General features: G+C 42.7%; 1 protein-coding gene and 1 long non-coding RNA gene across 9 annotated transcripts; both read right to left on the bottom strand.

The window, feature by feature from the left end:
• Positions 1 to 10850: 10850 nt before the first annotated feature.
• On the bottom strand, positions 10851 to 30662 carry LOC118674809. The gene is made up of 6 exons (XR_004973704.1): positions 30412 to 30662; positions 29252 to 29484; positions 25808 to 25927; positions 13996 to 14227; positions 12341 to 12491; positions 10851 to 11931 (listed from the first exon to the last, which is right to left on the bottom strand). It is a non-coding gene; the product is annotated as an uncharacterized LOC118674809 (long non-coding RNA).
• A 13828-nt stretch (positions 30663 to 44490) lies between these two features.
• WDR59 (WD repeat domain 59) lies at positions 44491 to 112381 on the bottom strand. Of its 8 annotated transcripts, none has more exons than XR_004973637.1 (27): positions 112246 to 112381; positions 106667 to 106716; positions 104379 to 104514; positions 101209 to 101294; positions 100116 to 100196; positions 97789 to 97826; positions 94940 to 95028; positions 91140 to 91256; positions 85311 to 85388; positions 81862 to 82018; positions 78599 to 78678; positions 76983 to 77115; positions 76739 to 76863; positions 74588 to 74752; positions 71980 to 72075; positions 71677 to 71833; positions 71144 to 71213; positions 66646 to 66799; positions 56948 to 57081; positions 55557 to 55638; positions 53782 to 53894; positions 52258 to 52408; positions 52090 to 52162; positions 51026 to 51152; positions 50728 to 50870; positions 45933 to 46343; positions 44491 to 45348 (listed from the first exon to the last, which is right to left on the bottom strand). XR_004973637.1 is itself a non-coding variant. In XM_036346228.1 (27 exons), the coding sequence occupies exons 1-27, from the start codon at positions 112297 to 112299 to the stop codon at positions 46108 to 46110; spliced, it is 2982 nt and encodes a 993-aa protein (XP_036202121.1). In that variant the 5' UTR covers positions 112300 to 112381; the 3' UTR covers positions 45535 to 46107. The 8 variants fall into 8 exon arrangements, 4 of the variants coding, with proteins under 4 accessions (XP_036202121.1, XP_036202117.1, XP_036202118.1 ...); XM_036346228.1 differs by lacking the exon at positions 44491 to 45348 and adding an exon at positions 62957 to 63013 and having other exon boundaries at positions 45535 to 46343; XM_036346224.1 differs by lacking the exon at positions 44491 to 45348 and having other exon boundaries at positions 45535 to 46343.
• Positions 112382 to 121348: the final 8967 nt, after the last annotated feature.

Genomic DNA, 121348 nt, shown 5'->3' with positions numbered 1-121348 from the left:
GGCTGAGGACCAGCCATAGCTGCTTGCTCTGCCCTTTGATTCCCTGAGACCCTGCCCCACCCAGGCTGTGGCAGAGGCTTTTGCATATGAATGCCCTGGCCCTTTGCAACCTGAAAATTACCTAACAAACTGCAGCTGGGCCTGACAGACCCAGAACTTCCAAGAGAAGGCCCAAGGCCCCACAGCGGCTTGCATTGCTTCACAGCTGGGCCTCATCAGGGCACCTCCAAACTCCAAAAAAGGAAGGGGAATCCGCAGTTCTCTTCATAGTTCCTGCTGGGTAACCTCAGGCAGAGGCTAAATTAGCACCTCCTTAGATCCAAGAGCCAGTGTACCCAGTGGTCAGAGGGGGACCATCCAGATTACAACTCCTCAGATCCATAAGGGACACACTCAGGGGGCAGACTCAGTGAGCACCTAAGCCCCACTGAATCAAGCCTTGCCCCAGAAGGGTGTCTTCAGCACAGAAGTTCTCCCACTGCAGACACAGCTGATTCTCACTGCCAATTGGCCTGGAGGTCAATTCCTCCTAGTGATCCTACAACAATCAAGGCATAACTATAACAAGACTGTGCACAAAGCCCACAAGGGGGTACACCAAGAGTGTCCACCTCAGGTAACGGGGGAGGCTGAGCCACTGGGCCCTACAGTACACCTAGCACACAAAACCACTCTATCAACACAGGGAAGCATAAAAAATGCAGAGACAAAGATACAGGTCACAAATGACAGAAATGGAGGAAAGCAAACGACTGGATATAGAGTTGAAGGCCACGTTTATAAGGTTTTTCAAGAATTTTATGGAAACCGCCAATAAATTTAGTGAGACCCTAGAGAATATGAAAAAAGACCAACTAGAAATTAAGCATACACTGACTGAAATAAAGAATAATATACAGAGACCCAACAGCAGACAAGAGGATCCCAAGAATCAAGTCAAAGATTTGAAATACAAAGAAACAAAAAATACCCAACCGAAAAAGAAAAAAGAAAAAAGATTCCAAAAATATGAAGATAGTGTAAGGAGCCTCTGGGACAACTTCAAGCATACCAACATCAGAATTATAGGGGTACCAGAAGAAGAGAGAGGGCAAGATATTGAAAACCTATTTGAAGAAATAATGACAGAAAACTTCCCCTACCTGGTCAAAGAAATAGACTTACAAGTCCAGGAAGCGCAGAGAACCCCAAACAAAAGGAACCCAAAGAGGACCACACCAAGACACATCATAATTAAAATGCCAAGAGCAAAAGACAAAGAGAGAATCTTAAAAGCAGCAAGAGAAAGACAGTCAGTTACCTACAAGGGAGTACCCATACGACTGTCAGCTGATTTCTCAACAGAAACCATGCAAGCCAGAAGAGAGTGGCAAGAAATATTCAAAGTGATGAATACCAAGAACCTACAACCAAGATTACTTTATCCAGCAAAGCTATCATTCAGAATAGAAGGTCAAATAAAGAGCTTCACAGATAAGAAAAAGCTAAAGGAGTTCATCACCACCAAACCAGCATTATATGAAATGCTGAAAGGTATTCTTTAAGAAGCGGAAGAAGAAAAAGGAACTCTTACCATTTGCCACAGCATGGATGGAACTGGAGAGCGGATAAATACCACATGATCTCACTCATTTGTGGAATATAATGAACAACATAAACTGATGAACAAGGACTGATCCAGAGACAGAGAGGCATAGATTGGACTGTCAGGCCTTGGAGGGAAGGTAGGGGAGGGTGGGGGTAAGGGGGAAAGATCAACCAAAGGACTTATATGCAAGCATATAGGCCTAACCAATGGACACGGACAACGGGGGGGGTGAGGGCATGAGCGGGGGCGGGGGTGTAGAGGGTATCGTGGGGAAAAGGACACATATGTAATATCTTAATCAATAAAAAAATATATTAAAAAAAAAGTCAACTGCTATTTTGATAGGGATTGCATTGACTCTATAGATCAGTTTGGGGAGTACAATAGTCTGTCCAGGCTACCATAACAAGATATCATAGATTGTGTGGCTTAAAAACCAGAAATTTATTTCTTATAGTTCTGGAGGATGGTAAGTCCAAGATTAAGGTGCTGTCAAGGTAAGTTTCATTCTGAAAATTCTTCTCTTGGTTTGTAGAAGGTTGCCATTTCTGTGTGCTCACATGACTTCTTCATGTGTTCACCAAGAGAGAGTAAGCTCTTTGGTGTCTCTTATAAGGGCACTAATCCCATCAGACCAGGGCCCCACCCTCATAACCTCATCTAACCTCAATTAACTCCCAAAAGTCTTATCTCCATTGCCATCACATTGAGGGTTAGGGCTTCAACATATGGATTGGAGGACAGGAGGACAGGAGGACACATTCAGTCCATAACAGGGAGTACTGTGGTCTAAACAATATTAGGTTTCCTGGTATTTTTCAGAATATCTTGGGATATTTTTCCAAATTTTAGGTCTCTAATTTCTTTTGAAAATATTTTGTTATTTTTTAAATATAAGTTCTGCACGTTTTGTTATATTTGTTCTGAAGTATTTTATTTCTTTTGGTACTATTTTAAATGGAATTTTATTTTCAGATTCTTCACCATTGGTGCATAGAAATACAATTGACTTTTGTACATTGATCTTGTATTGTACAACTGTTTGGAACTTATTTATTAGTTCAAATAGTTTTTAAAGTGAATTCCTTAGGATTTTCTATATACAAAGTCACCATCTGCAAATAGAGATAGTTTTACTTCTTCCTTTTTGTTCTGGATGCCTTTTATCTCCATTTCTTGCCTAACTGCCCTGATTAGTACCTACAATTCACTGTTGAATTAAAGTGGTGAGAGCAGACATGGTTATCTTGTTCCTAATCTTAGGGGTAAAACTTTCAGTGTTGCACTAAGTATGATGTTAGCTATGAGTTTTTCCTAGATGTCCTATGTTAGGTTGAAATTCCCTTCTAGTCCTACTTTGTTGAATGTTTTTGTCATGAATGGTATTGAATTTTTTTCAAATTCTCATTCTGCAATTACTGAAAATTTGTGTTTTTCCCCTTTATTCTATTACATTATCATTTTAAAATATCAAATGAATCTTCCATTCCTAGAATTGATCCTACTTGATCATGTTGTATAATCTTTTTTATATGCTGTTGGACTTGAATTGCTAGTATTTTGTTAAGGATTTTGTTTATATATTCATAAAAGATATTGATCTGTAGTTTTCTTCTAATGTGTTTGTTTTGGATATCAGAGAAATAGCGGCCTCATATACTGAGTTGAGACGTGTTCCCTCCCTTCTATTTTTTGGATAAATTGCAAAGAATTGATATAAACTCTTCTCTAAATGTCTGGTAGAATTTACCAGTAAATCTGGGTCTAGGCTTTCCTTTGTGGGTGGTTTTTGAAATTAGTATTCAGTGTCTATTCACATTTTCTATTCCTTCTTGAATCAGTTTCAGTAATTTGTGTCTTTCTAGAAATGTGCCCTTTCAAATAAATTCTCTAATTTGTTGGCAAATAGTTGTTCTCTATAAGGTCATAGTAATGTTCCCACTTTCTTTTTTTAAAATATATTTTATTGATTTTTTTACAGAGAGGAAGGGAGAGGAATAGAGAGTTAGAAACATTGATGAGAGAGAAATATCCATCAGCTGCCTCCTGCACACCCCCCACTGGGGATGTGCTCGCAACCAAGGTACATGCCCTTGACCGGAATCGAACCTGGGACCCTTCAGTCCACAGGCCGACGCTCTATCCACTGAGCCAAACCGGTTAGGGCCCACTTTCATTATTGATTTTTGTAATTTGAAGTCCCTCTCTCTCTCTCCCTTTCTCTCTCTCTCCCCCTTTTTCCTCTCCCTTCCTCCATCTTCAGTCTAGCTAAAAGTTTTATCTATTTTGTTGAGTTTTTCAAAGAATCAACTTTTGATTTGATTTTCTCTATTGTTTTTCAATTCTCTTTTTCATTCATTTTTACTCTAATCCTTAATATTTTCTTCTTCTTCTTTTTTGCTAATCCTTACCCAAAGATATTTTTTCCATTGATTATTTTTTAGAGAGTGGAAGAGTGGGAGAGAGAGAGAAAAACAACAACAACATAGATATGAGAGAAACACATTGATTGGTTGCCTCCTGCCACTGAGCCACACTGACCAGGGCAATATTTCCCTCTTTCTGCTGGTTTTGGGCTTAGTTTGCTATTCTTTTTGGAGTTTCTTAAGGTCTAGGTCAGCGGTTCTCAACCTATGGGTCGCGACCCCTTTGGGGGTCGAACGACCCTTTCACAGGGGTCGCCTAAGACTACCAGAAAACACATATATAATTACATATCATTCACAGTAGCAAAATTACAGTTATGAAATAGCAACGAAAATAATTTTATGGTTGGGGGTCACCACAACATGAGGAACTGTATTAAAGAGTTGTGGCATTAGGAAGGTTGAGAACCACTGGTCTAGGTTAAGTTATTGGTTTGAGATCTTTCTTCTTTTAAATATAAGTAGTAATAGCCCTGGCCAGTTTGGCTCAGTGGATAGAGCATCAGCCCTCAGACTGAAAGGTCCCAGGTTCGATTCTGGTCAAAGGCACGTACTTCGGTTGCAGGCTCAGGAGACAACCAATTGATGTGAGGTTGATGTTTCTCTCTCTCTGTTTCTCCCCCTTCCTTCCACTCTGTCTAAAAATCAATGGAAAAAATATCCTCAGGTGAGGATTAACAAAACAAAAAGTAAGTAAATAAATATAAGTAGTAATAGCGATAAATTCCCTGTTAAGTACTGCTTTTATACATCCCATAAGTTTTGGGATGCTATGTTTTCATTCTCATTCATTTCAAAATGCTTCCTAATTCCCCTTGTGATTACTTCTTTGGTCCATTAGTTACTTAGAAGTACTGTTTAATTTTTACATATTTGTGAATATCCCAGATAGCATTCTGCTATTAATTTCTAACTTTAGTCCATTGTGATTGAAGAGCAATCCTTGTGTTATTTTGAGTATTTTGAACTTATTGAGACTTGTTTCATGGTCTGGCATGTGGTCCATCCTGGAGATTATTCCATGTTCCCTTGAGAAAAATAAGTAGTCAGCTATGTGAAGTGGAGTGTTTTAGATATGTCTGTAAAGTCTAGCTGGTTTATAATGTCCTCAAGTCTTCTCTTTGCTTGTTGGTTGCCTGGTTGTTCTATTATTGAAAGTGGAATACAAAAGATTCCAACTATTATTGTTAAATTGTTATTTTCTCCTTCAATTTTTCCAGTGTTTGCTCTATTTACTTTTAGGCTCTATTATTAGGTGCATAATCTTATATCTTCCTGATAGGTTTACCCATTTAATATTACAAAATGCCCTTCTTTGTTGCTAGTAAAATGTTAATTTAAAAATCTATTTGCGCCAAAACCGGTTTGGCTCAGTGGATAGAGCGTCGGCCTGCAGACTGAAAGGTCCCAGGTTCAATTCCGCTCAAGGGCATGTACCTGGGCTGCGGGCACATCCCCAGTAGGAGATGTGCAGGAGGCAGCTGATCGATGTTTCTCTCATCGATGTTTCTAACTCTCTATCTCTCTCCCTTCCTCTCTGTAAAAAATCAATAAAATATATATTTAAAAAAAAAATCTATTTGCCTTGGCTGGTTTGGCTCAGTGGATAGAGCATTGGCCTGTGGACTGAAGGGTCCCAGGTTTGATTCCGGTCAAAGGCATGTACCTTGGTTGCAGGCACATCCCCAGTAGGGAGTGTGCAGGAGGCAGCTGAACGATGTTTCTCTCTCATCGATGTTTCTAACTCTCTATCTCTCTCCCTTCTTCTCTGTAACAAATCAATAAAATATATTTTTTTAAAATCTATTTTATCTGATATTAGTATAGCCACTCCCGTTTTCTTCAATTGCTGTTTACATGATACATATCTTTCTATCCTTTGACTTTTAATCTATTTGTATTTTTTAATATAAAATGTGTATCTTGTAGACAGACTATAAATGAATCTTGTGTGGTTTTTAAATCCAGTTTAATAATAACAGCCTAATCATTGAATTGTTTACTCCATTCACATTTAATGTTATTCTTGATATAGTTAAAATGAAATGCTATTTTACTTTATGTTGTCCATTACTTTTCTTGGCTTTTTTGTTTTAATCTTATTCTATTCACTTTAATCTTATTGTATTCACTCTTCCTACTTTTTGTGCTGTCATTGTGATACTAAATACATTTATATGCCTTTCAAGCCCAACAATACAGTTATAATTAATACGTTATATATAATTTTGTCTATTAAAGAAACTAAGCAAAGAAAGGAAAGTATATATTTACAGAGTTATATTAAATTTCTTATTTATCATTTCCAATTCTCTTTATTTGTTCCTATGTATTCCAATTACCATCTGGTATCATTTCCTTTCTCCAATGCAACTTTGGTTCTATCTACCTCCTTCATACTGTTATTGTCACATATCTTATATTTCTCTGTGTTATAGGCCCAACAAAACAATTATACACATATTTTACACAAATGGAGGGGGATGGCCTATATTAGGAGTAAGGATGACTTATCCATGGCAGAGAGAGTTTGGCACAGATATAAGCTGATGTTTCGACAGCATGGACATATTGTCATTGTCTGACTCCTCTACTTTCTCAATAAAGTATGAGGCAAGGCCACAAGTAATGATGGATGTTGGGGTCAATAGGGAGGGGCAGGTTAGTATTGGTGCTGTAGACAATTGCCAACCAACTGGGCAATCATCTCTACAGCTGCCTGCTAGGAATGTTTGTCAAACATGCTATGTTTATATACATGTACAATGGTTACTTTGGCCAGAGACAAGCCCTCATCTATGCATAAAATCTGTGCATAAAGTAGCCCTTTCCAGTGCCTGACACAGAACAGGGCCTCCAGGAATGTTATTAAACTGACTTGAATGCAGAATATACATTTCCTTGCCTACAAAGAGAATCTCCTGATGGACTATCAGGAAACAGAGGCTTTGTAATGTATTTCTAGAGTTCAGGATAGCTTTCTGGAGATCTGTCCACACATTCTACCGAGAGTCCATAGCACACAGTAGGGACACTGACATAAATATCTTGCTATATAGGTATACACAGTATTACAAATAAATAAAGCTGATGTTAGTTAAGTTCATAAAAACAGATTTTACTCAGTAACTACTGACAGTAGAAGAAAGAACTGAACTCCTTTCTGATTTTGTGCAGATGTGACTTGGTGTTTTTTTTAATTTTTTTTAAATTTCTTTATTGATTTCAGAGAGGAAGGGAGAAGGAGAGATAGAAACATCAATGATGAGAGAGAATCACCAATCAGCTGTCTCCCGCACACCCCCGACTGGGGATCGATCCCGCAACTCAGGCATTTGCCCTTGACTGGAATCAAACCCAGGACCCTTCAGTCCTCAGGCTGATGCTCTATCCACTGAGCCAAGCCGGCTTGGGCGTGACTTGGTGTTTTAAAGGGAGGAAAGGGAGTGAGGACTCAAGTAAAAATGACGAAGGGTTGGTCAGTGTAAGTGCTGATTGGGCCAGCTGTGTGGGTGAGCTGGCAATTATGAAAGTTAGGAATCTAGCCTCTCTCAGAGACTGGGAGGTAGCGGCCCTATCCTCCCTGATAGGAATGGCTTTCAGGTCCTTGGGAAAGACACTCCTAAGATGTGGAAGATACTATACATCTCCAAGGAACAGAGGAAGGACTCACAATTGTAAGCCCTTTTCAGTAAAGGCTCTAAGAAAGGGTGGCCGGGAGGGCCTAGAACAAGCAGCAAAATTTCCTGGCATCCTCGAGCTTTCTCTGGCAGACATTTTAGAGGTGAGGGAGTAGAAGGGGTGGGGAGGGCATACTGGGGTCATCCCAGGGACATGCCTCATGCTGCTGGAAGCCATGTTAGAGTTCAGACAGAGTCCTTATGTGCCGAGCAGCCTGCAGTTACACACACACACACACACACACACACACACACACACACACACACGTGCACGCGCACACACGCATTCTCACATTCTCATCAGTACCTGAGGCCACCCCAGCTCTACAAGGTCCATATTCAAACTCTTCCTCTCCTTTGGAAAGCCCATGGGTAAGTCAGTCTTGAATGGAGCAACATGGAGTCCTGAGGGCTGAATCCTGGTCCAAACCCCAGGCAGGGTCCTGCTGAGCAAGGAGACTGGCCCCTCCTGTCTGCTTTCTCACCCGTCTCTGTAGCTTCCCTGAGCCACACATCCAGGGAACACAGCCCAGGACGCAGACTCGCGGGTCCACGTGGGGAAAGAAGAAGTGCTCCAAAATGCCCATCAACCATATAGCCTAGGAATAACCCTTCCCTCCAGCACGGAGAGCGCCTAGCCCAGGACCTGGTCTGCATACATCTGGTGTGTTTCCAGAAGGAAGCCATACAGCTGAAGCAGACAAAGCACAGGACAGCAGAGGGGAGAAGAATAGGAAATGAGGTCACCAGAGACCACTTCCCATCACATAGTGCTTTCATTTTGCACTGGGCCCCAATACAAAACGCAGGGCCCCTGTTGAAAAGAAAAATTATCATGAACTTCAAGATGGCGTCAGCTGAGCATTAAACCAAGTATGAGGGCCTGCGCAACGACACAGGTCACACGTCCGTGAAGTGAAAGCCCAACCTCCCACTGCAAGGTATGCCATAAGCACTCTGGAGTGAAGGTCATGTGAGTGAGAAAGGAAGAGAGGTGTTAACAGAACCCCAAATTTCAATTTCCACCTCCACCAGGGATGCAGCTGCAAATATTTATTTTCTGATGGACTTTCTATTGAAAGTGAGCTTGCCAGACCAGTGGGTGTCTCTTTTAAGCTGTTGGTGACCTAGAAATTTGGGTCAAGTAATCTTCTCTGACAAGACACCTACAGAAAGGAAATGGTTCTCTATGGGAGCCCAGGGATGAAGGGCCAGTTAGTAATGTTGAAGCCATCCCCCCCACCCCCTACACACACACACACACACACACACACTCACCCAATCTGGTAGGGTAACCTAAGTCTGGTGAGGCCTAAGGAAGGCGATGCACAGAGACACAGGTATGCAGAAATGAGGACGAGACAGGTCCTGCCACAGGTCAAGGACGGTAGGGATGCTGCCTAGGAAGGGGCCGAGGAGACAAGGTGAATTTGAGGATCTTCTAGCCAGTTTCCTGTTCTGCCCCAGCTTCAGTGTTTGGTGCTTCCTCAGCCTTCACCCTAAGAAACTGGCTGTGAGCACCCCCTGGGCAAAGGTATAGGTGCTTAGAAAACCATGATGATAACCAGGCAGAGACAGCAAGTCTTCCAGATGCTCCCCACAATCCAGGTGTAGATTTTCTCTCCCATGACAATCAAGCCTGGCTTGATTCACTCCATTCTTCTTACATTTTTCTTTTTTTTTTTTCCATATGATCTTTACTCCAATCTATCTCACTTGTTCTGAGCTCCAAGAAGCATTACAATCTTTAGCAAGAGTGGCAGTCAGGATCCATTCAGGAAAACAGCAACCACAGTAGTTATTTTATTTTATTTTTTTAAAATATATTTTTATTGATTTCAGAGAGGAAGGGAGAGGGAGAGAGAGATAGAAACATCAATGATGAGAGAGAATCATTGATTGGCTGCCTCCTGCACGCCCCGCACTGGGGGTCGAGCCCACAACCCGGGAATATGCCCCTGGCCGGAATCGAACCCGGGACCCTTCAGTCCACTGAGCCAAGCCGGCTAGGGCTACAGTAGTTATTTTAACAGAGAATTCAACGTAGGGAATTCAACAAGTACTGGAGGAATAAAAAGGTGAAAAGGGAAACCTGACATAACACAGACAGTATAACCTCAAGAAGCAACACCCATTCCAAAGGCTGGGAGAACAAATGGGAGAGGACCTCAAAGCTTATGGGAAGGGCTCTGGGGGCTGCAGCCCTGACCTCTGAGGAGAAGGCACAGCCAGGCCCATGCGGCCACCTCGGCCAATTCCCTTGGCCAGAGTTGGGCAGAAAATCCCCCATTTTTACTCCCCAAATTTCTGCCAGGACAAACATGTTGAAGTCTAACAGCAGCTGCCTAAGATTCTGCAATAGCCTCTATGTGACAATAGCCAAAGCTTATAAAGGCTACGGGAGGAAGGGCCACACATCATCCATGCACTGAAATGGCTCAGGCCCCAGGATTCCCCAGAGACCTTGGGCCTGGGCCCCAAACATGAGCTGGAGGCACAGAGGGTAATAATATATAGTATGTATATATGTGTGTGTATGTGTGTATATATATGTATATATACACTAATAAAAGAGAAACATGCAAATTGACCATCCCTCCGCTACACTCACAAGCCAATCAGAGTGAGTATGCAAATTAACCCAGCAAAGATGGGGTGAATTTGCATAAGCAGGCATGGAGCGAAGATTGAAGACAGCATAGAAGGAAGCCAAGCGCTGCAGAAGGGAGTGAAGCTGCGGAGAAGCAAGCAGGGCAGCAGAGATGGGAGGGAAGCAAGAGGGGCAGCGGAGACAGGAGTGAAGCCCGCCCCTTCTCTGCTTCGCTCTGGCCTGAGGAAGCCCTATTCTTGCAGGAATAGGCTTGAGGAAGCCCTATTCTTGCAGGAATCTTCCTACAACAGGCCACTAGTATATATATTAAAAGTGTAATATGCTAATTTGACTGGACAACCTTCCAGAAGAAGCTGGGGCTGCAAGGGAAGCCTGGGTCCTAGGTGCCAGAGGGAAGCCAGTGCCAGCAGCTGGAGGAAGGAAGGCCTACTCACAAATTTCATGCATCAGGCCTCTAGTATAATATATATATATATATATATATATATATATATATATATATATACACACACACACATATATATATATAACATTATACACACACATTATATATTTACATATATATATAAATTAAAAGAACATTGGGATAGTTTGCAAAACTCAGATGGGGTCTGTGTATTAGATGGTAGTAATGAATCAATGTTTATTTTCTGATTGTTGTGCTATAAGTATACAATGAATTGTCTTGTTTATAGGAAGCACTAAATTATTTGGGAGTGATGGGGCATTGTGTTGACAACTTACTCTCAAATGGCTCAGGAAAATGGGTTTTGTGCTATTCTTGCACAAAACAAATTCTGTACATATAGAATTATTTTAAAATAAAAAGGACTGAGGGGCATGGGAATTTTTCTATCTTCCCCACATGTTCCTTCTAAACCAAGAAAGCCCATTTTCCCCCAGGGGTCTCAAAACCCATTTCCCTAAGAAATCTCCTCTCTTCTATATATGCATTCGCACAGATGAGAACCTTTCATTCTGACTTCATAGTCTTACATCTTCAAGATGGAATTTCCCCTTCATTGTGATAAGTTATCTCTAAAACAGCTTACCTCTGTCTTAGAGATAATGGAGATGGGGAGTGGGAATGGCCAACTGAATAATGTCTGGTGCTCCCCAAACTGGTCTGATTCTCGTGCAACCTTGCGGAGAAGCCATGGGAAGAACTGGGGCTTGGCATAGGTTTTCCCTAGAGTGACTGTAGCAGATCTCCTAACTGGGCCAGGGCACCTGTCCTCCAGCTCCTGGATGTTGGTTGCTAACTGCTCACACCTACACCCTTTTCCAGCCCTTGGCTGACCATGGCTGCCTTGCCCAGAGAGGCCTGTAAAGTGATGCAGTGTCGTCAGAGGGCGGTGCGGTCTTAAACCAATGACTGATGAGTGTGGGAGTGTGACAGTCTCGTCCCCATGCCTCTGGGTATGTGTGGGGGACAACCTCTGTGATACATTTCACATTTCATAGTTCCCCTGAGATCAGGTGGAGACTAGCCTTAATCCGAACCCACGTCTTGGCTTGGCTCATTCTCTTTCCTCACCGCTTAAAACTTCTTAATGAGAATCAACCATTTCAGGCCCTGCTTCTGGAAAAACCATTCCAATAAGAGTGTTCTGCCCAACACCAGTCCTGTAAGATGATCAATAAGACATGTGTCATGCTCAAATAGCCTGAGCAACTACAATGTTTCCCTCCTATTTAAAGTTCTGAGAAATACGGCAATAAAGACACCCAGTTAACTGTGCTCAATCCTGTTAGTACTTATTAATATCACACATTTTAGTAAAACTCATCTAGGCAATGTGCCCTGAGGAGCCAGTCAGTTCAGGAGGAGTAGGATGAGGGCGGAAAAGGAATATTGGGAAGAATCAATGATTAAGAATATTCTGAGACCAAGTCTATTTTGAGGCTGGCTTAGGGTTTGGATTCAGTCTGGTTGGGGATGAGAGAGAGGGTTTGTTGTGTGACTGACTTGTAACCCTGGGGGCTTCCCAACCTGAGTCCCACCCTGAACACAAATGACAAGATTTGAACCAACTTGATGGCATGGAAGCATCGTTCCTCCCACCCTGCCGGCTCCACTGCTGACCACAGTCACGACTCCATGTGCCTTGCTGTCCTCAAGGACCACCTCTCCTTCTTCCACTGGCAAGTGGGAAGAGTATCTTTTAACTATAGAAAACCTCTGGCTTTATCAGAATTGAAGAAATTACGAAGTTAAATTAAGTCTGGGAAATCAATTCATCATAATCCATCTTCTCTCTCTGCTCCAAGAGTGTGTGTATTGTTCTCTATTAATAAAACTAGAGGCCTGGTGCATGAAATTCGTGCACAGTAGGTAGGGGGGCCCTCAGCCCGGCCTGTACCCTCTCACAATCCGGGATCCACTGGGGGATGTCCAACTGCCGGTTTAGGCCCGATCCCACAGGAATTCCTGCAGGATCAGGCCTGAACTGGCAGTCGGACATCTCTCTCAAAATCTGGGACCGCTGGCTCCTAACTGCCTGCCTGCCTGCCCAATCACCCCTAACTGCTCGCCTGCCTGCCTGATTGCCCTCTAACCACCTCTGCCTCGGCCCCCACTGCCGCGGCTTCATCCGGAAGGATATCTGGAATGATGTCTGGAAGGTTGTTCAGCTATCTGGCCTAATTAGCATATTATGCTTTTATTATTATACATGGGTTGGCAGGTCCAGGGTGATAGGGAAACATGACATCAGCATGAACAGGGCAGCCTCCAATTCTACCCTGAAAACTCTGAGCCTCCAAATTGCAAATAAAAAGCCAGCCCAACGGGTGTGGCTCAAAGGCTGAATATCGACCTACGAACCAGGAGGTTACTATTCCCTTACCAGTCAGGGCACATGCCCAGGTTGTGGGCTCGATCCCTAGTAGGGGTGTGTGTAGGAAGCAGCTGATCAATGTTTATCTCTCATCATTGATGTTTCTATCTCTATCTCCCTCTCCCTTCCTCTCTGAAATCAATATTTTAAAAACCCAAAGCACACTGAAAAGGAGAACTTGAAATGTCTGAATATCTGACCAGGGGTCCTCAAACTTTTTAAACAGGGGGCCAGTTCACTGTACCTCAGACCGTTGGAGGGCCAGACTATAGTTTAAAAAAAAACTATGAACAAATTCCTATGCACACAGCAGCAGTAAAAACACCCGGCGGGCCGGATAAATGCTTTCGGAGGGCCACATGTGGCCCACGGGCGTAGTTTGAGGACCCCTGATGATTGTACAATTTCAGTTAAGATCATATCACAGCCCAGCTGGCGTGGCTCAATGGTTGAGTGTCGACCTATGAACCAGAAGTCACAGTTTGAGTCCCGGTCAGGGTCGGTCAGGGTCGGTCAGGGCACATGCCCAGGTTGCAGGCTCGATCCCCAGTAGGGGGCGTGCAGGAGGCAGCCGATCAATGATTCTCTCCTATCATTGATGTTTCTATCTCTCTCTCCCTCTCCTTTTCTCTCTGAAATAAATAAAAATATTTTTTTAAAAAAGATCATATCACGTACAAAACCTACTTAAACAAGCCCACTTATACTTAACCAATAATTGAATTGTCCCCAGAGGTGAAAAGGCAAACAACTTTTCCATCACTGTTTACCTATTACTCACTATATGACAAATAATAAGCACATGAAGCCAAATACTAAGATTAAGGTTCAGATATCAGCATCTCCTTACCTTGATTTGTCTGGCTGTCAGGTTTACATAGGGTAGAGATGTACGATGATGTCTTCCATGTTTTAAAACGTGATTCAAGGTTCTGGACGAAGTAAAGCTGACCCTTGACTCCCCTGCTGATGGCTGGAGAGAGTGAATACCAGCTCAGATCCCACCTCCTCCCTGAAGCCTTGGGCACGGCTCTCTTTCATGTGTACGCCTGTGGTAGTTCGTACATTCGTTTCCAAATAGCCTGGTTTAGAGTAGACATTCAATAAATTGGTTAAATGTAAGCCAAATAAGGTATCTTTTATAGAAAATTACGTGGAAGCCACTAACTCAAGCCACCTATGAAAACTTAAGCTTTTTAAAAAATATATATATTCCACTGATTTTTTACAGAGAGGAAGGGAGAGGGATACAGAGTTAGAAACATCGATGAGAGAGAAACATCGATCAGCTGCCTCCCGCACACTCCCCACTGGGGATGTGCCCACAACCAAGGTACATGCCCTTGACCGGAATCAAACCTGGGACCCTTGAGTCTGCAGGCCAACGCTCTATCCACTGAGCCAAACCGGTCAGGGCTTGAGCTTTCTAAAACCCTCATTTAAGAAGAGAAAAAGAAACAGGTGAAATTAATTTTAATAATATTTTTAATTTAGTCTAATATACCCAAAATATTATTGAGATAATATTCCATCATTACAGAAACCTTTAATGAGATATTTTATTCCTTTGAAATACAATGTGTGTTTTACACTCTCAGCACATCTTTGTCTTCTTCTTCTTCCCCCTCCCCCTCCCCCCCCCCCTCCCCCTCCCCCCCCCCCCCCCCCCCCCCCTCCCCCTCCCCCTCCCCCTCCTTCTCCTTCTCCTTCTCCTTCTTCTTCTTCTTTTTCTTCTAGAATTGAACCTTTGACTTTTTGGTGTATGGGATGACACTCCAACCAACTGAGCCACACCAGCCAGGGCTCTCAGCACACCTTAATTTGGGCCAGCCACATTTCTAGTAGCCACATGTGGCCAGCAGCTACCATATTGTGCCACACAGATTTAGGGCATCTGCACAGTAGCCACTAAGCTAAGTACTTTCTATCCATATCACCATAATAATAATAATAACTATAATCAGTCCATAATGCATGCTTCATACCTAGGGCATGCCAGGCATTATACTAAGAGCTTCACTTGGACTATTGTATTAATCTTCACAGAAGCCCTATAAATTATTCAACATGTTGATGTTCACTTTCCACATGAGGAAACTGAGGGTTAGAAATGTTAACATTCTCTCTCATCATTGATGCTTCTCTCTCTCTCCCTCTCCCTTCCTCTTTGAAATCAATAAAAAATATTTATTTGCTTATTTAAAAAAAAGAAATGTTAACAAACTGGACCCAAAGCTGCATAGCTACTGAGCAAAAGAGCCAGGCCAGGAAGCCTTAGGCAGAGCTGTACTCCTAAAAAGCTTCCACAGGGCCATCTCAATCCCCATACCCACCTTGTAAAACAGGTTCTTATTATGAGTCTTTTTGAAACTGTTTACCTGTATACTCTCCAGGCTGCATTAGTAAAGACTGAGCTGCAAGTAGGCATTCATTTTGGCCAACTGTATTCTCCCCGCTGCTTAATGCATTATTAAGAAATCGGGTGTGAGCTCAATTCCATCCATCTATCCGCCTTTAGTTCAGAAGTAAAAGACCATAATTTATGTCTTTATTAATTTGATTTATTATTTCTAATTACGCAGGTTGATTTTCAAGCAGGGATTAGAACAGGGAATGGCTGTTTTAAACTTCTACCCATGTTTTGCAATGTGATTTAAATGGTTCTCACAAAGGCTAAAACTCTTTAAACCACATTACCTTCCATCTTCTCTAGTAGCACACAGGGAGTTGCAAAAATAGCTACTTTATAGAAAGCAAGAGCATTAAGCTCTTATGGCAACTTCTATACTATTTGGACATGGGATCCCTAAGATTAGGGAGGTTTTCTATTCTCTTTTGGAGAGGAGAATGCAAGAAAAAAATGATATGATCCTTAGTTGCAGGTTCTGAAGTCCTTAAAATTTCTGGTATCACAAAGAACTTATATGCATATATATGCATAACCCATGACACAGACAATAGTGTGGTGAAGGGCTGGGCAAGGGGCAGGGGTTGAATAGATGAGGTAAATGGGGGGGGGGGGGAGAGGGAGACATATGTAATACTTTCAACAATAAATATTTTTTAGAAATAAAATTTCTGATATGTAAATTCCACTGTTTTACCCGCTCAATATGGCTGATTTTAAAATGTGGTGGTCAAGCAACAGTTTTGAAGGAGTGGTTTCTCAAATTTTAGGGTTTGGTAAGAATCACTTTGAGATGCTTCTAAAAATATCCACTTTTGCCCCTATCCTCTGAGACGGTGATGCACTGTCTTTGAAGTAGGCTCATGAATCTACAGACCCTCCAAAGATCCTCTCCTCCATAACACAATTAGAAAACTGGCAAACTTTTTCAGAATTCTGTAAAATAGCTAATAGCTTGCAGCAATCCAGAGAGTATTTATTCAAGAAAAGTGTCCACATCTTGGCAGCATTATGCCATTTTAACTTGCCCTAGTCCTAACCCTCCCTTTCCACTTCTACGGTAACCTTGAAAACCAATAGCCTGAAATCATGGAGAAATACAGTAGTTTGGCAGCCAGCAGAGGGGTTTGGGTTGGACTCCTTCAAAGCCACCTTCCCAGAGAATTCTCATGATTTGACCTGTCTAATGGTTCCCTGGAAGACACTTGCAAGGTTGTCTTTATTTCATCTGACTTGGAGTTCACCCATTAAGAAAACAAAACAAACAAACAAAAACCTTTTCCTCAGGGACATTTGTCAAAAACATTTATAGACAATTGTTTAATTTCATGGTTGCTTGAAGTGGTGAACAACAGCTGGGGCAAACTATGCTTTATTTTTAAAAGAGCTTAAAAGGAAAAGCCAGGTTCTGAGATTTTCATAACACTGTGACAAGCTCCAATACATTCTTGGGCCTTTAGAAAGCCATACATGTGTTGGGTTGTGTGCATGCTCAATAACGACATGATAAAGTCCTAAATTCTCACCTCTGGATGACTGTAAAGCTCTGCACAAGTAGGGAGTGAAGACTAAGATGGAGTTATCAACTGCAGTTGAGTATTGAAAGCAAGCCCCTACAGGCACACACGGCCCTTTGACAAAGACTTATTGGTTCTAGGAATTAAAGAAAATCTCCGTCAAATAATTAGTTGACACTAAGCAAACCAAGCAGAGACCTCAATGGTCCAGCATGACCAAAGAATACAGACTTTACAGAAATGCTTCAGAAAGGACACTAAACAACAAAACCAATAATAGCAAGCAGTAAGAACAACAAATCATGGTGGGAGAGTGTGGAGGGGGTCTTATTTCCAGACTTACTGTATTAAATTATATAAAGTGTCCATATATAAGAAAAAAGCAATCAATAGAAATGGTTCTGGAAGAAGCCCAGACAATGGACTTACTAGACAAAGACTTTAAATCAGCTATTTTCAACATGTTCAAATAATGAAATGAAACATGTATAAAGAACTAAAAAGAGAACTAAAGTTTGAAAATGCTACTTAACCAAATAGAAAACATCAAAAGATAGAATTTATTTTTTTAAAAGAGAACAAAATACAAATTCTAGAGTTGAAAAGCACAATAATTGCAATGAAAGTTTCACTAGAAAGGCTTAAGAACATATTTGAACAGGCAGAAGAAAAAAATCAGAGAACATGAAGATAGGTCAACTGAGATTATCCAGTTTGAAGAAGAGAAAGAAAAATGATCAGAGCCTGAGAGGCCTCTGAGTCACCATTAAGTGTGCCAACATATGCATAATGGGAGTCCCAGAAGAAATTTAAAAGGAGCAAAAAGAATATTTGAAGAATAATGGCTGAAAATATCCCAAATTTGATTTAAAACTTAATTTACATATCCAAGAAGCTCAACAAACTCCAGAAGAGTAAACAGAAAAGTACTCAAACCAAGACACATCATAATCAAACATTTGAAAGACAAAGACAAAGAGAGGGAGGGAGGGAAGGAGGGAAGAAAGGAAGAAGGGAAGGAGAGAACTCACTGTATTTCTGCCCTTTGAATAGGTTTCAAACTCCTTGCCATCGCTTAATAGCTTACAGGGCTTTGCATGATCATTAAGATCCCACCCACATCTCTAATTTTATCTTCCCACACTGCATAATGGGAGTCCCAGAAGAAAAGGAGAGAAAAAGAGCAAAAAGAATATTTGAAGAATAATACCTGAAAATGCCCCAAATATAATTAAATAATTAGTCTTCCCCAAGTTTCTCTTTCCAAGCTTCCTGGTCTGCTAGCTCTTCTTCAAACACAACCCTGTTTTCTAGTGTGCCATTTTAATTCCTTTGTCATTAGTTTTACTGTATTTTTTAATTATTTTTATTACTTTAGTGTTTGTTCTGGGAACTACAATTAACATCTTATGCTAAAGAATCTAGCTCTGATTAATACACCTTAATTTCAATAACACACAAATCTTTGCTTCTATATAATTTGTCTCCTTCCTTTGTGCTATTATTGTTACACAGATTACATCTTTATAAATTATGTGCACATCAATACAGATTTATGATAATTGCTTTATGCAGTTGTCTTTTAAATCATAAAGAGCAGGCAGAATCTTGAGTGTGTCTCCCATCTCCTAGGAATCCCTGACGGATACACGGGTAACAGGGTGTAGAACCAAATTAAGAAAGTCCAACTAGGTTTAGACCATCAAATAATTATTCAAGAAAAGAACAACTTCTTTTAATGCATAAGAATAATGCTAATTAACTGTTTTGATGTATTGCCATAGAGGTGAGCATTTTTCTATACAAATTTTCAACAATTTTCTTGCATTCTTGCACACACTGCTCCATTCATTCATTTGTATTTGGCATGAAGTCAGTGTTCACTTGGAGGCCTTCTGGAGTATCATATCAATGAGGCTTAATTTTATAGACTACTTCTTGTATAAAATACTTCTTGATGACTGCCTGAACGAAAGCCTTTCAAATCCTTTTCTAATGTCTTGGCATGACTCACAAAAGGTGACGCCACACTAATCCTTGCTCTTCTTCAAAGTTGCAGGAGACAGGACACAGGGCAAGTTCCTGCAAGGATGTCACCATGTGAGCTGGGTAACTGGAGACCTGGAGGCGGTCAGGGTTACTGTGTTTGAAAAGCAGTTGTTGACGAGACTCATAGTGGAATTTATAGGAAGATTCAGAGAAAGTTGAAGGCTTGCACCTCAGACTTAAGTAGAGGGTTTTTCTTCCCTAACTGCACTTTTAAGAATGACACTTCATGTCCTGTGCCTTGTCTTTGTCAGACCTTCTACATTACAACTAGTATAACCTGGCAAGTTAAAAGGAGGAATATTCAAATGGGAAATATTCCTCCCCACCTCACTTTCCATGATTCTTATATTCAGTCTTATCCTGCTCCTCCCTTTTATTCCATCCTTCTATGATATTCACTTATGATATTCATTCATTCAATAAACACTTATTAATGTACTGTCCCATTCTTTTAGGGATTCAAAGATGACTGTGTTAGTCATGACTTTTGGTTGAAAGCAGTAGAAACAACTCTACTGCTCAAAAAGAGAATATTCTGGAAGAAAAAATAGACAGGAGGCAGGAGAATTTGGCTTAGAAAATGGACAGGTAACAGGGCAGCTGTGGATGTTCCTACCACTTCCACCATAGGCCACTGCTGGACACCACCATCACCATGAACAAGGTCTAACCATCTCACCGTCTTCGTGTTGCTAGCTTGATCTTCTGTGCCTGCCCCACATGAGAAAAGTAATTGCTAAGCCAGGTCCTAGTTCATGCTCTGGTGGCTCAAGAGAGGGAAAGAGTTGTTCTTGCACTTTTATGTTTCTACGAGGGAAATTAAACTTATACAATGGCACGGGAGGAGGGAGCTCAAAAATAGGAAGGACCTTGGAAACCCAAAACAACTACACATTTCAGTAAGTAAGGCACTGAACTTTAGAAGCTCCCAGTCTTGAAGGAGACACATAAGAAATAGGTCAAACCCAACAGAATAATAAATGCAATGCCAGGAACATAATCAAGATAAAGTGCAGTGCCAAGGTTCTGAGCATAAGCTCTGGAGTCAGGTGAACTGAAGCTAAATCTTGTTCTGCTCAGTGTAACCTCTAGTTGCCTCCTCACTTGTAAAGGGATGTTAATAACAGTAATCTCTTTGGAGGATTATCTCTCTATATAAAAGGCTAATATGCTAAGTGTACAACCATCCGACTGGACACTATGACGTGCACTGACCACCAAGGGGCAGGCACTCAATGCAGGAGCTGCCATGATGCTCACTGGCACCGCGGACCTGGCGCCCACAAAGCAACACTCGGCTTCCCCCAAGTGGGACACAGGCCCCACCACCACCCTGGAGCGACAGCCCACCAAATCACAGCCGATGCTGCTGAGACCCCGTGGCACAAAATGCGGCCCACAGCCCAGCCCAGCCCAGCCCAGAAATGGTCGCTGTGGGCACTGGGTGATGACATCACGTAGCAATGCCCAGCTTCCTCTCCCTAGCGAGAACTAGCCTCCTTGCAGTTTCTTCAGCCCGGGAACACGATGTGCTTTATAGCCAGGGGCAAACATTTCACACTTTAACCAAATGTCTGTGAAGCATTTTCCCTATGCCTCATCTCATTTGATCCTCACAAGTCCTGGAGCAGGTAGATAGGAGACTTGGTGGAATCCTATTTTCTTTTCATTAGCTAGAAAACGAAGATTTACAATGTTTAGAAACTTGACCCAACTGCAAAGAAGTAAGAAATGGTGGACCTTGAAAATGACTTCAGGTTTTCTCACTGCACAGAATATAGTCAAACACTGCTGCAGTTAATATATTTTACCCTTTGTTCTCCCTGCGTGATCTACATGGTGCCAATTGCATGCGTGTGTTTCAATCTGTCATTGTTGATTGTGAATTTGGTTGATACTTCTATTACAGAGAAAGGGCAAATAGCGATATTAAAATATTTCTTCTGGCCGAGACCGGTTTGGCTCAGTGGATAGAGCGTCGGCCTGCGGACTGAAAGGTCCCAGGTTCGATTCCGGTCAAGGGCATGTACCTGGGTTGCGGGCACATCCCCAGTGGGAGATGTGCAAGAGGCAGCTGATCGATGTTTCTAACTCTCTGTTCCTCTCCCTTTCTCTCTGTAAAAAATCAATAAAATATATTTTTAAAAAAAAATATTTCTTCTGATTTCCTTTCAATGTGCATGAATCTGTGCACCTGGTCACTAGTCATTAAATAAAGCATACAAAGCAGTTAGCAAAGTGCCTGATACACAGTAACACCCCCAGTAAATGTTAGCAATAATTATTATAATATAGAGCCATGTGAGTGCTATCAGAATTGGCTGTAAAGTTGATTCTCACTCACACAAAACTCAGAACTATGGGCTACATCTATTCCCATCTTTCCAGAAAATGGATTCATTTGAACTTTATTTGTCTGTGGAAACAGATAAGTGATCTTTGCTTAATGGAGAGCCCTAAACTATAATCATATCTTCACATCTTTTCTCCAGTACTTCATTTAATTCATAGAAAAAGGAATTGGGTTGGGTAGAGACTGGTCATAATACTTGCATCAGATTCTCAGAAGGTTTAGCAACTTCATAAGGAAAATTGGGATCCTCCACATGAGAAGGAAGCTGTGCAGGAAGCTTTTGAGAATCATGATGCTGGGGAGGAGCTGGAATTGCATGCAAATACCAAAATATGGATCCAAAGAGGCCAGCTGAAGTTTTAAAAACACTACACCCCTTCCTTGGCCCTCTGTCATTTTGCCACTGTCAAATATTCTGAGATTAAGATTCTGGTTCCACAGGCTTATCCTGTGATCTCTGTGAAGTCAGATCATGTTTTCATGCCTTGGTTTTATTCTCCAAAGCAACACTGGTCACTGGATGGAAATGTTCACTATCTGTGCTTTTCAACATGGTAGCCACTAGCTATTGAGCACCTGAAATAGAGTGAGTGTGACTTAGAAACAGAATTTTAAATTTTAATTTAAACAGCCACATGTGGCCAATGGTTACCACGTGGGATTTATACATCAATTTATCTGGGCTAAGGAATGCTCAGATAGCTGGTAAGACATCATTTAAGGGTATGCTTATGAGGGCGTTTCTGGAAGCAATCAGCATTTGAATCAGTAGACTGAGGAAAGAAGATCACCCTCACCACTGTGGGTGCGCATCATCTAATCTGTTGAGGCCCAAATATAACGAAAAGGTGGAGGAAGGATGAATCACAACACCTTTTGGATTTTGGAGCAAGACCCTGCTATCATCCATAGGTACTCTTATTTTGAAAAATAGCTCTTAGTCTGCTACTGGGCCTCAGTAGAGACTTGAACATGACCATGGGCCATCAAGTTACCAGGCACTCTGAGCTTCCCATCATGCACTGGATGTGTGGCCCACCAAGCGATTAAGTTGGGTGCACAGCGACACTTGGTCATCAAACGGAAGTGTATATGTGTGATCAGCCGGCACAGGCCCTGAAGGCACGTTACATGATGAAGTGGCCCAAATGCCCGGGGTCCCCACTCCTGCCACATTGCCTTCTCTTTCCCAGGCAGCATCTATGACTTTGTGGGGAGAGCCCTATAACCAGTTGACAGAGGAAGAAAAGACTCAGGCCTCCGTTGCAGATGGTTCTGTATGATATGCAGGTACTACCTGAGAGTGGACAGCTGTGGCACTACAATCCCTTTCTGGGATATTCCAGAAGGATAATGATGGAGGGAAGTCCTTCCAGTGGTCAGAACTTCAGGCAGTTCATCTGGTTGTTTATATTTCTTGGAAGGGGGAATGACCATACGTGAAATTACATATCAATTCACAGTCTGTAGTCATGGTTTGGGTGGATAGTCACAGATTTATAAGGAACATGATTGGAAATTGGTAGCGCCCAACTGGCATGGCTCAGTGGTTGAGCATCAGTCAATGAATGAGGAGGCCACAGATCGATTCCCAGTCAGGGCACATGCCTGGGTTGCAGGCTCCATGCCCAGTGTGGGGCATGCAGGAGGCAGCCCATCGATGATTGTCATCATTGGTGTTTCTATCTTTCTCTCCCTCTCCCTTCCTCTCTGAAATCAATAAAAATACATTTAAAAAAGAGAATTGGTAGCAAAGAAATCTGGGGGAAAAGGTATGTAGATGGACCTCTCTGAATGATCAAAAAATATGAAGATATTTGTGTCTCATATGAATGTTCACCAAGAGTGACCTGAGCAGAGCCTCCTTGTTTGATAATCAAGTGGAGCCAGTGGCCCTTTCTGGGGCGACCAGTCAGCCCGTTTCCCCGCCCACTCCTGTCATCACCCAATGGGCTAATGAACAAAGTGGCCACGGTGGCAAGGATGGAGCTTACGGATGGGCTCAGTAGCATGAACTACTCAACAAGGCTGACCTGGCCACAGTCACTGCCAAGTGCCCAATCTGCCAGCCCTGGATATAAACTATTCTCTGTCTGGGTGCTCAGCCAACCATCTGGTGGCAGGTTGATTACATTGGACCACTTCCATCCTGGAAGGGGCAGCGTTTTGTCATTAACTGCAACAGGCAGTTACTGCGGATACAGACTTGCCTTCCTTACATGCAATGCTTCTGCCAAATCCACCATCCATGGACTTACAGAATATCTTATCCACCATCATGGTGTTCCACACAGCATTGCTTCTGATCACTTCACAACAAAAGAAGTGCAGCAATGGAACAAGCTCATGAAATTCACTGGTCATACCAATGTTCCCCACCATCCTGGAGCAGCTGGCTCGAAAGAATGGTGGGCCAGCCTTTAAAAGACTCAGTTATAGTGCCAGCTAGCTGGCTATGCCTTGTAGGGCTGGGGCAAGGTTCTCCAGAAAGCTATATATGCTCTGAGTCAGTATCTAATATATGGTGCTATCTCTCCAATAGCCTGGATTCACTGATCCAGGAACCAAAGGGTGGAAATGGGTGGGAATGGCACCACTCGCTATTACCCCAAGTGACCTACTAGCAACATATTTGCTTCCTGTTCCCACAACATCATACTTTGCTGGCCTTGAAGTCTTAGTTTCAGAGGGAAAAAATGCTTCCACCAGGAGACACAACAATGATTCCACTGAATGGGAAGTTAAGCCTGCCACCGGCCACTCTGGCTTCCTCATGCCTCTGAATCCACAGGCAAAGGAGTTACAATGTTGGGTGTTTGATCCTGACCACCAAAGGGAAATGGGACTGCCATTCCACAGGGAACAAAAGGAAGAGAATGTCTGCAATCCCGCAGAGTGTTTCTTCATATTACCATGTCCCATGATCAAGGTCAATGGAGAACAACAATCCAGTCCAGGCAGGTTGACTACTGACCCAGACCCTTCAGGAAGAAGGTTTGAGTCACCTGCCAGGTAAAGAACCATGACCAGCTGAGGTGCTTACTGAAGGCGAAGGGAATACACAATGGGTGGTAGAAGGTAGTTATTAATACCAGCTACAACCATGTAACCAGTTACAGAAGTGAGGACCATAAGTGCCATGATTATTTCCTCCTTATTTTGTTATGAATAGGTCTGCGTTATAGATATAGGTTCTCTTCCTCTGGAGAACCCTAATACAAGAACAAAGAGACACAAGTCAGGGCCCCAAAGGAGCCTTAGAAAGAACAGTGTGTGGCTTGGGTAATGGCAGAATAGACTCTAATAAGCTCAGTGGGAGACACATTCTAGTGATAATAATAATAACAATAATAACTAACATTTATAATGCTCTTACTTTGTGTAGACAATGTCCTAAGCATTTTATGTGACTCATTTTTATACCACTTTATCCTATATAATAAAAGGCTAATATGCAAATCGACCAAATGGTGGAATGACTGGTCACTATGATGTGCACTGACCACCAGGAGGCAGATGCTCAACACAGGAGCTGCCCCCTGGTGGTCAATGTGCTCCCACAGGGGAGGGTAGGGCCCTGCTCAGCCAGAAACCGGGCTCACGGCTGGCGAGCGCAGCAGCAGTGGCAGGAGCCTCTCCCTCCTCCATTGCAGTGCTAAGGATGTCCGACTGTTGGCTTAGGCCCGCTCCCAGTTAGACATCCCCCAAGGGCTCCCAGACTGAGAGAGGGTGCAGGCTGGGCTGAGGGATGCCCCCCCCCCCGGTGCATGAATTTTGTGCACCAGGCCTCTAGTTAAGATATAATTCACATACCGTATAATTCACCCATTCAAAATCTACAATTCAATGGTTTTTAGTATATTCACAGAGCTGTGCAACTATTCAAATTTAGGACATTTGCATCACCCCAAAAGGAAACTCTGTCCCCACTAGTAATCACTTTTCATTTTCTCCCCAAGCACACCAGCACCTAGAAGCCGTTATTCTACTATCTGTCTCTGTATTTGCCTATTCTGGACATTAATGAACTAATTTTAATCTTCACAACCACCCTATGAAGTGGGCACTGTTATTGCCCCCATTTTACAGATAAGGAAAGGAAGGCACAGAGAGGCTAAGTAACATGCCACAGGTAACACAGGTAGAAAGTGGTAGAGCTGGGATTTGAACCAGTTTGTCTCCAGAGCCCACATGGCATTCCCCAGTTCTCATCAATATGAGCAGCCCTTTGTTACTGAGCTATGTTTGAGCAAGCCACTCCCTGCATCCCATGGAGCTTGAAGACAATGCACAATAGAAACCCCATATACCACAAAAGGAATAACATTTAACATACTGGAATGGAATACTGCCAATAGCACTGCTGGTACAAAATAACCCCAGGAAGGAGGCGGTCTCAGTTCACTGAGGAGATTGCTCCAGTCTTCCTAACGATGTAACTGTAGCCAAGATCAGCCTACAGAAAAGTCAAAATGCATACCTAATTAGTTTTTGAAAAGCATTTCTAGCTAGAACTAGTAGAGTCGAACAAATTGGTTGACCCATATTTCCTTTGAACAGGAGTTTTTGCTTCCATGTGGAGAATAGTCCAGGTTTTTTTTCTTAATTACATTCAGTTATTATCATTTCATTTATTTTATGATTTCTCACAATAGATTTATTTAAACCTAGAGTATCGACTTTAAAAGAGCCGGAGAGTTAAAAAGAGTGATAGTTTGAAAGAATTAACGAAGGCTTACTCCATCCACAAGAAAGTAAACCTTGAGGTATATTGTCATCATTTTCCTAAAGCAGTATTGTCACTTTTGCCTTATGAAGTGCTTGTCTGCATGACCAGAAATCCTGGCCACAGTTCTAGCTTTTGAAAAATTTTCCTTGTTTCACACTTCTTTGGTCATTAATTTAAATCCTCACCTGAGGATATTTTCCCCATTAATTTTAGAGCGAGTACAAGGGACAGAGGAGGGGGAGAGAGAGAGAGAAACATTGAAAACATTGATTTGAGAGAGACACGTTGATTGATTGCCTCCTGCATGCGCCTCAGACAGGGGGCCTTGGATAATGGCAGAACCTGTAGCCCAGGTACATGCCCTTGACCAGGAATCGATCCTATGACTCTTTAGTTCACAGGAGCCAAACTGGTCAGGACAACTTATTCTTCCAACAGCTGGCCAGGCTACAGTCAAGCAGGACATTCACCTTCTGTGGAATTCAGGACTCTTTGCTTCTTGTTCCTGCCTTAATCTACCAATATATTTCCTGGGCCGGGGGAAGAACCTACAACAATGCTATTTATGTATGTATGTATGTATGTATGTATGTATGCATGCATGCATGCATGTTTGCTCACCACTATACAAATTGGTTATCTTAAAATTTTGGAGGTTCAGAAGTCCAAAATAGGTCTTTTGGGCTAAAATCAATGTCTACTCTGAATCCTCTAAGGAAGAAGCTATTTCCTTGCTGTGTCCAACTTCTAGAAGCAGTGGTTCTCAACCTTCCTAATGCCGCGACCCTTTAATACAGTTCCTCATGTTGTGGTGACCCCTAACCATAAAATTATTTTCGTTGCTACTTCATAACTGTCATTTTGCTACTGTTATGAATTGTAATGTAAACATCTGATATGCAGGATGTATTTTCATTGTTACAAATTGAACATAATTAAAGCATAGTGATTAATCACAAAAACAATATGTAATTATATATGTGTTTTCCGATGGTCTTGGGCGACCCCTGTGAAAGGGTCATTTGACCCCCAAAGGGGTCGTGACCCACAGGTTGAGAACCACTGGGTTAGACGCTGCCCCTATTCCTTAGCTTATGGCCCCTTCCTCCATCTTCAAAGCACACCACTCCAACACCAGGTTTCGCACTCTGTCTCCTCTGCTTCTGACCCTCCTCCCTCCCTCGCATAAGGACTCCTGTGATGACACTGGGCCCACCCTGGTTAATCCAGGGTAATCTCCCCTTCTCAAGGTGCTTAATTTAGCAACATCTGTGAAATCTCTCTTACCATGTGCTATAGGCTGAATGTTTGTGTCCCCTCCCCAAATTCATATGCTGAAACCTAATGCCCAACATGATGGTATTAGGAGATGGGGCCTCTGGGAGGTGATTAGGTAATGAGAGGGGGGCCCTCACGAATTAAGAGCTCTTATAAAAGAGCTCCCTCATGCCCAGATGGTGTGGCTCAGTGGTTGAGCATCGACTCATGAACCAGGAGGTCAGGGTGCGATTCCCATTCAGGGCACATCCCCGAGTTGCAGGCTTGATCCCCAGTAGGGGGTGTGCAGGAGGCAGCTGATCAATGATTCTCTCTCATCACTGATGTTTCTCTCTCTTCCTCTCTCTGAAATCAATTAAAAAAAATTTTTTTAAAGAGTTCCCTCGCTCCTTCCACCATGTGAGGACACAGCAAGAAGCCAGCTGTCTATGGACCAGGAAGCAAGTTCTCTGACTCTACCAGCACCTTGATCTTGGACTTCCCAGCCTTCAGAACTATAAAAAACAAATTTCTGTTGTGTATGGGTCATCTAAACTATGGAATTTTGTTACAGCAGCCAGAACAGACTAAGACACCACGTAAGGCAATATATTCACAGGTTCCTGGAATTAGGATGGACACATTTTTGGAGGGCCACTCTTCCGCCTACCACAGTGTGATTTTATACTGGAAGCGGCCTACAATAATGCTTTTACAAATAAATTGAAAATGAAATTTTACTTCCAGGCTTGATTATATTAGCTCAGCTCTGGTTGCCCAGCTTGGCCAGACCCTAACCAGCCATGGAACCTCTGAGAGTTTGCAAAATCCCGGTGGGATTGAGATGCATAAATATCACTTGGAAAGGTTAGACTGGATGCTATGTCCTCTCTGCTTTATGAGCTGAGAAAGGCATGGCTGTCTTACGCCTTTGGGATATTTCCAATTGCACTCCCAAGATCACACAGAAGGTTCCTAATGACAAAGTCTTAAAAGATCGTCAGAGCCCTGGCTGGTGTGGCTCAGTGGGTTGGGCGTCATCCCGTGCACTGCAAGATTGCCAGTTCAATTCCCGGCCAGTGCACATGCCTGGGTTGTGGCCCGATCCCCAGTAGGAGGCATGTAGGAGGCAGCCAATAGATGTGTCTCTCTATTATCGATGTTTTGATCTCTCTCTTCCTCTCTCTCCCTCTCCCTTCCTCTCTGTCTAAAAATCAATTTAAAAAGAAAAAAGGCCATCAGAATCTATAAGGGAGAGGGGAAAAAGATAGTCATCTTTTTATAGTCACCCCTCGGAAAATAATAATGCTTCAAGATAGAATGCCATAATTTAGATTCTAGCTTGCATTCTGTTTTTAAAGATGTATATAGAATTGTTAAAGCTACCTTATACAGAGGATTAGGCAAGTTTATAAATTGTTTCCGTTTAGTAGTTTGCAGAATAGGTTATTTCCAATATAATAAAAACTGCAAACATTTCTATAAGACAAAGACAGGTAAACAATAGAAATGGGCTAACTGAGCTGAGAGGCCACAGTAATCTACATCTTTAGGTTGCTCAATAATAAAGGAAATAATGCCGGTTACTTTAAACAATACCTTTACCCGAAAGCCCCAAGGCCCACTCCAACAAGCCAAAGGATGTTAGCATTTTATACACCAAGTGAACAATGACTGTGAAGATACTTTTGTGTTCAAGATATGCAGGTGTCACAATCCATTTGTTGCACCACAGTATGTGTGTAAATGAGCTCTTTCCCAGCCCCCTCCCCCCTCCCCGCAGTGATCTCTCACCTATCGGTATGAAGAAATAGGAGAGCAGAAGGTAAGAAGTTAGAGTAGACAGGACATCCACTTGAGACAACTAAGATATATACCAAACACCAGCGTCCAAGTCACGTATTGCCTGCTTCTGACCTAGTAATAGAATGGAATGTAGTCCTGAATTATAGTCCTGGCTTTTCAACTGAACACTTATCATGAGAGACACTTGCTTAATTTCTCACTGGCTAGTTCTGATTGGCGACCTGAAAAACATCAATAAGAATGAGACCTTTAATGCTGGGTGATAAAGGTGAAGGGATTAAGAAGTACAAATTGGTAGTTACAAAACAGTCATGGGGATGAAAAGTACAGCATGGGGAACACAGTCAATAATATTGTAATGATTATGTATGGTATCAGGTGGGTACTAGAATCATCAGGGGTATTACTTCATAAATGATATAAATGTCTAACCCAGGGGTGGGCAAACTTTTTGACTCGAGGGCCACAATGGGTTCTTAAACTGGACCGGAGGGCCGGAACAGAAGCATGGATGGAGTGTTTGTGTGAACTAATATAAATTCAAAGTAAACATCATTACATAGCCGAAACCGGTTTGGCTCAGTGGATAGAGCGTCGGCCTGCGGACTGAAAGGTCCCAGGTTCGATTCCGGTCAAGGGCATGTACCTGGGTTGCGGGCACATCCCCAGTGGGGAGTGTGCAGGAGGCAGCTGATCGATGTTTCTCTCTCATCGATGTTTCTAACTCTCTATCTCTCTCCCTTCCTCTCTGTAAAAAAAAATCAATAAAATATATTAAAACATCATTACATAAAAGGGTACGGTCTTTTTTTTTTTTAGTTTTATTCATTTCAAACGGGCTGGATCCGGCCCGCAGGCCGTAGTTTGCCCACGGCTGACCTACGGACTGAAGGGTCCCAGGTTCATTTCCGGGTTGTGGGCTCGATCCCCAGTAGAGGGCGTGCAGGAGGCAGCCAATCAATGATTCTCTCATCACTGATGTTTCTCTCCCTCTCCCTTCCTCTCTGAAATCAATAAAAATATATATATTTTTAAATGACTGCTTCCCACAGCAGATTTAGTCATGGCCTTCCCAACACCCATTTCCCATTTCTCTTGGTAACCACTGCTTTTCATTTCTTCAGGTGATGGCCCCCCACTCAGCCTACCTGTTCAGCTCCTTGGCTTCCAGGGTTCCACAGATGCAGTCCTCTATATGGGCCAGAGTTGACCTCTCACAGGGGCCCAAGAAGTTCCTGCAGGGTCCTCTGAGCTGGCAGCCAAGTACTTTCCCCAAGTCCACAAACTCCCAGTGGCCTAAAGCCCTCCGAAGCTGCTTGGTGTAGGAGAGGCAGACGGACTGGAGTTGGAAATGGGATTATTACTCCATGATTAATGGCGTGGCTCAGTGGTTGAACGTGGACCTATGAACCAAACCAGAAGGCCACGGTTCAATTCCCAGTCAGGGCACATGCCCGGGTGGGGGGCTTTATCCCCAGTGTGGGACGTGCAGGAGGCAGCCGATCAATGATTCTCTCTCATCATTGAAGTTCCTTTCCCTCTCTCTCTCCCTCTCCCTTCCTCTCTGTGAAGTCATAAAATATATATAGATATAGATAGATATAGATATAGATATATAGATACATAGATATATAGATATATATATATTAAATGTACATATGGACAGTTTATTTTGTTTTACAAAATTGAAATATGAACATAAATGTTATTTACCACATCTTTTAAACTTAATATATTATCATTATTTGCTCCAAATTGTTCCAAACTTCTTGAAATTCCAATTTCTTGAAATGGTCTTCAGATGGCCTGTTTGAGGTAAAATCTCCCTCTTGTCCTTTTTATCATTGTCTCTTAAGGCTATTTTGGAAGAAGAACCAAGTTTTCCTGGTGGCATTATTATTCCAAGGACTACGTAATATATGCACAATGCCAAAACTTTAGGGAAGGACTTTTAAAATATGATTTTAATTGTCACTTCCTATTAGCTAAGCTATTATCCTGAAAGTAATGACAGGTTGATACTTCAGACCAAATTGATATTACATCTGAAATGTAAAGCACACACATAAAGTGTACCTCCTAATAAACATGTTCAATAAAACTCTGAAAGCATAAGCACACCTTGTTTGGGTGTGTGCTTCTTTGACTCACAGAAACATTCTGCCTCAAGCACAGCAAACCTGTTTAAAACAAAATTGAGGAAATACTGTGGTTTGCATCCAGCTGCCTCCAACACACAAAATTCTCAGTCAAGCACTGAGCAGCCAGAAATATGTCTCTTTTTATATTTAAAAAAAAAGTTGCCTGTTCATTTTTGGCAAGGAAATCTTACAATATTTAAACAGTTTTTGCCCTAGCCGGCTCGGCCCAGTGGATAGGGCGTCAGCCTGAGGACTGAAGGGTCCCAGGTTCGGTTCCGGCCAAGGGCACAGGCCTGGGTTGCGGGCTCGATCTCCAGTGTGGGGCGTGCAGGAGGCAGCCAATCAATGATTCTCTCTCATCATTGATGTTTCTATCTCTCCATCTCCTTCTCCCTTCCTCTCTGAAATCAATAAAGAAATATATCAAAAATAAACAGTTTTGTTTTGTTTTACATTGAAAAGTCAAATGGACATATTAAAAACAAAACAAAACCTGGCCTGTGTGGCTCAGTAGCTGAGTGCCAACCAATGAACCAGGAGGTCACAGTTCAATCCCCAGTAGGGGGTGCGCAGGAGGCAGCTGATCAATGATTCTCTCTCATCATTGATGCCTCTCTCTCTCTCTCTCTCTCTCTCTCTCTCTCTCTCTCTCTCTCTCTCTCTCTCTCTCCCCCCCCCTGAAATCAATAAAAAAATTTAAAAAATTTTAAAAACCTCAAACTACAAAAAATTTAAATTAAGCAATCCATGTCTCAGTTCACATTGATGTTTCTTTCTCTCAATTCCTCTCTCTCTCAAAATAAACAAAAATAAAGAGGTCTGTGCCAACCATGTTTTTTTTCAACTTTTTTATCTTTTCCAATCTAAGTGGAAAATGGAATTTCCTGTGTGTGTGTGTGTGTGTGTGTGTGCGCACACGCGCACACACGCTCACACACACCCTTAGCCAGAACTCAAGGAATGCAAGCTTGCTGCCATTTCTGAATACAGAGACCCAATTAAATAAAATCAGAGTAGTAACAGGCAGGGATGGATACCATTTCAAAAGTTTATCCTTATTTCTAGGAATGATTAATTGGCTTTTCAGCCTAATTTGGAAAGATTAATTATACACTGAGCAGTGCTTTGGTGTCACTGTCTAATTACTCCTTGATCTTAAAATGTCAAAGTAAGAATTAAGAGATTGCTCCAGATAACATCTATAATAATAAAAGTATAATATGCAAATTGACTGAACGACCAAATGGCAGAATGACCATCCGGACGAGATTCCAGACAACCATGCTATGACATGCACTGGCGCCAGGCCAGCCAAGGCGGGTACAATGCAATTTTATTTATTTATTTATTTATTTATTTATTTATTTGGATGCAATGCAATTGGTCAGGGGGCCCTGCCATTGCCCCATGGAGGGAGGCCCAAACCACCGGCCAGTGACGCTGTGGCAGGTGTGTGGGCTGGCCAGCGATCGCCCTGCAGAGGGAGGCCCGGGCGGCCAAGTGATCACACCCCACGCCTGTTGTCCGCAGAGGGAGGCAACTGGTGGCAGTGCCACACAGATGGCAAGCAGTGGCAGCAGAGGGGGCGGGGCCAGCTGCCAGCAGCCAGGGGAAGGAAAGCCCTGATAGGCTCTGATCGCAGGCCAAGCCTAGGGACCCTACCCGAGGGGTTCCGGATTGCAAGAGGGTGCAGGCCGGGCTGGGGGACACCCTTCTCCCAAGCACAAATTTCATGCACTGGGCCTCTAGTAAGGAATAATTTTGATTCAACTATTTATAAATGTCAGCACATTTGAAATCTCGATAATGAGGATAATTCATATTATATGTTTATGCGAAACAGGCAATGTTAAGAAGAGGTTAGATCAGCGGTTCTCAACCTGTGGGTTGCGACCCCTTCAGCGGTTGAACGACCCTTTCACAGGGGTCGCCTAAGACCATCCTGCATATCAGATATTTACATTACGATTCATAACAGTAACAACATTACAGTTATGAAGTAGCAACGGAAATAATTTTATGGTTGGGTCACAACATGAGGAACTGTATTTAAAGGGCCAGAAGGTTGAGAACCACTGGGTTAGATGAAGAAGTGAGTACAATAAATCTTCAACCTTTTCTTACCTCTTATGAATAGCTTTGGAAGTTATTACTACTGCCACTACAAGAAATGTTAAATCCCTTACTGTTAAATGTTAAATACATGTGAATAACCTTTTTATTTCAGAAGAGTTTTAGACTTACAGAAAAATTACAGAGTACAGACAGTTCCCTTATGCTCCCCACCCAGTTTCCCTTTGTATTAACATCTTACACTATATTCGTCACAATTGTTAATGTAAAAAAACCATTGAAACCTGTAAATAATTTTTGTGCGTTTATTTGAGCCAAACTGTCGACATATGCTGGGAAGCAGAACCTCCAATTGAGATAATGCTCTGGAGAATGGTGGGTTACATCTGTATTTATACATTGCAATCAAAGGAAAGGGATGTAGGGGGGTTACATGAAATCCACTGGTGATAGACTAGAGAGGTGGGAGAAAGCAAAGTGGGAAAACCCCTGGGATTGGATATAAAGTAAAATGACAGACACACCCTTAGGTGGGTGCAGGAACAATTAACACGATAATAATGAAGGAATTTGTGGTATCTGTCCTGGCACCCAGCACATTAGGTTGTGCCCCAGGGGCTCCAGAAAAAGGGAAGTTACAAGTTACCCAGACATTTCAAGGGTATGTTATTATAGATTATAGATGCAAAAAGACAGATAGGCTCAGTTAAGGTAAAGGTTGACCTTGTCAGTGAAGATACCAGCCTAGGATGTAACTACCCACCATAACTGCTTTTAGTTAAAGTTTAATTTCAGACCATCCTTTGTGGTTACTTTAGGTCTCTGAGTTTGCAAGACAGCCATGCAGGCCTTCCCTGAGCTTGTCAGGTTAGCATGTGGCCCCTTTCATCCACACAATTAATGAACCAATATTGACACAATGTTATTAACTAAAGTCCATACTTTATTCAGGTCTCCTTCATTGTTCCTACTGTCCCTCTTCTGTCCCAGGACCCCATTCAGGAAGCCCTGTTACTCCCCTTAGCTGTGACAGTGTTTCAGACGTTCCTTGCTTTTGATGACCTTAACAATGAGGAGAAGTACTGACCTGGTATTTTTAGAATGAATTTCTAGAGGACTCCACTTAAGGTGTCAAGACATCTGCTTGCTTCATGTCTTAGGTCACGTGCCTGAATTTTATAGGCTTTGGAGCTGTGACAACCAGAAGAGCTGTGCACCTTTACTTTATAGATGGGTAATTCGAGATTTACAGAGGTTCTGTGCCTACTAGGGTCACATGGCAAAGCTGGGGTGAGAACAAAGGTCTCCAGGTTCACAGACGCTACCCCCACGACTGCAGATTCCTAACTCAGAAAGCCCTTGTTAGAATAAGCATCGTGTATACCAAAACGTTAGCTCATAAAACAGCAGGAATCATGCCTAATTAACGAGCGTGTTCCCACAAAGGGTGGCACAATGACTGAAGCAAAACAGACACTTGTTAAATGGATGGATGGAAAAGTAGAGTCAGACCTCTAAAAAGTAATGTTATGTAAGTATTAATGTATTAAGGCACATTGACTTCTTGCCAACCCAAGTTGATCCTTGAATGAAAGGACATAATAAGGCAGGTAGAGGGAAAGGCAGTGAGTTTCATTCATCCAGATCCTTAGAGCTCATCTGGTGCAGCCTCCTAAACAATGCAAGAATTCCCCCTGCAACACCTTTAACAGATGCTACCCAGAGAACTCTCCTAGTGACCAGAGAGCACTACCTTTTGCTGGACAACTCTTTTTAAAAAATCGATTAATTGATTGATTGATTTTAGAGAGGAAAGGGGGGGACATCAATTTGTTGTTCATCTATATATGCATTCATTGGTTAATTCTTTTATGTGCTCTGACTAGGATCAAACCCACAACCTTAGTGTATCAGGATGACACTAACCAACTGAGCTACCCGGCCAGGGCTGTTGGACAATTTTAATTTTAAGTCTCCCCTGTGTGATGCAGATATCCCTAATCCCTCTGTCCTCTGAAGTCACCTTTATCTTTGATATTTACATAAAGCAGGTCTGGGCTGCCTCCCCCGACATTCTCATGGATTTCCCAGATACCGACATAAATCTAGGCAGTCCAGGCTAGAGTTCGCTTGCTCACACCTCAGTGCCCTCATTCATTGTCTTATCTCACTGGTCACTTCCCTCCATCCTGAACCTTAGTCCTCTTTTTTATTCCCCCCAACTAGAGGCCCGGTGCATGAAATTTGTGCACAGGGTGTGTGTGTGTGTGTGTGTGTGTGTGTGTGTGTGTCCCTCAGCCCAGCCTGCACCCTCTCCAATCTGGGACCCCTCGAGGGTCCGACTGCCCATTTAAGCCCGATCCCACCAGCCTAACTTCCCTCCCTTGCCAGCCCAGTTGCCCCTACTGCCCTACCCTGCCGGCCTGGTTACTCCCAACTGTCCTTCCCTGCAGGCCCGATCGCCCACAACTGCCCTCCCCTGCCGGCTATCTTGTGGCAGCCATCTTTGACCACATGGGGGTGGCCATCTTGTGTGTTGGAGTGATGGTCAGTTTGCATATTACTCTTTTATTAGATAGGAAGCCCAAGGTCACAACATAATGTCAAACTGAATGTTAAAGTTCACTGCCCTGAGCAATTGTTCAGCAAGTTTCTCACTCTGGTGTCCCACAGCGACGGGGGAGGGCAGACCTTCTGCCAGGTTGCTCTCCTCACCCTCTTTCTCCCTTATTCCCATAGCTCCCCTGGGAACATAAAAATTCCTCTCATCTCATTACAGAGAAAAACTGAGCTCTATTTTCTGTATCTTCTCTCTGACCACACCAGAGCCAACTCACCTTTCATCCCAAAGAGACTCATCAACGTTATTTCCCTACATAGAAATACTCTAAGATGAGTATGGAATATTAGTAATGTCACCACAATCACTCATTTAAAAATTTTTTTTGCTACCACTGATACTGAGCTGAAATTTATTTCCTTGTAACCTGTTTCCTGGATCCTACTTTTGACTCTGGAACCACAGAATAAATCTAACTTACTTTCAGCCATTACAAGTCAGTGTTTTGTGTATTCTCTATTTCTTCTCTTGGCCAGGACAAGACTTTCCAATGTTTATAATAATTCTTCATTTTTAGATAGTTTCCAAGCTCTTCACCACCTTTTTTAAAAAAATATATTTTATTGGTTTTTTTACAGAGAGGAAGTGAGTGAGATAGAGAGTTAGAAACACTGATGAGAGAGAAACATCTATCAGCTGCCTCCTGCACACCCCCTACTTGGGATGTGCCCGCAACCAAGGTACATGCCCTTAACCGGAATCGAACCTGGGACCCTTCAGTCTGCAGGCCGACGCTCTATCCACGGAGCCAAACCGGTTAGGGCAACTTCACCACCTTTCTTATTTTTTAAACACTGTTCCTATAAAAATGCCCCAGAACTGAACAGAATGGTCACAGGCTGATAAAGAGACATAAATAAGGCTATTACTTCTCTCTATCCAAACAATGAAGTCTAAGCTTTCGTTGACTTTTTGGCTATAAATGTATACTGTTGGCCCCTACTGAGCACACAGCTAAAATCTGTAAGTCTTTCCCATAGGAACTCCCTCATCCTGAACTTCTACAGTTAGTTGCTTCTAACTACAGACTTTGCATTCATCCTTCATAAAACTTATCTTCTTAGTCCGAATCCATGACCATAATTCATTGATTTTTTTAAAAAAATCTTGATTTGATGCAATTATCCATCATATGACTTAGTAATCTCAACTGACCTTGTACGAACATGTTTTCCAATGAGCCATCCATCAGGGATTTGCTGCCATTCCTGGTAAAGCAACATGACAGAGTGAATTCAGGCAAACCTACAGGAAATCCGGGTTCTAATCCCTGCTTTGTCATTCTTTCTGTCACCTTGAGCGTAAGTAATGTCTCTGAGCCTCAGTCTTACCAGTTGTAAAATGGGCTGTTTCTCTGTGTGAAGGTCAAGGGGTGAAAACGGTGAAAGTACATTAAAAGACATCTACCTGACTTCAGCTTAACATTTTTTTAAAATTTTCTCCTTAGTTCAGCTTCTGCCTTTTTCATTCACTCCTAGAATCAATATTGGTAGAATTCTCTGAACCACCTTATTGATCAAAGCTTGTAGATTTGATGTGGCCACATCCACCTTCCTTATTAATAACTGTATTTTAATTAGTGTCTCACTTAAAATGCAATTTAAAATTAATGTTAAAAGCTCAGATTTTTAGCAATGAGGTGTGGGAAATGTTCATTCTTAAGAAGGCAAGACACGGGATTTCAAAGGGCTTTGATTTTCTGATGGTACGTGTTTGTTCAATCACTGGATTGACTAATCTAAGGTGATTACAAGCAAGCAGCTCTTTCATTTCACAACTAGAGAAACAGGTATAGACTAGTCTGGATTAACCTTCATCCTCAACCTCATTTCAGGCTGAAAAAATCTGATCGGATTCACCAACTCTAGATCTCTGCTGCCTCCTAGTGTCAATAGCTTGTCAGTTTTACAGATATAAATGTTGAGGAAGCTCTGCTCTAAAAACTCCACTCTGAGCTCCTTCCGCCATCTCTATTTCAGGATTTCCAACTCTCTCAAAGCCTTTTGTGAGGAAAGCAAGGAAGAGTATATCCTCTACTTGAACTGCACAAATGTTTAAGATCTGCTGTATCAAATGTATCCAAAATGTTTACAGAGGAAAAAAAGGTTGATTCCTTTAGGTTACAGATCGGTGCATGCCTTCTAAAGCCAATCAATCACATTCGTTTCTGGGACACTCTCCTGATGGGAAAGAAAACACACCTATTTTAGACACCAACTTCAGTCTTTTCTCCTTTCTTCCACGCCTGATCTCCACTAGGAAAAGAAGAATAAACAGAGACCTCTTGGAGGTCTCCCCATCAACGGTTCTCTCTAAATTAAGAGAGTGACAGAAGTAATGCCTGGGGCCCAGGCCCTGAAATGAGTTATCCCCCATTTGGACACAAAGGCACCAAAACACCTAGCAGCAGGGGTCAGTTTATGCCAGCAAAGCTTCAACTTCTGAACGCACCAAGGGTGAGAGAGTGTGCTTTCTTGAATGACAACCCAGAGCCGTGACAGCAAAAGCTGGGCTCAGTGAGAAAAGATATGTCATTTCTATCCCATTGTTTTCTCGACCTTTATATCTTCGCTTAATGCAGCAAAATAAAGGTAGTAATTACAGGTTGTTTGAGATTTATGCTACTGCAAGAGAAATCCTATGTAATAAAAGCCTAATATGCTAAGTGTTAGACCATTTGACCAGTTGCTGTGACACACACTGACCACCAGGGGGAAGACGCTCCGACCAGTAGGTTAGCTTGCTGCTGGGGTCCAGTGGGTGAGACAGGCCAGACACGCCCTGGAGCACCCCCCACCCCCACCCCGCGCTGTCCCTCCCCGGCCCCCATCATGCACCGGTGGGGTCCCTCGGCCTGTGCCCTCTCGCAATCCAGGACCCCTCCGGGGATGTCGGAGAGCCAGTTGAGGCCTGATCCCCGCAGGCCAGGCTGAGGGATCCTCCACTGGGCCTCTAGTATCTTTATAATACTCTTGTCTGTGCTTTTCAGATTGGCTACTCATGTCCAATAGGAAAGACTTTACAGTACTCACAGCCTCCCCCTGGTGGCAGCACTGGGGATTTCTGATATCTGGTTTGGGACATAATAACCAGTCTCCCAGGATTAGCTGTGAATTTTCAATAAGATGGCAGATATCACGTGTCATCTATTCCTGAAAGTTTTAACTGCTTTCCAACCATGAGTATGACTGGAAAATAATTCCAACTGCCATAGGCAACCAGTCAAAAGATTAAAACTGGAATGAGAAACTCTGACATGCTTATTGTTAAGCACCAGTCACCTCCTGTAATATCAGCAAACCCAGGCTGAGTGCAATCCTGCTGAGTCTGTCCCTCCCACCCTCCTCTCCATTCCTGTGACTTAGTAAAGTTCAATGGGCGCTATTGAGGCTCCATATCTGGTTCCACTAACTTAGGGAAAATCTTGCTCAAGTCACTTTAACTGCTCCAAGCCTCAACTCACTATTACTCAAGGAAAGAAAATTCACTACAGCAACCCACGTGTGAGGCCCTAGTTTCCCTGCTTGTTAGGTAAGGGAGCGCTCGCCAGTGGTAATTCTTCCGGAGGAGGGAGAAGTCACGGGTCTTGGTACACGTATTAGGGGCTGACTGCGTTAATTAAGGATTGGATCTTGCCTCCTAGTGAAGAAAACCAGAATACGTCACTCCAAAACAGCCCTCTTTCACATGACAATTATTTTGAGCTGAAGGCAATTAATCAGCAGCAAACATAGGGGAAGCTCTCTGCTCTCCCCTAAAAGCAGGACATACATTTACAAAGGTGTTCCTCCTCTCCTCTCTGCCAGAAAGGACAAAGGTTAATCACTCTTATCAGTCTGGAGATGGCACCAGAGGAATCTAGTTAACAAACTTCACTAACTAGCTTTTACCTACCATCAGTTTCTCATATATTTGCCTCCCCAAATATGCTGCCCCAAAGGACTCAAGGTCCCTTTTCTTTATCTTGTCATGTCTCTAAAGATGTACTGTTCTTTGTGGAGGATGCTATGTATAAGCCTGACTTCTAAGCCACCTATGGGAGTTACTCACTGCACAAGTTCAAAAACTTATGTTTTATTTTTCTCTTGTGATTCTGTCTTTTGTCCGTCTAATTTACAAGGCCACAGCTGGAGAACCTAAGATGGGTAGAGGAATTGATTTTTCCTCCCCCACACTGGATGGGACAGAATGGGTCCACAAGCCCCACTGATCATTAGTTTTCATTTAGGTCCAGAGCCAGTCTAGCCTGCCTGAGTGGATGCTCAACGTTCAGTTATTAATCAGAACCAATTGTGGCAAATCTCAGTATCCCGCTCTTTTTAAAAATTAAACCTTTCTTAAATAATTATAGATTTACATGCATCTTTAAGAAATAATATAGAAACACCCTGGGTACCATTTGCCCAGTCTCCTCCAGTGGTAACATATTGCAAGGCTGCAGTTCTAGTACATTATCACACCCAGGATTTTTTTCTACAGTTTAACTGATATACAAAAAGACCCCCACATATTTAATGTCTATGGGTTGATGAGTTTGGATATATGCATACACCGTGACACCATCACCACAATCAAGGTAATAACACCTCCAAAGTCTTATCACACCCAGGACATTGACATGGATGCAATCCACCGATCTTATTCACATTCTTCAGGTTTTACTTGTACTGCTTTGTGGATGCGTATTTAGTTCCGTGCAATTTTATCACAGGCATAAAGGTGTATTCACTTCCACAATTAAGATACAAAACGTGTCCATCACCACAGGGATCTCTTCTGTTGCCCTTGTATGACCATGCCAGAAACTTGCCAAGTTTTGTGTAACTTATTTACAAGTGTAACCTTTATTTTTACCCTCTCCCTCCTCTCCAAAAAAATCAATAACATATTTTTTAAAAAATACCTCAAAAAGGCCCTGACCAGTTTGGCTCAGTGGATAAAGCGTCGGCCTGCGGACTGAAGGGTCCCAGGTTCGATTCCGGTCAAGGGCACGTACCTTGGTTGCGGGCACATCCCCAGTAGGAGGTGTGCAGGAGGCAGCTGATCGATGTTTCTCTCCACCGATGTTTCTAACTCTCTGCCCCTCTCCCTTCCTCTCTGTAAAAAAATCAATAAAATATATTTTTTTAAAAACAGCTCAAAAAGTTTAACTGAAAAATAAAAATAGTGATAAAAGTAGCAAACAACCCTTTGAATACATCCTAGATGTAAACAAGAACGTGGATTTCAGAGAAAACATAGAATATGACTCTGTGTTGGGACAAGTGAATCTGTAAGTGTAACCATGTGGAGTGTGTAACTGAAATGATTATAAATAGGAGGCATGATGATAAATACCTGAATCAGATTTTATTGGACTGGTTACCCACTTGCACCTATTCACCAGAGTGTAGTTTACAAAATTTTGTCAAATCATGGCTATTATTATTTCTAACAATACATGGCCTCTCTGGAAATCAATCAAGTGCTTTTAATATCAAGTGAAAAACACTATCACTACAAAGCAGTTTAACGATGAAGAAGAAACAGTATTGAATGTTGAGGTTAGGTTATTAGGAGCTCTTAAGAACAAACTATGTTGTAAATTGACGAGTATTTAAGTCTTCTCAAAACCTGATGATTTTCTTTACTTGTCAGAGAAAGGAACAGATGACATTATTACTGGGCATATCTTTAAAAGCAGAGCCAACTGCTGCAACAGAACAAAAGGGGATTGAGAATCCAATTATTGTTCTTTCAGCTTCTGAGAAATGTGCTCATTTTTTGCCCACTGGACAAAATGCTGAATGAGGTCTTCAGGGGAAATCTCTCCATAATTTATTATTCATGTTTGAATAAAAAATACCAAAGAATTTTATAATATTAAAATATAAAGGATATCAAGAGACTATAGACAGGAACACCAATTAGTGTTCAATAACCACCAAATACTTGCTTATAGTCTCAATGACCTGTAATAATGAGTTTGGAATTTTCCTACTTAACAGGCAAAGATTAATAATAAAAGAGTAAAAATTAAAATAGACCAGACATGGAACCTCACCTACCCTTTGCTATACATCATCAAGCTAAATATAAGGACACCTTGGTGAAAGATACGGTCTTGGTTGATGACTGACGTGATTGATTTAAACACTTCTGTTAATAGTGTTTTTATAAAAGATTTTTAAAATTTATTATTGATTTTCAGAGAGAGAGGAAGAGAGAGGGAGGGAGAGAGAAACATCAATGTGACAGCGAAACATTCATCAGCTGGCCCCTGCATGCCCCCTACTAGGGACAGAGCCCGCAACCCAGGCATGGTAATCGAACTGGCAACCTTTAGGTGCACGGGATGACGCCCAACCAAGCCACACCATCCAGGGCTGTTAGTGATCTTTTAAAAATTAAAATTGGTGTTTTGTGTTGTGGGGAATATCCGTTATGCAGTTGGTAGATAATAAAAGACTGAGGAGACCTGGGCTCCTAGGCACACTGTTGGGGACCCACTGGACTCTGGCTCCTGCCTGCTCCCCAGCCTCAATTTTCAGCCCCAGCCCAAGCTCCACCTGTAAGAAACCACATACAGTGCCCCCAAATGCCACGCTTGCTGGTCCATCCTTGCCTTAGCCCTGCCCATCCTCGCCTTCCGCTCTTCCCCACCTGAAGAACACTCACTCTTAAACTCGGCCAAAGCTGCCGTCCCTCTGCAATCTCTGCCCTCAGTGGGTTTACTCAGCCCTGCCCTGGAGGCCACCAGCACACTGTAGTGTAAGCATTTACGCACTCCTAAATTCCTACCAGAGTCTACACTCCAGCAGGGCAGAGACCACGTTCTCTATAGTCCCCTTTGTCCAAGTGCTCATCTCATGGCAAGTACTTGATGAATTAAATCATATGGACTGCCAATAGGGTAGATGTATTTCTCATTCTGATAAGGACAGAAAGTTTTAAGGAGAATGAGGAAACTGTGGTGTGTGTTTCCTCCCCTGGGGTCTACCCTTTGAGTGTGTGTATAAGACCCTACTGCCAGCTCCGACTCTGAGGAAGGTCTGAAACAGTAAGCCATACAGTAGAGGGTGTTATTTATAACCCTGTTTTCTGAACTATTTTTCCACCACTAGCAAAATCAATCTTCTAAGAAATTGTTCTGTTGCGTAGAGACCATCCATGAGCTTCCTGACCCGTCAGCATTGGTGTTCTAACAAAATGAATGACTCCTGTCTTTCCCTCAAGTTCCCGCTGCAGTAAGCCACTAAAAAGGACCCAGCTTTCTGCTAAATCCTGCCAGCCGCCTAGGGAATCACTGAAAAAAGGAGAGCAACTCCCAAGCATGTGAACTCGGCATCTTCAGATAGGCTGCATTTTTATATCAGATAAAATTTTTAAAAACTTAAAGTAACATTGAGTCTATCTATGTGGCATTACCAAGGAAAGCATTACACCACTTTTGTTTTATGAGGGCTCGAGGACAGGGGAACAAAATCCAGCTGGTAGGTTACCCGGAAGGCTCACCCCTTCCACCATTCTTTTTATTATTTATTGTTTTTGTTGTTTAAGAGAGGGAGAGAGAGAAACATCATTGTGAGAGTGAAACATCAATCAGCTGCCTCCTGTATGCCCCTTACTGGGGGTTAAACCCGAAACCTGGGTATGTACCCTGACCAAGAATCGAACCTGCAACCTTTCCATGCATGGGATGATGTCAAAAAACTGAGCCACACTGGCCAGGGCTCTTCCCATGCAACTTCTTGTTTCTGGTGCTCAAATAAGGCTGCTTGCCCTGTTTTCTTTGCCAAGTTCAAGAGTACTTTGGAACAGCTTGTATTATTTTTTTAAACAAACAAACAAACAAAAAAGGACTTAGGACCTTGTAATAATCTATTCTGAGACAAAGAGAATTCTGCTCACAGCCAGCACCCAGACCAATGTGTTTCCAAGAGTGAATATTTTTTAAATATTAGATTTTTGTTCCTATAACTCAGAAATTCAAAAGGAATACATATATTGAAAGAAGACATTATGTAATGTTTTAAACTTTAAAGTTCTTAATACCCATGATTAAGGTTTTTCAGTATAGAAGGCGAGGTTCCTGTAACAATACACACTTCTAATTGTTGATGGGGTCAGACAGGGACAGATCTTTACATCAGCCTGAACGGCGGGGAACAGGGAAGGACTGTTCTCTGCAAACGGTGTGACGTCACTGAGAAACACAACAGACCCTTTCCTCGGTAAATCAGTCAACCTGCTCTGCGATCACCATGACAGCAGCGTCCACACACACAGGGAAAGGCAAAGAGTGAACAAATTCCGATTTCCTTGGTTGCCTCCTTTACAGCCCCCAGTGTGCGTGCTGCACCTCGTAACTCAGGTCACTCTACGCAGGCAATGGCGTCGGACCTCAGATCAGGGCCCAGAGTTAAAGCTCTGCTCTCACTGAAAAGGACCGAGGCTTTTCTTTTTTTAAAATTTTTTTTAATGTTTTTAATTGATTTTTAGAGCACGAGGAAGGGAGAGAGAAAGAGAGAAACATCGATGTGAGAGAGAAATATCGATCAGTTGTCTCCCGCATGCACCAGCAATGAACCCACAAGCTGGGTATGTGCCCTGACTGGGAATCGAACCGATGACCTTTTGGTCCATGAGCCACACCAGCCAGGGCAAGGACCGAGGCTTTTCTAACCCAGTAACACACGGGACAAAGTATAAACATCCAAAACAGTGTTTTAAAAATGTTTTGACCATAAGCTTCAGTAAAAAAATGCATTTACATTGTGATCTACTACTACACATGTGCAGTGCGTGCATATATACTTGTAAATACAAGTTACACAAAACAATATTGGCCCTAACTAGTGTGGAAATTCTGATCATTTTTCTTCTACTCTATTTCATTTTTTAATGCTGTTTTTTATCCACTTAATTGATTTCACAGTCCATTAATGAGTCCTGACCTGTAGTTTAAAACACAACGATGTACAACACATGTAGCTATATTTCTTAAGCTAATCAATTTGAAATGGTAGAATTCTAAGAAACAAATATAAATTTCAGTAGCAATATAAAAAAGATTTCTTTTTCCTGCACATACGAAATGCGAAGCGTTGAAAATGGTTCTGAAGAACTGAGTCATAACCGGTCAGCACCCAGATAAACGCGGGGCGAAGTGTGCGAAGGAGAGTGAAGGCACTTACCGGAGCTCAGCCCGCCTGCACGCGGCAATGGAGACTGTTACCTCAGTGCTGCGATGCCGCCTCATTTTCCATTTGCTAGAAGAAATGATTAAAAGACGCTTGGGGTGGGGAAGAACCTTAAATGTCAGATTCTATTTTCTCCTGCCAGATGACAAAAGTACATCAGCATTTCCTTTGAAAATCTGAGCACTGGCTTTGTTCCTATCCAAGAGTTAACCTCAATTAGAAGTTGGGTAAAAATAAAGATTCACTAGGTCATTGTTCAACTTCCTCTGTCTCTTTTTTTGAAACAATTACTAGAATTTTATTAGCCACGGGGAGCAACTGGAAGAGAAATAACGAATAAAAAATACATCTTAAGAATCCTTAAGTACATCATATATTCATAATTTAAGTATTATACTTTAAACCGCAACCCACCAGTTCATGAAATGTACCAACTTATGTCAGAGGTCACTGCCAACTAAATTCCTGCCCACTGTCCTTTGGCTCGAGACTGTCCCTTGCGTCTGACCTTGGCTCTGTGAAGGCATCAGAAAGGACGTTGCCCAGGGGTTAAGGATAACACCTTAAAAGTCAACACGGCTCTGGAGGCAGGTGCTTGTCTCCCAGAAAACTTCCACTTGGCCTCACAGCTCTGCACGCCTGCCCTCACCCACCTCGAGCAACATCCATGCCCCCTCGGAAGAGAGGGCAAGCGGTGCTGGACGGTCCGGGAGGGGCACACCCCCGTCTAGGGAGGAATGGGTGCTCAGCCTCGCTCCTGGCAGAGAGCTTGTCGCCGGCACTCATGGGGTCCTCTGGGATGTCCGACAATTCCCACGGTCTGTGAGCTCAGAAAGTGCTTTCAAGCAGGCAGTGACACCCACACCCGGTGGGACACACCTCCTGGGTCCGGAACCACTCCATCATGTGGCTGGTGTGTCCCCCGTGCCCGCAGGTCAGGCAGAAATTGGACGATCCCCGAACTGCCACGTGGCAGATGGCGCACTGGAACGTGAAGCCCTTGCAGATGGTGCACTGCGTGCCGCGGACCTCGCTCCGGCAGTGGCTGCAGTACACGCCGAACTCTGGAAACGGTCAGAGATGGCCAGAACGAGAGACAGCGTCAGTTCAGTTCTGCGAAAGCAAACTGGGCACTGTGAGCTAAGGAAGATGCGTACATCTTAGGTCTCTGTAGGAGCCTATCAGACCAATGATTTCAATTTTCTTTTTTCCCCTCTTAATATGTTTTTAAATTGATCTTAAAGAAAAAGGATGGGAGAGGGAGAGAGAGAACCATTGATAAGAGATAATCATCAACCAGCTGTCTCCTGGGGACCAAACTTGAAACCCGGGCATGTGCCCTGACGGGGAATCGAACCAGTGACATCTTGGTGCACAGGACGATGCCCAACAACTGAGCCACACTGGCCAGGGCTAGGCCAATGATTTTCCATCTTTACGATCGCAGTGTTATAAAGAGGAGCTGCTGTCACTCAGGTGGCAGGGTGTGGGCCGAGGGGTAGCAGGTGCCTGGCTCTCGCAGGTCCTGGTCCAACCCCCGGTGCCTGTAGCTGTGGTGGCTGTTGTGTCTCATTCCCCTCCCCACCCCCAACAGCTGCAGATTAATAAACTGTGTGTTAATAAACTGATTCTTGGCACTATCCTTGGTGCCTCCAAAATCCACGCCACCAACCTTCTGCACACCTGACCTCTCAGGTGGCTGCCCTCTCACCTCTAGTCTACCACCATCACTTTCACTTTCGTTCCATCTGCCCCCCTCTAGCTGCAATCTCCCCTGAGGTCAGCCTGAATGACAGTCCAAATTTATAATCACTTTGTGGCAAATATGCTCAGCTCCTTTGCCTCTCTCCCTCCACGGCAGCACCTCTGCCCTGGCTGAGCCCGATCAGCTGCCCACTCCACGTCTGCCCCGAGCGGTCCTGCGAGTGGTCCCGCGAGAAGGCCACCATCATGATGTGTCTGTGCAGGGCTCTGACTCGGTTTCTCTTCCACTCCCTAGGTGGCTACTTCACACCTCGCCACATTCCAAAAACGCCTCCCTCACACCTCTGCTCCCATCACCTGGGCCTCTTCTCTCACTTCCCTGAGAAAACAAAGCCCCTTCATCCCTCTGCCAGCAAGTCCTCCAGTCTCCCCAGGGTTGTCCCCTTGTCCTGCTTCCTACAACAGAAGAGGGACCTTTCTTCCACCACAGCCAGTTTCTCTGCTTCCTGACCACCGGCAGTCATAAAAAGCACCAATAAATTATCTTTAAATACACGGTAACTTTGGAGAAAATTTTATGGCGGTCCTCGTTAGGTAAATTGTGAGCCAAGTTAGACTGGTTTGACAATTGCTCTGGGCCATCGTTAATCTCTCCTTGATATACTTTCATGTATTTAGATGCTCTGAAAAATATGTTGCCCAAAGAGCCTTTTGTGTCTTTGCATTTCTTCAAGTACACACACCAAAATAATCCATGCTAAAATAATCTGTGTTATTTAGTATCTACAGCTATCTATTATTTGTTCTACTTCTTTTTTAAATTGAAACTAGATACACATGCACAACACTATTGCCAAAGCCAGCATTCCCTTCCACCCCCAACACTCCCGAGGAAAATCCTTCCAACCCATTTCACTCTTTCTTTTGTTTTTACCTCCCTATCTCTAAACACCGCTGGTTATGAAGCTATTTCTTAATGTTCATATTTAAGCATTACCTATGACCTTCCGCAGTGGGAGCTCTCTTTCACTCCCCAGTCTCCCCCACCACACGCACACACCACCTGTCCCTCATCTTTCCCAGGCAGTTCCATTACCATTTGCTTGGATCACTATTCTGTTTTTACATGATTTATCTAGGTGAACATTATTCAAGTCATGACTTTTCCTTCTTCACATTTTGCTTCTCCTGGAGTTAGTAACTGTCTTGTTTCGTTCATTTGCTTAGTTTGCTATGTACTTATCAATAATTCATCTCTACTCTCTCCCTTAAATATCTGAATCTTCTATAAATATACTGAACTACACTAGATATTTTTTTTCAGTTTTCTCTTCTTGGAGACAACGCTCCGGAAGCTCCAACCTGGACTGGTCTACCTCCGGTCCGCCACGACCATCTCCCTCCACTGTCTTTCTGACTTCCTGGTTTCCTGGACTGAATCTATCCCTCCTCCTTAGATTGGCTGAGCGTTCATTCTCACACTTGACTGCTAACTTGGGTACAGAATCGAGGTTAGAAATCATGTTCTTGAGACTTCTGAAGGGACTGCTGCAGTGTCAGCGAGTTTCCAGTATCTAGTTCACTGCTCCTGAAGTGTCCCTTGCATGTAACCTGTTTTCTCTCTCCGGAAGCTCCAGGGGTCTTCCAGAGAGATAAAGAATCCAGCCTTTCTTCATTCATTATTCGAGGTGCTTGGCAGGCCCTCTCAATCTGGAAATGCATTTACCTTCTCTGAAGAATGAACTTCCAGTTTTCTGCTGGAGTAAAGCAGGGACCTGGGACCCTACAAAAGCCACAAAACAATCCTCCAGTTTTTAATTTCCCCTTCGTGCTGCTTCTAGAGGCACCGGGTACACTCATTCCTGAGCCATTTGGAGGTTCTGCCCTGTATCTTACTGTTCTCCTGCCTGCCAGCTTGGGGTTCAGCTTTCTCTGTCCCTATAAAATCTCTACCACTAACCGACCTGCCTCCCAGGTCACAAGTTTTATTGCCAACATGACTTCTTGCATGGTTATGCCTTTTCAGAAAAGCTCCATATAGACTCTTTAAGGAGAGAAGAAATCAACGTGTGTTCAGTCCACTCTCTTTGGCAGTCTTCCATTTCACCCTTTAAAAAACAGCTCTTCTCTCAGCTTCTTTTGTACCAGTCTTGCTCACTGGTGTCTCATTCTAAGTCCTTGTTTCTGGTTCTTCCTCCAAGACTCAAGCTCCATGTACCAGTTTCCTCTCAAGGCCTGGAGTGGGTGGGCTCTCTCATTTGCTCTCTCATACTCTTTCTGCCCACCCACCAGCTCCCAGGTAAATGCACCCATTCTCACAGCTTCAGTCCCCACCACTGATATGCTGAAGATTCCCAAGTTCCTGTTTCTAGCTGCAGTCTCTCCTTTGAGCTCCAGACTCACACCCGCCTGCCTACATGACTGCTATAGTCTGATATCTCACACCTCATCTCCGACTGTCCCCAGCTGAGCTCTCAATTTTCTTCCCGTCTTTTCTATCTTAGAATATGGCACCACCATCTATCTACCCAGCTGCTTAAGCTGAACACCTAGGAATCATCCAAGCTTTGTCTCTTTTCCTCAATCCACGTCCAGCTGATTTGTAAGTCATAATTAGTCTACCTCTAACATATATTTTTAATACACCCATCTCTCCCCACTGCCATCAATATCACCCCTAGACTGAGCTGCTGGTCTCTCTTTAACTACTTGAACAGTCTTCCTACCTCTGCCTCTGCTCCTCCAATCCTTTCCTCAGGTAACAGCCAAAGTGACCCTCTTAAAATGGAAACCAGAGCAAGTAACTTGCATGTTTGTTTTTTTACTTCAGAAGGCAGAGGAAGAGAGAGATAGAAACGTCAATGATAAGAGAAAATCATTTATCTGCTGGGCCTCCGGCACTCCCCACACTGGGGATCACGCCCACAACCCGGGCATATGCCTTGACTGGGAATTGAACCATGACCTCCAGGTTCATAGGTCAATGCTCAACCACTGAGCATGCCAGCTGGGCAAGTAATTTACTTCTTAATGCCCTTTGAAGTTTACCATTGAACTCAGAATACAATCCAAATTCTTTACTTACAAGTTCCTAATTATCCTCCTAATCTTACTTTATATATAAATAGAGTGTATTTTATAATCATAATCTAATTATCAATCTCATTTTAACTTTATACCACTCTTCTCAACACTGTGTTCTAGCCACACTGGGCTCCCTTCACTCATTCAAAATAACAAGTCATTTCTCCCAGCACGGCGCTCCTCTAGCTGCCTCTCCACATATGGCTCCTTATTCTTCAGTCCTCAGCTCCTCAGAAAGGCCTTCACAATACACTTCATCACAGCTTCTAAAATCCTCCCTCCCTCTCTCCCTGCCCCAGCGGCCTTTCTGTTTGCTGTTAAATACTGATCACAATGTTTAATTACTTAATTCTTCTCCCCCACTAGTCTGTGAGTTCCATGAGAAGAAATGTGTTAGCACTGTGCCTAAGAGGAGTTTTATTCTGACTTCCAATCAATATCTGAGTATTGCATAGAAAACTACTTCTACTACAATAAAAATTTACTCTTGTCATGAAATGTAAGGCTTTTCAGAAGCTTAAAATAGACTCAAAATGCTTCAGCAATGTCTGCTTATCAACGAGAAACTAAAACGTCATTCCAGGTCTTACATTATGGATAAATTAAATCAAAGAAGCTTTCAGATAATGACGGGAAGAGAGAGAAAAAAAGCATATTCACCGATCCCTTTGTGAGGGTCAGGGGGACAGGAGACAAACTTCAGCACTTCCGCTCGCTTCTCTCTCAGACCCCAGCGATAGAGGATTTCTCCATAGCATTTCTTAAAGTCATCGAACTGCTGGGTATTAGCAGGATCCAGGAGCCTGGAAAAAATTCAAAAGATTTCCTGTCAGTTCCTTGCAGAAAAAAATGAGCTTAATACCAAATGGCACTTTATATACCTTTCTTAACGCAAGAGCCCTGCTTCGGGAGAAGCCAAGCACCATGCAGCCACCCCTCGCACTGGGAAGGCCGTTACCTTTTGTTCTTATCATGCTGGTCACGCTCTCGCTCACGAGGATCACTGTAGGTCAGACTCCCGAAGCGGATTTCTTCTGGTGAAGACTCTCCCCAAGGTGAAGATATGTGTTCTATCTCTCTCCCCGCTGAAGAAAATCAAATGCGAAGGGAAGGTGCAAGTCAGAGAAGGCATGGAAAATATCTAAAAACTCTCATAAATTCCCCCGAAGAAAAGGAAGCTAAGTTGAAGATCCTGAGAAATATAATTAAACAGAACTCTTTCCTAGCCTTACCTTTTTGTCTTGGTGCCACTCAGTAGCCTCATAAGGACACATGTAACGATTAAGCAAACTACAGTAGAGTGATGTAGTAGCATATCAGGCAGCCATTACTTATAATGACGTTTGTAATGACATGAGAAAAGCTCATGATGAGATTAAAAGCAGAACTCAAAATCACACATACAGAATGACCCCTCCTACACCCCACGTACACAAGGATTGGAAGAACATTTTCTGGAATGTTAACAGATGTTATTTCTAGGTGGGGCAGTCAATGATTACTATGTTCTACTCCAATACTTTGTTTTTTCTTCACTGTGCATGTATTACTTTTATAATCAAGGAAATTAAGATAATCTTTTAAAAGAAATTTAAAAAACCCAGAAACCACAAATACACATCAAATAGGTCTTTATGGTCAGCTGGAATCGGGCTCGGTGTTATTCTCTGCATTGAAGAGGACACAGCAGGAAGTGGCAGATGACCGGGCACGTGTGATGGAGGAAGGACAGGGCTAGGTTTTGAGGGTGGACACTGGGAAGTCTCCCTGTCAGCTTCTCAAGGTCATGGGATGTAAAGCAACCCAGCAAGACACAAAGCCCTCCCAGAAACTGGCCTGTTCAAACATGAGGTCCAGGCCTTGCTGACTACAGTATCGCCATCATAGGAAAGATAAAGAAAAATGAGAAACACAAGAAAACAGAGACTATTCATCAACTAAAGATTACATGTTATTAACAATTCACACGCAGCTCTTGGAGAACTAAACACCCAGCGTGGGCTAAGTCGGGTTCGTACCAACCTATGTTCCAGCCACCGGTGTTGAGCCCTGGGTCTGACATGCTCGAGCAGGAACCAGAGGAGGTGAAGCTGGGCTGCAGAACGAACAGGAGCGGCATCAGAACACCACCCCCCATGAAGGTTTACCTTTAGGAAACGCCAGACACAAACCAGAAAACCACAAGCTTACGTATCGACTGTGGGACACCACCAGATTAGATGAACGACTGGGAAAAGGCCCAAAAGGGTTTGGTATCCCCTGAGGCCGGGACTGGGCTTCGAACACACTGCAGAGCATGGCCAGCGTCTGCACATCCCGGAGCTGACAGTAATGAGCCAACCTGGAGAGGAAGAGGTGAGAGGAGAGAAAACAAGTCAAGAGGAGAATGGAGGAAGGATGCTAGCACAATCATGGTGGTTGTTGCCGTAGGAATAGGGAAGAGAGGATGCTCAATTCCTCCTCAAAAACCCTTGTCAGGTACCAGGGCTTTCTATAGATCCAGAGGCTTGATCTACTTTGAGTTTGGCTAAATCTGCTTTGGAATAAAATATATCAAAGTATTACAGATGACCTAGAATACTAATCTGAAAGCTTCTGACTGGCACCAGGCACGGGCTCGGACTGGAACAAAGCTTCTCCAAGAACTAAGCAGACTAAACTGACACCTGAGTGAAGCCATCCTTTCGGCCTCCCAACTCCAGGGCAGAACCCTGCTTTCTGGGGGTTCCTCGAAACTTCGTTCACGTAACCTACGGCTATGTGAAGTTGCTTCAAGAACACCCCACCCCACAGTATGGTGAGCAGGCCATCGACTCAGGAGGGGGATTAGGAAAGTGAGCTCTTAAATAAGAACAACAAGGAATAGCTTCACTTGTAGGTACTCATATCCCCTTTGCCCCTTTTAGGGCCACTATGCTAGAATGTGAGGTAGGGACCGGGGAGTTTTGGCCTTTGCGATGGAATAATGTTGGTACTTTCCTACCAAGCAATGTCTAATATCTTTTAAGGTGTTTCACGCTCACTCTCTTAAGTGAGCCTTACAGGAAGTGTGTAGAGCAAGCATTATCATCCCTGCATTACTCTGAGGCAACTTAAGTGTGAGCACATGTTGTCCCAAGTCTGGCCTCAACCAGTAACTAAGCAAACCTTCCCCTGAAAAAAAGCAGAGATTTTCTGCTTCTCTCTCAGGACCTGGGCCTCATTGTTACAGAGATCCAAGAGGCTTACCTGGTTGTAAATCATTTTGCATATTTTATTTCCAGTATGCCATATTTCAGGGCAATAAATCAAAATAAATTCAATGTTTTCCTAAACTGTCTAACGGTGAAAGCATCGTGGCTTCTGGAAGACAGGAAACCCACTGTGCAATTCTTTAACCTGTCCTCAGGGGCAAAGCTCCACAGCACCCACGAAACTGACCATCGCAGGAGCTCAAACTCCTGAGTTCAGACTGACGTGACTTATGGACTTAAGCTTCAAAAGGACTCATGAGTCTCAAGTCCCTGTTAGAGATGACAAATACTGACTGCCTAGTTCCTTCTGCCATAAAAAGTTAGCTGGCACAGAAATATTGCAGCACAAAAAGAAGAGCTCTCGCTTCTACCTCTCACTCCTCGGGCCTCTGCACTTTCCTCTTAGACAACAGCTTTGAAAGTGTTGACAGACCTAAAGTTTACATCACTCTTCTCCTCACTTTCAGCTTTCAAAACCTACAGTGACTCCAGCAGCTGCCGCCCGAATGGATGCCGAGCCCAGGGTGTTTCCAAATCTGGATCAGACTTCGGACCAAGGCAAAGATCTGTAGCTACTGTAGCCAGCGACCAAACCTGGACAAATCAAGACAAACACCCAAACTCAGACTGGTGAGGACAGGAACAGGAAGCATGAGAGAATCCCATCTCTCCTCCCCATACATCAAGCCCTTGCTCCTCTGAGAGCTGCAAAGCTGAAAGCTTATTGAAACACAGAATTGTAGGCCAGTGTGGTTCAGTGGTTGAGTGTCAACCTATGACCAAGAAGTCCTGGTTTGGTCCCGGTTAGGGCACATGCCCACGTTGTGGGCTCAATTCCTAGTGGGGGGCGTGCAGAAGGCAACCAGTCAATGATTCTCTCTCATCATTCATTGATATTTCTGTGTCTCTCTCTCCCCCTCTCCCGGCCTCTCTGAAATCAATAAAAATATTTTTTTAAAAACACACTTTAGAAAGTAATTTTGCCTCAGAGAATTTTTTTCAGAACATGAACATTGGGTCTGCCTTAGCATTGCATTTACCAATCTTCCCACCAACCCTATGAGGTAATTATTCTTACGGTTCCCATTTCACATATACAGGGTGGGACAAAAGTGGTTTACAGTTGTTCGTATGGAAAATTGTACAATAATTAATAAATAATACAAGAATAAACTGTGTTTCACATACTCACAACTGTAAAATTACTTTTACCCCACCAAGATACAGAGGCTGAGAGAGTCTGGGATCACACCACTAGGGTGCTGAGTCATACCTGTGCATCCTGTTATACATTCCACAAGATTTCTACTGCTTTATTTGGCTTCTTAGTATTCACGGGACTTTAGGTGGCTAGGTTCTTAGAGAAATAGATCATATTGACCTAACAGGGTGTGGGCAAAAACTTTACAGTATTTATTAGGAGACAAATGGAAATCCTAGGGGTTTTCTACAAATAGAAATAAAGGGAAGCCTTAGCTCGGGTCATTTGGAGGGTTATAAGGGAAAAAACTAAGTGGACAGGACAACAGCTAGTAGTTTCCATTGCTCAATCTAATCCTCGCACTAAAGAATAAAGGTGCAATAGAGAGAGAGGGGATTAGTGGTTGCCTAGGGCTGGGTGCGGAAGAAGGATTGTGAGCTAGGGTAATGAAAATATTCTGAAAGTATCTGTGGTGATGCTTGCAAAACCCTGTGACTATACTAAAGGCCATTAGATAGTACATTTTAAATGGGTGAATCGCATGGTATATGGACTATATTCTCCATAAAGCTGTTAAAAACAGTCAAGGAGCAGCTTGCTTTAATATACGGATGTGTTCCTGTAAAAATGAAGATTTAAATTTTTGTAAGACCACATCGTATTTTAAAACTAAACGTGTCTATTCTAAAGGAATGTAAACATTTTAAGAAATGAAGCATTTTTTAAAGTAAAAAGGAAACAGAATTGAGAATACAAATGGTAAAGATACAGATACCTAAATTTGGTGTGCAACCATCACCACGGTACTAAAATAGAAAAGAGATGCAATAAAAAATAGTCAAAGCTTTAGGATCCTCTCAACTAAGCTCTATTAAGAAAAGCATCCAAGGGATTTAGAAAGCTACTTAGTCCTGTAATTTGGCAAAGAAAATGAAAAATAGGAGTCACACCTTGAAATGTCACTAAACCACAACTATAAAGTGAAGACACCCTGCTGGGGGGGGGGGGCGGAGGCGGGGGGGAGATCCAGATGCCAGCAAAAGGGATGGACATACCTGGACAAGATCCTTCCTTCCAACAAGCAAGGCAGAAGTGGCGTTCTTCTGACACGTTTCTTGAATATCATTTACATTTAATCTGAAATGTAAAAAGAATGAGAGTTTCTTTCTGATCTAATTTCCTAAATCAATTACTCCTTGTTTAATAAACAGACTGAAAACTGCCTCTTTGGTTGTCACTAGAAATGCTTTCTTTGTATTGACCTAGAGATCCCTTGTATGTAAGAAGAAAATGCTTAGCTAGCAGCTGATGTTACGCTGTGGGCTCAGGCCTGGGGAAGGTGAAATCGCTCACCTCTTTGAAGCCAGAAGAGGAGGCCAGACTCAAAAACCAATCTGCTGGCCCAGCCAGGTGGCTCTGTGGTTAGAGCATGGTCCCATACGCCAAGGTTGCGGGTCAATCCCTGGTCAGGGCACACACAGTAACCAACCAATGCATGCGTAGATAAGTGGGACAACAAATCTCTCCCTCTCTATCTCAAGTCAGTGACAAAAACAAAACACCGATTGCTAACCTGCCTAGCTGTGAAGTTCCCCAGACTTGAGAGTGGAATAAAAATGGACTGAAATAGACACAACACTGTAGTTTCTAACACAGACAGTGGTATGCTGTGCACATACTACAAAATGAGTATTTCTGTCATGTGTCCAGGCTCAGGAAGAAGGGGAAGCAGAGGCCGGCCTCTGTATGCTTGTCACTCGCCTCCCACTTCCCTTCAGCCAAAGCGGCTCCGCTTCATCTGTTTCCCTGAGTGGGCCTGGGAGGCAGAATTCTGAGGCTGCTCTCAAGATTTCTGCCCCTGGTATGAGTACCTGTTATAAGCTCCTCCCTTTAAGTGGGGTGAGACCAGTGCATGCTGATGGGACGTCACTCCCATGAATAGGTTATTGTTAATCAATTCACTCTGAATTTGTCAAAAGGGAGATTGTCCTGAGTGAGCCTGACCTACTCAGGTGACACCTCAGAAAGAAGGTGAAGTGGCAGTGAGACACTCCTGCTGGTCTCGAACATTCGCCTCCCTTAATGGCTGCAAGAAACCGAACTCTGTGACAACCTGCATGAGCCGGGAAGAGGACCTGGGCACAGACAGGCACACCGCCTGGTCCACTCCATGACTTCAGCCTGGTGGGACCGGGGCAAGGGCCCGCTATGCCACGCCTAGGCTCCTGACCCAGGGAAACTGTGAGGTAATAAGTGTATGTTGTTTTAAGCCACTAAGTTTGTCGTAATTTGTTATGCAATAATAGAAAGCTAATATACTGGGCGACTCCTAAAACTGCTTTTGAAGAAAGGGTTCCAAAACTTAAAAAAAAGGGGGGCGGGGGGTAGGACCTTTGATAATCATGACTAAATGATAGGCATGGCACACTTAAAACCTTGAACTTACATGTACAGCTCGCCCAGTGACTTGTGAACAGGAAGGAGGCACGCAATATCCTGGATGACAACTTTCCCAGCAGCCTTGATTGGTCGGTTGCCAGAGTCCGATCCCTCGCGCTTGCTTTTCCATCTCCTTGATTTCTGGGGGAGATGACAAGATGTCACTAATGGGGACTTTGCTGAGTGGAAGCCTACAGTTGCAGAGCACATCACAGTTGGGTCATTGGTAATTTGCAGAGACTTTGCATTACAACATCATGCCCACAATTATATGAATCAGCATCTATAGGAAATGAAAGGATAACAAAGGGCATTGAGCTCTTGGTCCAAAATCCTAACCGCAGAACAAGCACCTACTGGAGAGCTGTGCTCAAAAACAGACAGAATTTTGAAAATAAGGAAGAAAAAGAACAGCAGGTAAATAAGTTAGTAAAGACCACAAAAATGTGGGAAAAGAGCAACTTTTAAGGCTGGGTTCAGCCCTAGGTTCAAAGTTTTTTTCCCCTTCTTAGAGAGTTTTAATAGGATTTGTTGAGAATTTAATCCAGGAATAGCAGTGCGAGCTCTGCAAACTTTAATCTATGGCAGGCAGGCAGACAGAAAAACTTAGCAGCTCAAGGAGAATTACCTTGTTTTTCCTAGCAGACTTGAACTATTTCTAAAAGTGATCATTTTTAGAATGTCAAAAATACTTGAGCAGAGGGACTGAGTAATGGACAGGGAAGATCATGAGCAGCTATCTTATTTCCCCAGAGCCTCACTACAAATGGCTATGTAGGAGCCTGTATGTGGGAAATGAGAGCTACCCGAGAAAATGGGAATTATTAGAGAGTGGCACCATCTGGTATCTTCAAAATGACAGCCTGCCACGGGAGTGATATTCTATTTTATGTTATTGCCAGAAATTAAAAAGGGGGCCACGAAAGTGACTCAACTAAGGAGGAAGGAGGGAGACATATTTATTAACAAAGGGTACAGAAGGAGCCTTTCTGAAAGAGCCTGCAATTTGGAATCAGAAAACCAAGGTTTATTGGTCTTTTTGCCACAAGTACTGGTTCAAGGTGACCCTGGGCGAATTACTTATTTGCTGTGAATTTAGTCTCATGCCAGTCTCTTTTCATTCACTGATGGCTCAGGACGAGCTCTGTTGTTCCGATCTCCCAAGGTTAATATGGGTACAATGAAAAGTGAGTAAACACTCCGTAAATTCAAAGAGTACTATTTTAAAATCTGTAATTTTTATGACTGTGCATAAACCTTCAGAAATGTAATTAGATCATTTTTAGATTGCTCACAAATTCATTTTCCACAAGTGATTTTTATACAATCACCCTCCCATAAATTAGTCACAGTCTACATTCAGAGGTCTCTGAACCCTGATGGCCCATCTAATCCCCAAAGTTGCCCAATGCATGTAACTTCCTATGGGATTAGTAAGTGTTATGGAACCTACTAAATCCGGGACACCTGGACTTAGTTCATGGACGGTAAATGAAAAAGATTAGCTGAAATATTTGGATTGCTTATCATAATTGGTAAATACAGATGCTACCTTATCAATTTGGACCTTAGCCCATTTGCCCTTAAGAAGCAGTTCAGTTACTATTTACTATTTACCCATCCACAAGACAATACTCTGCAACACACGAGGAAGCCTAATCTATCATTGTGGGGTAGCCCTTCAATTCTCCGCTAGCCCTGGTTATTTTCAAAATTAGAACTGTGTGAGTGTTCACAAAAAGTGCTCCCATTTTTAGCCACAAATATCCTGACGTGGTGCAAGGGGAGAATGTGCTAAAGAGCAAACAGCTGTCAGGGTGGACTGGAGCCAGGCAGTGTTACCCACACAAGACGGTGTCGCCACGCCCGCCTCGCACTATGATGGGACTGGTTTTCACGGGGAGGGTGATTTGGCAGAGACAGGAACAGCACAATGTGGTTAACCAGAAAAAGGAGGGTGTAAGTACACCTACTCATTTCACTGTGATTTTCATCCAGGTTTCCAGGAGTTTAAAAATCCCAGGAAACGACAAACCCACAGGCCCCACAGGCCTCACATGAGATTTAAGGCACTGGATTGGAAGGAAGGGAGGGAGGAAAATATCCACACTGAAAAGATTCAATGAGGTAGGGAGGATGATCCATCTAATCTGGTCCTCGGGTTGGTCAGAAGGCTTCTAAAACACTGTTCCAGACACCACTTTGATTCCTTCTTATAAAGAGAAATGAGAAGCACTTGAAACACTGAGCAATGAACCAGCTCTGTTTAACTGAATCGGGGAAACAAATGGAAGCTCACGAGGGATGGTCCTACAGCTTTCAGACCACAGTGAAAACCACCACAATTCCCTGCCTTTCTAAGAAAACCCAATGAAAAGATAATATGAAGACCCATGTGCCCAAAGTGGTTCATTGGCAGATAGACTAGCTCATTTTAAAATGTTTTTCCTAGCAGACTTGAATATTTCTAAAAGAGATCATTTTAGAACGTCAAAGAAACTTGTAGAGGGACATGGGTATTAGAAAGGGAAGATCATGAACAATTATCCTACTTCCTCAGAGCCTTGCCTACAAATGGCTACACAGGAGCCCGATGTGGAAAAAACATCTAACTTGGGATTTAAAGGCTAGCCTGTCATGACTAACCTCAGCTCCTGCTACAACTGCTCCCACTATGCGAGCGAGAGCCTCACCACAGCTCTCTCACAAAGGGGCTGTTGCCTCCACCACTCAAGGCCACACTCATAAGAGCTGAGCTTTGAACACAGGCCAGTCAGGCTGCTAAGCCCATATTTGTTAATCTGTTTTAGAGAGCATGACTTTAGATCAAAAAGGAAAAAAAATTAAGTCCTGACTACTTGTTAATATGTAAATAGTTTGGTCCATTTTTAAATGGATCCATGTCTGCATGTAAGGAGATCAGCATCTGATTCTAATGAGGCCTAGCCAACACACCATCCTCTACAATTCCTCACTTCTAAAGCCACTTCTCCGCCAAGCACTGCAACTGTTGGACTAAGGCAGAGCAGCGAGCTGCAGATCCGCAGAGCAAGCAGCTTCTGGGGCTACACAGCTCGGCAGTGGGCATGCCAGGCTCAGACCCAGGTGCTGTATTTCAGGCCAGGTTCAAGGGCCTGCACCTCACGCCGTTTAATCACTGTCTGGACTTGTTAGGATAGGTATACAGTGGGGCCTTGATTTACGAGTTTAATTCGTTCCGTGACAGAACTTGTAACTCAAATTACTCGTATGTCAAATCAAAAAGTGAACAAGTGAGACACGTGATGCTGGGCTGATGTTGTGGCGTTCACTGTGACGTTTGCTGGGCCAACTAGCGGTGGGGTATCTGAAGCTGGCTCGTAACCCGAATTTTAGCTCGCAACTCAAAGCAAAAAATCGGCTGAGAGACGGCTCGTATCTCGAAAAACTCATTAGTCGGGACGCTCGTAAGTCAAGGCCCCACTGTATTCGTACAGAGGACTCAGAGTCCAATGAGCTATCTTAGGACTCTTCCCCCATTTGCAGTCTTGGGTCACAGAGATCTGTAGAAACAAACTAATATGAGTCATCAATAGGTACTTGATGAAAATGTAGACAGTCGTCTTGAATAACTACCTACAATTACCCTTCATTGAATTATAGAAATCACACTCTGTATTTCTGGAACTTCCCTGTCAACTTCTTGAGACACCAGGCTTCTAGGTGCTTCTCTGTTTGATCTGGTGATGTGTAGGTGATGCTTTATGAAACCTCAAAAAGCTGCCTTGGAGCCTATAATAGGAGAAGCTTCCCCAACACAGGGCCACCTAATTATAGCTGTCACCAAGAATCACACTATGAAATCAATTATGGGACAGCAGTATTCATTCATTTAACCCAGAAAGGAATACTACAAAACATTATCAAAGATCTTTAACCAGTCACAAAAGTTTCTTTTTTTTTTTTTTTGTTAATCCTCACCCAGGGATATTTTTCCATTGATTTTTAGAGAGAGGGGAAGAGAGGGGGAGAGACAGAGAGAGAGAAACATCGATGCAAGATGTCTCTTTCACATGGATTGTTTGCCTCCTGCCAGCACCTGGACCAGGGCCGGGGATCGAGCCTGCAACCAAGGTACGTGGCCTTGATCAGAATCAAACCTGGGACCCTTCAGTCCACAGGCCGACATTCTATTCACTGAGCCAAACAGTTTCTTTTTAAATTTGTTGGTTGGTGGTTTTAACATATGAAATACCTCCCCTTCCTGCTACAGGGGTCACTCAGTAATCCTGTATAGTGGCCAATTCCTTGGGGATTCAGATAAAACGAGGCTGCTAAATGAAGACATGCCAAACTCAAATCCTTGCTGCTCCCTAACAAGCATGGACTGTTTTTCAGGGTGTTTCTTTTAGAGCTTTGACAATTAAAAGGGTTCATATTCCATCCACACTTTCCCAAGACTTCCTTTCCCCTTAATATCTAGTGGCAATTTTGGGAGTCTCTCTTATCTATGCAACTATCAGGTGATGACAGGCAGAGAACCATGACACACCAGTCTGAGTGTGGTTGATCTTTCCAGGTGAGGGGAGGACACTGTGCCCCAAATGCCCTCTAAGCCTCCTGCATTGCTCCAGTCCCACTCTGACGGCTAAAACATGGATACTTTTCAGTGCGGTAAAATCATTACTTCTGGGAGGCAAAGGACTCTGCATTTCTCTTATGTCTTCTCAATGCCCCATCAAGAGAAAATGCCCCTTCCCACAGATTACGAGCAGGGATTGAGGGGAGAGGCAAAGCAAGACAGACAAATTATCACATAATGAGCATCAGGGTGCTCCTCTGAACATACCAAGAAGGTGTTCATGGAATCATGGGAAAGAGGACGGATAGGGAAGGAATAGGGTGGGAGGAAGCGGGAGGGAGGCATTGGTGCAAATAGCACTGAATGACAACCAACAGCCAGCTTGCGACTGTACCACCAGTGTTACTGCTACAACCGGAGGCAACATGGATGTCAATAAATGGGTAAAATGTAAAAACAGCCCAAGAATAAGCCACCAACTGCTTCGCAGCAACCCCATCAACAGTGCATAATCAGCAGAGTGGGAGGGAGTCCTGATGAATTCCCGGTTAAATAGCAGCAGGGGAGCCTGCTGGGAAAGCCAGTGGAAGTCAGCAGTCAGCTGGCTGGGACAGGCCTTTGGAGGAAAGGTGGCCATGCTGGCAGCTCCACCTGCAAGTTGTCAGCAGCTGCGGTACTGCTAATCAGGGCTCCTGATTTCAACTGGTTTTTATGTGAAAAGGCTATAGAACTACCCCCCTAAATATTTTTTACACCAAATGAAATTTAAGCTAATGCCTTAAGGCTGCCTTGCACAGCCTGAGGTCACCATGGCACTACTGACTGGTCAAGGGGGCGGGAGAGGAAGACAGAAGAGGGGAGATGGCCAATAGGAGTGAGGAAGAAAGGAAGAAAGGAAGAGCTGATGCCCAGGTTTGACTGTCAATGCAAAAACTGATGGTATGGGAAAATTTTGTTTCAGAAAATTTCTAAAAGATAAAAAATAGCTTATGTGTCGTGTCAGTGGATGAGATGGGCACTTCCCTCGTTGAATTACACCAAGACGATAAAAACAAACACAATGGTGGAAGCCCCTTATATCTTCCTCTGCTTCCCAATGCCAAAGGTAGGCTTCTGAAAGCTCTGTGAAATTACACAAATATTCCAAATGAAATCAGGTAGCTGAAGGCTTACAATCGGGGTTCTTCCCAAGAAACTCAGTATTGAGCTTCCTTTTCAAAGAAGTCCATTCACAATCCTTAACGGTATCGTATTCACCCATTTGAAACTGTCAGAGACCCAGGAGGCAGTCCTTGGCACCTGACTCCCAAGAATGAAAACTTATTGTTGCTGGTCCTGAAACCCAGCCAGCCTGTCATTTCAGGTTCCTCAAAGCCAGGCAGGTGGCATTTTATTCTTGGGCCTTTGGGCAGAGACAGAATTAGTCAAGGAGAGCATTTGCACAGCGCACAGTACCGGGAAGTCGTTAATTGCTTGTATGGACCAACGTCGCCGGGCAGAGCGAGGAGACATCTGTGCGTGAAAACGTTACACCCAGGAGGAGGGAAGAAAAACACCAAGAAAATTAAAAGGGAAAAATATAGAATAAAATGAAAGCTTCCCACATATCTGATGGATTAAATGATACCATAATATACTACAAAATAAAACTGAAATGCTACAAAATCTGAATTGAAACACAGCAGTAGGTGGATTCCCTCTCCTCCCGCCCAACCCATCACACTCCAAACCCAGCTTCAATGTCATTGTTTTTCAGCCCAAAACACATTTCAACATATAAGGGGCTGATGTCCATACCGCTCTGACCAAAGGAACTAATGAGGATTAGGATCACAGAGCAACTGGACAAACAGTGGAGGACTCTGCTTGCCCTTTCAGGGGCATGTGTAAGTGCGAGAATATTCCCATTCCTAAAAAGGAAGAAGTTCTTCCATACACTCAATACCACATTTTTTGGGTGCGTAGCTAAAGAGCATTGGAGAAATTGGAAACCTTGACCTTGGGACCGCGTGACTATTTTTAGAGTGATGCCATGGGAAGCGAGAGCCCCAGAGAAATGCAGGGGGAGCTGAGGCTGAGGACTTACGCTCTTCAGGGCATTCTCCTTAACAACGTGTGAAACTGGGAGCACGCACACTGTTTATGGAGATCAGAAACTATTCTAGCAACTTCAAGGCCTCCCCAGTTACTTACTTTAGAGCTATTTTCATAACATAAACTGAAGCAAATGTGGGAGGTTGCAAAAACTTTTTAATGTTTATAGGGTAAAGCCTAATGTTTCTCAGAAAGTTCTGGGCCTTCCATAGAATAAGTAATATTTCATCAACTATTAATAGTTGGTCCAGTTACCAAATGAATGTTAGCATCACTCTGTGTTTTCTAACTAACTTCCTATAGTGTCTCACAGCCTGGCCAGAGTGGCTCAGTGGTTGAGCGTCGACCTATGAACCAAGAGGTCATGGTTTAATTCCCAGTCGGGGGCACATGCCCAGGTTTCGGGCTCAATCCCTGGTGTGAGGCATGCGGAGGCAGTCAATCAATGGTTCTCTCATCATTGGTATTTCTATCTCCATCTCCCTTCCTTTCTGAAATCAATAAAAAATATACTTTTTTTTTTTAATGTCTCACTTTTTTTAACTTTTAGGAGCAAGCTTGGAATTCCATCTGGAGAACATTTGGCTGAATATAACACAACCTAAGTCGGGCAGGTTAAAATCACAAAAACAGCCCAACCGGTGAGGCTCAGTGGCTGAGGGTCAACCTATAAACCAGGTCACAGTTCCATTGCCGGTAAGGACACATGCCTAAGTTGCAGGCTTGGTCTCCAGTAGAGGGAGGACAGGAGGCAGTCAATCAATGATTCTCTCTCATCACTGATGTTTCTGTCTCTCTCTCCCTTTCCCTTCCTCTTTAAAAATAAAAACATTTTTTAAATGCCTTTTAAAAATCTCAGGGATAGAGATCTAAAAGAGAACAGAAATATGTAGACGAAAGATCTGGGATGAAAATAAAAACACAAAAATTTAGTAAACTGAATCATTTCCAGAACCAAAGTAATGAAAGTGCTATTATTTAACCCAAGAAATTAGACACCTGAGAATCAGAAAATACTCCTTAAGGCAAAGAACCGTATTGCTGTCCATAAGGAAAATAAGAAGGCCTACGGACAATATCATGGCTGTATCTCATTTCTTTAATCCTCCCCCATTTGCCCATGTAAATGGGATGGACATGAATAAGCTTTAAGGAGAGATGAATTTATTTCAGATTCATCACAAAATAACTGACTTTCCTATTTTAACATATTATGTTGAACCAACTGAAATTTTTCTTTAAGGTCAAAAATGGTCAAATAGCATCCATTTCATATGTTTTAATCTCATAACTACTTTATGTCATCCATTGGAATGTGCCTTCCTTCCCCAGGGATTCTGGGGTTCTTGTAATTTTCTATTTCCTGGCCGCTATGACTGTTAATTCACTGGATTAGATGCTTATGATTTGTGAACTTTTCTATACATAGGTTAAACAGCAATATAAAAGTTTCATATACAATTATAATAAAAGGGTCTCTCCCATTTTACTTGCTATCTGAAATAAAACTGAAAGATCACTTACTATGTCATCCTCGGGGATGATCATAGCCCATTTTCTGTAGAGAAGCAGCACAGTGGGAACAACCCCAAACTGAAATATCACGATCCTTCCTTTGGTCCCTCTGTGATTGTGGTGTTTGTAGTAAAAGAGGCCAGACCATCCAACACATGAGTGTGGGCATTACAAATGCTTCCACATCAGGAGAAATCCCAACTTGGAACTGGGGTTACTTAGACTTGACATGGCCTTTACACACCGTCACAGAGTCAAAAGTACTAGTCTGTGTGTTTTGCCCACAGAATCTAAGCATGAGCTGCATATGACATGATTCAACTAAAAGATCTCTCAACCTGGCTCTAATGCTAAAGAAAATTCCCATATTTATCCAACCATGATGTCAATTAAAAAATGCCTTATTTCCAACTAAGTTTATCAAATCATCTAGACAGTTACCAGCTAGCTTGCATTTAAAATAATTTTTTTCACTGTAAAAGATTTGGGAAGATATGGTGTCCCAAGAAGGTCTGTGACAGCCAGGGGGATTCATTCCAGCAGAGAGGCAAAGAAAGTTGGCCAGAAAGGCAACAAAAACAATCATGGTCTCTATTCAACTGAATGGCTTTGCCCGAGTCTGGTCTTGTCTCAAGCATCGGTTCCTGCCACTCATTTCAGAGGACAAAGTCAGAGACGGCCAACTATCAGTGAGAACCAGGAATGTTAGATAGTACAGTTGCAATCAGAGTGATGACACCTCTAACACTTGCTAGAAAATGGTTTATTTAAAATAATCCAATTTAAAAATGTTAAATTATGGTTGATCCATCATTTCCTCATTAGTGGAGGACAACAGCAAAGAATCCCACAGGACTGAGTTTGTGAGTAGCTCAGTGGTAACTCTGTTTAAAACATCATGTCAAGTAAAAGCTGGTTTAAACCAGATGCTCAATCTGACAAGAAAGAGTTCTCAGAGTCCTTCCTACGCTCTGCCCACACTCTCTACATTGTCGTCACTAAAGGCTTCTGACAGCTTAATAGCTACCTTAGGGACGATGAGTTCCTTAAGAACCCAGGAACATAAGGCCAGGTGCAAGCGATTTTTATATAAACTGGTCCACTCAAATGGGTACTTCAGTGTAGACTTATAAAAACCATAAAACCTCTTAGAAATTAACTTTAAAACTTCTCACAGATATGAAGTTGCAATTACAGCAAGACCCCAAGCCCTCAGAAATACCCCTTAATTTGTTGATGAACATCAGAAGACCAAGGAATATCTGAAGCTCAATTATTCTATCTGAAAGAATGATCAACTTAATGAATGGGGATTACAAGAATAGGATTAAGTGGGGAGATCCTCCCAGATTCAATTTTAGTAGGTAAAGCCAATGGAAAGGCACAAAACAATGGTCTTTCTTTAACAAACTAATTATGACAGTGAAAGTCTACAGGGGATTGCTAATTTAGCTGCTGTGCATGGCAAGCAGGGAGACAAAGAACAGGAATCCAGGGAAGGGATAGAAATCAAAGGCCGAGGCTCTGCTGCTTACCCGCTCCTTGTAGTAGAAGGAGCTGACGGAGACCTGCTCTTTCTCACTGCGAGTGGGGCTCCCACTGTATAAACGAAGGTTCCCAGGGGCCTCTGTGCGGATCTTCATTGGCGCAATCAAACCAGTATGATAAGCAGACAAGGCCGAGAGAGACCTGTGGTTGAAAATGCAGCGTTATCCATACTGGCTTCAATCTTTCCATCTTTTTAAGCAGTGCCGTTCTTAGTGCTTGATGAAACCAAGAGAAAAAGATGGATAAAATGGGGGGGAAATGGAGTCTCCAAAAATGAATTAAACAGAACTTTCAGGACTGAAAAATACCTTATCTGCAGAAGCAGAGAATGTTTCTGATTACATACATAGGAAATTCAAAGGACTCTACAAACTACTAAAACTAATAAGTGAGTTTAGATACAAGGTCAATCTATAAAAATCTACTATGCCGGGCTGGTGTTGTTCAGTGGTTAGAATGTTTGCCCGCACACCGAAGGGCCTTGGGTTTGATTCCCGGCCAAGGACATGTACCTGGGTTGCAGGTTCAAGCCCCAGTCCATTGGAGCACATGCAGGAAGCAACCAATTGATGTATATCTCCCACATCCATCTTTCTCTCTCTCTCTCTGTCTCCCCCTCCTTTCCTGAAAAATATCCTTGGGTGAGGATTAACAAAACAAAACAAAAAAGAAATCTACTCTTTTTCTAAATATTAGACACAAATATTTGGAAAATAAACATTTTTAAAATTTCATTTACAATAGCATCAAAACCCATCAAATACCCAGGAACAAATTTAGTGGAAAAAATGTGCATTGAAAACACAAAGTATTATAGAGACAGACTCATAGAGAGCAGGCTGACAGCTCTCAGGGGAGCTAGAGGGGTTGGAGGGTTTGAGCAAAAGGAAAAAAAGAGAAACTCCTGGACACGGACAACAGTGTGATGATTTCGGGGGGTAGGAGGATTGGGGGAGGTAGAGGAGGATACGGGGGGGGGGGGGATAAATGGTTTAAAAAAAAAGGAAATACAAAATATTGCTAAGAGAAATTAAAGACCCAAAACAACAGAGAATTATACCACATTAGTGGATTGGAAGATTACATATTACTAAGATAACAATTTCCTCCAAATTAATTGACAGAGTCAACACAATTCCAATCAAGATTTGAGCTTTATCATAGAAACCAATAAGCTGACTGCATCTTTTATAGAAATGTAAAAGAGCTGGAATAGCCAAAACAATCCTGAATAAAAATAGTACACTTGGAGGATTTACACTACCAGACTGGAAAACTTACTAGGGCAAGCTACATCAAGAGTGTAGTGTTGGTATAAGGAGAGACCAATAGATTAAGAGAAAAAGGAGTCCAGAAATAAATCCACAAACACATGACCAATTAATTTTCAACAAAGGTATCAATTCAGAATGAGAAAAGAAAAATCATTTCCATAAATGGTGCTGGGACAATGATATATTACTACTAGAAAAAAAACAAAAAAACTTTGGCTCCTACCTCATATCATACACAAAATTAATTTGAAATAGATTACAGACTTTTAATAAGGAATTTTAAACTTCTGAAAGAAAAACACAGAAGAATCGTTTCATGACCTTGGGACAGGCATAGATTTTTTCAGGCAGGACACAAAAGAACTAACTATAAAATTTTAAAAAGTGATGGTGCAGATTTCATCAAAATTAAAAAATGCTGTTTATCAATAATCACTAAGGAGGGAGAAAACAAGCCACAGGTTAGAAGAAAATCAATATATCTAGCAAAGGATTTGCAACCAAAATGAAAACTACCACAGATAAATAATAGAAACAGTCCAAAAACTGGGCAAAATAAAAGCACATCATAAAAGATACCCAAATGGTCAATTAGCACACAAAAGTGGCTCAACATCATCAGTCATCGCCAGAGTTATGCAAATTAAAACCACTATACTACACACCTACCACAATGGCTGAAGTAAAAACAACTGAAAAGACCAAGTTTTGGAGAGGATGTGGAGCAACCAGAACTCTGAAACATTGCTGGCAAAGAGTATAAAACGGTACAACCCCTGGGAACAGACTTTTTGGCAATTCTAGTAAAATTAAACATACACCTATCCTATGATCCAGGGATTTGACTCCTTGGGTAGAGAAATTAATACGCACATCCATAAAAAGACTTGTATTTGTAGGTCTACACTAAGATAGCCCCAAACTGGAAATAATCCAAATGTTCATCAATAGGAGTAGGAATGAACTGTTTTATTTTCATACAGTGAACCTATGGATACATGCAACAATAAGGATCAATTTCAAAAGCACTGAGTTCAGCGAAATAAGCCAGACATAAAATAGTACATGCTGCATGAGTCCATTTAGGTGAAATTCAAGCACAGGCAAAACTCAACTACAATGATGGCAGTAAGAGGAGTGGTTTTCGCTGGGCACAGGGACCAGGGAACTTTTCGGGTGAGGGCAATGCGCTGGTTCTTGATTTGGGTGCTGGTCAATAAAATACTGTTAGTATGAAAAACATTCTAATTAGGAACATTTTCCCCTCTGATCCAAAGTTCAGGTCCAGATATTCCTGCTTTTCTTAGAGAGGAGGTGATTGTTTTCTAGTCGAACCTTTCAAATAAGGAACCCAGTATAATATAAGGGTCTCTAGCTCTTAACTCCTAGTTTTTGTGGGACCAATGTCTCATCTGCCTGGGTTACTGAGGAGACTGGCAAACTCCCTGGACAGCAGCGGCACCTGCCCACGCACCTGGTTCAATCTCCTTCCTTTCTTGTTAGCTCAGCTATTCATTCATAAGTATGCTAATATGTTACACCAATGTACCCAGGTGTTTGTAGCAGGATTTAGAAGTTATGGTCACCACAAAAGTCTACAGTATATAACATATTTAAGTTTTAAAAACCAGTAGTATGGGGGATGTTGGGGGGGGGGAGGAGGAAGTATACCGGAACTCGATACCTTCCATTCAGTTTTGCTATGAATCCAAAATTACTCTAAATGATAAAGTGTATTAATTAAGAAAATAACTTTACAATATGATCTAGCAATTCCATTCCTAGGTAATACCCAAGAAAAGTGAAAACATATGTCCACAAAAAAACTTGTATATCAATGTTCACGGCAGCATTATTCATAATAGCCAAAAAGTAGAAATAACCCAAATGCCCACTGACTGATGAATGAATAAATAAAATGTGGAGTGTATGAGTGTGTGTGTGTGTGTGTGTGTGTGTGTGTGTGTGTGTGTATATATATATATATATTCCTTAAAACATTACACCAAATGAAAGAAGCAAGTCACAAAGGACCACATACTATATGATTTCATTTATATGAAATGTCCAGAATAGGTACATTGATAGACAGAAAGTAGATTAGAGTTTGCCCAGGGCTGGAAGAATAGAGGAGGAGAGGTGATAGCTAAGGGGATATAAAGTTTCTTTCTGAGATAATGAAAATGGTCTAGAATGTGACTGCAGTGATGACTGCACATATTTGTGAATATACTAAAAACCATTCAATTATACACTTTAAATGGGTCAACTGTATACTGTGTGAATTATATCTCAATAAAATTGTTAAATGAAACTTTTCCTTTTAAAGCAGTAATAATAAGAAACGCAGTTAGAACACTCCCTATGTCCCAGGCAGTGTTCTAAATGCTTTATAAGGATTAACTCCTTTAACCTCCACAGTAAGTAAAGGAGGTAGATGCCATTATCACCTCCAAGTTATTGTTGAGGAAAATCAAGCACAGTCCAAAGGTCATATAACTACAGGGCCAAGATTTGGATCCAGCAGTTTGGCTCTGAAGTCCATGTTCCCACTTGCTACAGTAGACTGCCTCTCAAGAAGAAAAAAGGAAGAAAAATAATGAAGACTAAACAGAATACACATTAAATTGTTAACAGTGGCTTTCCCCAGGACATGGGAAAAAAGAAGAGCTTTCATATTTTAATTTAAAACTTCCTTATTGCCCTGGTCAGTGTGGCTCTGTGGTTAGAGCAGCTGCCCTGGGACCGAGAGGTCTTGGATTCGATTCCCAGTCAAGGGCATGTACCTCGTTTGCAGGTTCCACAGCTATAGTAGAGACGCATATGGAAGGCAACCAATTGAAGTGTCTCTCTCACATCAATGTTTCTCTCTCTATCTCTCTCCCCTCCTCCTCCCTCCCTTCTTCTCTCTCTAGAAATCAATGGAAAAAATATCCTCCGGTGAGGATTAAAAATAATAATAATAATAAAAGAAACTTGCCTTGTTTAGACAACAGCTTTCATTAAACTACTCCTTGTAGTGGTTTGGTTGTAACTTCATAGTAGAAATCTCAGCTTAGTTGCAATTTAATGAATTTGATCTTTCTCAAATAAACTTATAATAGATATTTACTGAAGATAAAATAAATTATCTAAAGACAAACTCAAAGGTCATTCCCAGATGTCTGTCCACTTCATGAATGTAGCTTACAGCTGTATCTCCCAGACTCACCTCGGAGTAGGTTCTGTCGGGGATACTGCTCGATGCATCGTCATGGGCCTTGTGAAATACACCAGATAGCCTGACAAAGGAAACATCACATGTGCACATCAAGGTCAATGAGCGGGACATGGGAAATTCTAAGGCAGCATTGGTCAATCTTTTGTCTATTTCAATATATCCGAAGGACGGGACACATTTCCATGAGGTGCAAAGGCTCATGACCGCAGCCATACTTAACAAGGACAAAGGTCAGGACCCAGGAGACGGGATGTGTGTAGTTTGGAAAAAGTCATCACAGGTATTTTATATTGCCTGGTCAGGGGACCTGTCCCCTGTTAAGAATCAGGACTCTGAGTGAGACCCAAATTCACACTCTCAAGACTGTAATTCTGGTGAACATGCATAGGATTTGTCCACAGACGCCAATCTGGCATCAGACCACATCACACTATGATAGAAGTTTGTTTGAGTTCTCAGAAAATAAAAACAAAGAAAAACTGCTCTCCCAAAATCTAGAATCAGAGAACCAAAAAAAGGCCAACCTGCTCCACAGAACCTGGCCCCCGAGGTCCTAGGAAAGGGAATATTGGCATCCTGGTACGACCCATAGGCGGTGGTCACCCGGGCAAACGTTGGCAAGGGTGGGGTGACGGAGTTTGGGAGCGCAAAGGGGTTGCTGGAAGCACTGTCTTCTTGATTCTGAAATTTAAAAGTCAACAGACTAAAAACCACAACCTGCCTCAAAGCTGAGTCACAAAATAAAGACACATTATTACAAAATCAGGCGCCCAGGGAGGAGGAGAGTCTACAAAACACCGAAGCACAGGCTGGCGTAAGAACCTCACCACGAAAGACGCCAGACAGGAGACGAGCTGGCGCACGCAGGGCTCCAAACAGCTCTGGTTGCGTTTCACTTTTTGCAGGGAAGTGTCCTTCAGGATCTGGAAAAGGCACAAAACACAGTCAATAATAGCAACATTCTTCAGAGCAGTCGGAGGCGGTGAAGAGCAGGGAAACCGGAGCACGCCTGTGCCTGAGGCTTCCCACACAGATTACGACTTTCCACCTTCTCTAGAGGCTCGGAGAGAAGACTCATTTCTGAACCCGCTTTCAGAAGCCCTTTCCTGAGGCAGGCACACATGCCGGTTTCAGAGGGCGCATGTCTAGTAATGGAATGAATGTTCTTTAGTGAACATTCAACTCCTTTCCTCATCCCCTGCCTTACCCCCCTCCATGAGAAATCTCAGTGCCTTACAAGGAACACCCGCTGGCTGAACTGAAAATGGCTCTGAGTGATACATATAGTAAGCCAGGGGAACAGATTTCACTTTAGGGAAAGTTATATCTTTTTTTTGGTTCTTTAAAAATATAAATCCCATCATTTTAAGGCACATGCTGTGCATGTAAGCTGACATACACATACTGAAGACAGGCATGTAAACTGGACTAGCGCTGTCCGATATGGAAGTCGTTACCCACATGGGGGTACGAGCAGCTGGAATGTGGCTGTATGAACTGAGGTGTGCCGTAAGTATACAATTCATACCGAATGTTGAAGACTTAGTACCAAAAAGAAAAAAAATGTAAACTACCTCAATAATTTTCATTTTCATACTGACTACATGTTGCTCTGATAATTCTTTAAATATACGGGATTAAATAAAAATATTACTGAATTAATTAACCTTTTAATTTTAGTTTAAAATTACACGTCGCATGCATCATATTTCTACTGGACAGCACTGAATTCAACCTTTAAGAACATTTTCTAATTCTATCATTTTTATACCAGAAGTCTTTTTTACATGTCCAAATGAGACAATGAAATATTCAAATTCCAAGTACAAAATGTCAAATACCACAAAGTCTGAGTAAGTAGCATTTCAAAGGTCCTTATGACACTTGAAAATTTTCTTAATTGCATAACTAGGTCTGATGCCAAGTGGGTACTAGAAATATTGGGGAGAATAACTTTGCAAATGCATGACTGTGTAACCATTATGCTGTATACCTGAAATTAAAAATAATATTGAATAAAAACTCTAATTGCAAAATAAAATAAAAATGTTTTACTATAGATCATACTCCAAGAAGATAGATTAAGTGCATATGAAATAAACTAGGCAAAAGGTGAACAGTATTCAGGTCAACTTGGTTTTGTCAGGACATCTCAGTTACTTTATTATGTGATGCTGCTCACACTGCAAAAGGTGTATCATCCCCAGCTCATGGGGCTTCCTCATGGGAATTCTGCCTGATTTGCTTGGTGTGAACTAACAAACCGAGTTTCTGCACATGCAGGGTGAAGACCAGCCGCCAGGCTGTCCCTCCTCCACTCAGGCACGGCCATCCTTCACACACTCACCTGTGCAGCCAGCTGCCTCATTTGAGGATGGCACTATCTCTTTTTATGGAATGGATTTTTTAAAATTTTTTATTGTTTAAAATATTACAAATAGTAGTACATGAGTCTCCTTTTTCCCCCATTGACCTCCCCCCGGCCTCCTCTACCCCCCAGCACATGCCCTCACTCCCTACCCCCAACCCCTCCTGCCCCCAGTGTCTGTGTCCATTGGTTATACGCATGCATATAAGTCCTTTGGTTGATCTCTTATCCAACCCCAACCCTCCCCTGCCTTCCCACTGTAGTTTGACAGTCTGTTCGATGCTTCTTTGTCTTTGTATCTATTTCTGTTCATCAGTTTATGATGTTCATTATATTGCATAAATGAGTGAGATCATGTGATATTTATCTTTCTCTGACTGGCTTATTTCGCTTAGCATAATGCTCTCCAGTTCCATCCATGCTGTTGCAAACATTAAGAATTCCTTCTTTTTTTACTAAACTAAAAATGGGACTGCCATCAGTAATACAACTTCTAGGTATATATCCCAAGAAAACAGAAATACCAGACAGAAAGGATATATGCACCCCTACGTTCATAGCAGCACAATTTACAATAGCTATCATTTGGAATGGATTTTTTTAAATAACCTTACACATTTTTTTCTGATTACAAAATATATTTTATCTTCAGAATACACCTTGCCTATTGTTTCCAGATAAATGAAACTGTATTGCAAGGTTTTTAATCTGGGAGTAATACATAGTTTTAATGAGATCTCTTAGCAGATTAAATGCAATCATAGAGATTCATATTATTTCACAGACAATATCTCTAAAATTATATGCAATATTTGTGCAGATTTTTCTGGAAAGGGTCCATAGTTTTCAATAGACTTTCAAAGGGTGTCCATGATCCAAAAAGGTCAAGAACCACTGCTCTAATGTTTTCTACACAAAATGAATAGCAAGTGTTAACACTGCAGTATGTCAGGACAGACGACTTCCAAATCTTACCAGTTGGTATTTTCATTCAACTTCACTACTCATGCTCAGGAGCAGAGCTCTCATACAAACATCAAGGAGAATATGTGAACACAGATCCCAACCTTTAGCAGCTTCGCTTTCATCGTGGACGTGATGGTCGTGGGGTTGATAAACTGGAAGGAAGGGGCGGCATTGTTTGGATACTGTGCCGGGAACTTCACCAGCATCTTGACACGATGGTTGCTACAGTGCACAGACACTGTGCAACTCCTATCCGCTGCGTCCATCTGCAAGAGACAAATCAACAACTGCTTTGGAGACTAACCAGGAAGGGTTTTTAGGTGCAAACTGATTTAAATCAGCTAACTGGCCATAGCTGGTTTGGCTCAGTGGATAGAGTGTTGGCCTATGGACTAAAGGGTTCCGTGTTCGATTCCCATCAAAGGCACATGCCCAGGTTGTGGGCTTGATCCCCAGTAGGGGTGTGCAGGAAGCAGCCAATCAATGATTCTCTCTCATCATTGATGTTTCTATCTCTCTTTTCCTCTCCCTTCCTCTCTGAAATCAATAAAAATGTATTTTAAATCAGCTAACTAAATGCTCCTAGTTCCTGAAATCTCCAAAGATACAGGTAGAATTCCAAAAACAAATTAATTTGGAAGATTTGGACAACTCATTAATTTTAGCACCACTTTAATAAGTGCAAAGTATTCTGATTTTAAAAAGCTTCATCCTAAAAGTTGTAGGTAGGCTGAAACATATTTATTTTAAGAAAGGAAAATAAAGCAGGAAAAAGTTAAATACTTGACTCAATTTAAAAAGTACTCCTTGGAAAATCCATAAAAATGGACTGATTAGTAGTTGCCGTGGGCTAGGGAGAGAGGAAAATGGAGAGTAACTGGGGATATATGACTTCTTTGGGGATGATGAAAATGCTCTGGAATTAGACAGTGGTTATAAATGCCCAACTTTGTGACTATATTAAGAAGCACTAAATTATACACTTTAAAAGGGTAAATATGGTATGTGAATTATATCCCAATAATTTTTAAAAAGCACTCCTGGGAAAAGAATTAAGATTTCCTTCTTAAACTCGATCACCAGGTATCCACACTGTTTCCAGCTGGGACAGAGGTGTATAAACTGATAGCCAGTTAACCTAGGAACCCTCTCTCTCTTTCGTTTGCCTGTGCTGCCAACTAGAGAAGACACGTGGAGCACAGTGAAAAGAGCCAAACACGTGGGAAATCGGGAGACAGATATTTTTTAAAATATTTTTTTATATATTTTTATTGATTTCAGAGAGGAAGGGAGAGGGAGAGAGAGACAGAAACATCAATGATGAGAGAGAATCATTGATGGGCTGCTTCCTGCACACCCACTACTGGGGACCGAGTCTGCAACCCAGGCATGCGCCCTTGAGCGGAATCAAACCCAGGACCCTTCAGTCCACAAGCCGACGTTCTATCCACTGAGCCAAACCAGCTAGGGCTGGAGACAGATATTAAATCTCTTCCACCAAACAGCAGCTGACCTTGGACAAGTCATCTCTTAGTGTCTCCTTTTCCTCATCAGAAAAGTGGGGATAAAAGCACTTGCTGCAGAGTTGTTTTAAACACCGAATGGGATAATTATGTAAGTGTACATATCCATGCCTACTATTAACTGAATCTGGGCAAAAGAAAAACTAATCAAGTTTTGAAACTCCTTTATAGAGAGAGACTCAATTCCCTGAAGCAAAGAACAGCTGCCAAAAAAAAAAAAAAGAAAAAGAGTAAACCTCTCCATGTGTGAAGTGAACAGAGAGGTTTGGTCACCTTCTTACTATGACTCTGAATCACCAAGGACATGGCCGGCTTTAAGGGAAGATTGGACAGCAAAGCACAAAAAGCCCTGGAGAGTCAGAGGCTTGGCTTCCAAACTCAGTTCTGTCATTAACGTCACCAGTAACTTGAGTCAAGTCACTAAGCCTTCCCGGATCTAAGTATCTTCACATACAGTAAAGGAGGTGTTGGAGCATCTAAGATTTTAAGACACATGAGCATCAGTTTATCCCTTAGGTCATCTTATGAGACAGTAATATGGTTAGAAAAATAATCTGCATTTGCAAAATATCAATTTCTTTAGAAAACCCAGGAAATAAAAAAAGTAAGCAGAGAGACTTATCTGTTAAAGCAGCAAAGCTATTTGCTAGCTGAAATCTTAGCTGAAATAGACCCCTCTCCCACCAACTGCCATCGCGAGCATGAGACAATTCATTCGACTTGGAGCACCTCCACGTTGACATTCCGGATCTGCACGTTGATCAGGGAGAACTCCTGCTGCAGAGTCTGAGGCAGTCCCGGCTGATCTGATTTCTTCTCTTCCAGGAGACTGCCCGGGGGATCTTCCTTTAAGACTATAAGGGAGAGAGGTTCAACTGTGGGCAAACATCTGTGGCACTGAGTCAGAGAGCAGTTCGACAACTCTGAAATGCGCAGAGGGCACCTCACGTAAAACATCAGTCTGACCAATTACCTTCTTCCTCTCCATGGCTTAAGCTGTGCTGGTGATCTGTGTCCTGCGCGTGAAGGGTCTTCTCTGGTTCCGGCAGAAGAGAAATGCTCTCGATGAACTCATCAACACCATCTAATATGTCATTTGCACAAAGCTGCAACAAAGGGTAGAAGATCCGGGTCCAGAGAAGTCAGTGGAAATGTCAGCATGTTGGGTTAGAGTTCTCACCTAAAAATGGGAATCACAGCCCTGGCTGGTGTGGCTCAGTTGGTTGGGTGTCGTCCTGTGCACCAAAAGGTTGCCAATTCGATTCCTGGTCAGGGCATATGCCTGAGTTTCAGACTCCACCTCCCCCGCCCCCCTCGAAGCCATATGGAGCCTGCAGGAGGCATTTGATCCATGTTTCATTCTCACATTGATGTTTCTCTCTCTTTCTCTCCCCCCTCCCTTCCTTCCTCTCTAAAAATCAATTTTTTAAAAAAATGGGAATCACAAAGGATAGAGATGTCAGACAAAAACTGATAAAATCAAAACAGGTTTTATCCATCGCCAACTCTCCCTGGTTAAATACACAGGAGAATAGACTCTATTATTCTACCGTGGAATTTTTTCATCCTGTTCGTAGTTTATGCAAGCCTCAGAAAGCATTATTTTTAATTCTAAGCCTTGATGGAGTTATTCAGCTAACCTCCAAAATATAATAACCTTCAGAGCATTAGAGCAAATGATACTTTTTGGAGAAAAATAGATTTGAAAGACAATAAGTTGATAATTGACGAAAATGCTCAAGAATGACTTCATACTAAGCAAATTTTACCCACCGTTTTCTATCCACTCTGTACAGAGTGCTGTGGGGGAGGAATACAAGTGAGACATGATTCCAGACCTCAAGAAATGTAGCCACTGAATGAGAAGTCAGAGCACTGAGATGAGGCAGAGCAAAGCAGTTCATACCCGCTTCCAATGTGGACCATATAAGAAACAGATATCGTTCATGGGACAAAAACTGGAAAAGGCCTCATAGAACAGGTATCATTGATGGACGTAGAGGGCTCTGAACACTTCCGAGTGCAAGGGTAAATTTCCTAGCCCATTGAAAAGTAAAAGAAATGAAGCCCATGGGCCATTTGCTCAGTATGCTGCCCACACCCTCTTAGACCAGGACAGAAGAAAAGACATGCAGAGGTTCTTCAGCCTTTAAGTGCTGAATACTGAAGTTGGCTCTTAAAGACCTCAGACCTCACTGTGGCATACACAGCCACTTGGCCTACCAGCAAGCACGTATCAAATAACTATCATGTACCCTCTAATTTCCACAAATACCAAATTTTGTATTTTTTTTAAGTTTCTAGCGCAGTGATGGCGAACCTATGTCACGCGTGTCAGAGGTGACACACGAACTCATTTTTTTGGTTGATTTTTCTTTGTTAAATGGCATTTAAGTATATAAAATAAATATCAAAAATATAAGTCTTTGTTTTACTATGGTTGCAAATATCAAAAAATTTCTATATGTGACAAGGCACCAGAGTTAAGTTAGGGTTTTTCAAAATGCTAACACGCCGAGCTCAAAAGGTTCGCCATCACTGATCTAGTGTATCTGGTTACATTCCTCCACAACAGCAATGAATACATACCCTCTGCATCTGGGAATCCACTCGCCACATTCTTAAGGTCTGGTCCCGTGACCACGTAACCAGTTGGTAGTCCTTGGATCCTAGAAATCACCAAATAAAAGTCCTGGAAAATTTTCTGAATTAAACATCAATTTTGCTACAGGTTGCAATGGAGTGAGATTCATTCATTCATTCATCCATCCATCCATTCAACAAATATTTATGAACTGTTACAGCCACTACAACATGAATACAATAACCTCTGACATCGATCTTACGTCCCAGTAGTAGAAATAAACAAACTAATAAATATGTAATAAAATGTCAGTAGTGACAGTGTTATTAAAAAAAAAAATAGAGGAGAGAAAATGATAGGGAAGCTATTTTTAGACAGGACTCCCTGAGGAAGTCACATTTGAGCAGAAACTTAAATGAGGTGAAATAATAACTAGCAAATTAGCAGGTGAAGAGTGATACTGGAGTTTAATGCCACATTAAACTTTCACCTCCACAAATGTTCTTCTTTTATATGCTCCAGAGGAGCCGGGGATGAATACAATTTTTGTAAAATGAATTGATTTAAATGCATCATGGCATCTTACTATTTAAAATAATTTTTTGGAAAAGCGGTGCATGCATCTCTTTATAAAATGAATAATAAATCTTTAATGTTTTGAGTTGAATGAATTATATTTTCACGTTAGGTCAGGTCAAAGGAAAATTATTCTGAAAGGCTCAGGGTGCTTTATGAAAGAGCTTTATGAAAGGTCAGGACATTTCAGGGAAATTATGTAGTATCTAGAATCTGCTTCATGGCATCTTCAGAGAGCAAAGAACTTAGAAGTAATTTCACCAATTCCCTCATTTTACAGATGGGGAAACTGAGGAAACAAAGAACACAAGCTATCCAAGTTAATTGGGTGAGTGAGGGACAAAAATTCCTTCTCTGTCATTGCCTTCAAACAACGTTTCTATATATCCCTGTTTAAATCTAACAAGACACCCCTGGCCAGTGTGATTCAGTAGGTTGGGCGTCATCCATTGCACTGAAAGGTTGCCGGTTCAATTCCCCAGTTAGGGCAGCCGATAGATGTTATGCTCTCAAATTGATGTTTCTCTCTCTCTCCCTTCCTCTCTCTAGAAATCAATATACCATTCTTAAAAACAACAAAAACTAAAACATGGCCATAAAAATAAAAAGTAAAATACAAGAATACATAAAGGATGATTATATTCACAAAAGTTTCAACAACAAGCAAACCTAAACTATTTTGAGAAATGAAAAAAATAGGTGGTAAACTAAAAAGATAAAACCAGAAATCACTATCATAAGCATTAGGATAGTGTTTACCTCTGGGAGAAGAGAGAGTATTGTGATCAGAAAGCTTTTGGGGTTCTAACAATGTTCTTTTCTTGACCTTGGTTATAGTTACATAGATTTTCACTTTATTTTTTTAAACTGTATGTGTTTTATGCAATTTTATGGATGGGTGATATATTTCACAATAAAAATGAATAATAATAATAAAAAAAACACCCTATAACTTACATTCAAAATTTCACTACTGGCCCTAGCTGGTTTGGCTCAGTGGATAGAGTGTCAGCCTGTGGGCCAAAGGGTCCCAGGTTCGATTACGGTCAAGGGCACGTACCTTGGTTGTAGGCTTCTCCCTGGCCCAGGCCCTTGTCAGAGCTCATGCAGGAGACAACCAATTGATGTGTTTCTCTCACATCGATATTTATCTCTGTCTTTCCCTCTCTCTTCCATTCTCCTTAAAAATCAATGGAAAAATAACCTCCAGTGAGGATTAACAAAAATAATAAAATAAAAATAAATGTTTAAAAAACTTCTTCACTACTAGACAGTCCCAATTTATACAATTCACCCTTCTGGCATATAGACATAGATAACTTTATTTCAATCCAAAATTACAGGCCCAACCTCTCTCGGCCAGACAGTGGGGAAACCACATTATCTGTTCACTATGGCAAAATGCAAGAGAATACGTTGAAAGCCAAAGTCATGCAGCCTCATGTTTCTAGAAGCAAGAGAGATTACAGAAATAAATATGGGAAAATTAAGAGGATGGTTAAGAGAATCCTTTCAAAAACCATCCTGGAAGAGTCACAAATAAGCTGGGGTAAGAAGTTGCCTGCTCTAACCCCAGGTCTACCAGAGCCCTTTTCTGGGCTCTGGACAAGTCACACCACTGCACTACCTGGCTTTCCTTCTGTGATATGGAAAAACCAAGAAATATACTTCTATTCTGTACAATATTTAGAGAGCATGGCAGGAAGATCTCAAGAAAAGAGGCTGCGCCCTGGCCAGTTTGGCTCAGTGGAGAGAGTGACAGCCTGCGGACTGAAGGGTCCCAGGTTCTATTCCAGTCAAGGGCACATGCCAGTGATTCTCTCTCATCACTGATGTTTCTTTCTCTCTCTCCCTCTCCCTTCCTCTCTAAATTAATAAAAATATATATTTAAAAAAAAGAGAGAGAGAGAGGCTGCAACTAAATTTGCATGGTGAGTTGATGGAGGAACTGAGGCCAAGGGCTGCCTGACTCCCACTGTAATTATGACCAGGCATTAGTGAGGGCTGACTAATTAAGGTGCAATCACAAACAACCCCAAATCTCAGTAGCTTAAAGGAAGGATTTTATGCTTACTCTCTATCTCTACCTCCTCCTCATTTCTGATGGGAGCGGCTCCATCCGAAGTCTTGCCAGCTTTGTGGCAGAAGCAATGAGAGTGTGTAATTTGCACACTGGCTGTTAATACTTCAACCCAAAAGAGACCACACCATGTTTCATGTTTCATGTTCAAAGCATGTCATTTGACCAAACTTATCTTCAAGGGGACGAGCAGTAAAATACCACTATGTGTTTGTGATGAGACTAGGAATTTGTGAGGGGCAGTGATGACCTCGGGTCTCCCTCGTCAGCAGAGTAGCAAGGGGCAACTGCCAGAGGCTTCTGAAGGTAGTGACCCCAGAGTTTTCAGCCCTAGAAATGATCCCACAGCAAGTCTATCCATTTCTTATAGATCTTTCCCACACAGGAGAGAGACTCCACGCAACAGAAGAGAAGAGGAGGGAACTTAGGAGAAGAATCACAGGCCGCACACCCCTTTGCCTATCTACAATTGAAGGTGGTGGACCCTGACCGATTCCTAAAGCCAGCCCTGCTTCTGCATCCTCCTCATTGGATCATACAGCCAACCCTGACTGAGCTGCTGTGGAACAGGGCTCAGAAGGAAATCAGGCGGCCGTCTTCTCTCCCACTCACCTTCCTTCTGCTTCCTCCACTGGAACTCCAGCACCACGTCATCGTGCCCCACAAAGGTATGGACAGGGGTGTTCAAGTCAAAGACATTCCACAAGAGGAGACTATTCTCCCTCCGCAGCTGGGGGACCATCACAGTGACTAATCCATTGCTGAAAGGCTAGGGCAAGAAAGGGAAAAGCAGGTGATGATTCCAGGGAGAATCAGCTGAGTCTTCAGTAACAAAGTAGCAATTGTTTCCTAAAATAAATTGGATGATGGAAGGTCCCAACCCATCTAGGGAAAATTTTTCCAAATATCATAAGTTGACCATCACATCTACTTATCTTTGCTTCTGGAAGGAACCAGAGCAAGTAAAAAAAATAAATAAATAAAGCTAAGCCTCGCCCTAGCTGGTTTGGCTCAGTGGATAGAGAGTCGGCCTGTGGACTGAAGGGTGCCAGGTTTGATTCTAGTCAAGGGCACATACCCAGGTTGCGGGCTCAACCCCCAGTAGGGGGCGTGTAGAAGGCAGCCGATCAATGATTCTTTCTCGTCATTGATGTTTCTATCTCTCTCTCCCTCTCCCTTCCTCTCTGAAATCAATAAAAATATATTTAATAAAATAAAATAAAGCTAAGCCAAATACTTGAAGAACTTTGAAAATATTCTAAAATATGGCTCTGACTGTTGCACACAGGAACACACTGTTTCGTATCCTACCTACTCTCCCTGAGCTCCTTCATGAGTTACTGAGCACTTTCCCAGAGTGAGCATGCAAGGCACGCTGGGGAAAAGGCCAGAGCAGCAAGCACAATTCCTGTCTCGAGGAAATGCACCACGGGCATACCATCCATGTGAACCACAACCTTCCCACTGCCCCCAAGTACTACAGCTATTCAAAAAAAACCTCCCAGTTAGTTTGAGGTCTGACAGATTTTACTTATCAACACCCAATCTGCTAGGCAGCTAAGGGGCCCATTTGTTTGATGATTAGACACTGGTCTTTAGGGAATAAACCATCATTACCTAGAGCACATTTATCTCTACCTCCCCTCCTGGCAGCACTTCTAGACTTCTCTGTTTGGTTTTTTTTAAAAAACAAACATATTAATCCAGAGAAGTATTTCTATTCATAAGAACAACATCTGCCCTAGCTGGTTTGGCTCAGTGGATAGAGTGTCGACCTGCGGACTGAAGGGTCCCAGGTTTGATTCCGGTCAAGGGCACATGCCTGGGTTGCGGGTTTGATCCCCAGTAGGGGGCATGCAGGAGGCAGCCAATCAATGATTCTCTCTCATCATTAATGTTTCTATCTATCTCTTCCTCTCCCTTGTCTCTGAAATCAATAAAGATACATTAAAAAAGAAAGAAAGGAAGGAAGGAAGGAAGGAAGGAAGGAAGGAAGGAAGGAAGGGAGGGAGGGAGGGAGGGAGGGAGGGAGGGAGGGAGGGAGGAAGGAAGGGAGGAAGGAAGGAAGAAAGGAAGAAAGGAAGAAAGGAAGAAAGGAAGAAAGGAAGAAAGGAAGAAAGGGAAAGGAAAGAAAAGAAAGAAAAGAAAAGAAAAGAAAAGAAAGAAAAGAAAGAAAAGAAAAGAAAAGAAAAGAAAAGAAAAGAAAAAAGAACAACATCTGCCTTGACTGGTGTGACCTAGTTAGTTGGGTTGTCATCCTGCACACCAGGAGGAGGTTGCCGAGTCGATTCCTGGCCAAGGGCAATCCCTCTCTCCCTCTCCCTTCCTCTCTCTCTAAAAAAATCAATAAACTATTGGGAAAAAAGAACAACATCTGTTGTTGTCAACATCTGCTGCTAACAATGCAAAAGCCACTTAATACCCAATTATCCTCTAAGCTCCACAATGCCCCAGGGTAACAGCCTAATGTATAAAAGTACCTTTATCCATCCCTATCCTCCCTTTTCAAAGTGACACTAAGAGAAATACATTACCTCTGATCAGCAGCTACCAATGTGGCAATGAAATAATTGTTGGAATGTTGATAATAGCCTACTCCCTATATTCATGGTACTTTATGATTTATAAAACATTTTCATATATGATTTTTCAAAAGGAAGGCATATTGTGCATATACTAAATGCCACTGAATTGCACATTTTAAAATGGTGAATTTTATCACAATAAAAAAGGAAGGCATTGCAAAAATTATTATTCATATTTTACAAAGGAGATAACTATTGCTCAAAAATACCAAATGGCTTGCCAAAGGCCACACAAATATTAAATATCTCATTGCTGCATTATTCACAAGCCAAAATATGGAAACCGAAGTGTCTATCAATGGTGAATGATAAAAATGTGACACACACACACACACACACACACACACACACACGTGTACACACACACACAATGGAATATTACTCAGCCATGAAAAAGAAGGAAATGCTGCCATTTACCACAATGTGGATGAACCTTGAGGGCATTATGCTAAGTAAAGTAAGTCAGAGAAAGACAAATACTGTATGACATCATTTATATGTAGAATCTAAAAAGACTGAACTCATAGAAACACCAAGTAAAATATCAATTACAGGGCTGAGGAGAGGGGAAGAAGAGGAAAGTTGGTCAGAGGGTACAAACTTCCGGTTATAAAATGATTACATTCTAGGGATCTAATGTACAACAGAGTGATTAAAGTTAGTAACACCGCATTACATACTTGAAAGTTGCTAAGAGAGTAAATCTTGCATGTTCTCATCACAAAAAAGAAATGGTAATTATGTGATGGAGGTGTTAGCTAATGCTATGGTGATAATCGTTTTGCAACATATAAGTGTATCAAATTAACATGTTGTGCAACTTGAACTTGCACAATATTATATATCAATTGTAGCTCAATAAAGATGGAGGGGGGGAATTAAGTGGCATTGCTGGGCCCAAAACCCAGGTCTTCTGAATCTAAAGCCAGAGTTCTTTCCATCACAATCCACTGACCACAAGTCTCTCCACCCTCTGCTTTCATCTGACCCTCTTCCCCTGCTTCTAGTGACCACCTTCCCACTACCTAGCTTCTCAGTCTAACTTTGGTTAGTAATTTTAGTACAGATTCTTACCCAAAATTCCAAGGGTAAATTTTTAAATTTTTAAAAATTATTTTTAATTGGAGAGAGAGAGGGAGAGAGAAACATCAATGTTAGAGAGAGACATCAATGTGAGTGAGGAACACTGGTCAACTGCCTCCTGTACGCCCTGACCGGGGATGGAACCCATAACCTGGTATGTGCCCTGACTGGGAATCAAACCTGCCACTTTCTGGTATATGGAATGGCGTACCAACCAACTGAGCCACACTGGCCAGGGCCCAAGGGTACATTTTTCAGTGGATAACATCTTTTATACCAGCATGACCACCTTTGACCCACCCCTAAATCAAGACAGAAAGAGAAAACTGCCTCATAAAGAGTCTGGAACACCAAGATGGAAGTTTCCCAACACAAGACAGGTGTCACACTCACAGTGTATCTGGCCTTCCAGACAGGCACCTGGCAAGGGAGAATATTGAGGTATTTCCGAGGCTGGCGGTAATCCCAGAACTGGAAGAAAGAAAGAAAGATAATTTGTGAAATAAATGCCATTAAAAAACTCAACTACTGAAATACAAACAGCCTTTGAACTCATTGTTTTGTCCTCTAAACCAGCGGTCGCCAATCGGTGGTCTGCAGACCACTGGTGGTCCGTGAGGTCCGAAAGGCTGGCGACTGCTGCTCTAAAGATACATTTCAATAGTGCATTTCAGTCAGCCCCACGGCCATGCTACTGTTGCAGAGACACAAAGAAAACCTGTTCACACTCATAACCATTACAAGAGAATTTTCGGACTTCACGAGGACCACACTGGGGCAGATCACTGTCAGCCTGCCTGTTAGACAACATTCCTAGTTGAAAGGTAAGAGTGACATGTTTTCAACCTCTATCACTTTCACAAGTAGAGTAATTTAACTAACAATAATAGCTGCAATGTTCTGACTACTTATTGCATTTCAGACAAATGTTTAGAGCTTTTAAGTTTTTATCCCATTAAATCTTTACAACAACCATATAATGAGTGTTATCAATCTCTTTTGCAAACGGAGAAGCTAAAATTACTAACCCATGGAACTTGCCCAAGGTCACACAGGAAAAAGGTGGCTATGCAACTATCTGTGTGCCCAACAACCCACTCATTCGCCCACACCTACGTGGAAGGTGTGGGACTTGAAGCTGCAGTTACACAAAGTGAGCCAGATACAAACTCTCCCTTAGAGATGACACCTGTGCTTACAATGGAGAGACAAATACACTTGGGAGTGCAGCACTCGTCATGAGAGCAGAAAATAGCAAAGCACCATGGCAGGAGGACCAACAGTGAAACTCTGAACTATTGGGGTATTAAGAAATTATTTTCAAAAACAGACAGAAGCCACTCTGGAAAACAGTTTTGCAGTTTCTTTAAAAGTTAAATGCACACCTACCATAAGACCCAGTGATCCCACTTCTATGTATTTATCCTAGAAAACTGAAAATTTATATTCACACACAAAAAAATCTATACATGCATGGTTATAGCAGCTCTATTTACAATGGCCCAAAACTGGAAACAGCCCAAATGTTATCCAATGGGTCAACAGATAATAAATTGTAGTCTATCCATACAATGGATTATTACTCAACAGGTAAAAGTATAAGAACTATTGGTTTTTTTTAAATTAATCCTTACTTGACTATATTTTTTTCCATTGATTTTTAGAGAGAGTAGAAGGGAGGGAAAGAGGGAGAGAAACATCGATGTGAGAGAGACACACATCGATTAGTTGCCTCCTGCACATGCCCCAACCAGGGCTGGGGATCAAACCTGGAACCTAGATATGTGCCCTTCACAGGATATCAAACCCATGACCCTTAAATGCACAGGCCAACACTCTAACCACTGAGAAACACAGGCCAGGACAGAACTATTGATTCTTCAAATAACTTGGACAAATCTTAAAGATGTTATGCTGAATGAAAGAAGCCAGCCTCAAAAAGTTACATACTACATGATTCCATTTTAATGACATTTGCAAAACACAAAACTATAATGATGGAGAACGGATCCATGGTTGCCAGAAGTTGGGGGTTGGGGAGAGTGTAACTATAAAGGCATAGCATGCAATAATTCTTGTTTCTTCTGACAACTCTTTTTTGCCAAATCCAGGCCCCATGTTCAAACTTATAAAACTGTTAAGATGTCTTTTCCATCTAAACTGCTTTTGGGTTTCCCAGATAGCCATAAGGTAAACTATAACTTACTCCATCAACTTGTAAAAGAAGGGAAACTTGAAATATTAGATAGGCTTGGCATTCTCCAGATTTTTAATTAGCTCAATACAATGATTTCATGCTAGCAAGTCCACCATGCTAGCAAGTGAAAGAGAAGTTCCACCTCCCTGGGTTAATTATCTACAACTAAAATACTGTTACTCTGAATGCATTTCAGTTGTATACTTTTCAGGTTAGAAACAAAGATTGGTATGACAATTAACAAAATTAATCCTTTTTTTAAAAAAAATGATTTTGCTTCTAGGTTTAAATATATTCAACAGTTGGTGACAATTATAACATATCACTGACGGGATAAATGGGAGGACCCTGGAGATCTGACAAAGTCCTCATGTTCATAACAAATTCTTATTCTCAAGGCAATCAGTGATGGAGTTACATGTGACTAGAGGTCTTCTCTATGTTTTTCTCTGATAGAGGTGGTTATTATAATACATTAATCAGAGCCATGCCGTCCTCCCATCCACAGGCGATTTCTGCTTTTCTCTTACCACTGCCAAAGGGCCCCAGCTACAAGCTACAGATCAGAAAGCAAGTTTTCTGAAGAACTATAAGAAAGGTTTCAATCAAGAAGGAAAGAACCAGGTTCTCGAATAGCCTCAGGGGTACAGATTCTCAATAAGGCTGACCTTGATCTGTGGCCAGACACTCATCTCTCAGAATGTACCCAAAGGACCGTGCTTGGATTTCCAGGACTCAGTCTGAGGCAATTTTCTGAAATAGACTGCTTAAACCAAGATCAGGAAAAAACCAGTTTCATTGTGGTTAATGTTCTATTTTTAATGGCTATATAAGAAAATCCTTTAAAAAAAATCATTTCCCATCTTCTTAATTCAAGCGTTTTACAGTTAACAATTTACAAACTGAACTGAAACACTCATTCAATGCTTGTTCCAGCTGATCCCAGAGAATTCAGACACTAAAAATACAATGAAAATTATTACCACAAGTTATAAGTTAATAAACTGTCAGGTAAATGTAAGAAAATGATTGTGTAGGGGGGAAAATGACATATTCATCCTTTCTACAAATTAGTAAGAATAATGGTTGAATATTATACAATGTGCCTCTAAATTATTTTACTTTTTACAGTTATGTTATTTACATACATTCAGTAATAACTGTCTTCCTTCTTACCAGAATATAGTGGAAAAGTAAGTACCATGCCAAAAGCTTCACTTGATTCATAAGCTAAACCTATAGGTAAGGAACAAGGACTGTGTTTCACACGTGGGCCTTGCCTATTACCTGCTTTATTGCCTATGGGATCCCAGCCTCATATGTAGTAAAAATGTCAATGAACAATGACAAACTTGGGGACCTCAAAGATAAAGGCAGAGGTGAATTGGTTGGTTTCTGGTTCCTAAGCTTGGAAGACAAGCTGATCGGGAGGGGATGGGGGACAAAAATCCAAATCTAAAACGAAGAAACAAAAAAAATGAAACTAGACCACCAACTTACACCATACACAAAAATAAACTAAAAATGGATAAAGGACTTAAATGTAAGACGGGAAACCATAAAAATACTAGAGGAATCCAAAGGCAACAAAATCTCAGACATATGCCGAAGCAATTTCTTCACTGATACTGCTCCTAGGACATTGGAAACTAAAGAGAAAATAAACAAATGGGACTACATCAAAATAAAAAGCTTCTGCACAGCAAAAGAAACCATCAACAAAACAAGAAAACCCACTGCGTGGGAAAACATATTTGCCAATATCATATCTGATAAGGGCCTAATCTCCAAAATTTATAGGGAACTCATACAACTTAACAAAAGGAAGATAAACAATCCAATCAAAAAATGGGCAAAGGACCTAAATAGACACCTTTCAAAAGAGGACATTCAGAAAGCCAAGAGACATATGAAAACATGCTCAAAGTCACTAATCATCCGAGAGATGCAAATCAAAACAACAATGAGGCATCATCTCACACCTGTCAGACTGGCTATCATCAACAAATCAACAAACGACAAGTGCTGGAGAGGATGCGGAGAAAAGGGAACACTCGTGCACTGCTGGTGGGAATGCAGACTGGTGCAGCCTCTATGGAAGACAGTATGGCGTTTCCTCAAAAAGTTAAAAATGGAACTCCCATTTGACCCAGTGATCCCACTTCTAAGAATATATCCCAAGAAAACAGAAACACTAATCAGAAAGGATATATGCACCCCTATGTTCATAGCAGCACAATTTACCATAGCGAAGATCTGGAAACAACCTAAGTGCCCATCAGCAGATGAATGGATTAGAAAACTGTGGTACATCTACACAATGGAATACTATGCTGCTGTAGAAAAGAAGGAATTCTTACCATTTGCAACAGCATGGATGGAACTGGAGAGCATTATGCTAAGTGAAATAAGACAGTCAATGAAAGAAAAATACCACATGATCTCACTCATTTATGGATAATAAAGACTATCATAAACTGATGAACAAAAATAGATACAGAGGCAGAGCAGCATCGAACAGACTGTCAAACTACAGCAGGAAGGCCAGTGAGGTTTTGGGGGCGGGAGGGGGGAGGTAAGAGATCAACTGAAGGACTTGTATGCATGCATATAAGCATAACCAATGGACACAAGCCACTGGGGGGTAGGGGAGGCCGGGGGAATGTCAAGGGGGGGCGAGGGGGGGGGAAGACATATGTAATACTCTTTGTAATACTTTAAGCAATAAAAAAAAAAAAGAAGCCCATGTGGGTAAAATAAAATAAAATAAAATAAAGAAACAAGAAAACCACTTCTGGCACAGAAACGTCAAGTACAACCCTGGAGGTTTTACAAATCTCAAGAGAGTAGTTAACTTTCAAGCCTTAGTGTATGTATGGTTTTAGTTTTGCTAAACATATCAAAAAGACGAGCATGCCTATGAAAATAAAGCAAAGCATTAAATTAATGATGCTGAATCACAAAATTGCTAAGCAAATTTTTGTGGTTAAATCTCTGACCTTCCAGGCAGAGGCTTGACCACAAGGAGGAACTGTATAGCGAGGCTGACTCCGTGCCCTGCATCCTTTTGAATAAGTGGGCACACACATCACATGCCACAGTCAGAGAAGAAAAACAAACAATAAGAAACACTACACTCTGAGATAAACCAAAAATAATAGAGTCACCCAAACACATGAACCTTGAGCATTTCTTGTAAGCTAAAGAATCTCTAATAAAACAACTCTGTTCCTGACTTCTGCTGTTTTTCCACCCCAGATAGACTAATGGTAAACTTGGTAACCTTAACAATTCTGTGGGCTCTTCTCCTTTCCTTATATGTCTGTTGTGCTTTTTCTTTGCTGAGCCAGTCCTTCTGAAATCTGACTTCCTGGCAACTTCTTTGTCAGTAAACTTCTTTTCCTTTCTAAATGCTTTTGTTTCTGACTTCCTTTCACAAGGGGAAAGGAACAAAGTCCAGGAGTCATCAGATACTAGAGGCCTGGTGCTAGAATTGGTGCATGGGTGGGGTCTGGCCAGCCCTCCCCAATGGGGGCTCATCAAGCCGGGCCGGCAGGGGGGAGGGGCCGCAGGCAGTTGCCAGCTGGCCCCACCCCAATTGGGGTGTTGGGGGCTGACTGAGGCCAGGGCCAGTCAGGGGGAGGGGCTGCGGGCAGTTGGCTGGCTGGCCCTGCCTCCGATTGGGGCGTTGGGGGCCAATTGGGAGTGGAGCCGGCCAGGAGGGGGAGGGCATCAATCAGGCTGGTTGGCTGCCCCAGTGAGTGTCATAGCCACCGGTCATTTTGGTCATTCCGCCATTCTGGTCGCTGGGCTTTTATATACATAGATATGCTACTATATCACTCCTACTGGTCTACATAACCAGGTTTACTTGCTCAGCTCCCCAACAAGCACATGCACCCCTGAAACACACAGACTGCGCCAACATACTGTAGCTTTCCTTCAGAAGAAAGTGTTGCCTCACAAACACAAACTGATGCCTCCCAAACACAGCTCCCCAACTTCCCCACTGGGGTACCACTCACCTTGACAGAATTATCTTGACTGGAGGTAGCAAGAATGTGCTCGCTGTCTGGGTGCCAGTCCAGGCCGTGGATTTTGGACAGATGGGCTGCTAGATATTCCACTGCCGTACTAGGTTTCTGCAAAAGACCAGCACATTGTATTGCCTATTTAGAAAAAACTCGAGTCTACAACATAGTCTGCAGGGTGATGAGCGGGGATACAAAAATGCTAGATACGGTCTCTATCTTTAAGAAACCCTTTGTTTGGTTTACAACCAACAACAACACTTATCCTGCTCTCCTTCACCCATGCTCTGTATATGGCTCTGGGAGCCTAATCTCTTTCCACTCCAGCCCCTGACAGGCTTTCATGAAGAATACGAGATAGTGGGGGCTTTTCCCCATTAGTATTATGGTCTGCAATTCTTGCTCCCCTTCCTCAGGATCACCCAAGAAGAGGGGCTGTGATGTCCAAACAGATCCAGTGTCAATCCTGAAAACTTCCAATATATATGTGACCAAGACCCCAAAAAAGAATGAACACACATCACAAAAGAAAACACTACACAATTAATAAGCATATAAAAATAAACAAGCTCAAAAGGAAACCTCAAATAATACATAAAATATGTTTAAGCTATCAAATTAAAAGATACCTATAAATAATACTCAATGCAGAGTCTGCATTTATCACTGCTGCTGTATATATAAAATACCAAAACCTTTGGGGGGGGAGGGGCGGATTTGACAGATTTTATCAAGAGACTTAAAATTTTCCTTTCTCAAGGGAATATTCCAAATTCACAGAAAGCTTTAGATACAAAAGATGTTCATCTTGGAATTTCATGGAACACCAGAAAACCAGAAACAATACAAATAGTAATGGGGAATGATTAAAATTTTTAAATCAATTCTAGTACAGCTTTCTGATACAATATGAAGCAGCCATTAAAAGTTATACTTAGAGCCTGGCCGGTGTTGCTCAGTGGTTGGGTGTCGGCCTATGAACCAGGAGGTCGAGGTTCGATTCCTGGTCAAAGCACATGCCTGGGTTGGGGGGTTCGATTCCTTGTGGGGAGCATGCAGGAGGCAGCCAATTGATGATCCTCTCTCATCACTGATGTTTCTATCTCTCCCTCCCTCTCCCTCCCTCTCTCCGAAAGCAATAAAAACATTTTTTTTTAAGTTATACTTAGAGTGCTGGCTGGGGGACTCAGTTTCTTGCAGCAGCATCCTGTACACCAAAAGGTTGGGGGTTCAATTTCTGGTCAGGGCACATACCTAGGTTGTGGGTTTAATTCCCAGTCCAGGCACAAACGGGAGGCAACCAATCGATGTGTCTCTCTCACATCAATGTTTCTGTCTCTCCTACTCCCTTCCACTATCTCTAAAAATCAATAGAAAAATATCCTTGGGTGAGGATTAACAACAAAATTTAATAAATAAATATTTCTAAAATAATTATACTTAGAGATTATAACATGAGGAAAATGTAATGTTAAGTGAAAAAAGTATATATAACTACATATATGATATGATAAACCATGAAAAATTAAGAAGGAAATAAAATATCAAAATGTTAGCATTTGTCTCTGGGTAATAGGACTATGAATGATTATTTTCTTTTTATACTTGCTCTAAAGAGCATGTATTAGGGCAGTCTCCAGAACTAGCCTCCCTGGGTTAAAATCCTAGAACAAACTGTGCCTACGTTTACTCATCTGCAGAACAGGGATCACAATAGTACCGACTTTAAAGACTAGTTATAAAGAGAAATAAACCAATACACATAAAGTTCTTTTTTTAAAAAAAATATATTCCACTGACTCCCCACAGAGAGGAAGGGAGAGAGATAGAGAGCCAGAAACATCGATGAGAGAGAAACATCAATCAGCCAATCAGCTGCCTCCTGCACATCCCCGACTGGGGATGCGCCCACAACCAAGGCGCATGCCCCCTACCGGAATCGAACCTGGGACCCCCAGTCCACAGGCCGACGCTCCATCCACCGAGCCAAACCGGCTCCGGCTACACATAAAGTTCTTAGAACAATGCCTGTGCATCAGAAATGCTTAGTAAACATAAGTATTATCCGTCACACTGATAATACACTCCAACCTCACCACTGATACTGCACTTTTTTAAGCCTCTGAGGCTGGCTGCCATCAGTGCTGCTCTGACACTAGAAGTGCCAGAGAAATAAAACCAACCAGCTTTACAATCCATCTCAGCAGAAGTCTTAAGTTATTAATAGCCAAAAATAAAGTTAAAACCCCTTAAACCAAATAGATAAAAGGCTTGCTGGGGGAAGTCAGGGTTATTAGTGGACCAATCAAAAGACTAGGAAGGAACAGTTTGGCTGTATGTACTTCAAGATAAGGCACACAGGCTGGTGCCATTTGGGACTCAGCCCATCTGGTTTTCCAGATGACCTAATAAACTTACAATTCTTTATTTAAAAAAAAAAAAATAAGGAACACAGGTACTGTTTTGGCAGAGATCCTGGCTAAATACCAAAGTGTTTCTTTTGCCTATGACTCTGAAAGCATTCTATAGCAAATAGGGATTCACTACAATTAACTTAACCACACATTTCATTTAAACTATTCACTATATGTAAATGCTATGCTAGTGACAAAAAGAATAAACCCAGTCACCACTTTAAGAAATAAAGAGGGTGGAAGAATGACTACTACCAGACTGGACTAAAGGGACAGAGACAAAAACATACGGAAGATACACCTGTCCAGCCTCTATTTATAAAATCTCCTTCTCCCCTAAGAGCTACTAAGGCTGAAAGCTTCAGCCAGCACATGACTTCCCCCGCAGTCCTGGCAGCCAATCCAGCAGACCCCCAATCTCTGCTTCATTCCCTCTCCGCTATGCAACTATAAGGCCTTACTTCCTGCTAAGAGGGAAGGGAGCAGGGCAGCCAGAAGCAAAACTGAGACTTTCCAGGCAACACCAGAGTTGGGACAGACCCTGAACAAGTTTCAGGAAAACTCAAAGTAGGTGCTCCCCCAAAGGCTGAGGATCTCCAGCCTCGGGCTTCACAGAGCAGGAAGTGCTGTTTAGACCCCAGATCTTACAGGAGCGTTATTGCCCAATCCTCTGGCAGTTAGGTACCGGGGAGGCCCTCTCCCTGCATCATTACTGTCCCTCATGTCAACATACCAAACGTCCTACATACTTTCCATTACAACAGCAGTCAAGGACCCCACACCGCTTCCTGCTTGTCAGTTACAGGAGCTGTTGAAGGGAGAATATATGGTCTGTAGGCTCTTTTGGGGCTGATGAGATAGCTAAGCCTACGGGAAGATTTGTGTAACTGAGTACCCCGCATCTCAGTCATTTACACCGGAGATATCCAGGATGGTGTATGTCCCAGAACAAACAGTTTTTGCTTTACAATCTGGGGCAGTTGACCATCCTAGAATAGTGTTGGGTCTCCCAGGATTGACCTCCTCAATGATACACTCACTATTATTATCAACTTTACTTTAAAGATAAGGAAATGGAGGCTTGGAGACGTTCAGTGACTCATCTGATATCATACTTAGGAGACAGCAAAATGGGACTCTAACTTTAGAAACCAAGTTCATTGTCTTAACCACTGATCATATGCCTCACTTCCCTACCTTCCTTCAACGCCAGTTTGATCAGGAAGCAAAAGATCATCTGGTACTGTGGTCTGAAAATGGCAATTTACCACACTGCACAGGCACGCTAGACTCTCAGACGAGCCTTGCTACTCACAACATCCTCGTCCTACCCTCTGGGAGGGATTAAAGGACAACTGGGGAAAAAGAGAGATTACTCACCCGCTTGTCCCATATCCGTACATCCCCATCGTGGCTGGTGGCAAGGCAATTAGCATTTTTCTTATTCCATTTGACCTGTGAGGCACCCGCTGCAAAGAAAAATCAGGGTAGCCAAAGCCGGTTTGGCTCAGCGGATAGAGCGTCGGCCTGCGGACTGAAAGGTCCCAGGTTCGATTCCGGTCAAGGGCATATACCTGCGTTGCAGGCACTTCCTCAGTGGGGGATGTGCAGGAAGCAGCTGATCAATGTTTCTCTCTCATTGATGTTTCTAACTCTCTATCTCTCTCCCTTCCTCTCTGTAAAAAATCAATAAAATATATTTAAAAAAAAAAAAAAAAAAAAAAAAAAAAAAAAAAGAAAAATCAGGGTAGAAAGCTGCTGACCTCAACACCTTTGGAATCAGAGGACAGCATACCCAGGGGAGCTGGATAATGAGCTCTGGGTAAAATAAACACAGAATCCTTCAAGTTTCTATACATGCACCAACTCCACCATAAAGAGAAAATAAAGCCAAAAAATAAATGAATTAAATAACACATGGGAACAGGATCGGAGTCACCTGATAACTTCACTCGGGGGAAAAAAATCTACAGGTTACCTCTGAGCAACATCAGCAGCATCTACAGGTTACTGCTCTGAGCAGTTTCTTAGAGAGCAGACACTGAACATGGCTCTGCTGGTTGGTAACTGACTCATCACACAACCTGGCTCTTCATCACCTCAATGACCAGGATTGCACTCCCAACCTCAATGCCTGCTCCTTCCCTGTTTTCTTTCCTTCTTTCTTCCCTGTTTTCTTTCCTTCTTTCTTTCTTTCCTTCCTTCCTTCCTTCCTTCCTTCCTTCCTTCCTTCTTTCTTTCTTTCTTTCTTTCTTTCTTTTTTGGAGGGACAGTGTTGGCAGAACAAAGCTCGGATGAAAAATAAGCTCTAGTGTTGCCCAATTCTGCCCTCAGAGGGTTGTGTGCACCCCCCTCCACCACCCCATCAGTGGTTAGACACGGCCACTGGCCCTGCATTGAGTCAGGGAAAGGGAACACCCAGGCACTGTGTGGACTCAGGCCTTCCCCACTCTGCAAACACAAAGAACAACCACAAAAGACCTACTACTTAAGAGAGGCGGCACACTGTAAGACGGCAGAAGAGGTTGAGAAATGGGAAAAACTGGGGCACAGCAGCAATGATAGCTGACTCTTAAAAATAATCAAGTTATGCCGAAACCGGTTTGGCTCAGTGGATAGAGCGTCGACCTGCGGACTGAAAGGTCCCAGGTTCAATTCCGGTCAAGGGCATGTACCTGGGTTGCGGGCACATCCCCAGTGGGAGATGTGCAGGAGGCGGCTGATCGATGTTTCTCTCTCATCGATGTTTCTAACTCTCTATCTCTCTCCCTTCCTCTCTGTAAAAAATCAATAAAATATATTTAAAAAAATAAAATAAAATAAAAATAATAATAATCAAGTTAAGTTAAACCAGAACCAAACAATGGCCCTCCTTCCCACCTCTTTTTGTTCTTGCTTAGATAACACATGATATTTCTGCTTTGACATCTCTCCCTTTGGGTGGGTGTTTATTATTGGGGATACCATAGTAGATCCAGGGCTTTGAAGAGCAAGAAGTCTGGAGAAAAGCAAGGACTTAGAATCTAACAGGAAATAGAGATAAGGCCCAGAGTTATCCTTGCTTAGTTTTGGTGAGGGTATTTTTTGTTTTTGTTTTTTTTCTTGAGACACGGGGCATCTTAAGTCACCTAAGAATAAGTGGTGAAGACCCGGTTTTTTTGTAAGAAAGCGTATCAGCTAGAGAATGAGTAAGAAGAGCCCGCTCCATCTCCTCGTGGTAGGACCTTGGTGCCAAAAGATAATCCTGATGACTAGGCTTCATCCCTGTGAGTAAGGTTTACCAGTTCTACACCCAAGTTTGACTCTCAGGAACTGGTGCGAACCCTCCACAAGAGCCCAGTGCAGAATCTCAACAATAGTTCATTCCAACTGAGCAATGAAAACAGGTAGATCAGATTTCAAAGACGCAGTGCCTCCATATTAAATGAAACCATGGGGACACAATCAGCATCATCTAGAATGTGGGGAAACCACAGGACAAACAACCTGGTTTCTTCAATAAACAAACTGCAGAAAAAGAAATACAAACCAAAAAAGGAAAAGGAGAAGAACCCTACCAATTAATAAAGATGAGAAGTATATCAACCATTTGCAAGTATGGACTTTACTTGGATTCCAATTCAAATAATTGTAAAAAAAAAAAAAGTAGAAAGAGAGACAGACAGCCTGCTCGGGAAATTTGAATACTACTCAAGTGTATGATGATAATAAAAAGCTATTGTTAATATTTTTAGGTATGTTGACAGTATATAATTATGTCTTTTAAAGGATTCTTTTCTTGTAAAATATACTTAATGAAATATTTGTTGATGAAATGAAAGAATACCTGGGATTTGCTTCAAAATAATCCCAAAGAGGATAGGGTGGGCGGTGGGACAGTGAGTAGAGGTAAAGATGAAATAAGACTGGCAGTATGTTGACAATTGTGGATGCTGGATGATGAACACAAAGTACTTCACTTTATGCTATTTTTATACACATTTAAAATTCTCCGCAATAAAAAGTTTAAAAACAAATCAATTTGGTTCCTGTCCTTGCATTCTGAAATAAGTTGCTGACTACAACTCAATAGTCCTGACTAACTTCTAAGAGCAACCTGAAGCAAGTCCTTTGCAATATGGGCCTTAAAATTCCACCTAGCCACAACAAAACATGGAGTGTGGACAGTCAGTGTGAGAGAAAGAATGGAAGGAATAGAATAAAGACAAACAGAAGGAATATACACTCACCTACAGCAGACAGTGCAATGGTAGGCTTCCTTGTGTCTCTGAAATATAAAAGTCAGAAATCAAATGCCCAATTCATATGCCACCACCCACCTGGTGCTTTTCACCCTCTGCACATATTTCTTCACTTTCCTTTCAGTAGGTACTTGGAGATCAGTGGGAATGTGAGAGCCTTAAAAAGAACATAAAGAGCCCTAGCTGGTTTGGCTCAGTGGCTAGAGCGTCAGCCTTCGGATGAAGGGTCCTGGGATCGATTTCAGTCAAGGGCACATACCTTGGTTGCAGGCTTGATCCCTGGCCCTGGTCAGGGCACATGGGGGAGGCAACCAATCAATGTGTCTCTCTCACCCTGATGTTTCTCTCTGTCTCTCCCCCTCCCTTCCACTCCCTCTAAAAATCAATGGGAAAATATCCTCCAGTGAGGATTAACAACAACAACAAAACACACACACAAAAAAGAGCACAGCATGGCCTGGGTGACCCCAATGTAGGAGCAGAAAAAGCCAAAAGAATACCTTCCTGGTGTCATTTCTCCTAATGGAACAAGGGGACAGTCATGGAGGGGTAACTCTGCAAGAACCTTACCAAAGCATTTCAAAGGTAAAGTAAAAAACTACTCTGGGTGTTCACGACAGCCAAGAGGTGGAAGCACCCAAGTGTCCATCGACTGATTAGTGGATAAATGTGATATTTACATACAGTGGGATAGTATTAGGCCTTAAAAAGGAAGGAGAGTCTGTCACATGCTGCAACATAGATGAACCTTGAGGACATTACACTAAGTGAAATAAGTCAATCACAAAAGGTAGAAGACAGGCCAGGTACTGTGATATGACAGGTCTGATGGACCAGTGAAAGGGATTCTTAGGGAACAAGGGTGTGTACGGCTGACGTCACCGGCATTCCCTGCAGGTTAGCACTTCAAGGTGATTGAAGCTCTCTTTTTTTAAATTGAATTTATGGGGGTGACATTGGTTCACAAAACCATATAGGTTTCAAGTGTACAACTCTGAAAAACATCATCTGCACACTGCATTGTACAGTCCGCCTTTCAATGTAAAATATCACAAAGCCACTGCCATTTGGGAGCAGAGCAGCCCGGGGAGGGCAAAAAGTGGACCATCTCCGGGACTCTACAGGCTATACCCACTAGTTAGTCACCTCTGTTATGGTAAAGAGAACTTCACTTTACAAAGGGAGAGGGGAAGTGACATTTATTAAGAACTTACACAATAATGTGGTAGGCCTTGTGGGGGATGGGCACGGATCCAGGGTGGAGGGGGTCAATGGGATGGGTGGGGGAAGAGGACATCTGTAATATTTTCAACAATAAACTTTAAAAAAAAAAAAAAAAAAAACTTACAAAGTGCTCTGGCCAGTGTGGCTCAGTTGGTTGGAGCATCAGCCTGTACACAAAGGGGTGGGGGGTTTGAATCCCAGTCAGGGCGCATACCCAGGTTGAGGGTTCAATCCCCAGTCAGGACATACCCAGGTTGAGGGTTTGATCCACAGTCAGGGCATATGTGGAAGGCAACCCATCAATGTTTCTCTCTCTCTCCTCCTCCTCCTTCTCCTCCTTCTCTTCCTCCTCCTCCTCCTCCTCCTCTCTCACACACACACTATTCCTCAAAGAAAAGTAATTGAAAAATATATATTTAAAAAAAGAACTTACAAGGCGTCAGGCCTGGGCCGGGTGCTCCTTACCCCATGAAGAGTATCTCTACCAGGTGGCTCTCAGCTACCCTCCCAGATGGGGAACTGAAGCCTCCCAAAGAGCAAGTAAAGAGCTGAGCAGATGTGTCCTGTAGCACTGCCTGCAGGAGCAGCTGTGTGTCTGTGCCCATCAAAATTCCCCGCCATCACCTGCCACTTCAGTAAACTTCAGCCTGACTTCCAAATGCCACAGAATCTCCCTAGCTGCCGAAGACCATTTTGCAAACCACTGTGACAGGACTGCGTGCAGAGAAGTAAGGCCCCTGGGGACAACCAGTGACTGACAGTGAACAGCACCCCCACTTCCTTAGCCCTCGGGGTGGGATGCCTCTGAGGAGGGAGTTTTACACTAGCACCTCGCAGCCCCGGTAAGACTGAGCCTCACCGGTTCGCAGTGGTACACGGTGGATAGTGCGCCCTCTCTTTGTGGCCTTCCCCATCCTGTCTCTTCTCCATCCCCTACCGCACTTCTTTCAACTCCTAAATAATGTATCTGCAAAGTAGCCCTGTCTCAGGGTCTGCCTTCCAGGGGGCACCAGACTAAGATACCTGATCTCTAAAATGAAGCTACCAAATCACGCCACAACCACGTGGCTATGCCTCTTCATTGTTCTTACTTGATATCCCAAATGTAGATGTAGGTGTCCACAGAGCTGGTAACGAGGAGATCCGGTTCAAACACTGCCCAGTCCAAGTCGCTGGGAACACAGAACAATAAAGAGAGAGAAAATTCAGAATCTGGTTCCAAAGCAGTGGCAGATTTAGTCTCTGGTGGTTTTGAAAGTCACTGTTAATGGGCTTCTTAACACGGTTTAGGCTGGGCATCTCCAACGTTCTTTGGGAATGAACAAGACTTAACTGAGCTTGGAAAGAAACATTCAGGTCCTTCCCTGTCATCTCCAGCTATCTTACACGTGCTCCGGAACAGAAATGGAGTATTTCAACTTAAAACACACACGCACGCACGCACACATGCAGGCACAGACTGTACAGATAAAACAAGGAAAATTTTTGACTTTTCATTTTTGAATCAGACTCCATTACAGGGTCAGTGAGTAAACCCAACGTCCCTTAGCAGTGGCAAGCTGCCATGTTACCAGCAGGCCTCTGGCCCCCTACTCGTGCCCTCGCGTCTAGAAAGGCAGTTACTACGTGAACAGTTAGCAGAGGCAGGGGTCTAGCCTTTTCTATCACTTCCAAGTCCATTTCACCACCCCTGCACTCCCTGCTGCTACTTCCCAGAACAAGCTTTCTCCACCCAGAAACAGGGACCCAGGGAAGGGTGGCTCAGGGGACACTCCAGAGGCCACTGGAAGGCCATCAGTGGAAGGGAACTGCGTGTCTGGACGATGGACTGCGAGGCAGGAGCTCTATCTGCTGGAGAAAGGGCACAGGCTGCTCCCGGATGTCTCTATTCCTGGCCACCGCCGACTATGACCTGAGGGATTATGGCATAACTTCCCCTCCTGTGTTAAAGTCAGCTCTAATCCTTCCTCTGAACCTGTCTAAGTATTTTCTGGGATCAGGATTAATACCACATGAATGCTGGTTCCTAAACACCAGTGTTTTCCACTGTGAAAGTCATCACCTCAGTACAAGCTAACGATCTAACAGCCACCCAGGGCCAACGCAACACAGAGAATCAAGCTGTGGGAGGAGGTGGGTGTTTTCATCTCACTCCCTAGGGAGCGGCAGAGGGCTGGTGCCTACCTGATTACACGAGTATGGCCCTGTAAGGTTGTGCCAACTTCCCCACAGCCGTCTTTCCACTTATAGAGGTCGACCCGTTGGTTACTCTGAAAAGAAAAAGGGAAAGAAGACATCAGAATATATGCTCTCACCCCAGTCTGCTTAAGGCCAAGAAAGGGAAGCCATGTCAAAACCAACTTGCATGGCAAAGATCCTACAGACTGAGCATGTGAGTTAAGAGTACTGGAGATGGCCCCAGACCACTAGAGGAACCTCCTCCTTATTCTGAAGGTCACACACCCATTTCTCTCTACTGCTGGCACACCAGATATTTTTTAGCTCACTCTTCCCATTATCAAGTGCCTAGAGTCAACCTACCATGCTTTAAAAACACAGATGCACAAGAAAAAGAACAGAAACACATCAAAAGGGTGTCAGAGAAGGCAAAATTACACAAGACTCCATAAAACAGGCCTATATCAAATTTATTTATTATTATTATACTAGAAGCCCGATGCATGAAATTCATGCAAGGGGCTTAGCCTTCGCAGCCCCTCACAGCCTCGGCCGGCCCTCACAGCCTGGGTTGACCTTCGCAGCCCCAGCTTCGTCCAGAAGGTCATCCAGATGGTTGTTCTGCTGTTTGGTCTAATTAGCATATTAGCTCTTTATTATATAGGATTTTTTAATCCTTACCCGAGGATATTTTTTCCTTTTTTTTTTTTTTTTTTTACAGAGAGTGGAAAGGAGAGGGAAAGACTGAGAGAAACATCGATGTGAGAGAAACACATCGATTGGTTGCCTCCTATAGGAGCCCTGACCAGGGCCTGGGCTGGGGAGGGACTTGCAACCAAGGTACATACTCTTGACCGGAATCAAACCCGGGACCCTTTTGGTCCACAGGCCAACGCTCTATCCACTGAGCCAAAGTGGCTACGGCTCAAATTTTTTAAAGACTTACACAGAACGACACAGAAAAATGGGCCAATAGAAACAATAGTTACAACAGGAAAAAAGAAGAAGAAAAAAGCTTTGATCAAACTATATTTCACTTAAAAACACAACAAACCGGCAAAGGCTCGTAAACTATCATGAGTTTATGAAACACACTGATAGTGAAAAAGGTTACTAATAGGCTGTTTAATAATATATAGATGACTGATTTTCATTTTAGTTCAGAGTCATACAGATGGATAACATTTCAAGATTTTTATACTGAAATGCCTGATTCCAATTCTAAATCGGTAAGATTCCTGTGAAAAGATTAGGATTCAAAATAGCTTCCTTGCGCTCCGTCGAAGAGGACGACCCCCCCCGCCCCCCCTCCCCCCCAAGGAGAGGACCGGTCTTCGGTCAAGGGTATACGAGTAGCTGCGCTCCCCTGCTAGAACCTCCAAACAAGCTCTCAAAATAGCTTCCTATGGGACTAAGAGTGAAAAGAAATTCCCTTCATCTTACAATATTCCCTGACATTTTCAAAGGGTCTGCTCAATGAACTAGGAACATTAACAGACGAGTCCTCTGGTCTTTCTCACCACACTATACACTGGATGTCATCACCCATGTCTCATATATAGATGAGGCAACTGAGGCTTAATCAACTGATGCTCAAAAAAAAAAAAAAATCAATAAACTGAATTTCATTAAAACTTTTAGGTATCAAAGGACATTATCAAGAAAATGAAAAGGCCCTGGCCAGGTAGCTCAGTTGGTTGGAGCTTGTCCCAATGTGCCAGGATTGCAGGTTCGATCCCCAGTTGGGGCACATATGGCAGTCAACCAATAAATGCATAAATAAGTGGAACAACAATCAATGTCTCTCTCTCACTATCTCTCTCTAGAATCAATCAATAAAATTTTTTTTCAAAAGAAAGTGAAAAGAATCTGCGGAAGTATAGTAAATATTTGCAAATCATATATCTGATGAGGGTCTAGAGTCAAAAGTATATAAAGAATTATTACAGCCCTGGCCAGTGTGGCTTAATTGAGTATCATCCCATGCACCAAAAGGTCGCCAGTTCGATTCCTGGACAGCACACATGCCTGGGTTGCGGGCTTGATCTCGGTAGGGGGCGTGCAGGAGGCAGCCAATCAATGTTTCTTTTTTTCTCTCCCTCTCCCTTCCTCTCTCTCTCAAAATCAAGAAAAATATTTTTTAAAAAGAACTATTACAATTCAAAAGCAAAAAGACAAACAACCCAATGCAAAAATGGGCAAAAAACTTGAATAAACATTTCTCCAAAAAAAGATATACAAATGGACAACAGGCCCATGAAAAGATGCTCAACATCATTAGTCATTAGGGAAATGCAAATCAAACCCACAGTGAGGTACCACTTTACCTAGTACACTAACTAGAATGGCTATAATTTTTTTTTAATTTAAATACAACAGGAAGTAACTACTTTTGGTGACAATGTGGATAAAATGGAACCATTATGCATTGCTGGTGGGACTGTAGAACAGTTCAGCCACTGTAGAAAACAGTTTCATAGTCCCTCAAAAAGTTAAACACAGACTTACCACATGACCCTGCCATTCCACTCCTAGATACATATATACTAAAAAGAAGTGAGCCCAAGTGGTGTGGCTCAGTGGTTGAGCATCAACCTATGAACCAGGAGGTCACGGTTCGATTCCTGGTCAGGGCACATGTCCGGTTGCAGGCTCAATCCCCGGTAGGAGTTGTGAAAGAGGCAGCTGATCAATGATTCTCTCTCAGCATTGATGTTCCTATTTCTCTCCCTCTCCCTTCTTCTGAAATCAACTTTAAAAAAAGAAAAAAAAAGGAAGAACTCCTTCCTTTGAGTGAAGGGCACATGGCATCTTCTGATCCCTCTGAAAGCACTGAAGGTCAACCACAGCTGAGCTCACTACTTCCCCCTCAAAATGGGTTTCAGCGTCACTGGCTAGTGACATTCCTGCTAATGAAAACAGGTTCTGATCACACAAAGAAATGGAGGCCATCTACCTGTTTCCCTTGCAAATCTGGATTCAATCCTTAGAAACACAAAGTCTGACACCTATGGTACCAATAAAACCTTTTCATATACATAACCTCTATCTTCCTTTTAGAACCACCCAAACCTCTTTTCCGCCTGAGAAATGAGGGTTATATTCTCTTCCCTACATAAGACATACCCCTTTCAGCCCCAGACCACACATGTCATATAGTCCTTAAATAAACTCACCGAAGCTGCGAAGTAGTGTGCAAAGCTGTCATGAGGATTCCACTGCACAGCACCAATGTCCCACTTGCTCTGGCGAGAGATCTTTCGGTGACCTTCGAAAGGGGCATCTAGATTAACGATGTATAGGAACCGGCGGCTAGGAGAACAACATATCATGATGACACTATAACAGCATTAGCATTAAGACAGAAAAGCACATTTAGAATTACATATGATTTGCGAGCAGTGCTCAAAAAAAACCAGGTATATTGGCCATTTATCTACTCTGAAAGGCATGCAAGTGCAGGAGTAACTAAGGTGGCTGTTAGACAAGCAGGAGCATCCCTGTGAGTCTTCCTCTAGAGATCGTCTTCCCCACCACGTCCATGAAAGTCTGACCTCTTCCCACCACACTCAGCTCCAACCCTGCCCCTCTCCCAGCCTTTCCCAATGCCCCAGCGCGGACAGTCACTGCTTCTACATTACTCCCAATATGTGGTTTGCATTTTGACTGCAACCTTTATCTCTGTTGCAGAACTACTACTGTTAAGGCTCTCATCCTGAACCAACTAAGTGTTTGGAGTATGGACCAAGTCTCGAATATCTTGATATGCCCAGAATCACTAAAGCGCAGTGTTTACCACGCTTTAACAAATGTGTGTTAAATTAAACACATCACTTATCACTTAGCCAAATATCCTGTAGAAAAATCTCAATTTCCCTTACAAGTCATCTACCTGAAAGGGAAACTAAATGAAATCTAACAGGAGGGGAAATAACAACAACAACAAATGATGAAAATAACATATTAAGTGTCAATAATGTTCAAGGTACCAATTAATATAAATGAAATGAGAACAGGGATGTCCTGTGTTCACTTATTTTTCCTTTTTTTGCTGTGTAAATTAACATTTCAGCAGCCATCAGCTATCAATGCATTGTTAGCATTCCAAGCCCCTGGATATCAATGAATATAGGTGGGCTCAAAAATGAAGAAAAAGATTAATAGTCCCTATTCAGAAAAGATAGGAAATGGAAAGTTAAAATGGCATGGAAAACTAGCAGAAACCCTAAGAGGGATAGTTAAGGGAAAAGAAGGAATGCATAGGTAGGACACAAATTCACAGAACTTCCGAAACTTCTAAAAAGTTGCTGCAGAACAAAGATCTAGAACTTCTGGCCAGCTGGCATCTTACTATTAGAACAAAAAACAGGAAAAGGCTAAGAGCTAAACATATGAGGTGCCTGTCAACAGGGGAGTTCAGAGACGTTCCAGAGCAAATACAGGACAAAAGATAAACATACGCATTTATCTTCATTCCCCTTTAAAGACCCATTAAAATAAGAATCTATATATAATAATAAAAGCATAGTATGCTAATTAGACCGGACCTCCCTCCAGACCTCCTTCTGGACCGACCACCTTCCAGACGAAGCCAGGGCTGCAAGGGAAGCCCAGGTCCTGGGTGCCAAAGGGAAACCAGTGCTGGCAGCCGGGGGAAGGAAGGCCTACTCTTGCACGGATTTTGTGCATTAGGCCTCTAGTATGTCTATAAGAAAGGCAGCTCTTACCTGGGAAAAGTTTAACTCTAGCTTTGGAGGAAAAAGAAAGGTCAAGTTTAGCTCATGGAAGACAATTGGGCTAGCTGGTTTGGCTCAGTGGATAGAGCACTGGCCTGCAAACTGAAGGGTCCCGGGTTCGATTCCGGTCAAAGGCACTAGCCCGGGTTGCGGGCTCAATCCCCAGTGTGAGGGGTGCAGGAGATCAATGATTCTCTTCTCATTGATGTTTCTATCTCTCTCTCCCTCCCTCTCCCTTCTTCTCTGAAATCAATAAAAATTTTAAAAAAAAATTTTTTTGCGCCAGAAGACACTATAGAAATAAGGTAGTTCAATTTATTCATGATGAAATCCAATTCCTCCACAAGAAAACCAAGTCCAGGGAGGCAACTAAAATGCCATAATCAATGGCACTGCCAAATGAGAACCAGGACCCCCTCAATCCTAGTAACTACCTGTTAAACTATACCAGCTGGCATCCTTCTGAAGAGTCCGTGCAGTAAACAGAGAACTGCAATTCCAAGACCAGTCACTAAAATTTCAAAGGAATTTTATTGCTTACCTGTTAGAGCAGAGACAAAAATAACTGCAAATAATCCCTACCAGTCCCCCTGAGGTCAAAAGCATAGCAGAACTAAACCCTATGATCGTAACCCTTAAATACAAGAGTATTTTCTAATTTCCCAGAAACCTCTTAATTTTCTATCTGTTCCCCGAAGTCATGGCAGACAAACAGCAAGCTCACTCACCCAGAAAGCACTGCATGCTGCCCGAGACAGTCCACAGACATTGCCGTTGCCTGTGAGAGAGAAAACAGACTTAGTTCTGCTAGCAAAGGCAGCTCAGGTTGGAGAAGACAGGCAGGTAGTCAGTCACCGTGGGTTCTTCCTCTTCCCATGGCTAAGGCATTCCCCAGGTTTTATCCCTTTCTAGTTTTTATCCAAATCTCACATTCACTTTCCACAATAGGGCAGTTGTTGTCTGTTCCTTCAACACCAGGACTACTCACAACCAATACTGGCATATTCTAAACTGAGGAGACAGAAGTCCTAGAACCCTTGGAGAATCTGACTAACTTGGAGCAAAGAGAGGCTACTCAGAGCCCCTTCCAAGCAAAACCTGACCTGGGACATCATCATCATCATCAACACACACACACACACACACTACCCATGCCTTTGCAAAGGGCACAGATCCTCGAAGCTGAATGGCAATGGTAATAGTCAAACACCAGCCCTACTGAATCCACAGTCATATTGTTGTTGTGATACCCAGTTTCCACTTAACCTGTGGTTTCTAGTACCATTTTCACTACTTTCTCCTTCCCAGGTCTCCCAATTCCTAGGAAGCATCATCTTTTCAGGATCCAATGTCTAATTCCCAAGAGACCACACCCAATCATGTGGCTGCATTCAGGCCTGGTCGGTGTGGCTCAGTTGGTTGAGTGTCGTCCCATACACCAAGAGGTCACCTGTCTGATTCCTAGCCAGGGCACATGCCAGAGTCTTGAGCTCATCCCTAGTAGAGGGCATAAAGGAAGCAGATGAATGATGTTTCTCTCATTGATGTTCCTATCTCTCTCTCCCTCTCCCTTCTTCTCTCTCAATAAAAACATTTTAAAAAATGGCTGCATTCAGGCTAAAGCATGAGGCTGTTTTTTTTTTTTTTTTAAATATATTTTATTGATTTTTTACAGAGAGGAAGGGAGAGAGATAGAAAGTTAGAAACATCGATGAGAGAGAAACATCGATCAGCTGCCTCCTGCACATCTCCCACTGGGGATATGCCCGCAACCCAGGTACATGCCCTTGACCGGTATCGAACCTGGGACCCTTCAGTCCGCAGGCCGACGCTCTATCCACTGAGCCAAACCGGTTTCGGCGAGGCTGTTTTTAATCATGGCAGCTACAGCCCTAAATTCTCTTATTTGGACAAGTTCAACTCCTGCTGCATTTTCAGGGCATTATCTGAATCAGTTTGTGCCACTGTTTAGTAATTTAATGCTCTAAGTTACTTCTAGAAACCATCAAGAGAGAGTCCACATGCTGCTGCTACACTCACCAATCACCAGAAATTCTCTTCCTCACTCTCACTGGTCTCATTAATGGGTTTCTCCCACTCGAACACCCTCATGAAATATGTCATAGGTAATATTGGGGACAAGAAGCCAGAGTGCTCTCGCTGGAGGCTAAAAGTGTTTATTATGCATCCTTCATTCCACTAGAGTCATGAGCAGAAAAAAGCCCCACTGGAAAGGCAGGCAGTGAAATGAGATGTCATTTCAGAACTCTACTGTGTAATTTATGGATTAAAGGTATGAAAGAAAGATGGGGCCTCCAACAGTCTCCCTCTCCCCCTCCCTCCCTTCCTCTCTCTCTAAAAGTCATCAACAACAACAAATATATTTATGTGTGTGTGTGTGTGTGTGTGTGTGTGTGTGTATATATATATATATTTATATTAAATATGGTTTTTAAAAATCACCTTAAAGGAAAAAAAAAGAGAACAAAAATCACCTTGATATTTATCATAGCTTTAATCATAATTGCCAAAAAATGGAAAACACAGATTATGATCTATCTATACACTGGAACACTGGAATACTACTGGGCAATAAAAAGGAAGAGACTAAATAATATGTTCAAAACATGAGTAAATCTCAAACGCACTAGGTTAAGTGAAAGAAGCCATACTCAAAAGGTAACACACTGGCCCTGGCCAGTTTGGCTCAGTGGATAGAGCGTGACCCCAGGACTGAAGGGTTCCGGGTTCGATTCCAGTCAAGGGCATGTACCTCGGTTGTAGGCTCCATCCCAGACCCTGATTGGAGTGCATGCGGGAGGCAACCAATTGATGTTTCTCTCTCTCTCTCTGTCTTTCCCCCTCCCTTCCACTCTCTCTAAAAATCAATGGAAAAATATCCTCGGATGAGGATTAAAAAAAGGTAACACACTGTATGTTCCATTTGTTACAGATGTCACATCAGCAAGCTACCAGAGGATGGGAGTAAGGAAAGGAGGCTGGCTACAAAGGGGCATGAGGGAGTTTTTTAGAGTAATAAAAATGTTCTATATTTTAATTAGAGTAACTACAGGACTACATAGATTTGTCAAAACTCATCAAATTGTACACATGGGAGGTAAATTTTATTGTACATTAATTGTACCTTAATAAACCTGGATTTTTAGAAGTCACTCTAGCTATTTGGAGGATGTATTAGATGAGGGGGGGAAAGCTGGGGTGCAAGGAGAGAAGTCCCAGAGTATGTCCAACGACTTTGGACATCCCGAGTTTGAGCTATCTCACAGGTGCTGAAGGAGAGCCATTCAGCAGAGAGTTGAGTTCTTTGAGTCCAAAGTTCCTATCATCGTACAAAAATCATATCCTGTAGTATTTTTTTAAATTTATTTTTACTATTGAGTTAGAGACCTGTTAACATTCCGCCACCTTACCTCTCTTTGAGAGTGGAAACTATCCAATCTCCACTACACTTTCCAATACCAATGCCAATAGTCACAAGTGGTTATTTAAATGGCAATTAATGAAAATTTAATTAAAAATACAGTATCTCAGTTACACTAGCCTCACTGCAGGTGTTCAATGGCTACATTTCCATCATCACTGGATGGTGTTGCCCTAGAAGATTATATCAGAATTTTCTTATAGTGCTAACACTCATTGATTCCAGGGACCACTTCAGAGTAGCTGCCAAGTAGCACAGGTTCTTCACTATTCACTGGTGACATCTCAAGGCACTGTTTTACAAAGTGGATGATGCCTGCATAAGCTATTAAAGAGCTTCACCTTTCCAGCTGGGGTTTTTCACTGAAAAACCTAACAGCTTTAATTTTTTTAATGAATTTTTAAAGAGGAGGGGTTTTAAAAAGTTTATTGTTTGGGCTTTCTTTTCCGAAAGACAATATTAAGAGTTTCAACTTTTTGTTTCTACATTGATGAAATAGTTCATGAAATAGGTTCCTACCCCTCCTAATTAACACCAGATTCAACCACAAAACCATGCTAAGTCATGCTAAGATGTACCCTTCCAACTGAATAGAAAAATCAGAAAGAACAGAAACTCCCACAAGGTAGTTAAATTACCCAATTTACTTTGTCTTCTTACTTTGACAGTGGCTGTTTCGGATTAATTATTTGATACTACTTCATAGCATCCTAATATATGTGTCAGCACTCTCTCTCTGTAGGTCTCTTCAATTACATTTCTATAGAGAAGTAGGGGTGAGACTGCCTGGGTTTCTCTGAGAATTAAAGGGTTTACAGGTTAGCAGCTTCCAAATTAGCAGGTTCAGAGGTACCATACATGATTTTGCTCTTAGTCCCCAGTGAAAGCAATTAACAATATGGATAACAGGAATATGGTTTCTTCCGAGTCTGGCACCTCCCTTGGGAGAGCAGACACCACGCTGACAGTGCTAAGTGGTTCAGGATCCTTTCATCAGGATGCGGCTACTCAAATTCTCCATGGGAACAATGCATCCGAGAGCACCAAAGAGCAAATTGGTGGGTGGCTCCTTCAGAAATTGCCTTTATGGAAAAATGGGATGGGGTTTTAGAAAGAAGAAACCATATCACCCCTTGTTATAATCCATTTTCCCTTCAGAATAAATCACCTGAGTATCAACACAGTGCCAGGCACAGTGTGCACCTGGCCACAAGAGCTCAATAAATCCTTGCTGAATAAATGAGTGACTTGAAAGCCCGGCACACAAAAGGTATTCCAGAAATCTATATATATAAAACCCTAATATGCAAATAGACTAAACAGCAGAACAAACAACTGGTCACTATGATGTGCACTGACCACCAGGGGACACGCGTGGAACATGGCGGGTGTGGGCCGCGGCAGGATGGTGGAGCAGGTGAGCAGAGATGCCAGACTAAGGCGGGGTGCCAGTCACTGTCATCAGGGTGAGCCTCTGGTGGTTACTGAAAATTCTTTTCTCCCGTGTGCTGCGGTCCCACCCGGCACTAGCACCTGCTGCCTGCGTTGGCCCTGCTCACACCCACTGCTGGCACCGGCCCCAACTGCTCCACACCATCAGCGTGTGGGAGCAGTGGTGGCGGGAGCAGGGCTGCCAGGAGCAGGGCTGCCAGCAGGCAGGGGACTGTGGGCCATGGCGGGAAGGGGCCAGGCAGGAGCGTGAAGAATGGGCCGAGACCTGCCCCTGTCCTCACCGCAGCCTTATGGCCCACAGTTCCTTTCAAGGTGCACGAATTTATGCACTGGGCCCCTAGTATGTGAATATCACCCAGACACAGTCCTGGTGCTAAGGAAGGGGTGGGTGGGTATGATATTTACTTCGGAACAACTGTATGATATGCTCATACAGTATGCAGGGTAGTGTAATGAGGCCAACAAGAGTTCCAGGGCCAGATACCTGACTGAGTTCAAATCCCAATGTGGCCACATAATGGGAGGCCTTAGTTAAGTCACAGGATCAGGCAAACCAGGATCAGCTTCCCCATTTGGAAAAAGGGGATAACATCTACGCATCATGTGTGGTTCTTTCATGAATTAATGACAGCACAGCCTAGCATATGGAAGACAGGAAATAGAAAAATGGTAAAAATCCCTAGTAAGGGCTAACATTCTTTGAGGCTTACCTTGTGCCTGTCACTGTGCCACACATTCTAACTGCATGACCTCCAAATTCTCATGCCAACCCTATTAGGTAGATACGATTCACACTTTCTCACAGGTGAGAATAGTGCGCAGAGGGTGATGACAGGCTAGGGACTGAGCTGGGTTCAACCCAGGCAATACGTGCAACGCACACTCCTATTCACTCACTATAAGGGATTTTCCACTATTCGAGCATCAGCAACCATTTAAAAGTTTAGGCACTGAAACAGGCACTTTGCATGCCGGGTTTTTTTTTAAATGAATTCCACCCCAAAATCCTTTGAGGTGGGTTAAGTTCCATTGCCGAAGCTCAGAGTTCTGCGACTTGCCCAAAGTCACTAAGCGAGGCCCCCAGCCTCGAGGAGCAAACACCTAGTTCACCACCCTAGCCTTGGGGAGCCACCCCTCGTCACTCGCTTGTGCGCAATCTCTGCGCTTCGGCGTCCCAAGGCAGACCCCACTCCCCGTACCCTCGCCGAGTAACCCCGAAAGCGTGTTCGTGCCTGCCCTAACCGCCCGCTCGCACTCTCAGGACTGACAGCTCCCGGTCACCGTCTAACTAGCTCATCTCCACAACAGCGGCTGGAGGAGCCGCCCCGCCAACCCCGAGACGGACCCGGCAGCGTGGGGGAGGGGAACCGGGAGAGCGCATGCCCAGAAGGCTCCATTTGGCCCCCGGCTCACCTGGGAGTCGCGGAACTCCACCACCACGTTCTCGCTGCTCCATCGTGCCGCCATCTCCCACCCGGGTCGTCCCGGCCCCCAAATCCGCTTTCTCGGGTTCGGGGAGCCCCACGCAGCCCGCAAGTGAGTCCTGCCACGCCACGCCCCCCCTCTGCCAAACTGCAAACCATTGGCTATTCCAAGCATTGACTCCGCCCCATCTTCCCGGTTCCTCCAATTGAGGCACTGCGCCTACCGGAACAGGCACGCCCCCTCCACTTCCGTCACTCGACCGAAATCACACAAGCACCTCGCGACTGCTGACACACGCCCCCTGCCGCAAGATCTGTTGGGAGTTGTAGTCCAAGGTCGGAAACTCTTGGGTAACCCGGGTAGAGCTCACAGAATAAGGTTTGGTCGAGGTGAGGGACATGCTGCCCTCCCTGTCTTCTCGCTGGTGCCCCGGTAAAGCCTAGGATGTCTACAAATCAAAGCCCAACGTTCGTGCAAACCAAAGGTTACCTCTTCCCCTGAGGTCTGCCATGAAGTCGTTATTGTTTAATACAGTACAGTAGCACCTGCCAAAGTGTTCAGGGACCCCAGGGGTTTCCGCAGCCAAAACAATTTTGATACTCATACTAAGAGGTTATTTGCCTTTTTCACTTTCTTTCTCTCACGAGTGTACAGTGGAGTTTTCCAGAGGCTATGTGATATATATTGTAACAGACTAAACGGTAGAAGCAGATTTGAGAGAATCCAGTGGTTTGGGTTGTTGTTGTTTTTAAACGTTTATAAGAGTTTATTTGAACCAAACAGATGACATATGCCAGGGAGCAGATCTCAAATGCTCCTCCAGTGGTTTTTTTAATTGAGTCAGACATTAAAGATATTTGCCACTTTTCCCACTGAAATGTTTTTGTTTTGGAAAATATAGTTATTTTTCACATAAAATGTATGATTAATGTTAATGTGCATTAATGTTTAAGTAAAATAATGAGCAGATATGTTTTTAATTCTATGTTTCCATTTCTAATAGTTACTATCAGTAGATAGCCCATATAAAAGTTTGGTGGGCATGGGGGTGAGATCTTTAATAATTCTTAAGAATGTATAAGAGCCCTGGCTGGTTTGGCTCGGTGGATAGAGCGTCAGCCTGCAGACTCAAGGGTCCCGGGTTCAGTTCCGGTCAAGGGCATGTGCCTTGGTTGCGGGCACATCCCCGGTGAGGAGTGTACAGGAGGCGGCTGATCAATGTTTCTCTCTCATTGATGTTTCTAACTCTCTATCCCTCTCCCTTCTTCTCTGTAAAAAAAAAAAAAAATCAATAAAATGTATTTTAAAAAAAAGAGTGTAAAAGAATCTAGAGATCAAAAAGTTTGAGAACTGCAGTGATAAGCATGAGTGGGGATTAGGTTTTCTTCTTTTATTCTACCCTCTCAAATCCTAGCTTAACTGTCTTAGATTCAATTTATATATATATATATATATATATATATATGTATATATGTATATGTATGTATATATATGTATATATGTATATATATACACATATATATACATATATGTATATATATACATACATATACATATATATACACATATACATATATAATTGATTTCAGAGAGGGAGAGAGAGAAACATCAATGATGAGAGAGAATCATTGATTGGCTACCTCCTGCATGTCCCCCACCAGGGATTGAGCCCGCAACCTAGGCATGTGCCCTTGACTGCAATTGAACCTGGGACCCTTCAGTCCACAGGCCAACACTCTATCCACTGAGCCAAACTGTCTAGGGCTCAATTTTTTTTTTTATAGAAAGGAGAAATGACCTACTTCATTTATTTGGTTGTTGTATGGCATTAAGCACAGGCCTGGAATGTAGATAATACTCAAATATGAATTATTGTTTTTAATATTATCACTATTTCTATGTGCAAGTCCTTGTGTGAATAGAGATATATATTTTTTAAAAAAGCTTCCCTTCCCTCCTGGACTGTTGGATATAATGGAGAGGACAGACTTATCAACAGGGTGGCCAACTCATCCCAAGAAATCTTTGGTCCAGAAAAAATGGGACAATTGATCACTGTACAATAGGTATGCACTTGGCAGAATGAATTTGGTTTCATAAAAGACTTACAAGCAATGTCACAGGAGAGGACAGACTAAATGGGGGGCCTGGCAAAACATTCTAGAGAAGGTAACGTTTAAGCTTTTCAGTATAATATTCGGATTTCAATAGAATACACTATCCAAACAAAGTACTTCAGCATGAAAAGTGTGAACAAAGACCCTGAAGTGTGAAGAGCAGGACACATCCCAAAGGCGTAAAGCAGTTCCCCAATTAATACTCATGGCACTGTGCTCCTTTCTTTCCTTCAAAATACATCACAATTTGTAATTCAATATTTATGTGTTTGTTTCATATTTTTAAGCTTCGGTAGGACAGGGACAAGGTCTGTCTTGTTCAGTCCTGCATGGTGACTGCATATACAAGGCACTCCATGAATATTTACTCAGTGAGTGTATGTGCAAAGCATATAAAGTCATGCCCCCAGAGTGCTGTATAAGTCAAAAGGATGCCTTCTATGAAACCAAAAGGTAGCCCTGACTGGTTTGGCTCAGTGGATAGAGTGTCGGCCTGCGGACTGAAAGGTCCCAGGTTCGATTCTGGTCAAGGGCATGTACCTGGGTTGCGGGCACATCCCCAGTGGAAGGTGTGCAGGAGGCAGCTGATCAATGTTTCTCTCTCATAGATGTTTCTAACTATCTCTCTCCCTTCCTCTCTGTAAAAAATCAATAAAATATATTAAAAAAAAAAAAAAAAGAAAAGAAACCAAAAGGTAATTTTTAAAGCTACTCATAGTCTTGCCCTGGCCAGTGTAGCTCAGTTGGTTGAGCATCATCCCATGCACAGAAAGGCGGCCACTTCAATTCCTGGTTAGGGCACATACCCAGGTTGTGCATTTGATCCCAGTTGGGGTATGTGAGGGAGGCAACTGACCGTCTGTCTGTCTGTCTCTCTCTCTCTCTCTTGCCCCCCCTTCCTCACTCTCTAAACAAATAAAACTATGCACAGTCTTTATTTGTAATTCTTTACACCCAGAATAGAATACAGAACCACCAATCACTCCCTTAAAATACTTTGCTTTCTTTCCCATCCATCTCTCAGTCATTCTCACAAACTGCAGCCCTTAAAGAACCCTAGGGCCCTGGCCTCCGTCCCCCTGTATTGGCCTGTCTTCCTGCCTCCCAGTTTCCTCCCAGTTCTCCATCACAAAAGGCCAAAGACTGCTCTGGAGAGAAGGGCCTCAGCTCAGAGAGCCAGGAAGGGGGGAAACTGCAAACCAGGTTCAAGGGCAGGAAGAAGGAAAGCTGAAGAATACTTTCTATGGGTGCTCATGCCATCACATTGGAATATACAGTATTGTCAATGTAAGAAACATCCAAACCTGTAAAGAATTTTTATAAGATTTTATTTGAGCCAAACTGATGACAATTGCCAGGAAGCAAGATCTCAAATGCTCAGGAAAATGACAGTTTGGCAGGTGTTGTTTGTGTGTGTGTGTGTGTGTGTGTGTGTGTGTGTGTGTGTGTGTGTTAATACATTTGAGATAAAGGAAGGCGGGAAGGGAAGAAAGATTACATAAAGGTGGGAGAAAGCAAGGCAGGGATTGGATTACAGGATAGTTAACAAGATTACAGTAGTATTTGCTTTCCTAGAGTGGTTAACCTTATTGCAAAGGTGTGTTATCTTGGATGCCCCAAAAACAATGGATGGGCCTTGCTTAAGGCAAAGATAAATCTTTTACTAAAAAAGTTATATGCCTTCCCAGGCCAGTGTGGTTCAGTTGGTTGAAGCGTCATCCATACATTGAAAGGTGGCAGGTTCGATTCCCAGTCAGGCCACATACCAGGTTGCAGGTTTGATCCCAGGTTGGGGCACCAACAGATCGATGTTTCTTTCTCTCTCTCTCTCTCTCTCTCTCTCTCTCTGTCTCTGTCTCTCTCTCTCTCTCTCCTTCTTGAGGTTTCTCTCTGAAGTCAATAAAAATTGTTTTAAAAATAAAAAGTTATATGCTTGAGGTGTGACTACCCATTCTAGCCTGCCCAGTTAGGAATTTATGATCAGATCACCCTGTGAGATTATTTTCTATAGAACCCCTTTATAGTAATCAATATGAATTAATTAACACACCATATTCTTAGTTGTTTATTTACCTATTTCCTGAGATGTCCTGGGTGCTCAATAAATATCCACTGAATGAGTGATTAGTAAATAGTCAGGGTATCTGGCAGGTTGCAGCAAGAAATACAGCTAGAAAAGTTGGAAAGGGCTAGTTAAGAAAGACCCTGCTTAGGGAGGTGAGTTCCATTTTGTAGATATAGATATATTCCAAAGTTCTCTCTCTGTCTATATCCTATATAATAAAAGCCTAACATGCAAATTAACCAACCAGCGGAACGACCAGTCTCTATGATGAGTACTGACCACCAGGGTGCAGACACTCAATGCAGGAGCTGCCCCCCAGCCCACAGGCCCCAACCAGCAGCGACGGTGGGGAGCAGAGAGCAGGGGGTAGGGCCGGTGAGCAGGCAGCACCAAGCCAGCCAAGGCAGGAGCCAGCGGGGACCCCCCCACCCCCGATCACCCCACTGGTCGCCCTGCAGAACAGCCCTGATCATCGTCCAAGCCTAGGGACCTTACCCATGCATGAATTTCATGCACCGGGCCTCTAGTATGTATATAGTTTAATAATCTGTTTCCCACTGCAACCAGTAGGATTACCCTGGCCTAAGCATTTATACAACACTTCCCCACTCCTACCTCTTTAGTTCATATTTGTCTAGTTCTCAAAAATCTGCTTGTCATGGTTCATAGGCACAGAAAGTACTTTGGATTTCAAATCCTTGGTGCTCTGTGTTCTCTCAATGTTTTCTTTCTTAAATGTGAAAAGAGCCTGGTAGAATTTTTGAGAGAGGAAGCATGAGCACCTTTCAAACTGCTTTCTAGGGCCCTTCCTTTCCATCTCCCACCCACACTGTCATCATGAAAGAGTGGGGATTCTGGCCCAGCAGTGTAGCTCAGTTGGTTAAGTGTTGTCTCCGTACACCAAAAGGTTCCAAGCTCGATTCCCCATCAGACCACATACCAAGGTTTGATCCCTGGTCAGGGTGGGTATAAGAGGCAACCGAGCCCTAGCTGGCTTGGCTCAGTGGATAGAGCATCGGCCTGCAGACTGAAGGGTTCTGGGTTTAATTCTGCTCAGCGGTACATTCCCGGGTTTTGGGCTGGATCTCCAATAGGGGGCATGCGAGAGGCAGCCAATCAATGATTCTCTCTGATCATTGATGCTTCTATCTCTCCCTCTCCCTTCTTATCTGAAATAAAATATATATATATTTTTTAAAAAGAGGCAACCGATGATGTTTCTCTCTCACACATTGATGTTTCTCTCTCCCCCAACCCGCTCTCTCTCAAATCAATTAAAAATATCCCCAGGTGCCATGGCCACTGTGGCTCAATTGGTTGAGTGTTGTCCCATGCACTGAGAGGTCACCAATTCGATTCCTGCTCAGTACACATGTGGGTGTTGCAGGTTCTATCCCCAATGGGGTGCATGCAGGAGGCAGCCAATTGATATTTCTCTCTTTCTCTCTCTCTCCCTTTCCCCTCTCTCTAAAATAAATTTAAAAATATTTAAAAAAGAAAAAAAGTGAGTGGGGACTCTGGGATAGATCCAGAGTTCTCTGGCTGCTGCTTCATTGTGTTGTAATGTACCCCGCAAATCACACAAGGACACCTCAAGAAGGCGAATTAAAGAGTCACATTTATTGCAAATCCGGGACTATGAGGGGGTATTTTGCTCTCCCAGATCTCATAGTTTCCGCCCCAGCCCCAACACCAGATTTATATAAGCAAAGATCACAAAGGTATTGATTACATCCCAAGGTTTGGAATGAGGAACCTGGTTTGCAAAAAAGCAGTTTACAGAAGCAGAAGCAGTTTACTTAAGCATGTTATCTAAATTATAGTTTTGGGTCCCTGGATCACTGAACTGACAGAAACACATTATCTAGAGCCCTCGGGTCTGGAATGAGGAACCTGGTCAGACTTACAGTTTTTGGGTCTCTGGAAACACTGAGTCAACAGGGACATGTTAACTGGAGCCCTCTGACCTTGGAATAATTGTGCTGTCCTTCCCAGGTAAAGGAAAATGTGCTTTCTAAGACCAGTATGACCACAACCAATGGGATTTCACATTACAATCAATAGGGTATTTAATCGAATGGGGTGATTTATATAATTCAGAAAATCAAAATAACTTTTCTATTGTTAAACAAAGCAAATAAGTACAGAAGCCAAACAGCAGGGTTAAAGTTAAACTATAGTTTCTACCTGAGATGATTGCTACCTCTGAGATCCACATATGAATATCATGTCTGAATCAGAGACTGGGGAACGTTGGAGTCCCATCCCTTGTCAAGTAGACTTCAACTTGCTGACCAGGCCACAGGGCCCTTATCACCAAACAATGTCTTTTCAGAAGGCCACTTGCTAAGAAGGCAGGATCTGTGGCCAACTAGAAATCCAGGGCATTAGCTGTCGCTTATCAGCAACTAGCCTTGCAAATTTGAACAGGACCCTTTATCTTCCTAGTCCTCTGTTTCCTCTTCTGCAGAATGTGGAGTTAGCTGACCCTTCCACCTGTTTGCATCTGAGAATATTGGAATCCTGCCCCACTAGCATTTTCCCTCTCTTCATCAGTCAACAAAGATTTGTGGACGTGCCCACATGCTCGGGCTCCTTGCTAGGTGCATTTGGTTGCTCATTACTCTAGTTTCTCTGTTTAAGTTTCTCTTTTCAAGCAAAACAATAAAAACGTAAAGTGCTCTGAGAGGTCTGGGAGGAAAATACTTGCCTATCCCCCCTCCACACCCTCTGGCTTATGGGGACAGAGAGGACGGCGCAGGTTTCAAAGCTTCCCAGGAGGAGCCCTAAGACGCCATTTCCCTCATTTTCTGAATCCTTTATGTCCCAGACTTACATTCTTCCAGAGATATTTAAAACTGGGCTTTGCAGCATTGTTATGCGCTCCTGTTTGCAACACCAGTTTTATTCAGCTCTTTCTCCTGACTATTCTGGTAGGTGGGTCAGTGCTTTATTAACCCTCTTTCACAGCTGAAGAAGAGCAGCTTACCCAGGGTCAGTGAGAACATAAAGATGTGAAGATTTTAAAAAATAGAGTCCCAAATCTGGCTGGGGCCATTTCTGTGCCTGGTATCTTTGCATTGAGAGTATCCAAAATGACTTGACACCTCCCCAGACCCATTAACTTCAAACCAAGAACCCACAGGAGAGACTTAGAGCAAAACACATATTGGACTCTTGATGTAACAAATGACAAATTGAAAGTAATCTGAGGCTGCAGGTCTCCGTGGATGCTTGTTGCTATACTTTGAGTCTCTCTCTCTGTAAGATTTAAAGGGTAGAATTGTGGGGGGTTTTGTGTGTGTTTTAAGGGTCCGTCCGTGCTGCCGGTCACTACTTGAGCCAATTAAGCAGACAGGGTTGAATCATATGAGTGTTTATTCCAATACTGCCATCAGTATGGGGTAGCAGTAGGTCATCCACAAAAATCTGCTCTGTAGCCCCCCATTAGCCAGCTGCTTATATAGTGTAGGACAAAGATTACATGAGGAAGTAGGGATTACAGGAATGAGGAAGTAAGCAATTAGGGTTGGGGTAGGACTTCATTGTTTGGGCAACAAGGTATTAATCTTTCCGTGATAATAGGCTGTTCTTGAATGAGAATGGACTACATTCCAAGGTTGATTCCCAGGTCCAAGGTTAACTCCCAGATCCCAGGGTGGGGGTTGCGGGTGGGGGTCTATCATGCCCAGTCAAGTTAGACTCTATTTTTTTAAATCTTTCTTTAACCAGAACAAGGCAATCGTGGTAAACAGAGCATGATTATTATTCCATACTAGAGGCCTGGTGCATGGATTCATGCACCGGTGGGGTCCCTCAGCCTGGCCTGCTGGGATCAGGCCGAAACTGGCTCTCTGACATCCCCCGAGAGTCCCAGATTGTGAGAGGGCGCAGGCCAGACCAAGGGACCCCACCCGTCCACAGTTGGGGCCAGGGAGGGACCGAGGGAAGGCTCCAAGGTGTGTCCGTCTGGCCCAGTCCAGATCAGGGCAATCAGGGCAGATTAGACCAGCCGGGGAGGGACCACAGGAGGTTGGCCGGTGGGGGACAAACCAGGGGAGGGCTCCATGGCATGTCTGACCTGTCTCCCCTAGTCCCAATCTGCCAAACCCCAGCAGCAAGCTAACCTACCAGTTGGAGCATCTGCCCCCTGGTGGTCAGTACACATCATAGCAACTGGTCAAATGGTCGAACAAATGGGCAGACACAGCATATTAGGCTTTTATTATATAGGATAACCATAACTAGTCCCCAATATTCTTTTCGCATCTTAATATTTTCATTTCAGAGAGGATATTGTCATTTGAATAAATGCACAAGGAGATGACAAGGGCATTGCCTGAGGAAGGTGGTCATTAAAGGTCCCACAGGGCACCTGAATTTAGTGTCAGCACATTGCAGAGAGTGAAGGCCTCACCGGAGTTCAAGGTCTCAGCTGTTCAGTGGCGCCAGATGAGAGACTGGCTTATGGTAACCATTAGATGGAAATAGAAACTTGAAGGGAAAATTATTAATTTACAAAAAAATTATGCCCCTTAAGCAGATCCAATCTTCTTCATCCCTTCGGAAAGCATACAGAGAAAATGAAATTGTCACCTCAGAATTCCTTGGTGAGCATGTTCATTGTGAAGCTTAGATGTCCAGCTCTGCTCTTACCAGCTGTGTGGTGTGACTTTTTATTGTGCTTGTGGTATGTACTTTATATATACCTCTACCTCTACCTCTCTAGAAATCATGGCTCAAACGCAAAGGTATATAATGAAAGGATATAGTTTTCATTCATACTGTCACCCAACTCTTCAATACCTGCTGCCTACTCCCAGAGGACATTATGTTGTTTCATGTTCCCACCCAGTACCTTTATGAATATGTAAGCTAATAAAATATAGACCTTTATTTGGGGAGGAGG

This window comes from Myotis myotis, unplaced genomic scaffold (assembly GCF_014108235.1).
Source record: "Myotis myotis isolate mMyoMyo1 unplaced genomic scaffold, mMyoMyo1.p scaffold_m19_p_19, whole genome shotgun sequence".
Classification (NCBI taxonomy): Eukaryota; Metazoa; Chordata; class Mammalia; order Chiroptera; family Vespertilionidae; genus Myotis; species Myotis myotis.
Note: the sequence above shows the minus strand (reverse complement) of the source record. Positions and strands in the feature narration are given on the sequence as shown.

Coding starts and splice junctions, on each gene's coding strand:
- WDR59 (XM_036346228.1), bottom strand. CDS start 112,299: ATGGCGGCACGATGGAGCAGCGAGAACGTGGTGGTGGAGTTCCGCGAC. Junction 77,116..78,598: donor TGGATTCCCAGATGCAGAGG/GTATGTATTCAT, acceptor CCTTTGTTGCAG/CTTTGTGCAAATGACATATT. Junction 50,871..51,025: donor CAGCATGATAAGAACAAAAG/GTAACGGCCTTC, acceptor AATTTTTTCCAG/GCTCCTGGATCCTGCTAATA.